At 41.1% G+C, this 116698-nt stretch overlaps 9 protein-coding genes and 2 long non-coding RNA genes across 18 annotated transcripts; 8 read left to right on the top strand and 3 right to left on the bottom strand.

Moving 5' to 3' along the window:
- Positions 1-3889: 3889 nt before the first annotated feature.
- Positions 3890-19276, bottom strand: kiaa0753 (KIAA0753 ortholog). Of its 2 annotated transcripts, none has more exons than XM_079354791.1 (17): positions 18840-19276; positions 18398-18691; positions 18030-18315; positions 17782-17891; positions 17605-17667; positions 17003-17224; positions 16654-16831; positions 15792-15991; positions 15494-15624; positions 14845-14982; positions 12893-12980; positions 12689-12760; positions 12406-12576; positions 12122-12203; positions 11779-11899; positions 6439-6666; positions 3890-4724 (listed from the first exon to the last, which is right to left on the bottom strand). In XM_079354791.1, the coding sequence occupies exons 1-17, from the start codon at positions 18852-18854 to the stop codon at positions 4577-4579; spliced, it is 2547 nt and encodes an 848-aa protein (XP_079210917.1). In that variant the 5' UTR covers positions 18855-19276; the 3' UTR covers positions 3890-4576. The 2 variants fall into 2 exon arrangements, with proteins under 2 accessions (XP_079210917.1, XP_079210918.1); XM_079354792.1 differs by having other exon boundaries at positions 15792-15988.
- Positions 19277-19494: 218 nt separating this feature from the next.
- On the top strand, positions 19495-21667 carry txndc17 (thioredoxin domain containing 17). The gene is made up of 4 exons (XM_079354803.1): positions 19495-19775; positions 20013-20094; positions 20859-20934; positions 21143-21667. The coding sequence occupies exons 1-4, from the start codon at positions 19631-19633 to the stop codon at positions 21209-21211; spliced, it is 372 nt and encodes a 123-aa protein (XP_079210929.1). The 5' UTR covers positions 19495-19630; the 3' UTR covers positions 21212-21667.
- Positions 21668-22643: 976 nt separating this feature from the next.
- On the top strand, positions 22644-72871 carry nxn (nucleoredoxin). The gene is made up of 8 exons (XM_079354624.1): positions 22644-23161; positions 60183-60300; positions 63473-63606; positions 64923-65023; positions 65141-65247; positions 65818-65997; positions 66436-66560; positions 71909-72871. Exons 1-8 carry the CDS (start codon positions 22853-22855, stop codon positions 72089-72091), a joined length of 1257 nt encoding a protein of 418 aa, XP_079210750.1. The 5' UTR covers positions 22644-22852; the 3' UTR covers positions 72092-72871.
- A 790-nt stretch (positions 72872-73661) lies between these two features.
- On the bottom strand, positions 73662-75631 carry mrm3a (mitochondrial rRNA methyltransferase 3a). Its single transcript, XM_079354469.1, has 4 exons — positions 75206-75631; positions 74700-74944; positions 74452-74613; positions 73662-74364 (listed from the first exon to the last, which is right to left on the bottom strand). The coding sequence occupies exons 1-4, from the start codon at positions 75553-75555 to the stop codon at positions 73778-73780; spliced, it is 1344 nt and encodes a 447-aa protein (XP_079210595.1). The 5' UTR covers positions 75556-75631; the 3' UTR covers positions 73662-73777.
- A 379-nt stretch (positions 75632-76010) lies between these two features.
- glod4 (glyoxalase domain containing 4) lies at positions 76011-78709 on the top strand. Its single transcript, XM_079354238.1, has 9 exons — positions 76011-76198; positions 76390-76439; positions 76555-76675; positions 76842-76986; positions 77394-77530; positions 77643-77729; positions 77861-77974; positions 78058-78144; positions 78231-78709. Exons 1-9 carry the CDS (start codon positions 76109-76111, stop codon positions 78294-78296), a joined length of 897 nt encoding a protein of 298 aa, XP_079210364.1. The 5' UTR covers positions 76011-76108; the 3' UTR covers positions 78297-78709.
- Positions 78710-79439: 730 nt separating this feature from the next.
- On the top strand, positions 79440-95860 carry LOC306830646 (bridge-like lipid transfer protein family member 2). Of its 2 annotated transcripts, none has more exons than XM_079354236.1 (40): positions 79440-79775; positions 80295-80433; positions 80587-80713; positions 80877-80926; positions 81039-81180; positions 81266-81384; positions 81468-81528; positions 81603-81786; positions 81953-82076; positions 82192-82316; positions 82409-82476; positions 82564-82700; positions 83381-83499; positions 83941-84134; positions 84268-84559; positions 85392-85597; positions 85702-86752; positions 86895-87086; positions 87281-87483; positions 87730-87848; positions 87947-88170; positions 88275-88465; positions 88667-88766; positions 88874-89073; positions 89169-89466; positions 89549-89706; positions 89907-90113; positions 90369-90468; positions 90612-90794; positions 90920-91041; positions 91145-91300; positions 91789-91910; positions 91995-92175; positions 92369-92455; positions 93277-93387; positions 93472-93607; positions 93887-94011; positions 94102-94203; positions 94351-94485; positions 94587-95860. In XM_079354236.1, the coding sequence occupies exons 2-40, from the start codon at positions 80363-80365 to the stop codon at positions 94770-94772; spliced, it is 6708 nt and encodes a 2235-aa protein (XP_079210362.1). In that variant the 5' UTR covers positions 79440-79775; positions 80295-80362; the 3' UTR covers positions 94773-95860. The 2 variants fall into 2 exon arrangements, with proteins under 2 accessions (XP_079210362.1, XP_079210363.1); XM_079354237.1 differs by having other exon boundaries at positions 80292-80433.
- A 1698-nt stretch (positions 95861-97558) lies between these two features.
- Positions 97559-100176, top strand: LOC306830302. 2 transcript variants are annotated; one of them, XR_013779952.1, is made up of 6 exons: positions 97559-97742; positions 98123-98179; positions 98547-98651; positions 99220-99309; positions 99662-99772; positions 99858-100176. It is a non-coding gene; the product is annotated as an uncharacterized lncRNA (long non-coding RNA). The 2 variants fall into 2 exon arrangements; XR_013779953.1 differs by having other exon boundaries at positions 98120-98179.
- On the bottom strand, positions 99640-106835 carry LOC306830300. Of its 2 annotated transcripts, none has more exons than XR_013779950.1 (4): positions 106458-106835; positions 105031-105174; positions 104646-104699; positions 99640-99671 (listed from the first exon to the last, which is right to left on the bottom strand). It is a non-coding gene; the product is annotated as an uncharacterized lncRNA (long non-coding RNA). The 2 variants fall into 2 exon arrangements; XR_013779951.1 differs by lacking the exon at positions 99640-99671 and adding an exon at positions 100189-100636.
- Positions 102172-105868, top strand: aldoca (aldolase C, fructose-bisphosphate, a). 2 transcript variants are annotated; one of them, XM_079353687.1, is made up of 9 exons: positions 102172-102857; positions 103573-103710; positions 103822-104033; positions 104210-104264; positions 104348-104508; positions 104609-104692; positions 104772-104946; positions 105037-105236; positions 105334-105868. In XM_079353687.1, the coding sequence occupies exons 2-9, from the start codon at positions 103599-103601 to the stop codon at positions 105424-105426; spliced, it is 1092 nt and encodes a 363-aa protein (XP_079209813.1). In that variant the 5' UTR covers positions 102172-102857; positions 103573-103598; the 3' UTR covers positions 105427-105868. The 2 variants fall into 2 exon arrangements, with proteins under 2 accessions (XP_079209813.1, XP_079209814.1); XM_079353688.1 differs by lacking the exon at positions 102172-102857 and having other exon boundaries at positions 102875-103710.
- A 111-nt stretch (positions 106836-106946) lies between the features above and the next one.
- On the top strand, positions 106947-109679 carry srsf1a (serine and arginine rich splicing factor 1a). Its single transcript, XM_079353689.1, has 4 exons — positions 106947-107339; positions 107874-108052; positions 108661-108833; positions 109005-109679. The coding sequence occupies exons 1-4, from the start codon at positions 107152-107154 to the stop codon at positions 109200-109202; spliced, it is 738 nt and encodes a 245-aa protein (XP_079209815.1). The 5' UTR covers positions 106947-107151; the 3' UTR covers positions 109203-109679.
- A 1466-nt stretch (positions 109680-111145) lies between these two features.
- On the top strand, positions 111146-114827 carry dynll2a (dynein, light chain, LC8-type 2a). Of its 3 annotated transcripts, none has more exons than XM_079354932.1 (3): positions 111146-111333; positions 111847-112000; positions 112954-114827. In XM_079354932.1, the coding sequence occupies exons 2-3, from the start codon at positions 111869-111871 to the stop codon at positions 113089-113091; spliced, it is 270 nt and encodes an 89-aa protein (XP_079211058.1). In that variant the 5' UTR covers positions 111146-111333; positions 111847-111868; the 3' UTR covers positions 113092-114827. The 3 variants fall into 3 exon arrangements, with proteins under 3 accessions (XP_079211058.1, XP_079211059.1, XP_079211057.1); XM_079354933.1 differs by having other exon boundaries at positions 111803-112000; XM_079354931.1 differs by having other exon boundaries at positions 111148-111333; positions 111844-112000.
- The last annotated feature ends 1871 nt before the right edge of the window (positions 114828-116698 follow it).

The following is a 116698-nucleotide window of genomic DNA, read 5'->3' as shown; positions in this document are numbered from 1 at the left end:
CAACTTATTTTTTATTTCTAGTATCATTGTATTCATGCAGTATGTGTTGCAATAAAGTAACAGTTTTTTTGGCACAAGACCTGCAAACATGATCAGATCTGGGAAGCTGCAACAAGTGTTAATGCAGAGAGGGATTATCTGAAGCCAAAACATGACAATAATGATAAGATTGTGATGCTGTACTTTAATAAAATAAAGGAAAGAAATATTCCATCTTTCAGGCGTTGTCATTGACTTCTAATTTGCCTAAATTCTTTAATTCTATTGGATCTACCAAGACAGAATCTAGAAGTCTACAAACAGTGAAGAAATATCTCAAATATTTTGTATGAAAAAGGACAAACGTCACTGTGATTTTATATTAAGTCTGCACAAGAATATGATCTCAATTAAACACAATTTTACATTTGAAGCAGACAAATCATGTCCAACAGTGTGCATTGTCTCAATGCAAAACATGGTTGTTACATGAATACAATATTAAAGATGAAATAGAGAAGATGAGTTAGAAAGATAAAGCGCAGACAATAAATCACTTGGGTGGAAAGCTCCCATGCCTGTCAAGCATCCATCACTGGAGCAGCAGGTCCCACCTTGGCCACGAAGGGGCAGTCATCAGAGCAGAACAAGAACATCTTCTGGGCTTTGTCAAGCTGCATCTCAAAATAAACCCTGTTTAAAATAAAGATCACTGACCAATGAAGATGTTTTCCACTTTCTCCCTTTCTTTCCAGGGACATCAGACAAAAACAAGCCATATGATCATGGTCCCTCAGCTCTAAATCCAGTCATGCGATCTGCTCTAATCTTCCAGATGCTTTACCCAACGTGTTCTCCAGCTCCTTTTTTAAGCTTAACTTGACCCTCTCTACAGCAATACTTGACCTAAATAGCTGCAAAATGGGTTGCCCCTTGAGCACTTCTGGTGCACAACACACACCACAGGAGGTGAAGTGGACATTTTGCCCACACACAAGGTCACAGCGACCCAGGAGGATTGTCTTATTGGCCGAGGCGTCATTTTGCAGCCATGTCCACACTAATGGATATTTTTGGCAGAGAAAAATGCCTGTGGCTGAACCATCACTTTGGAATCCATGATTTTTGCATACCACATGACCAAAATCAAGCAGGGATATATATCTTGAAATCAAAAGATAAAACACTTTTGGAGCTACTTATCCAGCTAAGAAAAACTAATAGTGAAAAGGCCTTAAGGCCAGGGAGCCAACGAGACAGATTGACCTGATTACAGCAAATGGCTGCACTGACTGGACCCAAGCAGAATAAAAGGCTAATTGAATTTAATGAATGTCCTTTGTAAGTAGAATTCTCTCAGTGCCATTAAGGACATACTGTACCTCAAATTGTAAAAGTCATTCACATCAGAAAAGACACAAACATAAAAAGGCAATGAAAAGATACAAGTTAAATAAATACAAATCATACTAATTTGGTTGATTAAAGGGCAGCATATAATGGTGGCTTTAGACAGCACACTGCTAGAATGACATAACACTCTTGGAAGACAAAGGAACAATCCCTTTCAGCCATGTAAGGTATCCTGGGAGCCAAAAAAGAATCAGTTATCATATTGCAATATGTGGCAGTCAGCAAACAGTGATTTCATACCTGAGGTGCAGATTTGTTGTCGTTTCTGAGAAAACAATTCAGCGCCTCTGTTGGTGGAAATGCAAAATCAGCAACTTTGATGAGTCAATGTTAGCAAATAGTGAGGAATTAAGTGTCAATAAGGAATGTTGTGGATTCCATCCTTCAGAACTAAAAGAGAGGAAAGGTAATCGGGAAACAACCCCAAGAATATCTTTGTAAATGAAGACATACCAGTGTCCAAGCTGGTGCACTAAAATCAGTCCAGTTAAATTAAAATAAAGTGCAATTATGAATAAGGAATCCACAGATTGTGAAAAACGTTAGAGCATCACGATAAATACAGTACTGTCCGGCTTTAAAGGACTCTGAGCAGAGACATTTATTATGTACACTATATCACGATAGTCAAGGACAGGTAGATAGTTGCACTCTGCTACTGTAAAAAGAGATGCACATTAACTACCGTACTCAATAAAATTGAGGCAACAGATTGCACAAATTATTAGTTTTTATTAAACCTAACTTTGTTAAAAGTTGAGTTAATATAACTCAAATCAGTTCCAAAAGAGTAAACTGTTTAAATTGAGTAAATTCAAATAAAGCACACAAACAAATTAAATAAAGTTACTTACCATTGAAAAAAATAGCCTAAAGTTACATCAGGTGAACGTTTTAATGAGTACTGCACTGGTGAGGGATGCTTTTTGTTTTAAAGAGAGTAATTTGAAGTGCTTGATTTGCTTCTTCTCTCTCTCTCTCTTTTTTTTTTTTTTTTAAGTTGAAAACATTGAATCTTCCACATTACTCTGTGGCATTACCCCTTGCTTCAGAATCAAATTTGCTTTGAGTTAGATAGGTTTGATCTTTCAGTCTCATAATCAATCATAATGCATCTTTTTTACCCCCAACACAATGACATTACAATTTGCAGAACACTCTGAGACGATAAATCATCCCAACAATGCACAGCTATGGTCAGATTATTAAGAAATGTGTTTTATAAAGCCTTAGAATGATTGGACGAGAATGGACCTGATGTGTAAAATGCTAGCACTTGCATGACAGGTGTCTCAGCAGAAATCCTCCAGAACCTCCCATAATAAAGAGCAACACGAGAAAGCAGTCAAAACATTTCACCATCCATCAGGTTTAAGTACTTTGCATCAGCTGAAAATGTTTCACAAGCTACTCAAATGCATCCTTAAAAGCAGCCTTTATTTTCCTGAACTTTATGTGGCCCCTCCAATGCAGCATGAATATATTGCAGTCAACGTCCTCTCCAGTTCTGAAATTTGCTCTGATAATGAGTCAGGGCTGGCTGCTTGCAAGGTCGACCCTCCTTGACCAGAAGAATTTATTATAGTGTGAAAAACTGTTCTGGACCTGACCTGTGTACAGAAACATCTGGTTGTGAATGTTCATGATTAGCAGAAATAAAGACACAGTAAGCAGAAATATTGATAGTTTGGCATTACTGCGGTTGGATTTGCATAGAAATATGAAAACAGAGGGCTGATTTCCCTGCTCTGTGGTTTGCTGACAACATAGTTTCACAGTCAACCTCTTAAGGGGTGCCTGCTGAGAAGGCAGAAAAGAAAATATAGCAGGCTTTGTCTTTCAAATGACACGTTTGGCAGACACTCTTGAAATGTTGGAACCATAACAATTTACAATGATAAGAAAGAAACCCCTGGAATAAGCAGCTTCATGTCTATCTTCACTCGTGTCAGAGCAGCCTCAGTTCTTTTCTGTGTGCACGTATGTAAAGATGACAACACTACCCCCACTTTCATTGTGCTAACTGATTTCTATCTGTCCTTCATGGAGAGGGAGAAATTTGCTCGGAGCTTGCGCCTGTGAAATGTTGGATGTGTGCTGACACCCACGCAGAAACCCAGCCTGTGAGAAAAATCGGGGGAGCCGATTCAATGTGAGCTAATTTATTCAGTCACTGTATGTCTACTGTCAAAGGCTGGTCCCCACAGGCCAATGCAACATCTGGATGTGTCCTCTCGGCTCTGTCCTCACAGCTTTCATGTTGCTCTTCAGGGACTTGGCACTTTTTTTGGCCTGCCAAGTCTGTCATGTTAATTTTGCATTTAGACTTGATATTTTACATTATTATGATGCAGGATTCAGTCAGTAGAAACACTATATAAACAAGTAGGCATATGTATGGGGAGAAAAGCTCATTGCAGAGGCTTACTTAACCAATCTACAACATGTTCTCACCCATCACCCTTACATACGTCAAACAGTGATGGATAACAAGCCGTTTTGCTGTGTTTGGACCCCTTTATTAGACATGAAAGCAAAAGCGGATAACCCGTCAGTCACAATAGATTAAACACATTATGCTCTTGACTTCCTATGCAATTTATTTGAGACCATATGCAATTAATGTATTTCCATATTCCAACGTGAAAATAGAAAGTGCAAGTAATCCTCCAGGAGATTTAAACCAAGTGCAACAGGAGGGCGTTAATCTTATAATCCTCTGTGACGTCGTAATGGTCTCTCCAAGCTTATCTGAACTAGACTAACTTTCCCCTGTGGAATTCAATCACAGCTACAGATGGGCCACAAAGGGTAACGGGATTCATGCTCCCTGAGCAATTCAACTATCTCATCTGCTGCATCCTCATGAAAAAGTATCTGTAAACCTAATTAAATAAAGTCATATCTATATATGATATGAAAGCTATGATCTATGACCTCTTCTAAATTAAAAAAAAAAAAAAAAAAAAAAGTTCTCCCACTAAATGAAATATCTGCCTCAAAAACAGCAAATAATCACAGACCTAGTTTGACTTTTTTTCTACTTGAAATTTAAAGCCTAAAAATCCTTTTTTTGCTGAACGTCCAAAAAAATACAAAAAACTGGTTTTGACCAAATAAATATGTTTGGGACACAGTTCATAAAAGAAACCAGCAAAGTTACTGTGTTGTAGCTTGCTATTGGCTAACCGGAGCCGCAAGCTGAAGCAGGAGGTGACTGGACTGGCTGGAGAAACTCTGAGGTGAAGACGGCCTCTGCGTAGTCCTCCACGACGTCCTGAAACTCTGCAGCCACGTCAGCCACAGCCTCCGACAGCAGCTCATCTGCCAGACTGCAGAACAAGACAAAACAGAATCTAGTTCAAAAACCAAAGTGCAGAGTTAAAAGTCCAGCAGGTGACAAATCATGTTTTGCACCACAACAAATAAGTAGAGCTGTAAAAGTGAGCATGAATAAACCATTGAAGAAACCACTATTACTGGTTCATAAAAAACTGAACAAATCAAGGCCGTGTCTTTGTATAATGTTCCCTGACCTACCAGGTTTTTCTTTTATTGTTTATGAAATAGAAGTGGGACTAGACCTTCAAAAATGAGTGACTGAGAAGGTTAAAACAAATAATGATACAGAACTGGCTAAGGAATTTAAAAAAAAAAAGGAAATTCATGTTCCATTATTTTTAAAAACTGCAGAAGCTGTGATTAAAGCGGATTTTAACCTCACCAGTGTGTCGGACTTTTCGGGCTTGACAGGAAAAACTGAAACATGTGCTTCGCCTTGAAAGGCATACAGTGAATGAAAATAACTCAAAAAGTCTGGTGCGCTGGGAGCTGCACCGAACTACAGTTCTGTGTTTTGATTATTATCTAGGTCAACACACACACACACACACACACACACACACACACACACAGGGACGTAGGGGAAGAGTAAAAGTGACGTTTCCTTTTGGATCACTCTTGTTAAGCCCCAAAACACCTTGAGTCATTCGCTGTTGGACGGCCTGTACTCTCTTTGTGTGAATACTAGAACACTTTGCTCTCAGGACTGGATACAGAGTGAAGAAGCAACCATTAGGGAATGGATTGGGACTAACCATTGGGGAATTTTAATAACACTAATGTGCTAAAAGCCAAGCTAACGCTACTGAATGACCTTCATATTCTGTGTGATTAATGCTCCAAATACGACGACATCCCACCATAAAAAGCAAATCATCAAACACAGCATGCGCGAGTGATTGTGCAGCACAAGCTTGGTATTAATGTGTGAATATGAAGCATAAGTTCCTCCAACCGCTGCATAATTATCGTTTGCTGTTTTGCCTTGCATTTCCATACTCATCTGTCCACCACAGACAGCATACAAAATTAATAAACTTCAAAGGAAGCTTAACAGGGCTTGATGCAGGCATGCTTTCTGTTTTTGTTTTGTTTTTTCCCCATCAAGTTTTGCTACTTGGTAGTCTCCTACAGTCTCCTGGCAGCTGAGATCATCCATGATGCTCATGAGCATGTCATCACACAGGCAGGTTTCTGCACTGTGTCAGAAAAGCAGGGGGGGGAAGTACCTGCCTATATGTGTGTGTTTCCTCTCTTCCTGCACAAACCACTGACATAATTGGCTGGTTTCTCCTCACACAGTATTGCAAATTGCCCTCCAAACTAAAGTGCGGATTCATCCCTTGAAGACTTTGGCGTGCTGATAATGAGCCAAGCAGTCATATCCCATGGTAGGGACAGAATTTTGTAATCATTTTCTGAGCTCTGAACCTTACTGAGCTGCTCACAATCCAACGCGCCTCAATGCAGAGAAAGGAGAGATCTAGGAGTCTGAAAAGGATTATCAAACAGATGGAGTATATTTAGAGTTGGAGAAGGAGTCTTCTTGCATTGCAGCAACTTAAGGATTCTGTTAGGTATGTTAATGCATGAGTGGGTGGTAAGAAGAAAGACAAACACAAGAAATGCATCATCTAAGCATTTTTATCTCTGGTTCACGACAGATTCTGTGAAGCAGACCTTATAAAAAAAAAAACATGTCACCTGTCTGCGGTGGCCCAGAGGTTGAAGCTGTCGACATCGTGTGCCACGACCCGCAGGTAGGCCTCAAAGTCTTCTCTGTGTCTCCGGATGTTTCCCAGCATGCCGCTTGGCACAGAGATAAAAGTCCCTCGGCTTCGCTCCGCTGCACCTGGGAGGAACACGTTGCTGTGTGTGGGCCGCTGCTCATCTTGGGACGCCTCCTCCGCCAGGCTGCTCTCAGAGAGAATACTGTTTGGGAAGAAACACAAGAGGAGGCTTATGTTCTACGACACCTTTTTATTACCTTGACGCCTCACACTGTATGAAGGGCCTCTGAGTGCTGCGGCTGTGGAGAAGAGTTTATAGACGAGGAGCCAGCATGGAGTGCAGCGCTGTGATTGACCAGAAAACCCTCGTTGCTCTTGATATGCAGCCGAGGATGATGAATTTATCAGAGGTGTCGGAGTGAGCCGGGGCTCAGCTGGGCATTGCCGTGGTCTGACTTTATAATCCTCTCTGCTCGGACAAATCAGCCTGGCTCCTGCGACGGCACTCTGGGTGCTATATTTAGTGTTGCAGCAGCCACAGAGGCAAAGTGCCTCTCTATTGTGCTCGCCGGCCTCAGCTGAACTGGTTTCTGTTATGACTGTGGCGGCTGCAAAACTGCGGGGTGGCCATCAATATCAAAGTGCCAGCACAGTTAGCTCTGCTCCCAGTCCCAAAATGGATCGATTTGCTTTCTGACGGGCGTCTGAGGACAAGCAGGTTGAAAGCAACAAATGGAGCATCCTGAAAATTCCCTTCATTTTCATAAAGTCAGAAAAGCACCCATGCTTCCTGTGCCATAGTCCAAAACCAACAAGCAAGCCTATCAACAAACACCATCCAGACACTGTCTCCAAATAAGTCTCCAAGAGCAAGATCATTCTGGAGAAAAAGTATCCAAGCTGTTCCCATTATTATCAACCGAGATATAATTGGTCTATTTTGCCTCAAAGGACAAAGGGATAAGAAGCAACTGTATATGATGGCTGTGATGAATCCTGTGTTTCTGTGTGGGCTGTGATTGACATGGAAGCACAAATGAGACGACTGAATCACTAGAAAAAAAAAAAAATCCTCTTTCCATCATATTCGCCCACCCACTGTGCACAACTTGGCCTTCACGATACATACACAGACTCAACCAGACGAACAGCGCCGGCAGAATAAACATCAAGAGACCTTGAAGTTCATAATATGTAGTCTTCTTATTGTGCTTTAAACGCCCGGGCGTTGTGTCACCAGGGAAAGAAGACGACTTGGCAAAGGACTCGGCTCAAACAGGAAATCAAAAAGGGACACAGTCGCTGTTGAAGCTGAGCTGGACGGAGAGGAAAGAAGCGCAGAGAGGTGGTCGGCTGCGATTCAGGCCAGATTCACAAAGACCCTAGTGAGATCAATGGTGCAAGAAACAGAGGGAGCGTGGAAACTCACTGATTGATGCATTTTATTTAAGCAATGCTGAATTCTTTGATATCCCCAACGCAGCTCCTGGCTTGTTTGAAATGCCGTTTCCATTCAAATAAAAAGAGGAGGCAGGTGGAGTGAAAGAGCAGATAAGAAAACAATACATGAAAGGTTGAGAATATTGCTGAGTGGGCCTTTCATCCTTTCATTGATTTGTTTGACCTGCTGATGGAGCTGCAGGGCCGGAATTAACCAGGCAGGCACCCATCGGGGGGGAGGGGGGGGTCTGAGCTCCTCACCATGGATACATAAATCTTATCTGCCGCTCCGCTGATGTTTCCAAATATCAAATCTCTCACCTCATTGTCTCGGTGGCCGTCTGATAGTACTCAGACGAGCCAGCCAGGGTGAAGAATAATGGATGCTTATTTTGGAAATAGATAATGGAAGTGTTAAGATATTGGCGTTAATGTCAACAACTGCCTTCTGACAAACACTTTACCAAAGGCCTCTTCAGTTGGATGCTGACGTACCATAATAGCAGAGACTCAAAAAACAGCATGAACATCATTCATTTAAGAAAAAAGGAACGCCCTCTTCCTCTTCCTGTGCCTTTCCTACAACCTCAAAGAATACAATCAAAGACATCTCTGGCGGTAAGCAGGCTGAGAAATGTTGAATAATACCTAAGCTGTCACTGTCTTCTTCCTTTGTGAGTGTCTTCCGTGTGCGTGCAGCGCATGATGACACCGCTTCCCTTCTAATAAGACAGACTTGTGAGTCTCTGGGCCGACAAAATCGATCCATCGGGACACACGACCAGCTCTTCACATGTTCTGCTGTTTCACACCGTGCACACTCAAACCTCTCTCTCCTGTCACGCTGGACGCTCGAGGAGCCAACACGGGGAGAGGCTTTAGTGTCTCCACTCAAACTGCTTTGTAAAGGCTCTACAGGGAAATGTAAAGGAGAGCATAACTTGATTAATGGAATCAATAGTTCCCCATTCTCTGCCGTGTGCTGATCACTACACCACAGTGCTGACTGTCTGGACTTCCAGTATAACTACAGTACAATGGCTGCCATATTGAATCACATGTGGGATCCGAGAGGGAGGAAAAAAGGGGGACTTTCGGATTCGTCATGATCAGGAAAGTCGTCAGTTCAGGTTGCAGATGGAACACATCCACTGTCATGTAAACTGTAAGGCTCAGATCCTGGAAGGTGAAAAGCCCACAAACTGACACGTCCTGAAAACAGAATACACAAACTCAAACAGCACGCTTAATGTGCTTCTTATCTACTATATCTTCAATTAATCTGCCAGCTAATAATATCGGCCATTATTAGCGTATCAACTGACTATCGGTATCGGCTTATTTTATCTCTGATATGTGCCGATATTTACTGGATTTATTCACCGGTCAAACGACCTTTTTTAGTATGATTGTAATACACGAGCAGTCGTCCTTCACCAGCAGAGGGTGCTGTATGGATTTCAACAAGCATCATCACTCTCCAAGCGAACATGAGCAGCGACTTTCTTTTTGAGGGACAATCTTGTCTCCTTTAAAAATCTGTGTTTGAAAACTGCATTGGAATGATCAACACACAACACACGTGTAGATCTATAATCGACAGCTTTCAGTCGCTACAGATCAAAGATAGAGATCATATCCGGTATATCAGTCCTGCCCTCGTATTTGTATTTTGTTTTCTGTATTATTGCTTTGCAGATACAGACTGTAATTCTGTGTAACCCCCGCGCTTCCCTTCACTCCCTCTCCTCTGCTGTGGGCTGTAAAACTGTTGCACAGCAAGAAAAAATCCACCATGAAGAATAATCATTCTGTTAATAGTGCAGTACACTCTCTGTAACAAGTGTTCATTTTATTGGCAGAATCTTTATTGTTTCCTCTTTTGATACATAAATACATATTTGAGCCAGCACAGAAATCTCACAGCACCCCTTAGGTTTTTTTTAATTTGACTGTGGGAATTTGAATTAAACGTGAAAAGAGTGAAAGAGTATTTATCCAAACAAAAGCACTTAATAGTCCAAGCAGTGGGAATTATTTGGTTTGGTCCCCATTGAGAGTGTGAAAGCCGGGCGAGTAATGTGGACAATGTATTCAAATCGATGAGATAATTATTTCCCAAAATGATGACGAGGATCAATTACTGCGTGCCGAAGCAGTCTTGGAGCCAAGAAAATATGACGCGGGAACATTTCATAGACACGACGCTCGTCAATGCAAACAAAGTTGCCGCCGGCACTTTGCGGAGACGAATGGAAACGAGATTCTCTGACGCCACGGTGATGTGCGAGACGGCAGACGGCGAAGCGACACGCTCTCCATCGATGATTCATGTGCACGATTAGCATGCAGATCAAGGTTCCGACAGAAATTGAAAGTCATTACTCCAACTGTAGCAGAAGATGTCTTGAATGTTCCAATTAAAAACATCCACCAAAAGATTAACTTTAAAGAGAGTGCATATCAATCACTTCCTGTGAAAAGCCGCCGAGTGCGGAAATACTGAGCTGATTCATCGATCAATGTCTTTTATTTGTTAATGTTACATGATAAAACCCGACCCTCAAACCTGATTAAAAGTGTTCCCTTTCTTTATGTGTAACTCGAGTATCGTTCTTCAACAACTGTGACCATGTTTTCTACGTTTGCATTTCATTAGATTGAATTTTCAATCAAACTTTTTTCTGGAACTGGAGTCAGAAAATCCCAACAGCATCTCCTGTGATTCAGTGTGTTCAAAATGAGAAGAGAAAAAGGGTGCGGCAGGGTGCCAGTGCTGTTAAAGAAAAAAAAAGAAAAAGAAAAAAAAGGCCCTGTAAGGAAGATTGAGGATAAAGTTCTGCAGGCAGGTTTGTCTCTGCTTAATGCCAAAGTGATTCAGGGAGTTTCACAACAACTGAGCTGGCAGTTCTCAAAATGACGTGGTTCTCTTTAAAGAGCCGAAAGGCTGGATACCTTTGAAGTCAGAAATAAGTCTAAGAAAAACATAACACCTCCTTCGAAAAAGCGAGACACTAAATCTGTGCAGCCTGTGCTACGTCTGCCAAGAGAAACAGCGCTATTACTTGATGGAAGGAGAGTATTAGATGAGTCAGAGTCGATGTCGGGGCAAAGTTTCCATTGAGGGAACTGAACCTGAGGCAACCCAGGGCCGACAGACTTTAATTTGCTAATGGTGCTGCTTGAATTTATCAGAAGCAGCATCCTGCTGGCTTTGACTGTGTCAACAGTTTCTAGTCCTTCCGCTCTCTTTCCTCCTCTTTCGAAGTTCCCCCTTAATTGAAGCAGAGAGCAGCTGCAGCCAAAGCCCAGGGCAGCGGAGGGGCTCTCGGAGGAGTCGCTGCCAGAGTCAGGAATAGACTCAGCCCAGGGTACTGTAGCCACCAAGTGGCTTTTTGTGGGATGAGTAAAGCCTCCCAGTGGGAAAGTGTTTATGGGGCAGCGACACGTGATGTGGAAAAGAAACACTGCGTCTTTGAATAAACATGAAGCCCTGCACTTTTTAGAGGCTAGAGTCTAGAGGCCCAATTAAAACAACGGCTGACTTGCTGGGGGGGGGGGGGGGGGGGGGGTGTGATTGCTAATGTTGTTCTTTAATACTGCAGGGAGTCTTTAACTGCAGTACATTTATTCTCCCATTTAAAAAAAAAAAAAAAACACGTGTACAAAATCCGACCTAGAAATAAAAGACTAACCAAAAAACTTGGGAATGAGTTATGTGGCTCAAAGCCTGATACTGCAACCTAATTTATAATCAGGGGACACTGGTGATGTCTCTTAGAGTAGCATAAAACATCAAGGGGGGGACATCCAGCAGGAAACAATGAGTAAGAGTTACTGATTGAAGTGTCACCAAATTATACAGTTAACTCACCCAGTCTCCACCGGCCTCTCTAGGACAATATCAGCTGCAGAGCTCTGAATCAGCACTGGCCTTGTGAGCCTAATAGGCTGAGGAGAAGCTGGCCTGGAGCCCGGAGCGTGACACTGGGGCCCTGGGAAAAAAACAGAGAGATGAGAGGAGGAAGCAGTTAGAGTGTGAACAGAGACAGGATGAGGCCGGGGCCAAACAGATAGACAAGAGATGATTAAGAATGGTAACTATACAGTAGGCCTTTTCTTCTCTGTTGTGGCACTGTCTCCACCTACAGGAGACATCTGGGAAATAATCTCTCCATTGCAGTGTTGGAGGATGAACAGGAGTGTGTTTGCGTTACCTGGCGCTTCTGGTCCATTCCAGTAAAGAGGGTCTGAATAGCTGATCGTAGCAAATCGTCTCCTAACTTCCTCTTGGTCTCTCTGTTCAAGACGAACACAAACACACATTTCACGTGCCATGGTGGACTTCATCGAACATCATGATCAAGACTGGGCACTGCATCAGTAAACATCACAAGATCAAAGCAATCAAAGCAGTCCACGGTAAATATCAAACCGACGACTGATGACCTTTCAGGCTCCAGACTGACCTTTCATTGGCAGGCCTGTCTGCAGCTCTCACCTGTATCTCTTCCATCCGAAGTAGCATGCTCTCCAAGGTGGGGGCCTGCAGCCTACGCTGGGCCTCGTCCTGTAACTGTGCGTCTGTCTGAGCCGCCCACGCTGCCCGAGCTGTGTCCTCCAACAGATCGTCCAGCAGGGCCTCGCTCAGCTGCTCCGCGCTCTCTGCTGCCTTTGGAAAAAAAGGATCAGTATTAAAAACAACAACAACAACAACAACAACACAGATGAGAAAACTGTTTTTTTAATTCATGGCCAACACATTTTAAACAAATACAGCTTACCCTCTCTGCAGCCTGATCAGGCAGCCTATTCCTCAGGGAGGGGCTGATTCGGTTTCTGGACTCACTGATCCTCTGAGGAAAACAGACAAAAGCAAACGTGAAAAAAAACAAGGACATACTCTACTGTCCTAAATCAGAAAAAAATACGACATGCTCTACGTAACAGATTTAAAGCATACCAGATACCAGAAAAGTCTTTCCTACCTGAGCCTCGTCCAGAAGCGGCTGAATTCTCTCCCTGGCCTGCTGCTCGGCTCGCTCAGCCCACCGAGATGGTGAGACAAGTTCTGACCTGTAAATCAAAACACACCCACACTGCAAGCTGTCACAGAAGACGTGGTGAGGCTGAATCCGCTTCCAGAGAATGAGTCCCCAAAAAAAGCCTGATCAAAACAGGATACTGAGAAAGTCCAAGGATGGATGAAACTCATTCAGAAGCAACCTTCTCCTCCAGGCCCCAAAAACAACGACTGATTTCATTTGAGTCCAAACGTGTTCCATCCTTAAAAAGCCCAGGCCTGTATCAAATATCCAATTACTGCTTATCACAAGAATGTACACTGCATCAAGTGAATGCAGCCTCTTCCTGCTCTCCTATATAGCCGGCAGGAAACGTTTCCATCAGCTGTATCTTTGTGTTTTAGGAGAAAGAATCATGAACTAGAATACTGCTGTAATGTAATCACAGTTTGATGAGCTTTATGGCTTTATTATGCAATCACTACTTCCAAACAGTAAGTGGATATTAAGGAACATATGCCACCTCTCGCTGACAGGAGTTTTGCCACACTAACAACCTTCATTATTTTCTGTTCTATTGTTTGGAGGTAATTATGCCGATGTTGTAAACGACAATATAACTGTTTATTTCATTGGGAGGTCTGGTGCTTTGTGCAGTATTCAAGCTTTCTGTGTGGACAAAGAAAAAAAGTTTTAATCACTATTTATTTATATACTGGCTGTAGGTGGTGTTGTATTACCCAAAATGTGTCTTTGTCTTAAGACAGGTCTCGAGACAACTTTTTGAAGGTGTACGTCTCGTCTTGGAATCGAAAGCATTTTTCATCTCGGCCTCAGGATTTTAAAATCGAGGCCGCCACTGACAGGCTTCTTTCCACATCATTACTGTGGTTAGAAGGAAAACGCCACTTTCTAAAAGGACTTCTTGAACCTTCACTGTTTTAGTGTGTTACAGGCCCGCTGCAAACAAGACGAGGATTTTCGTTGATAGTTGTCGCCTTGCTCTCGTCTCCGTGTCGCCCTGCCTTTGTCTGAATCTTGACTCTGTCTCGATCCCTTAATGTCTCGGAGCATCCTGCTTTTGGGTGTGCCCCGGTCTCTGTTAGTGTGGCCTTCGCTACGATACTAGATATTGGAGACATGTCAGCTTGTATTATTATAATGCCTGTGCTGTAATAGTATGAGTGTATTTTGCACAAGCAATTTGTACGGGGGATTTACCAATCCTTAAAAGTAAGCTCTGACTTTATAATCTGAAGCTTCTACCCTCCTCAGATACTTCAAGTATGTTTACACTTTAATGATAATTCTACCCAACATTAATGTCTGAATGCGTTTCGTCTCCTCTTTGCTTGTCTGGTCGAGCTCTCTTAGTCTCTGCACGGTCATCTTATCTAACCAGGCTTTCCTGTACAAAGACAGCAATCACCACATGAAGCCAAATGAAAACCTTAATTAAGCAGTTCACATAAATAACCCATAATCCTCAGCTCCACACCAGGGCTGCTAGTCTCCGATTAATTGCAAAGCAAATCTGTAGTAATTAATATTTGATCAAACCTGAGACGTGGTGTGGAGTACTGAATCAACGAGGTGCATGTAAGCAGTGAAAACAGGCAAAGCTATTAATCACTTATGAAGAGAAATGGCCTCAATCAAGCAGGCGGCTGGATTAATTGATTGGAAAGAATTAACTTTGAATTAGAATCAAACTGTTGCCGAAGGCTCTCAGCGAGTGGGGGTCCGACAGAGATTAAAAATACCTCGCTGAATATAGTTAGCAGGATTCAGTTATGATATTTCCCCCCCCCCAAGAGCTCATCTAATTTAAACTGTGCATCAAAAACGAATTAAAGAAGCAGACACTACAGTTTTCATTGTTATGATAGATGTGATTAGAAGAATCTGGCCTTCACCTTAATGCTTCGTTTTGCGCTCCTGTTTCCGTTTCCAAGTTCAAACCAACAGACACCTGCTTGTGCTTCGGTGGGCTCAGTGACGGCTTCAAGGGAGAGAAGAGACAGCGAGGCTCTGCTCTTCTTCTTGGAGGGGATCTGTTGAGACAACAGCAGAAAAAAAAGGGGGCTATCCAGTTAACTTGGAATGCGTTTGTTTTCCTGCGTCGCTGAATAAACTGTATATTCTCGAAAGATTGTCTCTGGGTTGCCCTTAATCTCACCGTGAATGTCAGCTCGTGTCAGTCAAGCAGGTAATTATATTTCTGATGAATACAACTCACATCCACCTCCGTGCTGAATAGCAAACAGCTTCACCGATAGGCCTCTCCTTTGCACCGATTCACGTGTATGTGTTTCAAAGTGACTGTGTTCAGAACACGTTTATTGAAAGAGCATAAATGAGCTGATTCATGCTTTGATGAAAAGTGTCACCTTGAGATTCAAGTCCCTTACATCATCAATACAAAAGCAGTTTAGGCTTTTTCAAAAAAAAAAATCTCATGTGTCATCAGCTGGAGAGAGAGAGAGAGAGAGAGAGAGAGAGAGAGAGAGAGAGAGAGAGAGAGAGAGAGAGAGAGAGAGAGAGAGAGAGAGATAAAAGACTCACCGCTGTAGAGGAGGAGAGTGAGGGGATGTAGGAATCCAGGGCACAGAGGGCTCTTTTTGAGGGAGCTGGTTCACTCTGAGCTGTGAGGAGACTGTGGGCTGCTGGAAACCTGCGTCTCTCTTCTGATTACGCTGTGACAGAAAAGGATCAAATTCACGTTTGGACATAATCCGTACTTTAATTGATTGGATTCTGTTAAACTATTTTATACAAATTCACGCAAAATAAAATGGCTTCAAAGATCATCTGAAGCCTTTCTGGAGTGTTGAAACATCTCCTTTTCAGTGTTCCTTCCTACCTTCTCAGCCTTGTTCCGATACGAGTGTAGGGCCGGTGCTTTTCTGGAGCCCATGTTTGTCTGAGCTTGAGTTGGCTGCTCTCTCAGCTCCCTCTGTTGGGCGAGTCTCTCCAGGCCAGCCTTGAGTAGCTCTCTCCTGTTGATGAGCTGATGAGGAGGTGCCGATGTTTTAGGCTTCTGCACGGCCCTTCTCCTCCCTGCTGGAAGACATGAACATTTCTTTTTTTGTTTTGTTTTTGTCTGTTTTTTTTTTTTTTTTATCTTCTTTTCTTTCTTTTTTTTTGAAGTACAATCGAATAATTGCTACTGCTACATTAGCTCAAATGCTTGTGAATGGCTTTGACAGACATACATCTGGTCAGAAGCTGCTCCAAGACAACATTGCCAAATAGAAAATTAACCAGCACTCTTGATAACCAGCTGGATCCCCACTGGCCTCTTATTAAGTGACACGGGTATCTAAGTACTGCCACAAAAGACGTTTGTTTTCAAGGAGAAGTAGCAGGAGTTGAAGCTCATTGTAGGTGTTTGTGTGTTCTCTACCACAGGAGGCCTCTCTGCGCAACAGGAGCCAGCAGGAGTCAAGCTCTTATAAGATTATGCAGCAGGGGCCCTAGGGCCCCACTTGTGCACTTCGGCTCCAGTTTTCGATGACTTCAACTGGTCTTCATGGCTCCTTATCAATCTTCAGCCGAGTGCGTCCATTGAGGCACAGCAGGGGGCCCAAAAAACATCATTACAGCAGGACTAGTTAACCCCCAAGAGAGTAAATCAGCTGTCCTTCTTCAAGAGGTAAACATACAGCTTGCTCTCTGCGTAGCTTCAAGGCCCGTGTGATGTCATCACACGATCAAACACTCACCATGGAGACCTCTTTTGGGATTTGGCGCTTTGCTCGGTCCTCGAACCAATGAGGCATTTGGACCCTTGGGTGCCCTTCGAGGTGACATGCTGTTATGGGGAGACTTCCTGCGTGGAGGACATGCTTGGGCCTGCTTCTTCTCAAGCATCTCTTGTTTATTGAAGGCAGAATCCAAAACCTTCAAGGAATTGAGTAGCGAGACATTTAAACGTTAGATCAGAAATACACGTTCGCACGTGAAATCACACTCGCAAAAATTATGACTCAGCAATAATTTTTCACGAGCTGTATGATGTGTTTTTTGCCCTTTTAAATGAAACCATGCCAAAGCACTTTATTAATTCCCCACCTCCAGTTTCTGCAGGATGTCGAGGGCCGTCTCAGGCACGGCTGAACCCTGCTCCACCTCAACCTTTGCTGAGCACAGAGAGAGCTGACGGATCAGCTGCCCCAGCTCTCTGTGGTAAGAGGGCAACTTTCCTTGAGACAGATCTGAGAGCTGGTGGATGACAGCCTGCAAGGTCCGGAGTGCCCCACGGTGGGCAGCTGCAAGTCTGCTGATTGCCGTGGACTGAAAAATAGAAAAGATATGAAAACATCTGACATTTTAAAACGGATGTCTTTTTAATTTTGTTGATGTCTTTAAGCAAAATAAAACTCATTTAGAGAATGAAAAGAATGCTACAGAAACGGTGTCAGTTGAAGATTATTATTATAATATTCAGCCCCATCATTTTCAGTTTAGTGACGGATTTAGGAATAATATACTACTACAAGCAAGTCCACAGACCACGTGGTGTGTATAGATACATGGTGCGCATGTAGAAAACTTTTTTGTGGTAGGCAGGAGGACAAAAATTTAAATGAACTTTTTTTTAGTTATTGTACACAGTGAAAGAAACTGTTGAAAATCTAAATATCAATAAATCTGTATCAGTGACAAAGTCGTACCTTTTTAGTGTCCCATATGTTCTGGTATCGTAGTTTTGCAATATCATCTTGAATCTCTTTTACCTGTAAAAAAAAAAGGAGAAAAAAAGTGGCGATGATCAGTTTCTTTAGATACAAGGCATTTTAAAGAGTCAGACAAGCTTCATTTTCAATGACACTGGACGGAGATTTGAACACCTGTTGTTGGAGAACATAAATCATACGTCCTGATCGGGCTGCCTGCTTCTGTCTGCGCATTTCCAACTTGTACAACTCTTCAGGCTCCAGAGGCTCCTCTACTTTGTCTCCTGTTGTAAAAAAAAAAACACCCTTAGTGAAGAATATAAATTAATGTTCAAGTTTTGTAAAAACAGAAGATAAGTGTGCTTATACGTTAAAAACATTTTTTTAACATCAGCCTGATTCAAAAAAACTGCCATTTTTACCTTTTTGTTTTTGATCACCTCTGTTGGCTAGCTCCTCGACTCTCTGAATATACACTTCCAGCTCATTTTGCAGTTTGTGGATCTCATGACTTAAAGGAGCCTCTTTGTCTTTTTCCAACTTCCCTGGGCCAGGGTCTCTGGTTGGGGGTGACTGGCCAGCATGAAGTATGGGAGAAATGGGATGTCTGTGGAAATTGTGCACAAACAGTTTGGCTCCAGGCCGTGCAGCCTTCTGTTTCGGACTGGAGGCCTTCAGATTCACTTTAGTCGGAGTGGCTGCAAGCTCCTACACAAAGACAAAGACATCATTTGGTCAGTTAAACAGCAATCCTTCGTTAAATATCATACTATTTATCAGTTATGATTACCTGAAGGAGCTCTACGTCGCTTGTGTCAAGAAGGGGGGGCTCCTGAGAGGTTTTGGGAGGGGATTTTGTCAGTGACTTTCGGCGCCTTCTCCTCAGATCACGCTTTGCGAGCTGAACTGCAGCCTGCAGCCTCTCCTCAGAGAGCACGCTGAAGCTGAAGGAGCTTCTGGTGCTGTCCATCTTCTCAGGCTCCTCTGTCTGTGGCAGAAGCCTTTCAATAATGATGGGGGCTGGTGGGCGCACATGGGTGGCTCTGTGGCCAGTACGTGCAGGGATTGCTTCATTGAACAACAGCTGTGGGTTTGAAGACAATCGCTCAGACATTATGTGATGATAACATTCACGATCTTCTTTCTCACAAAGTATCATCAGTTCATGACACAACTATGCGGATGTATCTATAGAGGACATACAGTTTATTATTCGCAAATGATGGACTCACCTTTGTTTGCGACATCCCTGTAAAATCCCTGCGGTTGTGATCGTTTCGAGTTGAACCTAAAACAAGCCAGTCTTCACCTCGGCATTGTTGTCCTAAAGGAATCTGTGGGTCCACTTTTCAAGAGCTGGGCGGTCACTCCAGCTAAAATACCAGGCTAAGAAATTGTTAGCATTGAAAGCTAGTTACGTTTTTAAATTGGAATTCGTTAACTAACTCCCAAAGTCATCCATTCGACCATCTTGCTGTCCCGTACGGCTGTTTTTTTTTTCATTTAATATTACAAATTAGTGTATCTAAAGAAATCCATGATCAAAGTAAAGCTCTATTGAAATAAAGCTCGTGTTTATCTTTTTAAAACGTAATCTTACTTCAGCAACAATTTGAAACGCCGCCATGACAACAACATAACGCCTATTGACGGAAGTGCTTTTACTCATAACGGATCGTACGTGAAGCCAAAAATCACCACAAGCGCATTTTTGTATGATAGATTAAATGTATTTCAAGGATATTTTTAAATAGTATTTCCACTGTATGTTTAATAAAATGTAATAATGGCTCTTTTATTTGAGGTCTTTGTCTTTAAAATTAAGTTTTAAAATGTCTAAATAAACACCTCTGGGACGCGGTCACTTTAAGGACCTTTGCGCTAACCGGAAGCAGTACTGTCTTCATAAAAGAGTATTTCTACCAGGTCCCGTGTGCATGTCAGCAGTATTTCAGATCACTCTTGTACATTTCTTATAGCTTGATAGTTAATTTAAGTGCATACACGACGCTCAGTTAAAACGATGGCCCATTATGAAGAAGTAAACGTGCGGGGCTATGACGAGTTCTGTAAGGCTGTGTCTGGAAGAGCAGGGAAAGATATTTTTGCTTATTTCTCTGGTGATAAAGACGCACAAGGGAAGAGCTGGTGTCCAGACTGTGTAAAAGGTAAATCTATATGATGTTTTTTTTTTTTTTGACGATTTGACAATGTTTTTTCATGCTTTTACTTTACTGATTCATGGTGAAGTGATGTGTGCAGGATGTGCATCATGTAGAAAACTTGTTTGTTTTGTAGTGAGATGGGTATTCGTCTGGATCTTTATAGGCTCACTTATTATTCCATGCATTATGTGGTGCATTGCCAATGATTTAAAACAATGTTTTCTTCTCACCCTTCTTTAGCCGAGCCAATTGTAAGAGGAGAGCTGTCTCATCTTCCTGACGGCTCTGTTTTTATCTACTGCCAAGTTGGAGAAAGAGCCTAGTCAGTATACTGTTTTATATTCATTCAGAAAATGGTGTAGAAAGTGTTCCTCACATCAGCACCTTGCACCCTACTGGTGACAAATCATGCCCTAAAACAAACAAACACAGTCAATATGTAAGAGCTGTGAGTAAAATTATATAAGCATGTTGAGAGGTTTTTAAAAAAAAATCATAACCTCAGAAAGTATGCAAAAAAGGCAATTAATTGGAGAGGACTGCACTCTTTACACATGGTTTAAGTGTAATACTCTTAGTGATTTAGGCCTCATGTGTCTTTTAAAGTTTTAATCTGATGATGTTAGCTGAACAGTGCATTTCATTTGAGCTTACTTGCTTTCAAAACAGTTTGAAATTGGAAGATAAGAAGTTATTTGTAGTCCTGATTTTGCAAGATAGTTTCTTTAATTGAAAAATAACATAATTTTTTATTAACTTACTTACGTTTACACTTTTTTTCATGCAGCCAGAATGCTCTGCACCCAGTGTGTTAAGTGTTTGATACATATTGTATATAAAATACCAACCCTGATGGAGCACACAAATATAAAAGTTATTTCAGAGCAGCTTTCTAATTTTATCTCAAATAGAACTGCATTGTGGTATTTACACCAATAACTGTTTATCTGCATGCAAACAGATTTAACTTAACATACCACACATTCTAAATTAAATCCTCTTTATAAGTCTGCTCTTTTGTTAATTGTTTTGATAAACTATATCAGCTGCCTTTTTTTTTTCTTTTTCTTTTTTTCCACAATTCAGTTGGAAGGATCCTAGCAATGACTTCAAGAAGACACTGAAGCTGAGTGGAGTTCCCACTCTGCTGCGATATGGAACGGTAAGAATAACTATAATAACAGCAATAACTGTTATGCATTACTGTATCCTTAAAAGTGATTGGATAAAAAAAATCTTGTTTTCGTTTGTCAAGCTATGGTATCAAGCTATAATCAGTCAGTCCCTTCTAAAATGGTGCATTTGAAAAAGCATGTTTTATTACGATGGATACATGTCCGCTTAAAACCCAACCTGTCATCTGTTTTCAGCCTCAGAAGTTGGTGGAGGAGGAGTGCTTCAAAGCTGATCTTGTGAAGATGATGTTCACTGAAGACTGAGAGATCCTGCCTCATCCACATCGGTCATAATCATTCAAGATTCCTTAACCAGTCGATGTAATCACCATTCAGTTTCAACACTATTGATAACCATACTGTACATCCGAGGTACATTTCTTAATGTAGTTTAAGTCATATCAGCCACTGCGTACGTTTCCAACCATACTAACAGTTCTTCTTTGTAAGGTTTGTGACATGGCTGTTTAATCTAATCAGTGCTGGATAATCTGAAGACAATCTCATGACATTAACGTGATTCACGCTGCTTATTCTTGTTGCTCTATATGCGCTTTAACTTAAATTCTGTATTGTCATTTCAGTTTGATACATTTCTTTGAAATATATTTAATGATTACACAACAGCTGATTTAGAAAATGTCTTTTTTTATAGTGTCACTTACTGATTTGTGTTTCCTTGCAATGGGACTCAAATAAAATTATACTTGATGATGAAAACTTTTGCACGAGGAGAACATTTTTTTTGTAATATTTTATTCAATACATTTTTGAATATGTTTTTGACCTTTGCCAGATCGTTTTCCATGCAGGTGAAGTCGTGCCAAAAATCCCCTTTCTACTCTAAGTGCCCCTAATTCTGCAGTCTCTTGGCGGGTAACAAAACAGCAGAAATATAGATCACTCAGCAAGTAACAAACAGTTGGATGTTTAGGTTTTAATTTTCAGAACGATGTGTGAGTTTAACACTAGCTTTTACATTCATCAGCTCTTCCCAGGTTCAGGGGTAACTTACAGGAAGGACTTGTTACATTTTTACTTTTGAAACTCTGAAATCAAATTGTGGTTTAATGTTCAATCTGCAAAGAAATGTATTTGAAAACGGGACATTTCAATTCACATAGCCTACATTGATCACAGGTTTTATATTGTAATAGAAAACAATAACAAACTACACAATTTAGGTTCCTGATTTGTAACGATTGGGAGGAATGTCAAGGTGGCTTTTTTTGTTCAGAAAATATCTTATTTTAAACGTCAAATAAGAGTAATTTCATGAAGCGATGAAAATTGTTGCAACTCAAGTAGTTTAAGTGTGTGGCCACTAGGTGGCAGCAAATCCATAGGAATAGTCATTTTTGAGAAATACCCTTTTTAAATGTGCTTAATTTAATTTAGCGTTGTCTATCAAAGTTTGTTATATAATCACATACCGACTAAGCAATTGATTAAAATTGAGTTTAGAATTTAAATCTAGCATTCAGGTGCTTTAATTTGAAAATCTGTTCAGTTTTAGGAAATAAAACATTAAATTCAGCCATTGAATGAATACAGCTGTATTAAAACGAAAACAAAACATACTTAAAAATCCTGATAAAGTCAAATGTTTGTGATAAGAATCAGAGATGCAATGATTAAAGAGCATTAACTGAGGGTAAAAGAGCGCAACCGCGGCTGCAGTCGGGGCGATAAAGCGGAGCGCATTCCTGCACAGCGCTCACACCGGAGCACGAGCCGCGGTGGACAAACACAGACCGCAACGCCTCACAGGGGCCGGGAGCTCACCTCAAACCTCAGCTTGGAGGTGCAGGAAGTGCCGGGTTTTTGGCCTGAACAGTGTGGTGTACATGTACAACAGCCTCAGCTGAAGGTACCGTTGTGTGTGTAAGAGGACTGTACGCTGCCATGTCGGAGTTTCTGGTGGGTCTACTCGGGGAGCGGCTCGTCAACAGCGAGAAAGCCGAGGTGGACGTGCAGTCGCTGGGCACCAAGCTGTCCCTGGTCGGGCTCTTTTTCGGATGTAGCTTGAACGCACCGTGCAAGCAGTTCAACGGCAGCCTGTGCGAGTTTTACAGCAGGTTTAAAAAGACGTCTGAGCACAAGGACAAATTGGAGATCGTCTTCATCTCGTCTGATCAGGACCAGAAACACTGGCAAGACTTTTTGCAGGAGATGCCATGGCCTGCGTTACCTTTCAAAGACAGACACAAAAAGGTAAGATAGGCTGTGGGGATGAATCAGTGCTCGTTCACTGGAGATGTTTTGTCTGTGTGTTTAGTGGGCTGGAAACCACCAGAGAACCCCCTGTAGGTCTTGTATGCTTCCCCTGTCAGTGTACAGGTGTAAATATTTTCATTTGGGTCATTTAATCATCTACAATAAACATTCTTCTAGCTTGATAAACTAACTACTAACTCACATCAGCTGGACTTCTGTCATTCCTAAATAAACTGCCTCTGAAACAACTAGTCTATCCTAAACACACACACACACACACACACACACACACACACACACACGCTCGGCTAAATACAGTCAATATAATGTATTCTCTTTATTTCACATAAACCAATACAAAACGATTTTGTGAAATGCCATTCTTGATAGCATAGAGAAGCTATAAAGATTTCTATGAGAAATGCATCTTGATAATCCTGTTCACATCATGCAGCCAGTGTGGGGAACCATTTCAACATTAAACTTAACTTAATCAACATAATCCAAATATGGCAGAGCACACATTCCTCACTTATTAACAGGAAAGGAAGCTTTCCCCCCCTCCTTTTTCTCTTTCCACTGACATGTGACCAATACATTTTTTTGGTAACATATTGCCCTTAACATCTGAGAGCCAGGTCATTGTTGCATGTATTGCATGTAGCTGTGTGCAGCCTGCTCAGTGAAGGCCTTTATTGTGCACACACATCCGCAGATTTATCTGGTTAAATACATTACATACATTTAAGAGCGTATAGTTCACTGCGTTAAATTCTATTTTCCATTTTTTTGTCTATTTTGTAAAGCTTTAGATGGCTTTGAATTATTTCCATTTTATTATATATTCTTTGAACACTTGGTGTACATGTTTGCTTTGCAGAAGACTAGACAAAGAAGATAAATTTACTTGAGGTTGTTGATAAATTATATTAAGTTGCATCATTTTCCTCTTTATAATTTGACCGTAATCTCCTTTTTTTTTTTTATTGCTCAGCTCATTTCACTTTTATGCCAAATAATGTATTCTGTTGGTCACTTGAACTGCCTTAAACACACAAACATCCAGTGGATTGAATTTCTACTTTAATGCAAAATATAAATTGCATGCTTTCGAGAATTCCTCTACCAGTTGGTGATTTTTGCAGATGTGTAAACATGAAGTGATGTCTTGTCAAACAAAATTAAGCAAAATCACGTTGCATATTGTTTGCGTTTGCCACATGATGTGAGCGGGCCATCCCAGCTTTCTGCCTGCACAAGCCTCTCTCTTTTTTATAATTTAATTATCTTATTTTATGTGCCAATGATGCTGTGGACTCCTTTCTGTTCATGTGTGTATGCTTGTCAGCGAAGGCTGATTTTATTAGCAAAGAAAAAGTGGATGAAATTATATAAATAATAGTAAAGAGAAATGTGACCTCTTGCTATAGTAGATGAACACTAAAAATATCCTTCAATGGATATAATAAGATATAATATTTGATAGAAAATAATATTAACAAAACAAGATATGTATGTATATATAAATGTTCTAACCATAGCCCACATCTGTTATTCTTCAACAAGGTTTCATCTTTGTGCAGCCCCTTACCCCCCCTAACTGCTCTTTGTGTAGGTGAGGCATGACTTGAGCTGAATCATTGTCTCGTAAATTCTTCAGATGGCCAATGATGATTTCTGTTTCACCTCATAATGAAGACCAGGCGTGAATGAGGCTTGGTGACGACAGGCAGCTTGGGGGTTGTCCTGTTGTTGTCTGGGGCGGAGCACATCCACCGTGCCACAGTGCAGCGTTATTGTGTTCGAAAAATACTGCTGGAAAAATGTCTGTGGCCGGATTATAATAACCATCGTTGCTGCTCCTGTTGGTGGTCTGCTGGCCTTATGAGAATAGAAAAACACAGGCTGTGTGTGTGTGTGTGTGTGTGTGTGTTTGTGTGTGTGCATGTGCATGCGTGTTTTGCTTTTGCAGAGGCCTGCAGTACTGGTTCAGTCTGGGCATCTTTCAGCCTTCGGCCTATTTTCTTTTTACCATTATAAATTTAAACCATCTGTAGGATAAACCAGTGTTTTATACATGTGACGCCCCAGATGCACGCAGAGCGCCATGATGCTTCTCATTATCCACTCATTTCTGATTATTTTATGTTGGCACCTAATTATTTTATTCAGGACGGTGAACAACTTGTGTCCACTTACTCTGCAACATGTTTATTATTTTTCTCCGATAGACCTGTTTATATAATGTTATAGTCGTAATTAAGGGAGCTGATTTCCCTTTTTGTCCTCTAGATATTCTTGGTTTGAACAGCCACTAATAATTGATTTGTCCATCAACACAAACATTTATAGGATGAGAATGAAAAGTCATAGTGATTTTTCATGTAAAAATGAATGTGCTTGTCCCAGCTTCATTGTCCTGTATGATAATTAACGATAGGCTATCTTTGGGTTTTGGACGTTTGGCTGCTGTTGATGTCAAATTGTGCTGTGAGAATTTCTGATTCATTTGCTTTCTATATTTTTGACAATCACTGAGTAATTGAAAAAATATTCTGCAACTAATCACAGATGAATTGTTGGTGAAAGCAGCTGTTAATTGCAGTTGTAATTAGTTGCCTATTGTGTGGTTATTGATGTGTTCTGATGGAACGCAAGGTGGTCAATTCAGGACAGAAATGCACACAATTTAATTTCCCGGTTAGCATTACAAGAATGTGACGTTCATATTTTTGCAAATCAGAAGGTGTGAAGTTAGCTGCTGATTTAAATTGGACGACATGAATTTGCACATTTGGCTGTGAATAACAAGACATGCGGCTGAGTCGAGTCCATGCTGGTCTAAATGTGAACGTTTTCAGAGGATCGTTCTGTAAGGAGCCTATATGCGGTGAGTCATGCTGACACAGTGGTCGGCTGTGTTGATGTAGTGTGGACGTTGTGGCTCTGCAGAGACTAAGTGGCCCTCTCACCTCTCTTCTCTCAGGCTGCAGGCCGAGCTAATCTCCTGAACGATGCAATTTCTCCTCAATCATGTCTTTCAGAGCCTCTCCCTCCGACTTAGGATCCCCGACTGTACCTCCTCCTCCTGCTCCTCTGACCAGGAGAGCTCTCCCTCACTGCAGACTGTCCTCTTTTCTTTTCTCTCAGGAGGTATACAGGCCTTCCCGTCGCAGGAAATGTTTATTATTCAATCAAGCATGGATAATATTCTTGATTAAACACAGAGAGAAGGAAAAGTTGCTGCCTTTCCTTTTTTTAATCTGTCCTTTTGAAAATAGTTGGAAAGTATTCTGTAGTTCTTTGGAAGTATTATAGCCAACATAAACAGACTTCAAAGTGTAATTACTCTTTATATCCTGTCCAATGGAATTAATTTAGCTATTTCTTTCTTAGCATGTGACTTTGTAATGGAATGAAAAGTGTCAGAAGTCTTTCTAACTTCATATGTTCTTCCCTAAAGGTGGTTGTATCTCACTCAAACTCTTTGTAAATGGACGTCTCATCGTTGTCCAGCTGCAGCCAGCTGTCTGCCTGTCTGCTTGGCTGGCTGGCTGAAGTGCTGGCTGGCACTGCCTTACATGGACTTGTTGCAGCAGAGTTTGGTGTAAATCAATGAAAGCCTTGGCCGGTGCTATGTGAAAGTCAGACTCGACCAAAGTAGGGTGGGGGGGGGGAGAGAGCAAGCTCCTGCTGGACTCTTCAGGAGGGAGGAATCTCAGTAAGAGACAGGCCTCTTGAATTCAAGTCCTCCTGGTCGAGCGATCTGCATTGCAGCCGGCCCCCCCAGAGGCAGTACGCCCGCTCACTCGGCTGGCAGCCAGGGTCTGAGTTTGCAAAGGGGGCTTCGTAGAGGGGCTGAGTTCAACTTTCATCAGTATGTCACTGATCTGTTGAAAACTGCAGCGTGCCTCGTCTCTTGGTGACTGCAGAAATGACTTGAAAAGAGGCCTGAACCGTTTTATCTGCAGGTGGTGATCCCCCCCCCCCCCCCCCTCTTAATCAGTCACTGTTGCACTTGCCTTTTGAAGGCCTGTTTTGTTGGAAGTTCTTCTTTTGTTGTGTTCACTCACACACATTGTGGGCTAATATAACGTCAACAGATTGAGACTTTTTTTTTTTTTCTTTCAAGCTTGTGTGATGTGGAACATCTGTAATTAATAGTTAAAAGGATTAATTGTAAGATTTAGAGAGGATGTGTTCATCGACAGTTTCCTCTGTACTGCAGCTCATGGGAACAAACGCCATGCGTGTTATGAGCAGGAAATCAAACTGGGGTCTTTGGAATCGGCCAAAGCAATAAAACAATTCTTGAAAAAGAATTCACAATCTGTGAGATGAAAAGGCTAAAAATGAACCCTGAATGTTAGGCTAATTAAGGACAATTTATGCAGAGTGGAAAAACTTTATACCTCAACGATGGACACTACAAGAACAAGGGTTAACGTGTGTGGTTTGAAATGTCCTTCTACCCCGAAGAAAGCTGTGAACCTGAAACAGTGGCACTCACTTGTTTTAGATTCCTAACTCTGATCAAAGCCCAACATGGTTTAATAAGAAGCTTATTACAAAGTTAGCTCTGGGATTATTGGGGGAGAAGAATAAAAGCTAATCCGAAAGCATTTGACCCCAGCAGATTAAATGAGTAATGCAGTCCCAGAGTGACAGTTATCCGAAAGTTTCCTGACGTTTGAGCTCGTGAGGAGGTTTGATGTACAGTTTGAAGGATGTCCAGTAAAGGATGACAAATCCAGGAGAAATGTCTCATTGAGTCTTTTTGTTTCCGTTTGAACACAAATATATAAAACGTCTATAAACTTAAACAACGCGAACACGGGTCGCCAAATATTTAAAGGTTCTAATTCTAATAAAACAGGAAGGGCTTGGAGAGTTAAAGTGTATTATCATCTCTTGATTTTTGTCTTCTATTTTTATTCGGTGGGTTTATTTTTTTAAACCGTCAAGATTACTTTTGTAAATAATTAGCTTCCTGATACTGCCTTACCAACCTTGGATTAAAGTCTCAATAAACATGTCCTCGTAGAAACTGGTCTTTTGATTTAGGTTTGAGGTTGCCCGCCTGGCTGCATTGCTGTGGTTTCTGTGACTTCATTGTCGTGCAGCTGTGAGGACTTGTTGCAGTGGGCCATGTTTGACAAAAGCTTATGTGAAGAATGTGGGCACACACACACACACTTACACACCTGCTCCACTAAAGCCAGTCATAGCCAGAGGATATGGGAACAGTGTGTGTTGGTGATGGCTCGGGATACTTGGCAATGCCAACTGTTACAAGCTTGTGTTACTGTCCCCTCTCACTGCCCATTGTGTCCACTTTACTGGGAGATGTCTTATATTGTGAGTGGTGACAATGGAGATCTAATCACAGGTGAAGTTCAGAGGCTTAGGTAACCCAAGTGAGAGTTTAGTGAACAGTCGGACTGTGTGTCTTGTAAATCTAATTCCCACTCGCAACTCTATATGTTTTTACTTCTCTTATCATTGAAAGAAAACACACAATAGTTGTTAGGCTACGACCTCTGTCCACGATCCACAAAACCGCTGACATGATACTCTGAGATTGACTTTTCCTCTTTGTCCTCGTGCTTTCCAGCTGGACTCTGCTCCTGAACTCTGTGTGGTTTTCAGTCACGACTTTCCACAGCAGAGTGACGTTAAAGGTAATAGGCATGGCTAATGTGTTCACCACCACGTCTGCAGTAGCTCTCAACGAGAACAACAGATGATTCATCCGCTTGCGTACATTATCCCCAACCAGTCTCAATTGTCACATACTTAGCAGTGAAATCATCCAAACCAGTGTGGCATAAAGTTCAGCACGCTGCCGCTTGATGTAGTTTTGAATTCCACTGATGGCAGGAAAGCAGCTTAGACCAAGCTTCTTTCCACGGAAAAAGCTGATGGTTAGTTTAATTCATAAATCCACCATTATCCCCTGTGTATTTTTTTTTCTACGCTACTGTATCAGGAAGATTTGTACGTCCTTTTCTCTGAGCTGAGATCAGTTCACGGACGGTTTGTTGTGCCTGGACCCTCCCCCACTCAATCCTCCGGTCTCTAATTGCCCCACACCGCAGCTCAGCAGCCCCTTCCAACATAATAACAGCATAGCCGCCCCAGGGGCATCCTGCCATCCAGAGCTGTCTTTCGTCCTCCTTTTGTTATCTCTCTGAGATTGAATGTTGGCTCTTTGTGATTGCATAGTTTCCCCCTCGTCATCCCTACTGATCGTATTTCTGAAGCTAAATGAAAAGGGACAGAATGATTGATACGTGCTTTAGACTGTCTACACTCTCTGCAAATTTTAATCCTTATCACCGACCCTCCCTGAAACCTATCTCCTTCCAGATATCTCCCCTATCACTTCTGCAGCAGCGCTGATTTGATGTAAATTTATTCATGGTACGAAGATTTCTGGCATGACAAGTTTCCCCTCGGATGATAACCCTTTCCCTTCCCTGTGACCAGCACCCTGCTCATCCGGTAGAATAGCCATTTTCTATAACTCCTCCTCTCTGTGGTTTTTTTTAAATCCAAGTGTAAGTGCTTCCGCAGCTCCTTTCTAAAACCGAGCTTGCTGTAGAAAGAGAGCCGGTATCTCAGCATGTAGCGTGGCACACTGGCACCTTCCTGCTGTCTTGCGTACAATTTCACTGTTGCATGTGGCGAAAGGATTTCTATCTTACAACTGTCAAGCATGCACTCTTAACAACACAGGGGAAAAAGTAGCTTGACTTTTCCGACCTCCATTCCTTTTTATGCAACGTTGATCCTAAGTTAGCTTATTTTGTCTTAGATTGTTTTGTAACTATGGAGCTGTAAATAAGTGATAAACAGTCCACATAGTAAGCTTCTGGATAAATAGTTGTAAAGACTAAAGACGTGAATAAGCGGTTTAAATATTTACCTTAACACAATAAATAAACACTATAATTAGCCAAAAATTATTGATAAATAAAGTTCGGTAAAGGCTTCCAGGTAGAAATGAACTTAAATGTCAAAAAGTTCCTGTATATGATAAAAAAAATATCCACTTTGTCATTTATAACACAACAGGTACATACAGGGAAAGCTACCTGAAAAGGATGTAGTGGTATTTCAGACACAAAAAAAGACTGGGTACATGTATTGCTCTGCTTTGAGGACAAAGCTAAATGGAAGTCCATGCCTCAGGCTAACAGAGTATACTGTATGTGGATGGAGAAAATGCTTCACGTTCGGGTTTGTGGAGCCTCTAAATGCTGCATGACAGAGGACTCGCCCACATCTTAAGAATTTAAAAATATATACTGAGAAACACAAGGCCAAGGCAGTGAATCTTATTGTCTGCTACTGTAATCTCAGTGTGGGATTTTAATAATGTTGATGGATTTGTGAGACAACTATGTGATTTTTCCATATCTAAACCCGAAGAAATAATGGAGAGGGACGACCATCTTCTCGGGTTGTTTTGTATCACAGCTGTGCTTAAAGACTGTGGGAAAAAACTCTAGTGGTAGAAGATTAATGAAGAGTGGTAAAGAGAGTTATAAAGATGTGATGCATGCATTATTAAACCTGTGCTCAAAATAATTATTTTACTTTGACATCTGCTGGTTAAAAAAAAAAAAAGTCATTTTAAGAATGTTTTCTTTTTGTGTCAAGATCTAGAAAAGAAGACTCAGCACTGCACAATATCTATACCAGAAAGATTAAGCTACATTGTGTGGCCAGTTAGCCTAGCTTAACATAAACTCAGAACAAGTAGGTAACATCAAAGGTGTTGTCCCAAAGGAAACCAAAGTAGCGGCCACTAAGTAAATGTTATATTTCATCTCACATCTGTACTGTGATGTGCCTTTTTGCATACTATACAAAAAAGCACACGTTTGTATTCATATAAATATGGCCCTCTTGTTAGTGAGGTGACAGCTAAGGTTAGCTCACTGCCTGCATGCTCTACATAGCTTTTTATTCACCCGATATTTAAAGGTATCTTTATTTTTACTCAAAGTAGACGGAATGTTTTCTTTGCACACCTTTTTTAAGAGTTTAACTTACTTAGTCCATCTTTCTGACGTTTGCAGGTTGCTTTTTTTTCAACACTGTCCCCGCTTGGGAGTCTAGCAATATCACCAAATTTCTTTTAATTATCTTCTTTGTTCGTGTACACGCACCAAAACTTTCAAGGTGTTCATGCAAACTTAAACCTTAAATATTTCTGATTAGCTGGTTATGATTTATGGCTAGTCCTCATTACACTACTCAGATGCTACATTTAAAGAAAGCTGTTTATCTCCTACATGACAATGAGCCGGCTGGGCATATACTGTATCACGTCTTTAAGAATGCCTTCCATAACACTGAAGCAGCAAGTTAAGAGTTTGAACAGTTGCTGACAGAATGAAGATTTCGTAGTACATTTAAATATACATATTTTCCTAAAACAGCAACTCAGGCAGACTCAAGAACTGTGTATAATTTAAATGCTGTCCCCGCTAAGTTGGCGCATTGCATTCAGAAAGATGGAGAAAACCTGAAGAGAGTCTGGCTGTAGCACATCTCATGGCCTTTAGTATGCTCATTATTTTTGTAATAACCAGAGAGTCACTTGGAATCATTTCGATGCGTGACCCAATTCCTGCTTCTCCAGGCGATTGCACACGAAAATAAGCATTTTGTGAATCTGGATACTTTTAATATGTCATTATTTGTATTATTTATCTACAATTTAAACGTGATGTGCAGCCAGGTTCCCTGAGTTAGTTCTGCCTGCGTGATTTGACATCACTGCATCTACACACTCCCCACATAATTGCTCATTATTGGACAAATGAATATATTGATACTCGCAAGTTGGTAGCAGCCATCAGGCACGTCAAAGTCACATGATCTTTGGAATATATTTGTGAGAAATTATTCAAGGTCACTGCTGGGCAAGCTAATGTGGAAAGCTAATCATGTCACTTCAGGCTTGCCTGTAAATAAATCCATGCTGTTGCATTATCAGGAAAGAGGAGAAGATTGCAGCGAGTTTAATTGTTTCCTGCAGAGTGTAAACTATTTACTGGCAAAATAATATCTTTGTGTTGGAGGTGTATAGAATATCTTATGTAGTTTTATATTTGCAAATGTTTTATTTTCAAAAACTACAAAACCTCTAAAGTGTTAATACTAATTATCAGGCTCTGTGAATTTCCGAAATGGTACCTTTTTATAAAGTTACCTGTATGTAATGATGCAATCCTACTACTGACTCACATTATCACTCATTTGGGGATGTGCAACTTAAATGTGGATTCAATTTTCTTTTCCCTTTTTGCGATGTTTTGGTCTCCACTAGTAAGGAAATCTTCTGTTTATACCTTCTAAATTATAAACTTTCTTCCCTCCTAAAACTCAGCGTGGCCTGTTGTCATGGGTATATAATGTTACCAGTGATATTGTTTGTCAAAAGAGCTATAAGACCCTAGAAGGCTCTCTTGGACCGAGGCTGTGCAAAACAATTGCTTCCAATTTTACACTATGACGCTGTGTTTATATTCACACACTACCTACTTTTTCATCCTATTATGACTGTATAGGTGTTGATGTCCATCTTGTTTTGTTCACCTCAGCTGCCAGGAGAGTAAACAATCACAGATCCAGACCTTGCTGCTGAGAAACACATGGAGGCTGTATAACATACAAGAGCTTCGGGCCAGATGATGCACTGATGGCACCCCATATGGAGTTATTGGCAGTGATGCTAGCTGTAACGGGGAAAAATTAGAAGGAATGCTCGAGGAGGCTGGGTAACACGCCATGCTGTCATGGGAGTTTCTGCTGATTATGTGAGCGAGATGATTCTCTTTGAACACTCTCTCAGTGAAGAAGGGGCCATGGTTTCATGCTATCAGTGGGCTTGGAGTGTTCACCGTCTTCTGAGGCCTGCTTTTCCTTACATTTCCTCAGCTGTCACATCCCATTTGCAAATCAACATTGCTACTTCTTTGTTCAATAAAATAAAACCCACCACGTGCATTCCACACATATTATCGCTCATGTAGTTCCATGGAGGAATGTGTTGGTCACACAAATCATCAGACTCTTTTAGTGTTGGAGCGAGTGGACCCCCTGCTGAGGCTGCGCCGTGGCTTAGCTCGGCCTCTGCGTTGGAGGCTAATCGCGGTTTTGATTAGTCTTTTTTTGCCCAATCTGTTTGCACAAGTAGCGATCCCACGGCAATGTTGAATGAAAGGGTTTATCAGCTTAAGCCTGTTGTAAGGAGCACGAGAGGTCTCATCTTTTCACTGAGGAACGAGAGAAACCCCTCGGACACAAGTGTCCAGGCAATTAGAGTCGCGGGGGCCTCAAAGAGAGAGATTACTGGCAAACAGAGTCGCGGCTGGCTTCTTTTCTTGTCCTGCACATTATTCAAGCCGTGCTGAGACACATCGTGATCACTGCTGTTTTGTTCTCACAGGGCATTGGAGGAGGAGATAACTAAACACAGACACAGAGGATTTGGTGCATGTAACATCAAGTAGTGGACTTTGAGTCTGTTTCTTATGAAATAGTTGCTGTACAGAGTTGTAGTCTGTTTAACATCCATAGTGTAGGGGTACATTTTCTGAACGTTTTCTCATCACATTATTATATCTATAGTCATTATACTAATGTGAATAGTTTTGTCTTGAACTTGGCTTTTCCTAAAACAGCAAGATACCGCTGTAGCACTTGGCATGCCAGTTAGCCATGTGTAACCAGTACCAGCCCTATACTGAGCACCAGAACCCATGTTGTGTGTCCATACACAGAATGTCCGGTACACCTCACACATTTCAACTTTTATGAAGAAATTATGAAAGAATTCCAGCGCCAATGTGATTACTTCGGTCTGACGTCGGAAAGGATAGTGACTCACAGTTTTATTACTTCAGCTCCTGTGGCTGTCTTTGGGAAAAAAAAAAAAAAAAAGAGACTGTAATGAGATTAAGGAGATGAGATATTGGAACACAAGTCCTGCATTGTTCACTTAAAGTGTTTGAACTATTCTCTTTAAGCTGGCCATTAAAAAATAATGCTGCAGTCAGTGTTCGTAAATAATTCACAGACTAGTACGTTTCAGTTCCTCTGTATTTTTTAACATAGATTTAGGATTGCATACTCGTATCTATTTGTAGGTTTCTGTCTCTAAAGAAAATGAACTCTTAGAAGCTTAAAGGGAAATCGTTCCTGCTGATGTGACTTGTAACCTGTGAGCTGTTAAATTGACTCAGCAGGCCGAGCGAGTGTAGGGAGTGAATACACAGAAGAAGGAAAAAAAAAAACTTAGCTCCCGCTCTGCTCGACAGCTCTCCCGTCATGTCACTCACCACCTTCTCATTTGACGGTGCTGCTGCTTTTTGAGGCAGCAGGTGTGCTCTCTTAAGTCCCATGATGGGAGCAAACCGTGTCAGTGTGTTGTGGTCAGTCACTCTGCTCTTTGAAAAAAGGAACAATAAAGACTACACTGGGTAGTTGAATTAATAGTTAACTGTTTGTGTGCACCCAATCATCCACAGAAGCTTACAAAGCTGATGAAGTGGGGATGTAAAAAAGAGTTGAAGGAATGTCGGAGTTTAGCCAAGAAATACACCTATTATTTTTCACTCTTTTCATCTATCACATAATTATGGTGTGCAGCAAGCGCCACAGGTATGTACTCTGTTTTTGAAGGGCTGAAAGGGAGGGAATCAAACGGGAGGATTTTTCGACAAATGAAAGTAGTTTTTTTTTTAATCTCTTAGCTATAGTTCTGCTCTGGCTGGGTGCAGAAAGGAGCCGATTGTAGACGAAAACCCAACATGTGGAAGCATTTCTTTCCTGACCGCTGTTCAGGTTCACTGTGTGGCCGAAATCCTCTCGAGAAACAAAGGCAGCTTCATCACTTCATCGCTTCCCTCTGTAACACTTTGTTGCTCCAGGTGTTCTCTATCTAAGCCCTGGAGATGAAGAACAGATAGAAACGAGGTTCAAAAAAGGGTAAAAAAAAAATCAAATTAAAAGAACCTGTTAGGAAAATATGAACCAGAAGTTTTTATCAAAACTCTCACAGGTGCTTTTGGAAACTCTGCTTTTCCTCAGTCAGAGTTCTTGAGGGAGTGCGAGGAATCCTCTTAACTTTGTTGTGGGGGCTGAAAAAAACTGTGGGTAGGGCCAATGCTAGCAGGGTGGAGGTATGTTCATAATGTATACTGTAATTACTACTCCCTCTAATTACTGAGCACAATCACAAAATAGCAAGGCACTATTGCACATTACTTGTGCTAACAGGCTTTTATTTGTGCTCTTTTCTTTAACTTACATCCATTCCCACGAGGCAGAACTAAAACGTTTGACAGCTCCAAAAGAATGCTTTTTTAAAAAAAAAAAAAGAAAGTGTAACCTGCTGTACTCCCTGCAGAAAAGTGGAGGAAGATCAGGAAGTGAAAGTTGAGCCAAGTTAAATATCTGGCTGGGCCTCAAAGCTCCGAATGTTTCCGCGGAAAGAAAAAGCAGTTTATGCAAGTTCACGGACAGAGCTAACACATTGGATGTCTTCTGTGTCCTGTTAGTTGCCATTTTGTTGAGGGGAGGACACCACAGTGACCGAGAAATATTGGTAACAATATACAGGGGTTTCACAATATTGACCGTCTTGTATTTGAGTCTTCTGGCATCCCACCTAATTGATTTCAACTCGGTTATTTCTTCCATTCCAGCCTCCTGTTGAGGATGGTCTTTTCCGGCTCTTTCTTTCTCCCCTCTGCTTTCCTCTTATTGTGAGGCCCTTGAGTAATTCAGTCCTTGAAAGCCAAAAACAGCGTATCCTAAAATCTATTCATCAAGCTGCCTCATTTTTCTTCATGATTCTCATTTTACTGTATCACCCGTGGGACATCAGAACGAGCCAGAAGAGTCAGTGGCAACCTTTTTGTCATGTTGTTTAATGATGAAAAGAAAGCAGGAAATTGAGCATTTTCCTATGATCTGCACCATCTTTGATCTTCAAATTGCTGCCATTACATGTCACAATAATTCATGTAGATCTCCTCAGATTTACATGCTTTTGATATTCATTCAGACTCTTTGCATTTGAACGTAACTCCTGATTTTGTGCAGCATTTAAGCCATGCAACACAACTCGCTGCTGCTCATTATGCCAACGCGCTGATAACCCTCTCTCCTTTATGTGAATGATGGGAATCTGTTCCAGTCACAGCGTGTTTATGCAGATGCCAGAGGGAAATATGCTGGTGGTTTGGGAGTTTAATACAGTTTGTGTACTTGGCACTAAGTGAACAGATAAAGAGACAAGAAAAAAGAGCGAAGCTTCTTTCAGGATCCAGTGCTTGGTTTTGTGTTTGCCAGTGGTGAAGTGTGAGCAGCTGTGGGAGGATGCCAGCATGAGCACTGAAATAATTACTGCAGTATGCTAGCTTAGTCAACACCACCAAGTGCAGCTGTTTCCTTTAGCTGGTGAAAGAATTTCAAAAGAGGATATGTAGCTTTTTTTTTTCTTTTCAGCAAGCTAGGGCTGTAATCACCACGCAGGGATTGTGAAGGGCTGTACGGCCTTTTTGAAAAGTAAATAAAGCTTCAAGTTTAACGGTCAGTGGCTGTGACATAGAGTGGGAACTGACACTTAAGTGTCGACAGGACCACTCCGGAGATTTATTATCGACCTGCTGGGCTCGGACACACACTTGTGCACTCACACTATTTTGCTATGAAGCTTTTTATAGTCCCCGCCCACGCAGCAGGGCACCTACACAAAAGAGCTGGACGAGGAAACGTCATGAATTTCCTCTCTCGTGAAGAGGCTCTGACTCCTCACTTGGTCTTTTTAAACATTTGGATGTTTTTGTTCGTCCTCTAGAGAGGGATTCAGCTTCATCTTCAATCCCTCAAGTTCTTGAAAATGTTGTTGTTGTTTTATAGGCCATCTTGTAATACTTATTAAGACTTATGGCGTTATAATGGGGACAGTCATTTGTTAACTTTGTGTGTGGATATGATTCATAATGTTCTTGCAACCATAGTACAACAATGCATGATTATTTGCACAACTGATAAACGTCCCAGTTTTTTAAAGTATTGGTTGAGTCTTTTAAACTGTGATAAAGTGCCCATTACAAATGTTCTGTTGTGTATTGGCTCTCAAGTGGTGGGTCGAGATCCAGACGTGGGTTGCGGAGCCATTTTGAGTAGGTAGCGAATGTGTGCCGACATGTTTTTACCGACTGAGGTCCAAACTGCAACATTTTTTACAACATTTGACTTCATTTGGACTGGATAACTCAATAAAGTAGGAAATCGGGAGAGACAGTCGGCAAGGACATGCCGGAAAGGAGCTGCAGGTCAGCCTTGAATCAGGGCCGCCCGCTTAGAGAACTACTGCCTCAGTACATGGGGCCTGACCTTACCTCTAGACCATCTGCGCCTCACAACTTGATTTTCATTTCAAACCTGCGTACTGTATTCCTAAGACTCTAGTTTTATAATTGCATTAACAGACGATGTTTTTTGCCGTTCAGCAAATACTCCTGGCCCCAGGTGAGCAGCACTATGTCACTCTGTCGTTGGAGTCAGCCAGACACAGCATCTGAAAAATGAAAACACTCCAACATGCTGTATTTTGTGTGTGGATGGACATCTTCCAAAATGTTTCTGTGATCAGGTGGAGTCGTGAACATTAAGGAAACTCCTGAGATAATATGCAAATAGTGTGCATTGCCGTTCAGACCTGTGTCTCACAGATTGCTGGTTTTTTTTAGCAGGAAGGCCTCGGTTTGTGTCCAGAGTGTGTGCTTCTCTTCCTGCACACTTTCTCAGGCTCTAACAATGGCCCCCTGCTTGCTGGCCCCTCGTAATCCTCTTTACCGCCTCCCCTCCTGCTACTCCACCTCCAGCCTTTTCCTTGCTCTACTTCTGTGCAACAAGCTCTTTCAAAGGAACAGGCATCCCCGCTGTGTAGTCAACATCAACCAATCAGGCTGAGAGCTGCTGCAAATGTAATGTTTGGCAATGATGCAAAGCTGCTTTTTTGGGACTTAAATACCTTGAAATGGATGCTTATAGACGTTTAATCAAAACTTTAATGAGAAATACATTTGTGTTCCTAAGTTGAGGTTAATGATTAATTTACCACTTTAAAATCAAAGTGTTGATTGGTGTTTTTATTTTAATATAAGGCAGCTTGGAAACCATTAATTTAATTTGTTTCCTGTATCTTCCTGTATACTTAGGGATTTTTTTTGTGTGTGTGTTGTTTCAAGTTTGTTTTTTTCAGAGGCTTTTACATAACTCTGTTTTGTATCCCACCATTGGGATTCATCGTGACTTATTGACGCTCTCAGAAAGTAAAATTACGAGTCAAAGTTGGTTGTTTTTTCACATACTCTCTTTGTTCCAAACAAGCAGATTTCCCTTCCAATTGTAACTCTACCCTGTGATTTTTTTTTTTCCAGCCTGATTTTAAAACGTACTTACTTATCCATTTATCTCTTAATGCATCAAACAGCCTCTTTTCTACAACGGAATGGCAAGTGACGGGTGATAATTGTAGATCAAGGCGCTCCAGAGTTAGACTGGCTGGCTCTGCCACTGAATCGATGACATGCTGCTTGTAGTGGAAACTGAAAAATGGGCCGTGATCTCCCGTGCCAAGCGACCAGTGGTTGCTCTTTCATGTGAGCCCTCGCTGAGTGATTCTTGCCCTCTGCCCCGGCCGCTGCAAGAGTCGTTGTCACTCAAGTTGAGTGAGAGCGAGCGCTGGAGGAGGGCCGTGACACTCCAGAAATCCACTTCAAACAAACAATTAAAGCATGCTGCTACATGGGGCTAATAGGCTTTTATGAGTATGCTTAGTGGCAGCTTTAAAATGGTTTTAATTATCAGCCGGGTTTATTGCATTTTTCGCTTTTTCAGGTGATGCATGAAAAGTAGTTTCTGTCTGTGATTATGTGTCTTACTGAAGTAGTCTAGTAGTGTGAACCCTGTTCTTCCCGAGTACTGGAGCGGTCCCTCATCAGCTCCCACAATGCACCTCAATATATGCAAAGCTCTCTGTCGACAGGGCTTGTTAAGCATCAATACTCCACCCCTGCTCCAGAGATTTATTTCAATATGGGCCATTACTGGTGATAAAGCCGCTGCTCAGCCAACTGCTTGCTCCCTTTGTGACTGCGGTGTCCTTAAAGGAGCCACATTTTCCAGCTGCAGAGGTGAAACACTCGCCAATTTTTCTTTTGCGAGGAATCAATCCAGCATTGTCACGATTACGATCAGTTAATTAAGTGCTGTGAGACCATGGAGATGACATAATGTTAAACATTACACCACAGAGTTAAACATGGCTGGAATATGTCTCATTTAATCTTTCAGCTGAAGGAGACGTTGGACGATATGTGCAAAAGACCACAAACAGTATGAGGACTGCCATATTTGTCTTCATTACTATCTGCTTTTGTTTCAACGTTTGTGTGTGGCAGCAAAAAAAATAAAAAATTGAAATCCAGGACAATCGTCTTTCCAAAAGATAAGAAATAATCCACATTTAACTTCAGAGGACAGTACTCTATATCAATTAAACTGATATAACCAATGACAACTTTTTTGTTTGGTGTACTTTTACCCGCGTTCCTTTCCAGTCACAGAAAGATTTCTGTATTTGAGATTTTAGCCAAGAACCATACAGTATAGAAGAAGAAGCTATATGTCACATAATTTCTCTAAATGATCTATTTTTTTTATCCTCCAAACATCTTGAGCCTGAGATATCATTAGGACAATGAAAGGGATCTTTGACCAGGATATGTGCTACGTGGATATATTACACTCCTCCAAAGCCGACTCTGTGCTGCTCATCACAGCCTAATAGCACACAACCCTGCAGCAATTAAGCAGCTGTTTAGAATGAATCAATTAAATCTCCCAGTGCTTTTTTTTTCTAGGTCTTCCTGTAGACAGAAGAAAAAGACCTTCCCTGTGTTAAGTGCTTTTAGGTTCTCAGCCAATTAGGGAAATTGGCTGTGATGTTAACGTGATCTATGCCTGCAACACTTACTTTCCTTCCTGCAGTCTGTGCACAAACAGAGTAAGGCTTGTCTGTATAAAGATGTTCAACTTTTATTGTCGAAAAATAATCCCTGTGAGCTGAATATGGACACATTATTGATTAAGTTATTTTGGTTGGAAGGGCTATTTACATTATGTCCTTAGCTTAAAGACTAGATTACGATGATGCAAGAAAAGAAAAAAAAAACATTTTACACTTTTGACTGAAGCTGTTTGGTTTTGTTTGTTTTTGTGTGTGGACCAAGCGGCAATCCCAGGTTTTAAAAAATGAAACCAATGCAGAAGTGCAAAAACCTGCAGTTCATTGAGTGTCCACTTGAGGCTGTCTGCAGATGGCCCAGAAGAGGCAAAGACATCCATAAAGAAAACGGTTTCAGCAGAAATGAATATATTTTTATAGCCTAGTTCATAAAAGGAATCTGGTCTGGTTTGATCATGTCAGCATACACTTTTTTTTTTAAATTGATTTTATGAACGATTGCGTTATTCATAATAAGGTATGTATTTGACCGTTATTATGTACAGTCTGTGGAGTGGCCGCAGGTCTGAGTAGCTCTAAAAGCTTGATGCAGCCATACAACATAGATGCTCTCATAACACAGTGTAATTGCAATTTGACTGACGCAGGAAAAGTCTGCCGGCTGCACATCTCTGTTGCTAAGGGACCAGATTGGTGGGCTTCTAATGGCTGAGTGGACCCTGAGCAATCTAAGGCAATTACATCACTTAATCATTAAGATCTAAAAAGAAAGGGAGGGGTGCTGCTCTTTGAATTCATTATCGGGTGGAGGCACGAGATGAGCTGTATTTATAGAGACATGAGAAAAAAACTGAGTGTGAGAGACATCGAGTCATTACCAGCCAAGTGCTTATGTTTGGAGCAGCAATTAGTGGTTATTGGATTTCTGTAGACCATTATCGAATGGACTGTGGAACCAAATCAATTATAAAAAGCAGCATTGCATCATGTCCCTTTTGTCTTCTTATTCCATGGTAATTCCTTGCAGGCTTGGAGTGTGTTTTTTTTTTTTTTTTTTTGTGTTGTATGGAGTATGAAAATTGCTGACTGATTCTCCCTGTTGAAGACAGTCAAGCAATTTAGGATGCTTGTGAGCTCATTAAAAATGAAAAATGGCACCATTGTACGGTCTGCCATTTCACAGGAGAAAAATGCTCTTGAGGGGATAAAAGAAAGTGTCCCATACAAAAGTCCAGTCTGGGCTGAACCAGCCCTGGCTGGTCCGTTTGGTCGGACCACCCAGATTGAAATGGTTGGCAACACAAATGAACATTGTGTTCCTCTGGGAAAAAGATCATGTAGCAGAACTGCTTTCCAGATTAATTACTTGTAAGGGACAAAAGGATAATTTGTCTTTATGGCAAATTATTAAAAATGGTCATTATAAAACTAGACAATGGTCTACATTACACTACTACAGTCTACTAGTCTACTACATTACATCGGGAGAACTTAGCAGATCCAAATAATGTTGAAGATATGTGTATCAAAATAATGTGTCCAGTGAGTGAAAGTTCCCCAGGCGAGATTGCATTACATTTACTGACCTTTACTTTTAAACATGCATTGTCATGATCTGCAAAACATTCTGCACAAACACAATATTAATCTATTGGACAAAAAAGAAAACTCCCACTCCTGGCAAGCATGATAGTGTTCAAAGGCTCACCTGATTTTGTTTAGGGCTGACCTCATAAGCAAAACTTTTAGATCCCTTTTTAAGTTAGAAACTTTTAAGTCCATTGCCTGTTAAACCGACTCAAACCAAAACGATGAGCTGGTTAGCAAATCTTCTTGTGAACACAATATTTTCCATCAGACACCTGCATGTTTGAGGGTGTGGAAGGCCTTTAGTTATAACTGGGAGAGCAACTGTTGCTCCATTGGTCAGCTTCAGTGTATCTTAAGACTCGACTTTATTCTCTGCTTTAGCCCTTACTGAAAAGCAAATGCATAAAGCAAATGGTCTTTTTTCTTTTTAAGATATCTAATACCATAGATTTTATGGCAACTACCAAGGTTGCTTTTCTTTTTGTTGTTCCTACTGATACAATTTTTCATTGTGTACTTAAAGCATGCCTCAGGCTGTTCATTACAGCATAATGTAAGGACCATTTATGGCAGGACCTTGGGGCCATTTCCTTCACATATCTCTTGGTCCCTCCAGTAGAGTCGGAGTGAATTCAAGCTGTTTTAAAGTGGCCTGTTATGGAATGGGGGTAAATGAAATAGCAGGAAATATTTCAAGGCCATAAATCTCAAAGTGAGGAGACTGACATGCAGCAGCAAAGCTCTGGCTGTGCGGTCTCCTCGTGGTGGGTCATCTGCCAGAATTTATAAATATTATTTGAGCAAACTCGTTTCTAGCCCTCATTGTAGTCCATCATGTGAAGGAGCAACCGCCGAGATTTTGACCAGTTGTTCGATTGTCTCAACAAACGTGCGAGGGCACATAAATGGAGACCAAGGAGAGAAAGCCTTGCAACACACTGTTTATATCTTGAAGAGCTGCTGTTTATATCTGAAATTGCTCAGATGAGATATCTTCAAACTTTCACTATGTCCATTTTGACTGTTAAGTTACACAGCTGGTATCAAATAGAAGATATAAAGTTAGAGCCATAGTCAGAAGCTAGATTGCAGTGATTGTTTTCATTAAAACAGAATTAATTTCAAGCATGTTGCCTCTTACCTTTTTATGTACGTAGATTATTGTGTGTTAACATAGATAAATGCTTATGAGCAAACCCACATTCAGCACTCAGATATAACCGGTAGTTTACATTGGGAAATGCAACCACATACAAACTGTGATCTCTGTAGGCCACAGCACATACTGTGTGTTTGACAGACCACAGCTTCCTGCTTGGTATTTAGCTGCAACCAGAGCAAAACATGAGCTACACAGGGTTTGAGCCGAAGCCCTCAAGCCAAGTGACAACAAAATGACTGCAGGCAAAAATGGATTATATTAAATTCAATCCAGATGAGGAAGATGGAGCTATAGATGTAATTAGACTGAGATTGAGACTGACATTATAGGTTACACCTCCTAGATATATGGCCTAGGGCTACATTAAGACCCTAAGCCTTGAAGAGCAGCACCACCACGTAGAGATTTCTACGGTTGCCCATTGTGCGACTCTTAACGCCGCCGCCATGCTGCCATGTTCAACCACCCCAAGGCACAATGCATGCTGGTCGCCTGTGTCTATGGATGTCGGTTTCGCTTGTGTCTGGCAGGATGTGTATGTATTCTAGGAAGCTCTACGTCCGGTTCCTGCTCATATCCATTACACCGTGTGCCACTCACAGGCTGCGGGGAGCAGAAAGAAATCTGTAAGTTCGCTCAATCCTGTTAATGTGGAACAGCATTTAATTAGATTCGCTCTACATCCAGCAGCTGCATCTGTGTCTGTATAGTTACAACAGTCCCCCATGTCGCTAAACACTGGTGTTAAGGCCCTATTCACTTTAAATGGACCAATAAAAGTGCAATTAAAAGTGTGAAAAAGAACATTCAAGTACGACTTCACTTGAGGTAACTTTGCTTGACCTTTGATTTTCAAATAGTGTTTTAGGATTGCAGGGTTGTTTTTCTTGCAATTTTTAAATACTTTTTAACCTGACATCATGATTTTGTTTAATTAACTTCTGTTTAAATGTCTATATACCCTGAAGATTATTTCTTAGCTCAGTCTGTACATCATCAGAAAATAAAAATAGAATTTGATAGATTTGTTTTATTGTTTCGAGGACCATCACAAAGGTAGAAACTGTCTGAAGTATGACCGCATCAGACATCATGGTTAAGTTGTGTTTATAGCCTTGTGTTGCTCTGATATATTGTTCTGTCACTTACATCACTCCCTTTATGTAGTGTTTACCCATCAGTGCATGCAACACAACTGCACTCCACTCAATGGCCATCACAACACACCTACAGGCAAAACTGGAAATCTCCATCAGAAAATGTTCCCCCTGAACACATATGACCTTACAAACATCCAACAAGATAAAGAATTGTATCACACTTTCAAAAATGGCCAAATGTCAAGAAGTAAATATTTAAAAACATACATGTATTCTCTTTCTCTATCTTTTCCCTGAGACATGTAATTCAAAACCAAGTTTCTTGTTATAATTCTTGAGAAAAATCTTCAAGGATGGACGTTACTGAGAAGTAATGGATTGTAAACAACCAATTTGGCTCCTTGCTCTTGAATATATTTAACTTGAGGTCGGAATAAGGTATTAACAGACATGATACATTTGCAGCAGACACATCTATTTTGAAGGTCTGTTGTTTTTCCTCCATGTCATTGTTGACTCTTTGTGTTAACGCCCTAAAGGGAGATGAACCTAGCTTCATGGCCAGGGAAAATGGAACTGGTTTGGATGATGTGTCTCATTTGATGTATTTTTTGGAGTAGGAAAAAATCCCTGACATACAGTACAGTATATCACTAGAGACCTGATTCTGCATTGCAATCCAATTTCCACTTTGAGAAGAACAGGACATGTGTATTGCTCAGCCCTGCTTCCTTTCTATTTTTACTGTGTGTTGGAGAAAAGCATTTAAATGTGGTGTTGCTGGCTATTGTGCCGCCCATCACCTTTTCACCCCTTTCTCCCTTATCCCCTGCCTCTCTTGTGTGCTCATGCGTGCTGTTGTAGTCCTGCATGAAAAAAAAAATAGGGAGGCTGAGGGAAATTGAAGGATTGGGAAGGTGACGAGAAGACTGAGAGCTAAAAAAACAGGCTGATTTCTATCTTGGTTGAGATCCAGGCGCAGGCAGCAGCACGATCCCGCTTCCCAGCAACCAGGAGAAAGGGGGATGAAGGATTACAATGTGGCAGCACGGATTGATTCTTGTCCTAATCTGTTCCTATCAGCTCTGGTGCAGCACCTACTTTTGTCACAGAAGCCAGTCGCTATTTTCAAGAAGACAGCCTAAAGACGTTTCTTTACCTAATATCTACAGTATGTAACCACATCCTTACAGCCACATTGTCTCTCTATTTATATACCTTTTCAATGTTTGTGCTCTCTCGCTGTTCGCTTCCAGCCAGATGAGTTTTCTATTTATGATTCCCAAGGGTCACTTTTGCAGGTATCGATCATTGATGCAATTGAAAGTATACACAAACATCAGCAAGCAATGTCCAGCTGCCTTTTTGTATGAATGTAATGGAAATAGAATGAAGACACCCTGCTCTCATTTATCCACTTGTTTTGTCTTCATTTAGTTTAGCTAGCTGTTGTTTAGCTAAAATAGACTCTTGCTAGAAGTTCAATTTTGTGAATCTAATAGATAAATGGCCTGAAGAAATAACTACAATAGATAAATAGCTTTAATGGTGACGAGGTTTGGGAATTCTCTTTTGAAATGTATTCATAAAGGTACTGTTCTCTTACTAATAGCCATGGATAGATGTAAACATTATCTTTCAAGCCCATGGATAACTGCTAAAGCTAAAAAAGGAAAAAAGTTATGTCTAAGCAGTTTGAAAAGTTTACTGAAGTGTAGGTTTGTTGGTTGAAACGTATCAATTAAAGTATGTAACTATAGTTTGAAATTTTCAAAAGTGAAATGGTTTGAAATTATAGCTTAAAGCCTTGCATACATAATCAGTTAGCTAGCTTAACTTTTTGGACAAATGGTTCAAACATTTGCTGCCATAAATTCCCAATTCTCTCTCGTTTCTTCCTTCACCTACCCCCTCCCTAAACACTACCACTTTGTATGCTCTTTAAGATTGCTTTGACTATTCCTGTCTGTATTCAGGGCGAAGTTGCAGAGAAACACATGCAGCAGGCAGGTTAGATGGGTGGGTTCAGTCACTGGTGCTAACTGCCCCGGTGTGACACTGGTAGTAAACACGAAAGGCGGAGAGGGTGCTCTCTCAGAGTGGTCCAGTTTAGAACAGCAGCCTCTTTTGTGTCTGTGAGTTTCTGACGGTTATTTATAAACCCAGTAAACCCACAGCACATTCCAGGCTGCCACAGACGCATAGAGAGCTGCACCTCACATGTGTGTCCTCTTTGTCTCTGTGCACTGCTCGATCCAGAGCTGTCAGAATAAGGGATGACCTTATTCACATCTGGTCTAATGAAAAAGACAAAAAAAAGTCACTGACTGTCTTCTATCCTATTCCATAGTTGCTTGAAAAATCATTTCTCTCTCTTTTTTTTTTTTTTTTCATTTGCTCTTGGTTGTTGCATTTTTATGACCCCTGATTGTGGTCTTTCATGACTCACATCAATGGGAGGTCATCCTTCCTTGGCAATGGATTCTTCAGTTTACTGTTAGCCTACCACTTAAAGAAATGCAACTAATTTTCTCTCCATGTGTCTAAATCTTCAGAGACTTTCTCCTCTGAGTTTGTGGAAAACATTAATCACATTTCCCTGGATGGCTTTTCTAAACCAGCGTTGGGTAATACTGCATTCAGGGTTTTCCTTTTAGCACAGAGCCATATTTTTTAAAATCTTAAGACTGTGGATCACTCTTGGGAGAAGAGTGTATAAAGCATTTGGCTTTTACATCTTCCCTTTATGCAAGATGATTATTAAGTAGTTTATTTTACATAATCCAATTGCAGCTCAGGAGAGTCATTTGAGGGTCTTTCTCCTCTTCCTCGTCTTCCATTTTGTTCTGGCTGCTGTTATATTAAGGCTTCCTGTTGCAGAGTCCAGAGAACGGCTGGAGGAAGTTCAAGCATTAAAGGATACCTCTTCCCCACCCTTTGAACCTGACTTCCATTTCTTACTGGCTTCAAAGGTCCCATGAGCTAATGTTGACTAATGTAAAGTTTGGAAGCAGTTTGGTCTGGTCTGAATTTATTTGTCTGACTTGTATTTAGTCTCTATAAGTATTTGATTACAAACATTCAGACAAAGATGAATTTCCCTGGCTGTCCTGTTTCTCTTCCTGTGTCTGAAAAAGGAATGAACAGATCTTAACAACGCGGAGCTGCTCTGGGTTGTTTCCTTTTAAATGTTCTGTTTTTAGTACTTAGGTAGGCCTGATAACAAATCAACAAGGGGAGTCATGCTTTCTCAACAAAGGTCTTTTTATCAATGTAATTCACTGACTGCAGCAGCTCTTCATTTACTGTTATAAAGTCAATTTCAGATAGTATTGCTGAGATTCAAGCCTGAGTCTGATTTTAAGCCTTGAGGCCGTTTTTGGCTCTATAGCTAACATAGAGTTATGTTGTAACATGTTAGCTTCCCACTTTAACTTGCCATTGTAATGTAGTAACCTAACAAGGTCACTAGAATTAAAAGATAGTTTTCAGTACAGTATTTAGGTTCATTTAAAAGAATTGGTGCAAGTAACAGAAAAGAGCATTTTGATCATTACAGGAATGTTTGTACAAATTAGCCATAATCCCAAAACAGAATATGCTCTGGGTCACAAATAACTGCTGCAGTAAAAACTTGTTGCAATACAAAAAAAAAGAAGTAAGAACCAATTGGTTCTGAATTCTGTTTAACTTGAATGTTGCCTTTGAATGTCAATTATAAGTGTAAATTGTCTATCATCAGCATATTAATCTTTCTTCTCAGCCCTTCATCATTGCAGACTTTGCTGTTTTGAGTGGGAATTATTTTACACTCATGTTCTAACTAGGCCTTGTTTAATTTCACTCATACAGAAGCTGGTCCAATAGACTGCTTGATATTAAATGTTGAGGTATTTTCGAAACAAGGAATCTGATATGTCCTGTTGGCTTGTAAGTCTAAAACACTTGCCAACCATTTGCAGCCTTGCCAAGCTCGTAATTTCCTCCATATTGTCCTTTTATTCCCTTTCCCCACAATATAAGGTCACTGCTTTCATCCAAACACCATGCCACCAACCATCTATTTTATTGCCAGTAGCTCAAAGTTTTCCAGCAATAAACAGTTAAAAAATGGAAATGGATATCAAAAATGTGTTTGATTGAGTGTGGCGTATTTGTGCCAGAGGATTACATCATCTTGAAGAAAAAAAATCTTGAACGGCTGAAATAAGATATCAGAAGAGTCTCGAGGAAACCAAGGCTTAGCGAGGGGCTGGTGACCTCTTGCTTGCATCCCTGGGAGTCCTCAGATCCATCTTTCAGGCTTGTGGAGCTGAATTTCAAACACACTGCAGAGTGAGCACTTTCTCTCTGATGCCTCTTGTTGCACTGGATGCTGGATGGCTTCAGGAAGAAAACAAAGAAAAAAACATGGCAATTTTTGATGTTTTGCTTCCTGAGTTTCTTAACAAGTGTTTGCAAGAAAAATCTCCCAAAAAGAGTCCCTCTAGTCTCCAAGATGGGAAGGTGGTAAAAGGGGAGATTACTGAGTGTTTATGTAGACGTTCTTTTCCTTGGTTTCATTTAAAAGCTGTGATGTTTTGGAAGTGTCTGGGAGAATCAGGCGTGAATGGATGACATGAACACTGTGCTGTTTTAGCCGGGCTATTAAAGGCTTGAACTTTGAACCTGCGTTCTGCCCTGTCAGTCGGGCTTGCAACAGGGCGACATGACCCTGAAAATTGACACTCGCTCGGTCTGTGTCTGTTCTTCCCTTGTTGCATCATCTCATTCCTTGCTGTTTGCTCACTCTCGATGTTTGCTGACAGTTATCAAACCTTCATGCTACCTTCTTTGCTAACGTTCAGCACAACACTATCACGTTACCGTGATATGAGGTTTTTAACTAATCATGAGATGGAAGTGGAGTGCTTTTTTTTTTCTTTTGTTTAACCAAATATGAACAAACCAGCAATGACAACAAAGTGTTGTCAGCAATCATTCAAAATAAAGCTATGCAGCTTTATAGTATTGGCTGGGGAAAAAAGGCCTATTGGAAGCAGGAGAGGCAGAGCAGACGTTATGACAGTATATTACCTGTATATCAATGCTATGTTTTAAAATAGAATATAGCAGCAGAGTAGGAAACTGTTTTCTTTAAGTAGACAATGATTCCACTGGTTGCGTTGTACTCATCTCTTCCTGTTAGCTGGAATTGAAATTCCTGAATATTGCCTGATGTGTTTACAGCTCACCCTGATTTTACATGGAAAATTTACAAATGGCTAGCGAGAAAGTTTTACTTGGTTTTCAGGATGAAACATTTGACTGTTTACGTTCACACATGCATCCAGCCTCAAGGTTTGTTAATGTGTAAACAAAAGCATTTACTTCAATGGATGGAGCCAGTGCCAGCCGGTGCCATTTGAGGCACCTGAAAGAATTTCCCACCATTCCTGCAGTCTCTTGGCTGAACTTGGCGCTCTTGGAGTTCCCCCAAGACAAGATTGAGGATGTAGTAAGAGGGGGAAAAAAAGACCCTTAGCTTGCTCTGTTGCCACCACAGCCCTGACCCCAAGAATCAAGAAAATTGATGGATGTTTATTTTGAGGCTCAGTGGGGCTTTGGCTCCGAGCTACACATCAGAACCTTTTTATAACCACAGTGAGGGGGAGCATAGCCTCGGGTCTTTTGGCAGAGTACAACAGGTTGTTCCAAGGACTCTGCTTATAACAAAAGGTGACCTGGTCTTTGCAGTCCAGGCTCTCGAGGCCTAAAACTCTCTGACAGAGCAGAGGCTAGCCAGATCAGTAGCATCTTTTAAAGCACTTCTCAAAGCATTTGTACAGGAAAGCATTTTTACACTGCACTTTTATGTCCTGTGTTTTATGTCTGTTCCCAGCCTGTCTGTCTCCTCTCAATAGAAATTATTTCTATTGTCCTAGTTTCCCTTTTAGCTAGTCTTTTTTTTTTTTTTTAGAAATCATTTTGTTATGCTCTCTGTAGTTGATGTAAATGCTGTGAAATAGTATCCCCAGTTGCCCAATTAAGTTCTGGGAGTCTGATTTTAAAGGACATTCAAATGCTTTTTTTTTTTTTTTTTTTTTTTCAAGATCACCTACATAAGTAGAAACTGTTTGGTAACTGAAACCATCTGTGTACAAGTTTATTCCTATAGTGCCTCTATAGACATCTGGCCCAGACTCTGTTTATTTGAGTTATCTGATGTTGTGTGAATCACTTAATCTGCTTGAAATGAAATCTTTACCCAAGAGTCTCTTCAATGGGCCAATATGGACTCATTTTGTTAGAGTGGGAGCTTATGGGAGTCTGAATCTGTCGCTGCTGCTGTGAAAAGTATCAGGGAGGAGGGGGTGGGATAAGCGGAGACTAAAGCCTGCTTGGACTGTGGCAGAGGGGGGAGAAGGGGGAGTTTGTGAGAGATACGAGAAGGGTCCAGATGTACAACTCTGCTATAAAATGCACAGGGCCGGTCTGCAGCGGCAGCCAAACAGATGTGACTTTAAATGGATGTAAGACTAGAAGGGAAAGGGCCAATGGGTGGATCACTGAATGTTAGAGCTGTTTGAAGTTAAGGTAAGGAGCAGAAGTAGTAAGAACTGGAACTAGAATGCAGCAGCCCATAATGGTGCATCATAACCAGCAAAAGATACAACATTTTGATAAAGAAGTTTGGAAATGTATTTTTCCACAGGCAGTTTGCAGGCTTCTATCTCTATTCAGTTTGTATGAGTGTGTGTTTATGTCTACCTGCATGTTCACACACTGAAGCCTCAGGGTGCTACATCTGTCAGAGATCTGGGTTGTTTTACGAGGCAGGGCAGACGCAGGGTGTCATTGTGATTTATGAGACACCTTTCTTGCTGCGGAGGGTGCAATTGGAGCAAAACACATGTTACCCTAAAAAGAACACATTACCTGAACATCATGCCACTTATTGTGATCATGGCGCTTTAGTGGCTGTGTCCAGTACATAAATCAAGACTTAACTCAGACTATTGTGTTCTTCTTTTTTTTTTAATATGGCGACTATACCCTAAGATTCTATGTCAGAGATTTTGCCAATTTGAACAGCAAAACCTACAAAAAAAAATCATGAGTAAGGCTTGGCAACATCGTTGGTCATCCATCAAGATATACACACGACAGATCACACTGTAAGATTCATCCAGTGATGTCTGGTTCAGATTTCAGAACATGAATTCAAGTCAGTCTCAACAGCTGACAACTGATGTGATGTGTAACCTCGTGCTAACATAGGCACAGTGTGGAAAGATATCTTTTTCTGTTTTATGTATCCTATTTTCATAATATAATAGCTTATGAATTCATGTATTTAATGGTTTCATACCCCAGTGATAAGCATGGAGTTTATTTTTCTGTTACGGATTGATATAAAGTGTGAGCACAGAAAAAATACACAATGAAATGCTAACCAGCCATCTAAAGATGTCAGACAGATTGTCGTAATATGGAACTCCGGACCCGCTCTGTTATGCACAAAACACTGATAATGTGTCTGAAATGTTCCTTTTGAAATGTGCATTAATATTAATGTGTTGTGTTTTGATGCGGGGGGGATTGAGCTGCGGCTCCGGGAGGCTGTCGTACAAGAAGGGGAGGTGGGAGTTAAATGCGGGGTCAAACAGAGGTCACAGCAGGGAAGCTTTCTGAACCCGACCCCCACCCACCCCCCTCCTCTGGCACTCCAGGAAACCGGGGTACGAAAGAAACAATGATGTGGAGGATTATGGGTAGAATTAATGCACAGTTGCTCTGGGTCTGTTTGCTGACTGTAGCTAATTGAGCAGTGAGTGTAAAAGGCACATGCATGAAATCATGTTGTGCTGAAAGGTTTATTCTAATGTGTGTATGTAATGGACTGAGATTTCAGACTTAATGAGGCTACAGTGCCTTGCTGTCGTTTACACTGTCTATGCATATCTTAACTCTATTTAATGCCAAATTCACTCCTTAATGTTTTAAATAACCATTAAGAGGGGATGTGTGTGTGTGTGTGTGTGTGTGAAATTATAGCTTTCACAAAAAAGGAAAATGCCAAAAATGCAGCAATCTCTTCCAAGTCATGAGTTGGCCGACCACTGGGAGAGTAGAATGGCAGTCTGAGAGGGTCATGCTAAGGTAACTGATAAAGTGTATCCAGCTGGTCTAGAGCCAGATCCCCTTTATATCGTCTCTATCCGTCTGTATGTTAGACTCTGCAGGCCTCAACTTGATGAAATACAGGCTCATGGTAGAAGGTGTGAGTTACAGCTAAACAGAAATATCATGACACAATGTTCACTCAAGCTTCTGTAAACATGATTAGGTAAATCATTACTTCTGAGTTGAGCTACAGCAGCATGTTTCTGCACAATTTAACGATTGACCTGCACAGATTGACTTGATAAAGAATGTGTCCTTTAGCCATTGTATAATTCAGATCTCATTGTCTATTTTGGGTTTATTTTCGAGTTGAGGCAAGATCAGCTGTGTTTGTGTGTTTTTACATAGATTGTAACCTGCATGTTATTGTTGATTAAATAGTAAGGATCTGGCAGCTGGAGCCATTTGATTGAATATGTGGACTGAGCTGACATTTACAGTGGAGAAACTGTGAATTGCTGTCTAGTAAATGAAGAGCATTGAGCGTTATCTAAAGCATTGGATGCTTCTGGAATAACAGCAGAGCATGAAGTGAATGCAAGTGCAAATCAGGATTCTCAAAAAAGGGTCACATGACAAAACAGATGCCTCGAATCACATGGTAGTTGCACATCAATGTCAATAGGATTGTTGTTGTTTTTTTCTCTCCTCCAAAAAATGTTTATGGTTGAAAATGTCAGATTAGTATGTGAAGAGAGAAGGATGCAGTATGTGTTGGTGTGTTTGTGTGTGAGTGTATCACTGGTTTAACCTTTGCTTTTTGTTAACCATCATAAAGAGAGAGGGCTAATAAGAGAGAAATAAAGAAGACTTATGGAGGCAGGCAGGCTGCTCTAAACACCTCTGGGAGTAAAGAATGCGCCCCCTGTCGTCCTGGCCTTTGACCTTGCCAAATGTAGGCCTCAACAACAGTCCACGCCTGTAGAGACATAATGCTGAAGATACCCATTGAGCCCTGGCTTTTTACTCCTTTACAATCCCCCCCTTCTTTTTTATGCTGTGGTCTTTACTACAAGGAAAAAACTTCTCCCCGTACAGGGTCTAAGTTTGGATTTAGAGCCTGTATTCAGGGGTCGCTTTTGTGCCTCTACACAACAGTGCAATGGGGGATACACTCCCCCACCCCCACCCCCCACCCCTTTTCTTTCTATGTGTATTTTCTCTCGCCCTTTTTCTTCCTTTTTTTCCACTGGGTTATTTACCCTAAGCCCTCTGACATTCTGGCACCTGTTTTCCTCACAAAACCCGTTAATTTATCACTGAATTATTAACTAAGAGCCCACAATGTGTCTGGCGCTTGGTGACATGTCCTGACTTCATTTCAGGGGGCCGTGGTTACCTTGGCAACGGGCGGGGGGGGGGGGGGGTCTTTATCGGGAGAGAAAAAGCAATTTAGCCAGTGTCTCTCCCGTCTGCTTTCCGGTGGATCCACCTCTAAAATGGCTCTGCTGGTGAATTTTACGGGATTAATAAAATACATGGGACTGCAGCAGAGCATTTTGTAATAAAAAAGACGAGATGTGAGAGGCCTGCCCATTTTTGGGGAAGTGCATGCTCACCACAAAAGAGCATGCAGTGCAGGATGAGCTTCTGTAATGAGCACAGTGGAGTGAGTGGCCTGTACTCTTTATATTTTAGGGAATCAAGCTGACACTCTAGGTGGAGGGGGATGGAAGTGGTTGGAAAATAGAAAATCCTGTGGTACAGATATCAATAATATTAAAGCTCTAAAGATGAAAGCGTAGTTCTTGTGGTTTTTTGGTAAGCTAAAATGACATGCACAAGAGGAATTTTAGGATATGAAGAGATAATTCATCAGTGGAGCACATGCAGTGAAAGGGCATTGACTGTGCAGCTATCAGAGGGTTTGAATAGTGAAGTACCTGGGAAGACATGGCACGATGAACACTCTCCACCGAGGTAAAGTGGTAGTTAGGTCAGAGCTGTACAGATGGACGTGCTAAGTTACTCACACTAGCCTGCATCGTGTGGGCTGAAGTATGGCTAAGGCGTGGACAGAGAGGGCTCCCTTTTGTAGCTCCCTCTTGAAGAGCAGCAACAGGGTTTTGAAGTGGATACAGGCAGTTACTGAGAGCCTCAGGAGCAGAATGAGCAGAGGTGGGCTGCAGCATGGAGGAATGTAAGGCAGAGCTGGCTCGAGGGGCCCAGAAGAAGAAAGAAAATTACCACACTGGAGGGCACAAGTGAGTCTTGCCTGAAAAAAAACATTTTGAATTTTAACCTAAAAGCATCTCAACAAATGATAAAAGAAAGAGTGTGTGTATGTGTGGGGGATTTTATTGAAGAGACAGGAGAACGAGTTGAAAACTGAGGAGAGAGAGTGTGGCATGTGGCAAAGAAGCCACAGGTTGGATTTGAACCCGGGCCGTCCATTTTTGAGAACTTTAGCCTCTGTACATACTGTAACCACTTGTCCACTGGCTTCAAATGCTGTTTTAATTTAAATCAGTTGTCCATATGAGTTGTCGAGCCGCAGGGATTCTTACAAATCATCACAACAATCATATAAGCAAGGGGCAGTTTGCCACATTTAGAGTTAAAACTGTATATTTGACGACAAACTCAAATGTTAGCACTACAGCTAAAACTACCTTTAGCTTGGATGTGGTCGAATGCTAACATCAATCTTTGATTCTTGTTGAAAACGACAGAAAATTCCTCCTTTGCTCATGTTAGCAAGGAAGTGGTTACAAGCTAATCAATGAACTCTTGTTTGATGATCGCTAATAAGTCATCATATATATAGTTTGATAACTAGGTCTCTTGTTACCCCTCTTTTGTAATAATAACTCTTTCAGAAAGCAATTGTTCAGCCAACACCAGACAAATCCAGATGTGTGTTGTTTGTTTGTGCCTGGCTAGAGGCAAACCAAGAGTCCAGTCTGCTACCCTCTAACATACTACATTAAATCTTTATGGACAAAGATCACAACGCCTGCAGCCAGTGTCAATAAAAAAAAGTTGCCATGAAATACAAATGCTTTTGTAGAACATGACTTGAGGGGTCTGGTCAATCTGTCAGTCAAAACAACCTCCAGTCTAACAAGTGGGTTCTATCACTAACAACAAAGATCTACTGAAAACCATTGATCCCCACACTTTTATTTGTGCAGTGAGAGCATCATTGCACATTTTTGAAGTTTTAAATCTAAAAAAAACAGAACATAATGTCCATTGTGACCCTGAAAAAGGAGAATTCTTTTTTTTTTCTTTCTCATCAGAGCTAAATTTGAATTTGCGTGAATACAGCATATGATAGGAACAGTTCCACCTGTTAATAAAATGCAATGCTAATTTATGAACAGGGTTTTCTGAAATTCCACATATCTTTTTTGTTCGGATGAGATTACTGTACATGATCTGGATGAATGACCTAAAAAAACCTCCCTTCAGTCCCCCCTTTCTTATTGAAGCTATCAGCTGTATCATCACCATTTGTCCCTCATGTAATACTCAGAGATAAAGCACTGTTCTGCTATCAGCTTCACAGCAGGATACCTCTCATGTCACCCGTTGTAACTGCGTGACTCTCCTTTGTAGTGCCACCTTTGTAAAGAAGCTTGTGAGCCTCCTATGAGCGTCTGGCAGATCCCTCAGGCCTGACAGACCCAGTGAAAACAGATCTGTGAGAAGATAGGCCTTCAACAATGACAGGTGAATTGGGGGCTTTGAGTGATGAACATTTTTTCCACTCTAGTTCTCACACCACCACAGCAACTGCAGAGACCCAACGGCTCGTGACAGAGCCCAAGTTTTACTGCAGGATCTGGCAGCAAGTGACTTCAGAATGAACTCGGTTAAAACTGAAGCACGTGTAAAGATTTAAAACTCATAGCCCTCAAATCTGTGGGGGTTACTCAATGTGAGCCAACATCCTCTTAAAGTGCAAAATGTTGCCATTAAATGCAGCAGTGCAGAGAGGCATGAAAGTGATTGTCATGCATGACATTTAGTACAGAAATGTGAATATATCTGAGGAGGGAGCGCATATTCACGCCTTTTTGTACTGCTTACTTGTAATCCAGCAAAGGTACTGGTTAGAGATGTTGTTTTTTATCTTTTAAAAGTACCTTTTACTTTTGAAAAAAAATTATTCTTCACTTCATGAACATACATGAGCTGAAAATTCACTTGCCCCATAGCTAAAATGAACACTGATTTGTCTTCTTCTGGGTATGGATCTGCACGCAGCCATGCGTGATCCAATTAGCATGATGAGCACTGGGCTTGGTTTCAGGCTAATGCCTGCATGTCCAAGAGAGTAAATGGATTGTTATTATGGATTTTCAGCTCTCTCTAGAGTCTTAACAATTGGTGGGCTCTCTACAGGGGTTATTGGCCTCCTTAAATCAGTAACTATATATCCCCAAGCCTACCGATTGGCGCCACAGTTACACACTCTGTTGGTGCTGGTAATGAATAGAGGCGCCCTCCAAGAAAGCTGGGAGTGGCAGCAAGAAATATCAATGCAGTGAACACAGTCTGCAAGCTGTTTGCATGCTAATTAGCTACTGATGATGTGCCGGACATTTTAACATCTTGCTAACTTCCTGAATATTCTTTGTTTGTGTCTTTGTGTGAAAATGTCAGAAAATCAAATAATGATTCACACAGCCCAATGAGACATCTTTTGATGCGTTTTATCCAATCAATATACAATAATATCAAATACTAGTTCTTGTTTTCTTTTTTTAAGTCAGCAAATACTTACTTTGTAAAAGCTGGAATAAGCTGGATGTTTCTAATTATTTAATCTTTTACTGTTTTTTTTAAGCAATAGTTTGCCATTTTGATAAATTCACTTATATGATAAATTGACACCACAATCAGTTAGTGAAATATCCTGCAGATGGCTAGTCTAGCATATACTTTGCAAACAGGGAATAAAGCTCACTTAGCTAAATTCAAAGTAAGAATTATCTGCCTGTCAACGCTTTTTAGTCGTTAATTATCATGGTTAATGTTTATTCATACTGTCCACATAGTGAAATTAGTTATTTCTTTGCTATTATTATTATTTTTAAGGACACAAACTTTTGCTTTTGAAAGGGCAAAGCAAGCTGTTACTTCTGGTAGCTAAGCTAGCTGTGTATCTACTGGCTATAGAGTAGTATTTATTATACAGACACAAGAGCTCAATGTTCTCATTTTACTCCAGGCAAGAAAGCAAGTATTTATTTCCTGTCAAACTATAAATCTTTGTCTCTACCCACAGCAGCACATAAGAAACACTTTGAACCAAACGAGTCATGTTACAGACTCATAAAACCTGACAAGATGACTAAAATATCTTTCAAACCACTTCTTGCAGTGGCAAGCTGTTAAGTCAAAGAGATGGGGTAAGATTTGACACTCAGATTTATGTGGGTTTTTTTTAGTACAACATATCATGTCACATTCTGTGTTTATTGTCTCAAATGTAAAACAGTGCCTGCGGGTCTTGACAATGATGTAGTGATTGGAGGAACTGGTCACTACTGCATTTGATCCTCATGTTTGTCTGTCACGAGGAGGACAGGAGGAAGGAGGAGTGAGCTACTTTTGTTGGGAGAACTTTTGTCTGCAGTCTTTTTCAAGGAAGATTCAAGGTTTACTTAGAAAGATGACAATGAAAAAATAACACTCCATCCCTCCCATTCATAGGAAATGCTTGTCTTTAAAAAATGCACATCATGTAGACTTTTTTACATCAGACTCCACAACATGTTGCTTTTATTGAAACAAGGTCAATCATCCTCCATGAAATCATAATGTCGCTGTCATGCTAAAAGGAGATGTAAATCCTCAAAGGATTTAACACAGGGACACAGCCAACTCACTGGGAAGATGTTATTCTCGGAGTCTATAAATGAGCAGAGGTGGAATCAGTTTTTCCTTTGAGGTTGATTCAAACTGTACATCTTTCCAGCTGTTTTCTTGATTTTCAGTATAAGTATCATGTGAGTCTTCTTTAAACATCTCATCAGTTATGTTTGGTCATCAATGACATCCCTTGGAGATTAAAGAAAAAGATTGGTACATGTTGTTGTTGGGTTTTTATTTTGTAACTATATCAACCATTGTCCTGCATGGTGGTGCAGTGGTTAGCGCTGTCGCCTCAAAGCAAGGAAGTTCCTGGTTTGAATCCCCATCAGAATTCTTTGTGTGTTTGCATTTTCTCTCTAAACATGTGGGACACATTATTCCTACTGTCTTTGGCGCAATAATTTGCTTTAAAACTAGATGCCTGCAAAATAAAAGACACCATGTCTCAACTAGCAAAAGTTAGCATGCTAACAAACTGAACGTAGATGTTTCGACATACACACAATAATTATGTGCACAATTGCATGGTTATTCCAGTCCCTTTGAATGTTAGCTGACAAATTATTTTATTTCATATGCCCCTCTCACACTCCTTTTAGCTAAATCTTGCTCTCAATCTCGCATCATTAGCAGGCAGCTGATTGAGAAGCAGCAGTCACCCAGCTGTAGTCGGGCGTGTTGGCTTAAGGGAGACGGTCAATGGTAATGTCTTTAACCTCAGCAGTTTGTGAGCTGAGATTGAGTTTCCAGAGCAGCAGGGAGTGTGTGGTAAAGCTGTTGACTGTGGCAGACACTAAAGTTTGCTTTTGAAGGACTTCCAGACCAACATTGTTGGGAGGCTCCAGATCGTCTTGTCCATGGGTCAGACCGTCTGACCTCTGGTGTCAGGGAGGGCCTGTGGTTGACCCCTAGTGAGTCATAACAACACACATGTTGCCTTTGCAAAGAGGAGACACACAATACCTGTCTTTGAGCTCAGTTTGTATAGTGCAGTCACAGACTTGTATGTGTATGAATGTATAAACAAGTGAAGGATTTCCTCAACCTCGAGGTGAACGGTAACCAAACTCTAAGCCTACTTCAGGGAGCCTAAAAAAAACCAACAGCACTCGTGCATTTGGTATACTACCTATTAACTATCCAGACGTGAACATTTGTCTTTTTAACATCCCTGCACATTCATTGACAGCATTTTTAATGAATCGTAAGGAGGATCTGAAGATTCCTCATATAGGTTGAATAAAGGGACAGTATGTTCCCTAGTTTCATTCATCAATCAAAATTCTCTCAGCTGCTGTGGGATTTCACATGAGCGATATCCTCCTTTTTCTTCTCTTCTTCTCCTGTACTTGCTGAAGCACAAACATTGAACAGTGCAGATTGCTGCTCTTAACAAGACGAGGCTATTTTCTATTCACAGCACAGGACTCTTCCCTCTGATATGGAAAGTGAGCCTCAGATATGTGAAATGCTTGATCTGCTCTTTGATGTTACACTGTTGGCTGAACTCTATAAATAGCATCGGTTCATACTGATTTCTGGCTTTAAAGCTTTTTCTTTTTCTTTATGAGACTTGTATGTTCTGAGATATATTCCTGAAATCTGAGGTTGTTTATAAATACCTATGACAGTAAGGTTGGTCCCTCCAAGATGCTCCAACAGTTCACACACTTCAGAAAGACTTTCTTCTTCCGTCTTTTTTTTTTTTCTTTTTTTTTTTTTTTTTTAGCTACAGACTTTACTTTTAATTGTATTCATGGCACAGCAGGGACAGCATGGGTTTGCTCCAGTTCCGCCTCTTTTAAGTGCAGCAGCGTGCTCCTCACATTCTGCTCATTCACCTCAGGGCTGACTGCACCCGTGTTCTTATATTTCGCCTTCTAGGCTCCTGAGTCTCTTTCAAACTGCAGAGATTATGTTTGTCCTATAAAACATATAGTGTGCTCAGTCACTGTACTGTTTCAAGGGAATATACTGCAGCTGCCCTGAAAACGTAACCAAAGACTGGATGAAACTCTTTTCCGGCTCTAAATGAAACGCTATAAACTTCAAAGTCTTTGGGCCTATCGTGTTCTTACCTTTTATTACTTCTTTCTCTTTCCCTCTCTTCAGATGAAGCTGTGGAACAAGTACAAGGTAACCAGCATCCCCTCTCTGGTGTTTGTAGACGCAGCTACAGGGAAGGTGGTTTGTCGGAACGGTCTACTGGTGGTCAGAGATGACCCTAAAGGTGAGATGCACAGCCACAAACCCACACTCACATACATTCATTATCACTGAGGGAAAAAAAAAAAAAAAGATTTATTTCCAGTCCCTAACCTCAAGCTCTGACCTTCATCCCTTTTACTAAATGGTTAACCTCAACCCCTTCCACAAACCGATCAGCCATAAAAATGCCACTCTGAACGTGCTAATAGGACAAACGTTGAGGGTCAAAAGGACAGAACAAGAGATCAATTTCTAACACACTTTGTCTGTCATACTGGTGGGACCATGAAACTTGGTGGCCCGCATCCTCCATTCTCATGAGGCTGTTTGAAACACACGGGATATTTTGTGCTTCTCAAATAACATTTTGAATCAGCTGAAGAGGGCAGTCAAACAGATAAATACACACTTATTACACCTGTGCACAACTGCTAATTACTGATATTACCTCTGAGGCAATGAAGCATGAATGATAGGAAATGTGCAATCAATGCATTTTTACATCCACTACAGTTAAGCAGCTATTGGTTGTTAATCGCTTAAGATTAACAGTTGGTGGCACTGATTCTCTTGTTATTGTAAGGAACCAGTAAATGTTTTTTTTTAAAAAGAGGACGAATCCACATCATGTCAATAAAAGTGCACCAGTTAAACCTCCAACTATGGTAAACATTGTAGAAGCCATGATGCTTTGCTTTTTATTGCATTTGTTCCAGAAACATTACCGTCTTTCATCAAGCCATGCATTGATGTATTAAATGAACTGGATTGGAGACTTAAAGATGGCACCCACTCACTTGAATTTAAAAAATTGAGTGAGTGCTGAAGCAAGTTTATGTTTTCAGCTTCCTAATTACCTTCTGCATTCAACTTGTTTCCAGTTGGACTTTTTCAAGAGGAACAATCTGCTATGGGAGTTCCCTAAGAACGATACACCATGGGGACTTTGTTTCTGTCTGCTTTTGCACCGCCACGGTACCTACTTTGAAGGTGGATCCAAAAACGTTCCTCGAGAGGGGGTTCTAAGAAACAAAAGAGTTCATTGTCCCTACAGTGTGGAAGTTCCATTTCCTCGAAAAAGTTCCTGTGGTACGATAGCACCTAATGTGAGGGTCCACTGGAATATATCTGCAAATTCCATGGTCAGAGCAGATCGGTCTATTTGTCTGCTAACGTTCTTCATCTCTTCTGGTCGAAACTTTAGTTGTAGGTTGCAGGGTTCATGCATGTCATGATTCATTCCCCAGTGATGTGGATCTTTTTCACCCGAGCCTAGTCTGTAAATTTTAGGCCTTTTGGCTGTTTTGCAATAGTATGATTAAGAGCACTGTGAAATGTGCATCAAACATTCCTGTGTTTGGACACTTTATGTTCGAGTGCTGTGAGAGTTCCTAAACAACTGAAGTAATGAAAAGTGAGAAACACTTTATGTGTAATTTGATGGGAGTTTTCCAACCAGACATATCTTGAGGACAGTTTTAGTTTATACAGCTTAGAGTTTAGTCCTACAAGTTTACTGAGTGTAATAAACTATTGTTATTACAGTGACTGAAGTCACACCTGCACACACACAAACACACACACACTCCACATTCTATGTGATGACATTGACAACATGATAGGTCACAGTTTCGTCACAGACACCTCAGGACCACATCATTTAAAACATTCAGCGTTTATTCCCCCCCCCATGTCGTTTGTGGTGATGCCTTCATAATGATAGTGCTGGATGAATATTATAGCGTGCTCATGTCTCACTCTCTCATCTGCAAAGCCTCTCATTTCTGCACTTTGAAGTGGAAAACAGAGAATGAAAAAGAGCGCGGCTTGCATTCCTTTCCTGTACAGATGCCGTCCTTTTTTGGCTGAAAAAGATGTCAATATTTTAAGATGTTGCCTCTTCACACCGTGTTAGGTCAGCATGGAAAAAGCCATCAGTCATATGAAAAGGGAGAAAAGCAGGACAGTGGTAGTGCAGCAATGAGGCAGAATGGATTTTTCATGATTGTGACAGATTTTGCTGCCTGGTTAATGAAGCTGGTCCAAGCCTGCAGTATTATCCGTGATTCATTAACTGTTCTTCACGAGGCTACAGAATAGATTCATCTATGACCTCATGAGCAAATATAAGCACCGGGATACATGATGATGCCTACATTGTCTATGCCACTTATAGGGAAGAACAGGCCGACATCTTTGCTCTATTGCACATCTGGACACATTTTCATGTCCATATTATTTGAGAGGCAGACTGGCTGAGGGCCCTGATGTGACAAATCAATTCATGCTCGGGTGAGGAGAGGAAGAGCACACTGAAACTTTGCTGAACATTGTGACAGGAAGGGGCGGGTGCACAATTTGGGGCCCCTCTGCCTTTCACTCTCCATGAAAAGGCTGGACTTGAGTGGCGGTAGACTCGCCTGCAGCGTAAGGATGGAGTGCACTTTCACAATCAGGGCAACAATAAAAAGGACGCTGCAGTGCAGTGAAGATGTGTCCTTCCTGCCTAATGACGCCCTAGACAACCACGCTAGCATAAAGAGGTCATTATGAATAAGCTGCACCAGGATTCATTTGTTACTTCCTTGTATATCTGCAAGTATTAAATGCATCTCTGGCGTTTAACAGTGACAATGAAGACACCTTGAAAAGAGTCAAAAAACGCAAGTGAGAAGGGTTCCTTGTAACCTTCCTCTGCTTGAGAGGCATCGCTTGTACTCAGTCATCATTAAAAACATACTTTGAAGCTGGTTTATTCTCCCAACAGCCTGCACGTAATAAGTACGTGAAAATTGCACATGGCAAAACGGCGATGAGGCAGGTCAAGGCTGCAACAATGAGTCAATAAATCATTCATTCATTCCACAGGAAAGGAAACCAAATTTGATTAATTGTCTTTGGATTTGGTCATAATGATTTATAATAGTTTAAATAGTGATCGACAGACTTTTTAACTCCCACCATCTAGTTCAGTACCTTCAGAACTAATGACATTACTGCTACATGTACAGTAAATTAAAGTAAATTCTATTCTTTAAGACACACTAAGCTTGAATGATAAACCTGGTAAATGTTGGCCCTGCTACATGTTAGCATGTAAGAATGCTGCTGTAGAATGTCTTTATTCTTGCATTTCTTCTCCTGATTTTAATTTCCTTTTCCACCTTCTGTTCCATTTCCCTTCCTCCTCCCAGGCCTGGAGTTCCCCTGGGGTCCAAAGCCATTTGCAGAGGTGGTGGCGGGGCCTCTTCTCAGGAACAACAGGCAGACGACAGACAGCTGCTCTCTGGAGGGACACTACGTGGGAGTGTACTTCTCTGCACACTGGGTGAGTTCACAGAGTGGAGAAAAAGAGGGACAAAGATGACCTGGATTTTGTTTTTTTTTGTACTTTCCTGGCTCCCTGAGTTTGTCAAAACACTGAGACATGGCTGAGAAAGGGCATCGGCAGCAGAGCGGAGCAGGAAGGGATGGAGCAGATAGTGGAAACAGTTAAGAGAAAGAAGCAGGAGGGTGGAGGCGACTCCATTGTGTTTGTCTATTTACATTAACGGTGGTTAACTCTCCCTGTCAGCCTTTTCACCACCACCTTTAGACCTCTGTTGAAGCCAGAATCAATCACCATGCCCCTCTGACATCATCACTATTGTCTCTTTCTCTGCTGGACCTGCTGATATCCAGTAAAGGTTGTGATGCAGTGATGCATGTTAGGAATGTTTTATCATCTTTGGACTCTTTCCTGATGTGATGCAGCACAGGCTCAACCAAGGCCAGTCATCTGAGCAGCTGCCAGAGCCGCAGCCGCAGAGACCGGCTCTGCAGAACAGTGACGCCTTGAGGCTGGCTAGCACCCCAGACCCACAATGAATTGAGAAGGACAAGTCACAAAAGCCATTACTGGAATACATATTTGCAGTAATATACCAAATTGTACCAAATTCTCTTTAGGTGCTCATGTCAATCCAGCTGCCATTAAAGTCACTTTACAAAAGTGAAATGCCAGCACCTGGTGTGTGCGTGCAAGATGCATTTTAAGACATGCCAGCTTAATATCGCCAAAATATTGTTAACGACTTATCTGGATATTTCTCCTACCAGAGTTCCAAATCAAAAGCATAGAAAAAATAATCCCATAGAGTGTTTCTCCTTTATCGTGACAGGCACAACATCTCTCACTTGTTGTTGTTGTGTAAATATTTAGTAATCGTATTTTACTACTTACTGCACTGTTGGAAGCAGTGACCTGAATGAAAACACTGACAGAATCTGAAAGTAAAGACTTTGTTTGTTTGCTGAATGCTGCCATGGCACACTGATGTCATCCTAATGCCAGCCATACCATCACCCCCCCCCCCCCCCCCCCCCCCCCCCCTCTCCTGGCGGAATAGCTTTGGCTCTCCAAATACACACACACTCACCTATTGTGCAACAAAAAACTCACAAGCCAGAGAATTAAAGCAGGATTCATTTTTTAAAGAGCTCCCAGCTTTATTAGAAAACAGCTGGATACAAACGAGGTAAAGGAAAGGTGACGTTAAGTTTGAAAATACGCAAGACAGTAGTGGGTATTGTGATTTTTCTGTAATTTATGTACAGTAGTTTACTTCTTTTCTCTTCTTTTTATTTCTATTTTCTCTCTTTTAGTGCCCACCGTGTCGCAGTCTGACCCGGGTCTTGGTGGAGTCGTATCGGGCCGTTAAAGAGTTGGGACAGAAATTTGAGATTGTGTTCGTCAGCGCCGACAGGTGAGGTTTACTGCAAGAACAAGAACAAGATCACACTAAATGACACACACACATTGATTCAACTTTTTTGTTATACAAGTCCTTACTGTCTGTTGTTTTGCTTTGCGACCCCTACAGGTCAGAGGAGTCCTTTAAGCAGTATTTCAGTGAGATGCCGTGGTTGGCGGTGCCGTACTCAGACGAGGCTCGGCGATCACGACTCAATAGACTCTATGGAATTCAAGGTAATTTACATCATCATAAAATATGTCGACTTAGCGTGTGGCTTTCTCTCACCTCCCGAAACTAGTTGTGTCGCAAACTAAAACCTGGCACAATTGCTGACAGCTCTGAATACAGGGCAGACCAACTAAGACAAAGATTACCCTGCAGCCTGAGGAATATGAGCTGCTTATAACCTTTACAGTCTTGTTCATTAAAGAAGTGCTGCGCGTCTCCATATGCACTTGTCCTCTAATTCCTTCCTCTGTGCTAAGTGCAGAGGACTGTGCATGACGTTGGCAGGAGCTCTGACTCTGCCGCAAAGAATGTGAGGAATGAACTGAGGAAGAGTCAACACAGCCCCGCACTCATGCACCAGTGCAGCTCATGTTGGTCCACACCTCTGTGTAGCTTTGTTCACAAAACTCCTTAAGAACCCTTGAAGTTTTCAGGGTGAGCTCTGCATGCGTGAACACAAACAGCAGAAATGTTCTGGAGTTGCCAACCCCCCCCCCCCCCGAGTAGTTTTTCAGAAAGTTAAGCAGTCAGAAGTGAGGTAACCCTCTTCCCCCTTGTCTCTCTTCCCTCTCCAGGTATTCCCACGCTGATTCTCCTGGACGCAGAAGGTCACATGATCACGCGACAGGGCCGCGTGGAGGTGCTGAACGACCCGGAGTGCCACCTCTTCCCCTGGCACCCTCGACCTGTGCTTGAGCTCAGCGAGTCGAATGCTGTGCAGCTGCATGAGGGGCCCTGCCTTGTCCTGTTTGTGGGTGAGTGCTCCACCTGTGGGGCTCCTGCCTGTGTGTGTGGATGAAATGGTATTTACAGTACTGTATGTGGAGCATATTGAATTTTTAACTCTTTTGAGGATTCTTACAGAGCTGAAAGGGTAAATGTCTTTAGGATGTGTTTTAGTATTTGTTTGCTAAAAAAATGTCTCAGATGTTAATGCTGGAGTGTTTGCTGCTGATATTGTGATGACTGAGAATGTTTCTTACAAACTGCTCTGGTTTCTTTGATGGTCAAACTAGATTTAAAAAACTCGAAAAGACCGCTTGAACAGTCCTTATTATATTTTCACCTTTCTGTCTACCAGTCGTCTCATTGTTTGCTTCCAATTTTAGTCATCTGTGCTGGTTTTCGTCTCCCACATGGCTTTATTTCCATACTTTAAATGTCTTTCTGTATCTCTGTCTTGGTTTTCTCAGATGCGGAGGAGGAAGGTGAACTGGAGCCAGCCAAGGAGCTGATCCAGCCAATAGCGGAGAAGCTGATGGCCAAGTACAAAGCCAAGGAGGAGGAGACGCCGCTGCTGTTCTTTGTAGCTGGAGAGGTGAGATAAGCCCATCAAGGCCACTGCAGACAGTAAAAGGCCATTTCAGACTCATTTGCAAACCTGAAATGGGTTTTTTCTGGAATGACACAAAATGTTTGTCATGCTCTTAGTAAAAAACTGTGACAGACAAAGGCTCTATTTTAAAAGCAGTTGGTGATATTCATATGTAAGGGTTCTTAAAATTACATCTGAGAATTATTCATCTTTTTTTCTTTTTTCTTTTTTTTCTTTTTTTCAAAAACATGTCAAAATGATTATCATTATTGTAATGTATAAAGCAGAGGCCTTAATCTGCCTAATCGGATACGGGCCGGTATTTATCCCAGCTAATTTGTTAGTAAGAATCTAATCATGTAATTCAAGTGCCTGGTTTGTATCTGCCCCCAAAGCCTTGGCTATCAGTAAAATGACAGCATGGTAAGCTCCTCATTGAGCCTCTTGAACCTGCTAAAGTCCCACACACTCCTATCCCTGACTCAGAATACAACCTGGTAGCTTCATCATGAGGGGAAAACCTTGGCATGCCAGCTAAGCTTTCTCTGTCCAAATAATCCACCTGCTCCCTAATTTCTCTCTTCCCAAATCCTTCTTTTTGTAGGATGGGCCGCTGAGTTTTCTTTCTCCTGTTATCGCATGTTGTTCAGTCTTAACCTCTCCAGTGCCAGAGGAGTTAGCAGCAGTAGCAGCAGGCTTAATTACTAGATTAGACACCTCTCCCGATTCCCTCACCTTCCGACCTCCAGCTCTCCTTCCTCCCAGCTCTCTCTACCGAGCCTTCTGAGAGGACTGCACTGGTTTCTCGTGTCAGTCTCACTCCAGGGCAGGCTCGGGTTTCGGCTGTTGGACTAGCACATGTGCTGCCTGTCTGACCCTGCGTGTGTGAGATTGACCAAGGTCGCTCCACCCTGGTGTCAGGCTTAAAATGTCACTCTCTTATGAACAAGAAAGCTCAAGTTTTCCGAAATGCAAGTGTTGACATGACAGAGTCTGCATGCCAATATTTATTTGACCTAACACAGAGAATCTTTGTTGCACGAGAGCTCACAGTGGTTTTTTGTTTTTTATTTTGCAATATTCAGGTCAGTTTGCTTTGGGGGGTTTTTTAACATCTATGAAGTGTAAGTATTATTTCCTGGCTTTGGCCCAACCAGCTATGAGATCTGCAGTTTTGATATACAGAACGAGTTCACAGTAAGATATCTCTTCCCGTTCAAGGCGTTCAGCAAGCAAAGCTTCCAGGCTCTGGGCTCAGACTGTTGCAGCCTCAGTTAGCCCTGGAAGTAACAGGCACCCTGCCAGGCCAGCTGCTGGGTTTTCTGTGTCCATGAGACAGCAGTATGTTGGCAGTCTCTCAGGGAGAGGCTGAGCAGAGTGACACAGGATCTTGTCACCCTAGTGGAAAAAAACATTAGTAAACTGATGTATAAAGGAGAACAATACATCTTTTATCTCTCCGTTTCTGCTGTGAACTGGGTGATGGATACAAAATGAACTCTCGTGGTATTATCTAGTCACTGAAGAATTTCACTTGTTTGCGGCAAAGAACGATTGCTGTGGCCCCTTTGTTCTCCCATACTCTATTTTGTGGATAACGTTTAATGAATTCAATATTTTAAGCCATGTTTTTGGTCTAATTTTGAAGTTGATGTTTTGGGTTTTCCTGATGTGTCACCATGAGGTCTTTGAGGAGAACTCTTTGAAACATTCATGGAAAAATATTGACTGTGATCTTTTATGTCTCCCTCTAGCAATGTTCACATATAGAGCTGAAGTTCTTCGACGAGAACATAGTCTATAATATATTATTTTTAAAGAGGCATTAAGATCAATTACATTTTGCTAGTTAAACTCCTCATGAGCTTTAAATACTTTATTTTTGAATGTGTTCAGAAAAAATCCAAAATGGTTTCAGAGACATTTGATGATGTAACATTAAGAAGTAAAATTTTGCAAGAGACATTTTTCTGATATTTAACAGCACCTCTCTCATGCTCATTTAATCAAAGCAGCCAGAGATTTCACTCGCAACCACAGTTTAAAGAGAGTCACTAAGTCCTGGTTTGTTCAGCAAAAGACTGTTTAATTCTTTGTAGCTATATGACAGCTCAATGTGGGTCTATTGTATCTTGTTGTACCCAGTTTAACCCCTTTTTTCTTTTTAACCATTTTACTCTTTTATTAACACAAAAGTCTTTGTAGGCACGGGTGATAATAAGCATGTGCTATGAACACTATGCTTGCATTGGATTTCTGTTTTTAATTATTCTATTTACTGTATGGTGTATCTGTCCCTATCATATAAAACATAACTATAAAATAAACAATAGCATAGTCTTACTATCTTTTTTCAAATCAAAGATAACCTAAGAAGCTATCAGCTCAAAGCTAAGCATTCTTGTCTTTGCTATTAGCTTAAAGCTAAGTTCAGCTTCACAACTGCTAGCATTGCGCTTTCAGTGTTGTTTAATGGTAAAACTGATATTTAGAATAACAGGAGCGCAGCTGTTTAATTTTAATCCAATCATGTTGCGTCATGTAAACAATATTTGCTCCTTAGGTCTTTAAAGCTACAGGCTGTTTATCCCGCATTAGCACACAAGCAGGCAAAGATGGTTTCACTTTCAGTAAAGTAAACTGATGAGCAAATGTAGATGAGAGACCCAAAATTTCACAATGATGGCTTTTGCTGAAGACAACAAGCTACACAGTCAGACGGATGGAAGCCCCCTCCTGCTGAGAGGCCAGCTGTGATGGAAGGAGGGGCTTGGTTATCATTCTCAGCTCAACCCTTATCAGATTGTCATCATCCATGAAAAGCCACAGTGCATCAGTAGTCAGAATAAGCCTAAAACCGTTCAGCAGAGTCCACACTGTAAACGTACAACAAGCCTAACCCTGTGGGCTATAGCAGAGAGGCCTCCCTTTTGTCTTTTTTTACTGTGAGCTGAGCTGCAGAAGGCGGGTGGGGGGCCTCTGGAATGCCTGCACCTCACGAAAAGCAGTTCACACAAGAAGAGAGGCCAAACAAAAGAAGATGCACGGCTTCCTGAGATGCAGAGATTGCATCTCCTCATATCAGACAGGCTGGAAAGGCCACAGAGTCCGATTGTGGAATTGATCCCTTTCTGTTGATACCGTGTACCCAGATGACCTATAATCACTTAGCAAGGCTGCAAGTGAGCACTCAAGACAATGGTTTTGTTTCTACAAGCTGTATCAAGCTGTATTTCTCTTGTAACAACATTGTCTTGAGTGACGGGTAACATCTGTGAGTATTAAGTGTTCATTGTTAAGTGATTTGCAGGGAGGAAGTTTGCTGCTTGCAAAGAAATACCACACTGCAACTCATCTGTCCCATCTGTTAGCAGTTTTTTTTTAACAAAGCAGAGTTCACAAGACTTCATCTTGGCATACTTATCCCTTTTTAGGTAGTAATACAGAGAAGCTTTTCAAAGAGAAGTCTGAAACTGATTGTGTGGTTTGAGCCATTTTGCAAGAATAGCTGCAGGATTTTCTGATAACAGGAGAGACACAACAAAGAGGCCTGAAGGCCTGAGCAATACTCGGAGCAGGAAATCCAGCCAGAGTTGCTTTATCTTTTGACTTTGTTTGGACAAAAATCAAATTGGCACATGAATCGGTAACAGTATTACTGTTAGAGGCCCTGCCTGGAGGAGAGGTCCTGCTCTTTGTTGCACTGCCCCCTTCTGATGGTTTTCTGTTAGTTCTACATTTTTTACCTAATCTTTCCCATATGAAACTGATCTGTAATCTTTATGAGAATCTCCCTCTAAGCCAAAAAAACTCCACCGAGGGCAACTCGGGTCACAATGTTTTAAGTGAAGTAGAAAGGCTCAGATGATGGTGGCTGTGCACATCTAATCTATGAACTTTGGCCTCACAAAGGATAACCTATGAAATGTTTTGCTTATGGACAATGTCAGTGGAGTTATGCGTCTCTTTTTAAGGTATAGGAAGATTTCTTATTTAGTCTTTATAATTAATGACTCTCTCAAGCTTGTTTGAAAGCTGCTGCCTGCCTGCCTGTCTGTGATTCATGGCTGTTACCTGCAGCTACAGGGTTTGTAATCCTGACTTGTAAAAGGTTGAAAGGTGCCATCACGCTCCAGGCAGAAACGTGGGCGAGGCCCTTTCAAAATAAAGCAAAGAAAGCAAACTGGAATCCCCACTTCATCTGTAATATCTTCACAACTCTACATTCTCACTTTCTCCTGCTGTCATGTGCTGCTCAAACAAACAGTGATGAGACTTAAGTCTGATGTCAGCACGCTTTTGAAAAAGATGTGACCCCCACCTGGTTCCATCCTGTCTTTGCACACAGCAGGATGCATGACTCAGACAGCAGCTCTCTGGTCTCTCTGGGCAGGCTGCCTACAGGAAGACAGGAGAGAGTTTCATATTCTCTTTCAAGAGGTGTGCATTAATAAAGATTGTGCCAGGCGGTTCTGAATTTTATGGGGTTATCTTAATGTAGCTAAGTAAGTAATGGCTGCTGTCCTAGTTGGGTTTTTCTTTCCCCTAAAGGAAGTCTGAACTGATGAGAAGCAGTGAAATGCATAATTAAGAGCGTCTTCTCTCCTGGAACATTTCGTGTGTTTGACCTGCAAGTTTGTTGAAGTAATTCAAAAGCCATGTTATTGTGGGTGAAAGATGATCTTTTTGGATAAAGATCTAAATCAGCAGTTTCCAGTTTTTCATTGAGCTAAAACAAAGCTTTGTCTACTTGTGTAATAATACAATAAGCATACTGAGGTTCAAATCTGTTAATGAAAAACTTGAGTTGAGTGCCTTCCACAGCACACAGCAAGTCAACATCTTGAGTTGTCTTTGAGTGCTCCCTGGTGGAGGGCATTCTTTAAATTAGTGCATATAAATATATTCATCCAAATAAGTAAGTCTGGGGGTTGTTTTTTTTTTTTTTTTAAAGTTTAATTCCTGCACAGTGATGGCGCTGGCACAATCAGCATTTTTCCTCTAACATGAATGGCTCAAAGCATGTAGGAATCAGGCACTTTGTTTCAAAAGTCCAAGAAACTTACTCAATAAAAATCTGAAACTGCAATGGTAAAAGTTGCCAACCTTTGAGAATTTGTTTTACTCTTTTATCAAACGTATCTAAAAGCCTCAAATAAATAAATGTAACTAAATAAATACAAATGATGTCTACATACAAGTCAGGTGTTTGCCTATGAGTAGTTAAAGTCAGAAATAGAAGAGAGTAAATGCATGTAGAAACCAATAGGGGGGAATGTATGGACATTATGTGTTATCCCATGTAAGACATGCATCACTCTCTTCATTTATTTCCTTCTCGTTTCCCATAGGATGACATGAGTGACTCCCTGCGTGATTACACTAACCTGCCAGAAGCAGCCCCTCTGCTCACCATCCTGGACATGTCAGCCAGAGCGAAGTACGTCCGCGACGTGGAGGAGATCACGCCGGCCGTAGTGGATCAGTTTGTCAGCGATTTCTTGGCTGAGAAGCTCAAACCGGAGCCCATCTGAAGAAGAAGTCCTAATCTGAATTGGACTAAACTATGTGGGACTCTCGCTCCATTATCAAACCCTGACCTGTTGCTCTCCCCCGCCCTGACTGTAAGAGACATGTCTCCCTTTTTACTGACATTTTAACCTTTTTTAGACTCGTTCCTCTTTTCATGGAGTCCTCTTTCTCCTGTGGTGCCTTGCATTGATGATAGTCCCTACAGTAATATATACACAGATTCTGTTGGTTCTTTTTTTTTTTTTTTTTTTTGCCCTCGAGAAGAGGGTTTTTTTTCACTCGATAGCTTTCCTTAACTCGAGTAAAAACCCAGTGGACCTACTTATTCAGCTGATTCTTTGCTTTCTGTTTTGTCTGCAAGATCCTTGTTACTTTCTGAATGATACTGAGAAAGAATAAAATGCATTTTTGGATGTAGTTGGATGTAGCTGTTAGCCTTTATGGCCCTATTTAAAGAATAGAACATGACGACCGGTGCACAAACAGTAAAGATTACATTATAGTACCTGCTTGTAAAAGACCAATGACTGATGTTTTTAAGCCCCTGTGTGTCTTGTTGTGTGTTATGATGTGAGTGAAAGTCATCTCTTGCCAGTTGTTAGTGGTGGTTCTCATCTCAAAGTCATTCTGAGGATTTTCTGTGAAGGTCCTTGAATGAGAAGGTCAAGTTATTTCTGAAGGCACAAAAACTGGCATTTGAAAATTGTTGAATGTATAAATCCCTGTATTCTGTTACTCCAGTCATGACTTCTCACAACCATTAAATACTCACTGGTGAAGCACAGAGTTCTGTTGCTTTTTAAACTCAATTATCAATAGTCAGGTTTCAGATATGTAAAATACTCACTGAAATGACTCAACAGTTTGCTTAAAAGTATCAAAATTAGACTCATTAGCTCAATGCTAATGTTGGAATCTATTTAGGGAGAAAGTGTTATTTATTCATATGCAAACTCCAGGTGCAATAATGTCCAGATTTTTGCATTTCACATAGTGGCGCTGCATTTATGAAGACTTAACACTGTCACAGTGAGTAGTGTCTTTTCTATCATGAATTTGCCCAAAGGGCATTAATTTATTCATAGCTGTCGTACTATTAAAAATAATAGGACATGGGGGAGAGGGTTCATTTTTTCCATTTAAAGGACACAGTTGTTATTTTTCAGAGAGCAAAGAAAGGTCATTACATATTTTGGACTCACAGATTTAGTTAATGTCCAAATACCATATGAAATGTATTTTATAAAACAATCATTAACACCAATCGTGCCAACCACGACCAGGCATGTATCCATTCTGTTGTCTCAAAAGTATTCTTACATGAATCATAAGTTATGAGCCAATCCTAATTACAATGTGCACCAACAGAAAGTAAGGGGATGTTTATTCCCTATAGAACTTAGAAAACATCTCTGTAAACACTATTGATAATGCACTGAACATGTGTTATACAAAGTCCTGTTCAAGATGATGCTGTGGAGCGAGTAAATATTCTGAAACACCAAATGATAAAAGAAACACTAAAATCATTTTTAGATACATGTATTCAAAAAATGACAAAGGCAGATGAGATTATTTTATTCGGCTTTTTATTTTGGGCAATGAAATGACTGTATACAGTCTCTAGTAACAGGGACGAATGAACACAGAAAAACACACTGATATTGATACTGCTATCACCATGAAATCTACTGCTCGGCTTTAGATCGCTGTTTCCTACCAGCCATCTGCATTATTTTTAAAAGTTGCTTCCTGCCCTCGAACAGGAGTATACTAGCTGCCATGGCTGAATTCAAGCTATCCATATCAGGAACCACAGGAATAAAGAGCCTGTGACCAGAAGTTTTCTCAGCCATTTGGACTGCTTCAATGCTCAAACCCTGTGTCTCTCCACCAATCACCAGAGCCATGGGTCTCTGGGCCCAGTTGTCATGGTACAGTTTCGTGTCCACTCTGGGAAGTTGTAGTCCCTCAAATTCACAATCGGAATCTGAATCGGAGTCGGAGTCATACTCCTCATGCTGTATTTTACTAGACTTTGTGCTGGTCCATCCATAGTCTTCTGCTTTGGAGGACTTGAGAGACATGTTTCCTCGTGATTCCTCTGTTTCTCTTATTGCGTCAGTGCCACAGCTGCTGTCAGCCACATGGACAGTCACTTGTTTAGGGAGGTGATTTTCAACGTCGTGCCAGCTCAAGTTGGGGTAAATGGGAAGTCGGAAATGTGCACCCATTGCTGCACGTAGAACTTTAGGCTCCCATGCATCAACACAACCTGTGGTAGGAAAAATGAAACAGATTTTAAGAAGAAGTAAATCATTTTTCAGTAGTGGAGCTACATTAATTGATAACAAAGGTGTACCTTTGGTGAGCAGGATGTCATGGCAGCCAGCTGCAGCAGCACATCGTAGCATAGTACCAAGGTTGCCCGGATCTCGGATATTGTCACATATTAGGGACAAAGGCACTGTATGACGTTTATTTGCAAAGTTCAACCGTGATGGGTCAGGACGAGAAAATATGCCTGAAGAAGAAAAGGTGCAAGTCAGCATCAATTTTACAGTATCAGTGCTTGGTGATGGACCAACTCAAACACCACGTCACCCTCACCAATCACGCCTTGTGGGGCCACAAGGTCAGACCAGATCTTGATTTCCTCAAACTTGACCTTGACCAACGTGGCTCTTTTCAGCTTGTCTACGGGAAGCTCTCGAAGTCGATCCACTGTACTGAAGAAGACTATCTGTGGGTTGGCACCAGCATCCAGAGCATCACAGATTAAACGCCGGCCCTCCAGGAGGATTTTACCCTGGTGCTCCCGAAAAGTCCTGGAACGGGCAACACTCACTACTCTCCTGTATGATAGAGAAAAGTGAACAGACAGTGAAATCTATAATGATTAAAAAAAACATTGTGGACTTGTAAAGGCCCTACAAACTGTTCCTTTGTGTTTATATTACATCATTTGACTGTCCTTAGTGAGTGAGGGGAGGGGTTCAAATATGAAGATGTCTGTCCTGACAGTCTATGGTCCTGACTCCTGATCAATCTTTCCCGTTGAATGACAGTATTGTGAAATGTTAGTTACTCCCTTCGTGGAGGCTTTTCTTACTCACGCCAGTCTCTTATCTCCAGGGAAAGCCCTCTCGAAACGCAGTCCATCAATTGACTCAACATCATCAGGTGTCTGTTTTATATGTGGCTGTGCATTGCTCCTCGTCCCGACAAAGTGGTTGTCTTTAAACTGTCTTGATTTATCTGAGACTTTTGCCTCCTTCTCCCTCTTCACAGTCTGCACTGCTGCACGAGGCTTGGTGACTTCATCTGGTAAAATCACTCGCACAGGTTTCCTCCTGAGTCCGCGTACATATCGTCTACATTCAGCGATGACACCGTTTCCCCTTGTTAGAAAAACAGTTCGCTCTGTAGAAACAAGACACATCACGCTTCTCATGTAAGCTGCCATTTTTCCCCCGTTTCTTCTTCCTTTCTTTTTTTTGACAATTAGTGTACCAGAGCAAGCTGGCCTTCTTACCGCCTCTAGTGGTTATACAAAGAAATGAATACATTTGAACGGGTGTGTGAGTGACAATTGTAACTGTAGTAGAGATGAGTGGCCTGGAACATATTCAAACTACTTTTTTGTAAGCTTTTCTTTATTTCTTTTGAACATATTTTTTTTTTCTGGGTTTTTTTTTTCTTCTTGCAAATCTTAATAAATGGCGACAGCTATGGGTGGTACCATTTATCTGAATGCCCGTGTTTGTGTCCTTTTCAATAAAAAAAAATAAAAATAAAAAAATAAACCTTTTGGTTTGTCCAAAATGGTGTATCAATAATTGTTTTAAAATGAAATAATATCTACCTATTATTCGTTTTCAATGAAGGTAAATGGTACATGCAGATGCATTTAGACCAATCGACGACAGAAAAATCGATCACCCAGGAAGCTTAATCGCTCCCTGCGCTCTGTTGTACAGACCATAGACTGTAACAGACATCATTCTCCTGAAAGAGTTATGGCTTCGAGACGAGCACTGCATTTTGTTTTCAAAGTTGGTGACAGGGCCAAAACAGCAACGTTTTACCGAGATGTTCTTGGCATGAAGGTACTTGTTCTTAACCCTCATTGTTCTGCCAGATCTGACTGAAGCCATTGAGAAACTTTGTGTGTGATAATCGGCTCATGTTATTGTTGCACAATTGTTACGTAGCTCTATTGTGGTCAGTTCCTGTCTCTCTTTTGTCATGACACATGTGTTTATTAGTGCACGCTAATTTAATTCTGATCCATTTGTAGATTTTACGCCATGAAGAGTTTGAGGAAGGCTGTAAAGCAACTTGTAATGGGTACGAAATATGCTTAGTTCACTGAACTTTGCACTTAACACGTTGTGTGACAGATAGGAGTTGTTAATGTCCTTGTAGGCCTACTGATTTTTGTCATCATCCTGTTTCCATGCAGACCCTACGATGGGAAATGGAGCAAGACAATGGTAGGCTTTGGTCCAGAGGATGACCATTTTGTTGCTGAACTGACATACAATTATGGTGTGGGAGAATACCACCTTGGCAACGACTTCTTGGTGAGTAAGAGTTAACTTAGAAACTTTACTTTAAGTGGCTTACAAGATTACAAAGAGAGATCTTTGCGTTACAGAATTAGATGATTTATTAACTTTAGGACTGCAACATGCTGTGTTATATACAGAAGCCTTATAATGTGTCTTCTTTTCTTTATTTTTACCTTAGGGATTAACTCTGCAGTCCAGCAAAGCTGTGGGCAATGCTAAACGTCTGGGATGGCCTCTTACTGAGGTAGAGGATGCTCTGTATCTGACCCAGGCTCCAGGAGGATATCCTTTCTACATTGTGGACAAAGAGCAGCCTGCCTGTGGTGTGTGTCACTCGTCTGCATCGATAAGAGTTTTCATTGTTTAGTCAAAGGGATTTCATATTATTTCATATTAAGAAATTGATACAAACTACTATGTTTAAACAAAACATGAGTAAATAATATCTCTAGAGTTTCATTTGGGCTTTTAAAACCTTTTGTAGTGAGATAGTGGATAGAGTCAGAAATCAGGGGGAGAAAAAGAGAGAGCAAGAAATTACGTGCAAAGGGGCCACAAGTCGGATTTGAACTCGACCTGTCCGCTTTGAAACTGTAAGCCTCAGTACACAGTACATGTAAAGCACTCAGCAAAAGCTCTCCTTATTTCTTTTGCAGGTGTCTATGTCTGGTCTTCTGCTTATACATCTGTTATTGATCATCAGTACATAACCTTAAGCCTTTGTTTCCAGACCCTGTGCAGAAGGTTTGTCTCGGAGTATCAGACCTACAGAGATCGACCCACTACTGGACCAAACTCCTGGGCATGAACATGATAGAAAGGAACGAGGAGAAGAAAACAGTACTGATAGGATTTGCAGATTCTCAGGTGAGTTGAGTAAATTTGATTATCTAATAAAAATTGTGTTTATTTTTTGTCTTCATTAATCAGGAGTGTATGTTAAACTTTATGTTTCTTGCTGTATTTGTGCTATTTGCAGTGTAAACTGGAGCTTCAGGATATCGCCGGGACCGTTAATCATGGAACAGCATTTGGGAGAATAGCATTTTCATGTCCACGCGAGCAAGTAAGACATTATACCATGAATACATGTTTGTGCTTTTTTAATTAGTGGCTAAAAAAATCATCTTAAATTCCATTACCTATACTAAGTGGTACAAAAAAATAAATGGATGGGTGCTCTGTTACATCCCACAGCTGCCTGACCTTGAAGCTTTGATGAAAAAAGAAAAACAGAAAATTCTTACTCCGTTAGTTAGTTTGGACACTCCAGGAAAAGCAACAGTGGAGGTGGTTATATTGGCTGACCCAGTAAGTGAGTTATAAATGCACAATGATTAAATCAAGTGAAATCAGTCTCTGTTAAAAGAATATAAACGTGATGTTTCTTACAGGATGGACATGAGATATGCTTTGTGGGAGATGAAGCTTTTAGGCAGCTGTCCATGGTGGACCCCAAAGGAAATGAATTGCTTGATAAGGTCAGTGTGGCTGAAATATTTTCCCTCTGTTAAATATGTAAAAAGTGTTTAGTAGTAACCAAACCTCATGCTCCTCACACTTTCAGGCCATGGATGAAGACAAAAGCGACGAGTGGTTTGCCAAACACAACAAACAGAAGGCCACCGCATGAGATGAAGAGGCTTGTCTGAAGAATTGTTTATTGTCTATTTCTCACCCCTTGATATGATGATTAGTCTCTGTGCAAGGAACCTGTATCATAAATGTTCTTGTAATTCTTGTATTCGTTGATCTGGGGCAGACAGTATGAAATATATTAAAGCCTGGAAGTTTGCTGTGAGGCACATGAAAAGGCACTTTTTTTAATTTAGACATTTTGTCTGATTTAAAAGCCTTTTGATGAAACAGAGACATAGGAACAAACTTAAACTTAACATGTCTTAAACAGACAATGAACCAATGAATGCTCATAAATATTGCTGTTATAGTACAAGGCAACATTATTTCTGTTTTATTGTTTGGTTATTGTGTTCAAGATAAACATTTCAATCTACACTCTTTACAACTAAATAATGATACAAAGGATTTAACTGTGTAGTTTGTCACGGTGTCATAACATGACTTAATAGTATAGGTATGTTTATAGTGTTGTTAATGGTTTAACTTAGTGACAAATCTGCAGTTTCTCTTAATTATTGCAAAATATAATGACATTGAGTGTACATGGAGTGTGTAGGGGTTTTTTTTTTCACCAAGGGGCAATTATTTTGAAATTATGCAGATTTGAGTATCAACAATTAACCGTGGAACACTATCTCCAGGTGATTGTCACCCAAGAAAAAGTATTTACATGAGTTTCATTATGTTGCATTTGTCTAAGTGTCATGGGTCCCTGGGTAGCTTCAGCATTGTCTTTGAAGGCCCGAGTGTTTCCCTTCGACAAAACATACTTTTCCTAACAGGCATGTGGTCAGATGATTTTCACTCTAAATAGTTTCTCTCTTCTCTCATGTGTCAAGGAAACTGCCTTCACCAGGGAAGTCTCACATGTCCCAGAAATGGGTGAACTAAGACCAAGTTTCCAGTTCCATTATTTTATATTTTGTTTTTTCCCCTCGTTTTTCAGTAATTTTGGAGCATTTTAATAGGGCACCATAATAACTTACTTTCATTTTGTTAGACATGGCACACTTTGAACATAAAATATTCAAATGGTATCATGTATTGTCATATTTTGATATATTCTGATGACAATCATTTTTATTGGGTATATTATATCAGGTAAAAATCACCCAGCCTTAATGATGGCTTCTTCCGGTTAAGAAACAAGACTTGAGTCCTTTGCTGTGGTAAAAGAGAAGTCATGTGGTCCCTGTCATTTCTTCAGTTACATGCTCAAATAAATTCAGATTTTACTTTTCAACTTTGTGAAACACTTTGAATGTGTGTGTGTGGATTTAGAGGGTATTTATCAGCTGGATGTTATTGGTTTATTTCAAACACTTTATGTTTGAAATAAATGAATCTAGGTGTAGTAGGTGCAGCTGTGGACTGCCAGCAGAGCATAGAGGGGAGTTAACATTAGCACAGGAAGCTGCTGTTAGCAGAGCTATGCTGAGCGACGACAACCTCACAGTGTGAACATGTCAGGGTATGTACGCTTGCGTCTTACCTACTACTTACTTAAGACAATGACATTTGAAGTTAGTCACTGGAAAAGAATGAAGTTGTGTGTGAACTATGCTAGATTAACAGTAGCATTAGCATGCTACAATGCTAGCACAGATTTGCTACAGATTTGTGGATGACGCGGTGGGCATACTTTTAACTATTTCATGTGTGGGCTAAAACTACCAGCTGTTAGCAGACAGCCATCGTTTTGCCCATTCTGTGTTGCTAATAATGAAGAAGTGCACATGTCAGCTTGACACACAGTTGTGCTATTAAAGTTTAGCGTAGAGTTATTTCTTGTTGTGCTTTAGTAGCAAGGTTAGCACAGCAAAGTCTGCTGTTAGAGTTAGCAGACAAAAATACAATCATAGATGTTATGCGAATGTGCTGCTGCAGTGACAGAAAGGTTATGGATATTTGTTTGTTTTTTCTGTCACTAACTAAGCACCTGACAGTGAACATGTTAAGCTGAAGTGCACATCTTCCTTGTTGACAGCAGCTGGCAGCAGACGGAGGAGCAGCCTGACCCATGAACTCGTTTTGGGTGTGAACAACTTTGGGACAACAATGTCTCTGCTTTTGATTTTCTGCCTTCTGATCCTTCTGCTTGGAGTTGTGTTACTATGTGTCATTTTCAGGTAAGATGTGTGTGCATGCAAATGCTTTCTTGTGCTGCGGGCAGCACTGAGTGATTTCACCTAGCACTGCACACAAATCAGAAATGTTACATGACTTTAGTGGAAACCTTATTCACAGTCTAAGATATGTGTGCTGCTGTCTTGTCCTTCTAGGTGGCTCATGTGCACCCTGGCTGTGCGGTTTTTTCAGACTGCACTGAACGCTGATTTAAAGATCAAATCAGTAGGGCTGTTTTCTGTCCAAGGAATTAGTATCCAATTTCACCCCCAGCATACTCTGGTGAGACACACTGTGTTTACATGACATTTATGTTGCGTGCTCATTCAGTGCTGCTTCTCCCACGTTGTTTTTTCCACTGTTTAAAAATCATTCAAGACAATGTTTGGTTAAAAAAAACTGTACAAGAGTTTGACTCTCTGTTACGGTCACTCTTGTTTGACAGGAAATCGACAGGATATGGATTTCAAGTAAACTGCTAAACCAGGATTTGCCGTAAGTTGTCCCATCTGTTTTGTTTTTTTTTCATTTTAGATCAAATCTTTCCTGCAAATGAAAGAAAAGCTGTGGGTGTATACGTAACACTTTCACATTTTTCTGTGTTCAGGAGATACTTAGCGTTGTGTGTTGGTGACACCAGAGTAAGGTTTGACTTGCAAACACCGCTCAAACCTTTGGTAAAGAAAAGCCATGGAACAAAGCCAGGGAAGATTTCAGTCAGCTCTACAACACTGCGCTTCTTGTCACAAGTATGCATTCTTACTATACGTCCTACCTTTGTTATCTAGACTAGGTTAGGAAATAATAACTCACTTGTTTTGTTGTCGTCTTTAGCTGCTGTCATTCCACGTCAGCTCCATCAATGTGATGGTACTGAACATCGCACTGTCAGAGTCTCTATGGCACATGACCATTTCAGGCATAACTTTGTTGCTAGACCACCAGAGTAAAAGGTAAATAACATTTACGCCCTGGTTTTGAAATTGAACAGAAAACAAAGAATCATGTTTTTACAATTTTCTAAATTTAATCACAGGCTGGCGTGGGACTTCTCAGTCGGGCAGCTAAGCAGTAAAGTGCTTAAAAGCAGTCAACTGGTGAGTTATTCTCATTACTCTGGAATAGCGACTTGTGAGGAATTGTGTTTGGTTAACATGTTGTCCTTTTGTAGGATATATGCTTGGCTGAAGTAGCCCTGAGCCTGCTGCTGTCTGGAGATGTGAACTTACCAGACATGAAGCCAGGTAGTCTGTCTTTGAATGTGAGGACACTTATAGCAGAACTGCACGAGGGGCTTTTTCTCAGCCAACTCCTGCTGCCCATCTCCCCAAAAAAGAGCATTCAGGAGGGATCTGGTGAGCAAACATGTTGAAGTAGTTCATCTGAATGATTTTAAAAAAGGTAGCTGTGACAATGACCAATCAAAACACAGTAATCTTCATCATGTGCACTTCTCAAATGTTGATGAATCAGCTTTTCCTTTAAAAACATGCAATGTAAAATAATTCTGTTTCCTTTCAGAATCTGAAATCGTTGACTTCATTCAGACTGAGACGGTTGAAAGGTTTCATCGGCTGATTCCCCAAGAGGTCAATGTGGAATTTGATAATACAAATGTAACCCTGTCCATGCACAGCCAAAAAAGGTGAGTCAACATTTTACCCCAAACTGCATCTCTTGGTTATTATGAACAACTGGATCCTCATCATGAATGACTTGCTGTCTTTAACATTGTTTGTCTCTCTCACCTGCCTGCACAGACACCTGAACTGGACCCTGAGGTCTTTAAAAGTCTGCTATGGACGTGACGATGAGCAGCTGCCTCTAAAAAGCTTCACCCCTGAGCTTAGCTTTCCCCAGAGCAGCCTGGAGCTCATTCTGGAGGGTGAGTCGACAGGCTGGGTGCCTGACACAATGTAGACAAACTAAAAAAAAAAGGACTAACACATTTGTATTTTTTTGTCATTTAATTGGCAGATGGCCTTCTCCTCTCGCAAAGTCGGCAAAGAATCCTTTGTGTGAACAGCCTGAAGACCACTGTGCAGGTGAGGAAGGCTCCTCATGGTCACATGATAAATACCTAACTTATAGTTTATATATTCACCTGTAGGTTATTTGTTTTTAACTTTTAGGTTACATCAATTGATATATCAGGATCGTTCACAGTCAACACTTGCATCATCCACTACCGTCACCAGGAGTTCTCCCATTGGCTAAACCTATTTCCATGGGAACAGCTCATTCACAGGAAGGCAGCACATCGGAAAAGGCAAGTTGCAAAAGTAAAGGTTCTAGTTTTACATCCTCATCCAGCTAATGAGCAGCTTGGTCTTGATCCATGACCAGCCGGTCATCACTAACAATACCCCGTCTTGTGCTGATTTACGGAGTCACACATTAGCCACGACTCTCATGCCATGCACACAGTGACACACACGTCGGCAGTGTGGACGGGAGGGACCCATCAGCAGCACTCCTCAGCATTGATGTTCAAATTTCAGACTGATTCCCAGCACTCATGCCTGACAGTAATGTCATACCTATGGCAGATCTGTTCTTCCATGTGTTTATTTGTGCTCCCGTTGTCAGAACAGTACATCAAAATACTATCTTATTAATATTCTTTAGTTCTGATGGGACACGCTCTATGATAAAACCTCGTTGTTTGAGCTGCCATGACATGCATGATGCTTGTAAAGTGATAGTTTAAACTGCTACTTAACAGTTAATGTTTTATTAAGGATTTTAAATGGGAGCATGTCTAGTTTTTAACAATCATGTTGTGGATTTAACCAAGTCTCCATTTTCTCATAATCTAACACCTTTTACTATTTCTCTGTCATCATCCATGTTTGTGTTTTCCCCATCGCTCATTCTTCGTGGCTCCATGGCCTTTTTTGTCACGTTGTACAGTCCATTAGATTATTTGCCCACCCTCCTTTTCCTCAGGCGCCTCCCTCACCTGGATGCTCCCGTGATGGTCACCTCGTCCGTGTCAAACGTTAACGTGTCTGTTCAGCTGGGTGACACGACACCTTTCGCTCTCGGATTCCTCTCTGCCTGCGCAGGTATTACACACACAGTCTGTGACATACGCACGCACGCACGCACGCACGCACACACACACATAGAAGGGAGGGGGAATGTCATGTGATGTTTTTGTCGCTTAGAAAAGTACACCCTCAGCTTCATGTGTTAAGCTACTTCAAAATGCGTGAACATCATGTGCAACTCTACTTAGAACACTTTTCTTTTTGAACTCTTTGTAGTTAGAAATCTGAAGAGAACTTTTGTGCCAACCTTTGTCAAACATGCCAAGCTTGATTTAGATAAGTTCATTTTCTAAGAAGGCCCTTTTAGTGTTAAACATTAACTTATGATCCGTGTAATCATTATGGCTTTCACAGCTTTCTTCTTTTTGTTGTGACACGAATGCAGCAAATTATTCCCCACCCTTAAATTCTTTCTTTCTTTATCTTTTTTTGACAACTTTAACTTCCTGTATCAAGAACTGCAGCATCTTCTGGACAAAAAAGTTGACCCAGAAAGTGCAGAGTCCCAGAATGTGCACCAGAGGGCCTCACTGTCGCTGGACAACTTCTGGTGGAGAGTGGGTCAGGGGTCTCATATCCAACAAGCACCCCACCCTCCCGGTAAACATGTGTGGGGAGAAGCGCTTATTTTAGACTCAGTCTCTCTTCAGGTAGGAAAACAAATTACTGTGTTCTTTTTTTTTAATTACGTGTTTTGAATGATGCTAGATATTGATTTTCATATATTTTTTGGAATAAGTATATTAAAACGTCCTTGTGCACACCTCACTCTGATCCATCCAGGGCAGTTACAACAGACCCCACCTGGAGTCGAGCAGCCAGTCTCCGAGTCTGAGCGTGGAGTCCAGTTTGAAAGGGCTCCAAGTGGAGCTTTCAGAGACATGTGCACTGTGTCTGTCCCGCCTGCTGTCCCTCCTCTGTGTTCCTCGTGAAACACAGCTCTCAGATGTGGCTTCAGTGTCTCCCCGTAGTGAAGATACTGTCCGACATATCCCGTCCTCACAGCTGCACATGCTGTTCAAACTGGACTGTTCTCTGGAGGACGTTAATGTGTTCACCCTTTCCAACCTGGCTGGTAAGCTTTTTCAGGATATGTTAAGACGTTGCACAGTGCTGAAGCGTTTTTGTTTCGCTCCGCTGACTTTTAGTAGTTCACTGACTGATGCATACTGTGTTGAGACTTTGCTTTATGTTCAAGACAGCCCCAATCCTGCAACTCTCTCAGCAAGGTGTACAAAAAAAACACAAAAGAACTAACATGTCGACCCTGGTTTCGAGTTTTTACGGTGTACGAGGCCAAAGCCATAGTAACACCTTAACATTACAAATATATGGGAAATATCAGAATAACATATTCTAAATCTATTTAACTATATTTGCAATTAGTGCTCCTGTTATCTACAGAGACTACAAAGACCAAAACGATGTGACGTCAGTGCAGCCTGAATGATAAGTCAATTAAAAGACTTTTTAAAAAAAAGATACTTAATAATTTGATGATACATTACATGTAATCAGCTAATACTTACATTTAAAGGCACTTACAACAAGTGATTTTAAAAAAAACACTTGTACATCATCTTTAGGTAAAATGCTGAATCAAACTTTTTCTCCATTTAAAATGTCAGTTGAATGAATCTGTGAGGAATTTGCTGACTGCTGCTTTCACAGTTTTGCCGTTTGCAATTCATAGCTTCTAAGATTAAAAAAAAAAAATAGAATAAAAAGGCTTCAACTCTGTTGTCATTTATCCTGAAAAAAAAGAGATTTTTCAGAAATAAAGAAATGGTTAATAGAGCGGTTATTGTATAGTCATGATCTAATTGGACCAAATGCCCTGGTATACAAACACTTCTTTCAATCTTTAATCACCTCCTGTGTCGTCTATTCTCTTGTGTTCTCTCCAGGTGCAGCCTCTTTTCGGATGGACGCTGTCAGAGTCCTCAGCTCTGCAGAGAGCTCCACAGTGTCTCTTTATGGTGTCAGCTTATCAACCATCAAAACTGTCACAGAGAACATGGAGTCATGTTGCCCTGCCTCACAGACCCCACATCCTGTGCTCAAACTCACCACTGTTGCCTTTTGTTACCACATCACCACACACACCTTACAGGTAATTACATCTGCTCGTCGTATTTATCTGGTCTGTATGCATTTTTTTGCATCAGTATTAATGTCTTTTCTTTCTTTTTTTCTTTTACTTTTTTTCTCAATCAGATTCAATGTGAAGAGGAGCTCACTGTCGAATGGACGCCCCCAGACCACATGGTGTTATATCAGCACATGACTGAAGCCAAGGAGTGTTGGAGAATGCTTTGTGGAGAGAGAGTAGTGGAGAGTCCGAAGACACCTACAGAGACGGAAAGCGGTCCAGGCCGCGGTAGAGTTCTGTGTGTGCGGGTTGAACTCGGCTGCACTCGTCTGACGGCCCATGTCAGCGAGCAGAACTACATTACCCTGCACACAGAAGACGTCTCCCTCTCCAAGCACGATGCCTCCATGCACATACGTTCTCCTTCTCTGATCTTCAACTTCGATGGCCACAACATTGTCTCATTCAAAGGTCTCGATGTTGAGACGCACGCAGAGCTGACGGAGATGCAGCTGCACAGAGACGCCTTCCCTTTCCTCAGCACTCCTCACAACAGAGTCTGGGTCCTCACTAGTCCCTCTCTCGCTGTCGAGTTCCCCTACCAGTACAACTTCTCCAACACCTTTGACATGGCAATAAGTGTGCAGAAGTGGCTGAAGACTCTGCATCGCTCCCAGAGCCAAGACGCCGTGGAGCAACAGCTGCCGCCTGACCTCGTGTTCAAAATCAGCCAGTCCTCGTTTGTCTTCCTGGATGACATCTTCGAAATCAAGCTGCGTGACAACTACGAGCTGATGAAGGATGAGAGCAAAGAAAGTGCGAAGCGTCTTCAGCTCCTGGATAAGAAGGTGGCAGAACTGCGCAAGCAGCACGGAGAGCTCTTGCCAGCCAGAAAGATTGAAGAGCTCTATAGTTCACTGGAGAAAAAGCACATCGAGATCTACATTCAGCGCTCTCGCCGCCTCTACGCCAACACACCTATGAGGAAGTCTCTGCTGACCTGGACCGTGTCAGACATCGAGCTCATGGCCCTGGCTGATCAGTCTCTTCATGGGCCAGAGAGAGTGAGAGAGCAGCTAAGGGATATTGACTCAATCAGTCCTTTCCCCAGAGATGGACTCCCTCTGGCGGTCCAGTGGTGCCGTGCTATCAAGTGTAAACTGGCTGCCTTTTTGGGTAAATTAAAACAAATGATTTGCAGTTAGTTGTTGACAATGAACTAACTATTTTTTTATGTACACTTTAAACATGCCTCACAGCTTATTTTCTACATTTGATAAAAGTATTTTATTAGTTTCCTCTTTTTCTGCTTTCTCAGTGAGAATTCGGGATTACCCTCGCTACCTGTTTGAAATCCGAGACTGGGAGCTGTCAGGGCGTCTCATTGGGACGGAGCAGGATGGACAGGCCAGGGCGCATCGCAAAGAAATCGTCCCACTGGGTCCACCCTGGGGAGACGTGACGGTCCACCGAAATATGCCCCCACTGAAGTTCTATTATGATTTCAAATGTGAGTTAATATAAAACAACTATCACTCTGCGTTCCTGTGCAAAATAAAAACTTAAAGCTAGTCATACGACGGTTCTTAATAATAATGATAATTGTCATATCCAAAAAAATCATGAACAGCATTGCACATTATCAGATTTACTTGTTCAAACTCAAAGTTAACATCTGTCCTTCTCAATTTCCTCTCCATCCAGCAAACATATCGCTGTACACTATTGTGTGGGGGCCATGTTGGGACCCTGCCTGGACTCTGATTGGCCAGTCCATTGACCTGCTGACCAAACCCTCTGTCGATCCCTCACCACCTCTGGCCTGGTGGGACAAAAGTCGCCTTGTTATGCATGGGCGGTGGATGATGAACATCGAGCAGGCCAATCTTCATCAGCTGGCTACAGAGGTGAGATAGTCAGCAACAACCTTATGTCATCAATGTCCTATAGATCCATAATGGAATAAATCTCACTATTAAAGTTGTATTTGTGAGAATCGTCAACATTTTCACCTCAATCCTGTTGGTGTTTGAAAATAAATGGACCCTTAAAAAAAAGAAAAGAAGTGTTCATTGGATTCTACACTTCAGTGCTGAGGTCAGTGTAAGTGTGGTATTCTAACCTAACCTGTCCTGAATCATTGCTTTGTACAGGACCCTTACAACACGACAGAAAACATGCACTGGGAGTGGAACAAGCTGAACTTCGACTGGAACCAGGGACAGTTTGTTTTTAAAGGGGATTTAGACGTTAATGTCAGGACAGCTTCAAAGTAAGAGCAAGGGAACACTCGAGTTAAACAAGTTAAGACTTTTCACTGTGTTTGAAGAGAACTGCTCTGTGATAGAAGTATTTATTTTTCCATACCAGGTACGATGATATCTGTTTTCTACACCTGCCTAACCTTTGCATGACCCTTGACCTTCAATGGCTTTGCCATGGCAACCCCGATGATCACCATGCTGTGATGCTCTGCTGTGCCGAGAACGTTGCAGATGTGACCTCCGGACAGCCTCATGATTCATACAGAGCGTTTCGCTCTGAGAACCTCAACCTCTCCATCACCATGGACCTTAACCAGCACTGTGGCTCAGGTTTGAGCGGTTAGATTTTCTATTGTGATAAAACATCTCTGTGCACTTACATATCAGAACATGTGTTTTTTTTCCATAACATGGTTACGTTTTTTTTCTTTTAGAAGCCTCCCAGCCACGAGTCCTGCTGTACAGCAGCACTCTGCGCTGGATGCAGAACTTTTGGGCCACCTGGACAGGTGTGTCTCGTCCAATCTGCCGAGGGAAGCTGTTCCACAGCCTCAGGCCTTTGCGCAAGAAGCTGGGTCAGCACTACAAACAGATGTCCTACACAGCTGCCTTCCCACAACTACAAGTAAGTGTTTGGGCTGCCAACCAGCAACAGTCCACTAAAAGACTCTGCACTGTGTCAACCATGAAAGCGTTGTTTGCGGTCCAGTACAGAGCACAGTATGTGTCTTGACTTCTGACCGAAAAGTTACTGTCTTCTTACCTTTCTTTCTTTTCTTCTTTTTTTTTTTACTTCTCATAACTATCATATTCCATGTTTTTTTAGGTGCATTATTGGGCCTCATTCGCCCAGCAGAGAGGTGTCCAGGTGGAGTGCAATAAAGGCCACGTCTTCACACGAGGGGCTCAGAGACTTATTCCACAGGGTACACGGGTTAACTGCATACTACTCAAGAAGAAACAATTATCCATCTATGAAGTCAATCATTTTATGTTATTCTATTTGAATCTACGTCTTTGTGTACTGTCTCAGCTGGCACTGTGATGAGGAGGTTGATCTCTGAATGGAACGTGACTCAGATGGTTAGCGAGCTCTCTCAGGTGACCGTTCACCTGATGGCGTCCACCTGGGACGAGACCGCCGACCACCAGATCAACGCTCAGGTGAAGAAGACTCATCTTCTCAGCTTGTCCTCCCTGAGCTACCAGAGACAGAGCAACCGGATGGAGGAGGTAAAAATGTTGGAGATGGCTGCTGATTAAATCTGTTTTGTCTTTTTTTACACTGCGGCTGCTTTCTAAATATCTCCTTGACATATTTCTGACAGGAGGTGAACCAGAAGGATGAGACTAACAACTCTTACACTCACAAACTGCGTCTGGTGGACCTGCGTGCTTCCTGGACCACCACAAACAGGAACATAGCTTTCGGGCTGTACGACGGTTATAAAAAAGCGTCCGTGCTGAAGAGAAATCTCTCCACTGAAGCCCTGAAGGGTCTGAGGATCGACACACAGCTCCAGACGAAGAAGCTCAAACGCACTCCTTCCAACTTCTCTCCCACCACAGCTCCAACCACCCCAGTCGTGCCCGCTGTCAGTAGAGCAGAAAAAAGTCAGCATGAAGGTGAGGAACCGACTCAGCACAGAAAAATAACAACAGCCCAGTCTTTAAAGTCCCGCTAACCTCCTTTTTTTCACTTTTGTAGGAACATCAATGCTCCAGAAACTGATCGAGGAAACGGACAAGTTTGTGGTGTTTTCAGAGGAGGATTCTGGTGTCAGCGATCAGCTTTGCGGTATTGCAGCCTGTCAGACAGACGATGTCTACAACCGCAACTGGTTTATTGAGTTGGTCAACTGTCAGGTTTGACATTTTGATATTGCTATCCCTGTTTTTATTTTCATTACTTGTAGACTGGAAATGTTAATATAAATTCCTACTTAATGTAACTCTTCACTAAACCAGACTTGTTGGGCCAAGTTTGGTTGGGGTTCATATTAGATGTGGATACATAATCTTGGCAGCGCCACGTTGTTATAGACTTCTTCTTTTGCCGTCTCCAGATGATGTTGCGCGGCACAGAGACGGCCGGCTGTGTGTTGGTGTCTGCAGCAAAGGCTCAGCTGCTCCAGTGTGAGCACCACCCAGCCTGGTACAATGACACCCTGAAGCAGAAAACCACCTGGACTTGTCTGCTAGACGGCATGCAGTACTTTGCCACCATGGAGCTGAACCCATCTGAGCAAGAGGACAGACAGCTGTGGCTGGAGGTATACACGGCTCTCGCCTGGAGTTTGTATCAGATGTATAAATTAAATATTCAATGAGGAAAGAGCTTTCATTTAAACTCACCAATGACACAAATGGAATGCAATGTCGAGCACCAGTTGTAATATTCTAGCACCTTTCTTTAAAATAGGAAAACTAACTTGACAATGAATGTTTCCTCGTAACCGCCGGGTTTGTCTGCAGTCAGTGCACTTTCCTCTGATTTGTTCCTGACTCCTTCTCTGCTTCACCTTCAGGTGAAAAACATTGAGGAGCACAGGCAGCGTAACCTGGACTCAGTGCTGGAGCTGATGGAGAGTGGCCAGGCCGTGGGAGGAATGGTCAGCACCACTACAGGTGAATTACTTAACTCGATTTGAAATTCCCCTCATCCGACACACCTCACGCCTCAGCAGTAAAAATGCTTCACTGAATACACAAAGGGCTTCAATGATGCTGTGGAGTACACTTGATGATTAAAGAAACTTGTCTGTCCTTAGACTGGAACCTGCCCGCCCAGGTGAATGAAGCTCAGCAGGTTCAGCGTATCATCTCACGGTGTAGCTGCCGGATGCACTACATCAGTTACAGTCACGACATCAACCCAGAGCTGGCCACACAGATCAAACCTCCAGAGCTGAGGAATAACCACGAGAAAGAAGATCTGCTGAAAAAACAGGCTGGTATGTCTGGCTGCTGATGTACTGCACGGGAGAATGCACTTCTAGTTTAAGGGGGAATAGAATAGACTTGTTTTGTAGACATTGTTGATGGTAACAAACTCTCCTTTATTATGTTGATTTGACAGGGGCTGTTGACACCTTCACTCTCATCCACCATGATCTTGAGATCTCCACTAACCCAGTTCAGTACGCTATGATCCTAGACATTGTCAACAACCTGCTGTTACATGTAGAGCCCAGACGCAAGGTAGGCTGGAGCATCGGTTAGTCAAAAGTTTCCATCGCAGTATTTCTTCTTTTCCTAATTTTTTTTTTTTTTTTTTTTTCATTTGGACGGATGGTTGGTTTAGGAGCACAGTGAGAAAAAGCAGCGAGTGCGTTTCCAGCTGGAAATCTCCAGTAACCCTGAGGAGCAGCGCAGCAGCATCTTGCACCTCCAGGAGGCGGTCAGGCAGCATCTCGCACAGATAAGACGCCTGGAGAAGCAGATTTACTCCAACATCAGAGTGAGTCAAATAACACTCATCAGCCAAGTTAATACTGTCATTTAAGCCGGAGAAACAATACAGATGATTTCCTTAAACAATATAAATGCATCCAATAAAAGCAAGAGGTCAGGGATAGTTTATGTAAAGTTGCCAGTGTAGAATTAATGATTTATAAAATGAGCTTGGTTCAACCCTTTATCGCTCCAGAAGAAATGTTTTTCACTTTGTTTGTTTTGCCCCAAAGCGATGTCACTTGAGTCAGCATGAGTTAGAAACATCTGTTTCAGAATCAGTTTTATTGGCCAGGTATGTTTGGAGTTCTAAAAGAGACTGTACTGGTTTGTCACGAAGATCAATTCATGAGTTAAAAAATGATATCTTTTGTTATGTAGCCTCTTTTAAAAATAAAAAAAAAAGCCTACAGTTTTTTAACCTTTCCTCTTGATTGATATTGTTTTATGTTTGGTATTCAGTGCTCAATACTTTATTAAAATGTCATCCTACAGGCACTCGCAGAAGAACTGAGCGGAGACGAGCTGATGGATATCAACTCAAGACTCCAGAACCAGCTGAACCAGGAGAAGAACGACATGCAGATGAAGAGCGAAGAGCTCAACATTCTCATCAGGTCCAACAGCGACTCTCATTCACGTCCGACACTGAGAGAGTTTGACCAAACAGGTGAACGATAATTGTGTTCTCTGTCTTTCAGGTGTTTCAAGGACTTCCAGCTGCAACGGGCAAACAAACTGGAGCTGCGTAAGCCCCCAGAGGACGTGAGTGTGGTGAGGAGAACCGAGATCTGCTTTGCTCAGGCGCGCTGGTGTTTGACCGAAGAAGACGGCCAACTCGGGATTGCTGAGTTGGAGCTGCAAAGATTCATGTACAGTAAGGTGAGCATGGCGCAGAGTTACAACAGTGTGGAGTGGGACAGATGAATACAGTGCAGACAGAACAAGTAGAGTTACTTCTTAACGACGTTAAAGAACACACTATCCGGATTAATCAACTCTTCAGTCATATTACCTCCTTTATTTACATATTTTCCACTGCTGGATGATAGATGTCTGAACTCTCTTCACACAGCTGAACAAATCTGATGACACTGCAGAGCATCTGTTGGAGTTGGGCTGGTTCACCATGAACAACCTGCTGCCCAATGCAGCATACAAGGTTTGTTTTACTCACTTTTTGGCTTTGACACTTCAATATATTTTATTTCTAATGAAGATAAAACTTCAATCTAGTTTTTCTGTAGAGATAAATTGTTGATGAAGATTTAAAAAAATAAAAATGTTCTGATTTAGTTTTTTGGGGTTTTTTTGCTTTTTATTTTCAGTGGACAGTGAGCTTGATTTTTAACCTTTTTACTGTACAACAAAACTCAATGTTGTTCTTCCTTTTTTACTGATAATCTTAAACCTTGTTTCCTCCGTGCAGCGTGTGAGGGTATGTACAGTACTGCTCAAATGACCAGACTTGATGTTAATGCCATCTAGTTCATACCTATGGATCACTCACTGGCTCTTCAGAGTGTCATATTCACTTTTGCATGTAAAGTCATGAACTCACTGATGCATGGATGTCCAAGGACTCATTGCAAGTTCACATAAAGGACCAATGTGTATGATTGAGGGTCAACTACAGGTAGAACATCTCCACTCAGCCTTCACCTCCAAACTTGTAGGAGAACCTAGGGGGGCCGCAAAAAAAAGGGCTTTGATCTTGTGTTGTTTTTTGTCTGTTGTGAGCTGATTGGCTCACTTTAAAGACGCAAAAACAGCTTTTATTTTTGTACTTGTGAATATTATAATCAATGTTGATCCTCTTAAATCTTACACACTGGCACTTTAAATGTCATGGTGTTGTCAATATTGTGTTCATATCGTGATATAAAAAGTTTTGAATGAACATCAAATTGGAATTTTCTCACAGGATTTAATCAAAGTTTTTAATGTTGTAATATGGAGCAAATGAACTTGTCTTTTTTGCAGGTGGTACTCCGCCCTCAAAGCCCCTGCCAGTCAGGACGTCAGTTTGCTTTGCGTATCTTCAGTAAAGTGCGCCCCCCTGTCGGAGGAATCTCTGTGAAGGAACACTTTGAGGTGAAGATCATCGTATCAAACCACATCGAAGACACATTTTCCCCGCGTTTCATTTAAAGGCTTCATGATTCCTTTGCTCGTCAGGTGAACGTGGTGCCTCTCACCATCCAGCTGATGTACCAGTTCTTCAAAAGGATGATGGGATTTTTCTTCCCCGGAAGAAATGTTGAGGAGGAGGAGGTGACGGACGAGGAAGACAAGTTCAGACTGGTTACCACAGGTGCGATTCCGTCAGCAGTGGCACTTCGTCTAATCTCCAGCCTGTGATCTATTCTAAATAACTGATCAATAACAGTGCTCACTTTCTCTGCAGATGTGTGTATGTCATATTGAATAACCCATTACACTGCTATGTGATCCGTCTGAGCTATTAAAAGGCTCTCACCCTTTGCATGCGACCTTGAGCTGCGCGTGTCGGGGACTCGGTGGGAGTATAAGCTGTTGACTGCGGAGTCACACGGAGGCCACAGTGCTGATTCTTCTGTGCTCTGTGTCACAGGTATCCCTGTCAAGCCTCGGCAGCTGTCAGAGGACACCATGGGTGCTATGGGCCCCAGCAAAGGTGTCGCCCAGGGGCTGAACCGTACTGCTGGGGTCAGGAGGTCATTTAGGAAAGCTCCGGAGGTATTCATGGTTTGGGTTTACATTTCTCAGATGTAAAAACAACTTTAAAAAAAGAAATCTAATCAGCCTTCTTTGACTTCCTCCCACCAGTATCCTGTTGATGACATTGACAAGATGAAGGAGCGAGCTGCCATGAATAACTCCTTCATCTACATCAAGATTCCACAAGTGCCCCTCTGTGTCAGCTATAAGGTTTGTCACTGAGCTATACATCTACCACATTGGTAACTAGCTTAATAATTATATCTGTTTACCACTATGGACAATGAGACCCTGTGGGTCTCTGCTGTCCTGTCAATAAATGTGCAAAAAAAATCAAGTAAAATCACTTCTTTTTAGGGAGAGAAGAGTAGTGTGGACTGGAAGGACTTGAACCTGGTTCTGCCATGTTTGGAGTACCACAACAACACCTGGACCTGGCTCGACTTTGCCATGGCTGTGAAGAGGGACAGCCGGAAAGCACTTGTAGCACAGGTGGAGAACATTTACAACCAAGAATTCCAACTCTCAAAAACCTGTATTTGACCTGACAAAGACTTCAAGCATTTCTGATCTTGCTCTTCTTTGTTCCTCAGATGATAAAAGAGAAGCTGCGTCTGAAGCCGGCCTCGGGCTCAGACCTGCGGGGGAAGACGCTTGAGGGGAAGTCGGACAACAGCATGCAGCAACAGGAGGAGGATGAGAAGGCACGGCTCCTCATCGGCCTGAGCGCTGCAGACAAGAGCTCGAGCAAGAAAAGCATCTTCAGCCGACGCAAGTGAAACAAGAAAAGCTTGAAGAAGTCGACTGGATGGTCAGCCGCTGCTCTCTCAGTACTTGGATCAGGGAACAAGCAGGCAGTCGGCATATCTTTGTGATTTGTGAATCTCAATGAAAAAGGGAGACTGTTTAACGTTCATTCTCCTTTGGTTGCGTATATCACTGTATCATATGAGCCTGCTGAATTCAGAAAATATTTGAGTTTTTGTTTTTGAAAGAAACACTCCTGATGTGTGTCAGATTTCAGTCCCTCAAAGAGCTTCAAGATTACCAGGGTGCCATTTTGACCAAATAAAAATACATATATATACATATATAAAGATTTGTTTTCCCAGTGCCATTAGAAAGTCTCACTCTGCTACTTTCAAAGTAATTAACTCCTACGTTGCATGGAGTACAGTGAAGAAGAAGCTAGCTCATCTTCACACAAACAGGCAAACAGAACCTTTTCCTGCTGGCTCAGGAACAATGCATGTCTAACCTGTACAACTGTGCACACATAGGACTTCATTTTTGCACCTTCAATATCTTGAATTGCCATTGATGGATAAATAAGATTTTTTTTTTGTTTTTTTGTTTTTTTTTAATCAGTTAAAGCTCAGATAAATTATATATGGCTGTGTGACTGTCTGTTTGACACGAAGGCCTTTTCCCCTCACAAAATGCTATTTTAGAATTGACCTGAAAACGAATGTGTGTCGCTCAGCGCTTCTTGACTGTACTTCAACACGGTGCAATAGATCAATGACAAAGCAGCAGAAACAAGTTGATGTGTTGTATCATGTGGCACTCTGTGTCAAGGCATTGTGGCAAAAGAAAAAAAAATGCAGCTAATTGCAGAGTGTATGTTTTTTGTAATTTTAATAAAGCACTTTTTTTATGCAAAGTATTTTGATATTTTTGTAACCACAGTTCTCTGTCAATTCCTTGCATAGCTGTGCTGTTAAGCCTGTCATATCGGTCACAATTCTTTGAAGAAGAAAATGCCCTAAGTTAAACAGATCATATCTCTCAAACTGAATAAGTGGTCACATTTCTCTCAGCTTCATGTCTTATTGTTTATCGGTCAATAAAAGAAGTCTAAGTCCCACTTGGTTGTTTGGGTTTCTGTGCAGAACATAATAAAAGGGGCTGATCTGGAAGTAACAGGAAGTTGGAGGTGGTTGCTTTAATGTAACAGCTCGAACTGGAGCGGAATCGCTTTCGATGAATCTCCCAACACGCTGAAACATTTCTCTCCAGCGTAACACTAAAGATGTAGGCAGAATGTTCTCCACAGCGTCTCCAGACTGTCAAGTCTTTGACATGTGATCAGTGTGAACCTGCTTTCATCTGTGAAGAGCACAGGGCGCCAGTGGTGTATTTGCCAATCTTGGTGTTCTCTGGCAAATGCCAAACATCTTGCACGGTGTTGGGCTGTTAGCACAATCTCCACCTGTGGACGTCGGGCCCTCATACCACCCTCATGGAGTCTGTTTCTGACTGTTTGAGCAGACATGCATATTTGTGGCCTGCTGGAGGTCATTTCTCAGGGCTCTGGCAGTGCTGCTGGTCCTGCTCCTGGTCCTGCTGTTGGGTTGTTGACCTCCTACGGTCTCCTCCACGTCTCCTGATGTACTGGCCTGTCTCCTGGTAGCGCCTCCATGCTCTGGACACTACGCTGACAGACACAGCAAACCTTCCTGCCTCAGCTCGCATTGATGTGCCATCCTGGATGAGCTGCACTACCTGAGCCACTTGTGTCGGTTGTAGACGCCGTCTCATGCTACCACGAGAGTGAAAGCACCACTAGCATTCAAAAGTGACCAAAACATCAGCTAGAAAGCATCGGAACTGAGAAGGGTCTGGGGTCACCACCTGCAGAACCACTCCTTTATCGGGGGAGTCTTGCTAATTTCTACCTGTTGTCTATTCAATTTGCAAAACAGCTTGTGAAATTGATTGTCAATCAGTGTTGCTTCCTAAGTTGACAGTTTGATTTCACAGAAGTGTGATTGGCTTAGAATGACATTGTGTTGTTTAAGTGTTCCCTTTATTTTTTTGAGCAGTGTTGTTCCCTGCATGTAAATAAAATAGACGCTCTTATCGAGGAATGCAAGAAAGTGCTGTCAAAAATAGTTATTAACTTTGGTCCATCAATAACCTTTTGACCAGTAGCACAAATGAGTCTGTGCAGGGCTCTTACGCTGCCTGAAATGTCTTATTGTGTGCGAATACGTTTTTTTTTCTTCGATGTTTTAAAAAAGACAACACAGTATTGAAGTACCTTTGAAATCATTTGTATTTCAAGCAGTGGTGTCCGACAAATAAAGGTTGTTGGACTGTGGCATACTAAAACTGTCTGGGGTGGGAGGGTGACAAAATATAAGGCCCCGGCTGTATGTGGTAGAACATATTTTTAACATAATATTTTTAACTAATGATCCTCCAATAATTCTCCATTCAGGAGTTCATGGCTTTTGGTATTTTACTAAAGAAAACTGGAAAAATATAGCATATTTTCAGAAAGAAAATACTAACAGCCTAACGTACCACATACTGACAGCGCTCCAAGTTCTCCAGGCAACACTCACTTTTTCAAAAATACTGTAGTGTCCTATCATTTAAAAAATCATGATACTGTTTAGGGCCGTTGTCCTGTTGCTTCAAGGTGAGTATCCCCCAACGCATTGCTAACTACAGTTCTTAACTGTTTCATATCAAAGTTTTGAAGTTTTTTAGTTCTGAAAATTGGCCGTAAACAGCAATTGCTTCCAGTGTACCCTTAGCTTTGTGACTAATTGTTTATCTGTCAATAAAAACAAGTGTAAGTCTCACTTGGATGTTTGGGTTTCTGTGCAATACAAAAAGGGGGCTGGTCTGTGAGTAGCAGGAAGTTGGAGGGGATTGTGGGCCCACATCTAGCAGGGATAGGCAAGGGGGTTTGGTGCAATGCAGGCTTTGTGCTAGCTAAAGGCCAAGCAGACTGGATCGTAAGCCATGAAACATTACTTCTCACACAGGAAAGTAACAGTATAGCCAATGTGGAAGGGACGGACTAGATAGTGTTGGGTCCACGGTCATGCACAGATAGTCTGGTTCCAGGAGAACAGGAAGGGAATTATATGCTAATCCAGTAAGGAATCAAATGTGAGAGAATAAAAGTTAGTCTTAGGGTAGTTAAGGCAGTCAAGACGGTATTGAGATCTTAAATGTAGCAGTCTTAGTGCAGTCCATCTTTAACTGTGTGTGTGTGTGTGTGTGTGTGTGTGTGTTTGTGTGTGTGTGTGTGTGTGTGTGTGTGTGTGTGTGTGTGTGTGTGTGTGTGTGTGTGTGTGTGTGTGCGTGTGTGATAGCCGTTGAATTGCAGCAGCAGCTCAATTCATCCACAACCTGCAGGACTGCTGGCAGACAAAGCATCTCTTCATTAGTAAGTCAATATAAATAGTTAAGAGGTTTACTGTTGGTAAAGTCTGATTCTCTGTTTGATCTTTCTGAAGAAGTCTTTCCCTTGTTTACTCACAGTAATATAAACTGTGCCATCCTTACAAAGCTCAGCATTGGCTATTGAAGAGGTACACTGCCATCTAATGAGAGTACTGGGTAAAGTCCAGTATGGCTGCAGATTTTAGAAGCATGTATGGTTTTGAGTTCAAATTAATCATTTTTCTTTCTTTACCCAGCAACATGGGTTTAGCAAATACTGTATGATTTGGTCATCTTTGTTACATTGTGTTATCTCAGTGGCTGCTTCAAAAGACTCCAACACCAATTTGCATGTATGTTATCCTCTGTAGTGTGTGATTACTGTGACGTTGGAGACTTGTATGCATATTCGTTACTGAAGGGGAACTTTGAGGAAGAGGCTCAGCTCTTTGCTGCAGAGTTGGGCAGTGCATTGGGTAAGTATTAATTAGAGATAGGTCATCATATTAAAGTTTGCATTTACAAATATAATATGTGGAGACGACAGGGTTTCCTGCTGCAGATTCTCATTTTCTGTTTTTGTTGTTTTTTTGTTCTCAGGATTTCTACCTAACGTAGGGATTGTATACAGGGAGTTAAAGGTATCACTTTTTATATTTAAGATCTCATATAACAATTTAACTTTTTTGCTTTTAATAATAAAAACATTATTTTTTCATCATCTAAATGGTGGAAAGAACATATTGACAAGCTGCAGCTTCATTACACACTCGACTTGTAGGCAGGCAGGGAAAAGCCCCGTCTAAGTAGTAATTTGTCAGTTTACTGTACTTTCACACATGCAGCTCACCCCAGTAATTGTGGGATATTTTCAGGAGTTTTGTATGTGTGTGGAAACACCATTTTACACAAACTAACATATTTAAAAGCACAAGTCCTCCTTAAAGATAGATGACAAATGAAGGCAGGATATGTGAAATTCAATACTTACAAAAAAACAGTTAGTTAGTGTGTCAAACTAAGTCAGTGTGTAATTCGATTCAGGTCACCTTCGTCTGTCAGACTTTGGACTCTCCCGGTGGCTAAAACAAGGAGGAAGATTGTTCACCATATGTGGCACGATCCAATACATGGGTGAGATTTTTATTTCTTCTCTGAAATGTGAAAAAAATATGGTGTTGGTGAAAGTGTTTTTGCAGCTATTTGATCGAGAAGCATCAGAGGCTCACCTGTGGTTTGCTCCACTGGAGGCAGTTGAAGCATTTTTGAATAGGATGCGTGGGGGATGTACTACTATAATAGTTTCCCATTTTGTCTGAACAGCTCCTGAAGTGTTGGTCCATACGACCATGGTGCTGACTGTTGGTCTCTTGGCATTTTGTTGTTCTCACTGGTGACAGTAGAGGTGAAGGCACATAAACTCAAGATATAACTCTGCATGAGTTCTGTAGCCACAGTTGGTCATTGTGGTTCTTTAATTCTGTAGTTTCCAGTTCCTGCAGAGCCAGACCACAAAAGTATGTTTAACAAAGTCAACAATTTTCCATATGCCATACCCAAGACCTCCAGCTCTGCTCTGACTTTTCTGCTCTCAAAGGTTTGTACATTAGATTTTCTTCAACCTTTTACATCCCTCAGAATGAAATCCTTTCATATCTTTTTGTCTTTTATAATTTATGCAGTTATTGTACAAGAATCCAGCAAAGCGGCTTCGTATCCTGGAGTGTTTTAAGATGCAGGCCTTCTTCAGGGGCACTTCATTTGACTCCCTTGTTCTTCAAAAGAAAGCCTGTGAAAGCCATCCTGTCGCTCAGGACTCATCCCAACTGGGCAGCAAAAGCAATAAGAGGCCTTTCATTGGACTATTTATCACTTTGACTGTAATAGAATACTTTGCTCTCCCACAACTCCTACTGAACAGTCTACTAGTCTGGTTGACATGGACCAGAGCCCAGACACAGAGCAGACATGTAAAGCATAAGACTACACTCTGACTTTGTGTCTGAATGTCTCTACTTTAAAAAATGTATTTATTTTAAAATGATTTATCACTCTGTAAATTAACAGATTTCTTCTCTACTAGTTCAACTTGGTCCATTTTGCTTACTTATGCACCGGTATTTGACATTTTTAGCAGTATTCCAAGTATTTTTTTATACTTATTTTTATAAATGGTTTTGTAAGGCATAATACGTCCTTCCTCACTCGCACAACTGCTTTTTAATTTTTTTTTATTTAATCACAAGTAAAGAGTATACATTACTTGGGTGGCCAGGAGAGGTCTAACGCTTGGCAATTGCTGAAACGCTGCACATTCAAAAGCAAATGCAAACCTCCCAAACAACTGCAAAGACACAAATGTGCTGCAGTATTTCTGAATTTGCCACGCATTTTTCTAAATGCTTCTGGTTTCATAAGTTGCTGAGCGTTTGGCCCCTACCGGCCACCGTACATACACTACCTGCAAATAAATACTTAAAAAATAGAACTATAGTTTGACAAGAAAATACTGTAAATTAGAATAAGGCTCATATTATATCCCTTTTCTTGTTTTCTTACAATCACCTATCACACATACACAAAGAGCAATAAACTTCAAACATTAAGTATGCATGAATCATCTGTAGGATCAGAGACACCACGGTAAGGAAAACTTGTCCTACTGCTCTATTTGCTCCCTGGCACTGTAAATTGTTTTCATACAAATGTTGCACCTAAATACATTGTGGCCAACTTTCAGCCTTGGGTCGAACTATTTATAGGGGAAGATGTGAACCCATCTAGGACAGCCTTAATAGGACAGAAAATTGAGGACCATATAAAGTATCATGATTAAATATTTTTAATTAGGTAATAGAGAAGAGGAAAAAAGAATGTCCCTGAGGAGACGGTCACGTATAATTGCTATACTTGTTGGAGCCATGCATCTATTTAAAGCTGTATCTCCTGAATGGAAGTGCACAAGCTCCTCCTCCTCCCGCTGCCTCCTGACATTGGATCCCTCTCAGGCCCTTGTCTTAGACAGGTCCATCATGTCTGTGTTGTGGCTGTGTGATGACAGGCAGTCCAGTGACCCATATCTGTTGTCAGAGGCACACTGACACACAATGATGAAGAGAGAAGTCCCCGGAAAGAACGCTGAGCTGCCCTAATACATTTTACCAAATCCCTGTATGCCTCCCTTGAATACACCTTATTGATTAGGTGTGGTGTCATCCTGTTGGACACGCCCCTCACCCCCATGTGCTGCTGCTCATTGGCCTGGCCAACAAACCATACCAGCCCACCTTTGCAGGTGCCTCAAGCCAAAACATGTCTGTCTGATTTGTTAATAAAGTTGATCTTCATATTACAAGTGTTGCTGTAGCTCTTTGACCTCACCAAATCAATGTATAGCAGCAGCACAAGAAAGACACTAAATCATTAATAGACTGGTTTGCAAAGAATTTACTTCTGGGCTACCATTATATTACATTGTAAGTGGTTGATCGCTAACATAAGCTGTTTTGAAGTAGCATATATCAAATATGTTTTTAATCATACATATAGCCAAGTGTCCCTCCAGTTTTTCACTATCAATTATCTCATCATTTATTAAGATGCAGTGAAATCATGAAGTATTGTCAGACACCCTCAATTTAGAGGACTCACTGTGCTATTGATAATGAAAACAATATTTCAAGCGAACAGAAAATATTTGGTAAGTCTTTGGCTTTGCTAGATAACAGCTAACATCAATATTCAAACACATGCTAGCATCACCACCATTAGACAGCAGTTTAGCCCTGATTGGAAGATCCAGTTTTTCTCCTGAGCTTACAGAAAAGCATCAATTGACTTTTTATTGTAAACTGAACTAAAATTATGTATCATACAGTGTAAGATTGCATCTAAATATTTGTAAGCTATTGGCCAACAGCACACATTCACACAAAGTGAAAAGAGTAAAACATTGGGGGGGGGGGGGGGGGGGGGGGGGTTATTATAGTGTACAACTATAAAGCTACAGCCTCATTTTTGGGCTTAATTTCATTAAGTTAAGATTCCTATGTTTAAAGAGACGCATCACAGTTTTTAAAGCTCACAAAAGGAAGCCACCAAGAACATGATTTGCCCTAAGAGTGAAGCTCCCTTGTGTATTTAGGTTACGGACCAAAATTACCAGGAGAATGGAAACTTTCCTTAGGGCACGATTAAACTAATTATGATGAAAATAGCTTTCCTTGGGGTGTTGTTAATTGCTCAAATTAGGTTGCTATAGGGATATGAGGGAGCAGACAGAATACATTAATATTTCACAATTGGCCCGAATATTAAATGGGACCATAATGGATACAATTATTCAGTTTAGAGGTGTGACTAATAATAAGAGGGAAACAGGTTTTCCAATTTACACCACCACTATAGAAGATGAGTGATTAATTAATTAAAAGTGACCATATCAGTGGGAAATCATGTTGAAGCATCCATAGGACACAAAAACAATATTTAAATAAACCAATATTCATTAAAATGGTTTTTTTTTTTTTTTTACATTTGGGACAAAGGTGGGAGTTTGACAAGCACCGCCCATGGGTGGGGGCTTATGAGGTGTGACATAGTTAGAGCTGGATACAAACCAGAGATGACAGAGAGTCCCTGTCAGTGTACATCTCATCAGTAAGACAGACACATTCAGACAGGTAAGAACGTTCACCTTCCTATTTTTTAAGTAATAAGGTTACATAACTGACTTTAGGTGACAAATGCTCGTTAAATACAAAGTTTCCAGCTATTATTTGCCGCTTGTTGTAAACAGAACTTTAAAATGGTAAATTAGTCATTCTTAGTGTGTCAAGTAGATCTTAGTAGATTATTTGAAATAACTATAAACTTCCCTCCCACTTTTGCTGTACAAAATGTGTTTGGCTGAATTGACACATCTGTCGTTTTGTATTTTCACGTCTGTCATGCAACTTTTTACCACCTCATTTGTCCTGTTTGTGTTATTTCAAACACTTAGATTTCACCCCTGGGATTGACAAAATGAGACTCCTGGTAGTATTTGCTTAAATCGAAGGGCTTCGAGCCCTTTAATCTAATCATTCTGATCTTTTGTATATCTTGCCATCTTGTTAGTTTTGTGGTGTATGGTCATTCATGCACTGGGTGAGGTTCATGTTTAAAAACTGCATCAGTAAAGCTTATTTTTCAGCAGGTTTGACAACTACTTAAACTGTTGTTACTAATACCCATCAATACGCTTAACTGGCTAAACTACCTGTTTAGTACCAATTAGTAATGTGAGAGCAGGAAACCCTTAGAATATTGAATATATAATTGATTGTCTTGTTAAATGTCCTTGGATCTTTTAAAATGGGAATAATACAATCTTAAGGTCACTTTTTCTCTTGCCAGAGGGTGAAAGGAATCAGTCACTCAGGATGACGCATCACCTTCCTACACTTTCTGAGGCCCAGAAGAGGGAGCTGCATGAGACTGCTCTACGCATAGTTTCTCCAGGGAAGGGCGTCCTGGCTGCAGACGAGTCTGTGGGTCTGTAACCATTCCATTATTTCTCTAAACTATAGAAAAGTTGATGTCATTGATATTAATTAATAAAGCCAAATAGTTATTAACACCTAGAATGAAATATGTGACCTGCAGGCAGCATTGCTAAGCGGCTCGCACAGGTCGGCGTGGAAAACACAGAGGAAAACCGCAGACAGTTCCGTCAGATTCTTTTCAGTGCAGACGACCGCATCAATGGTTGCATTGGAGGAGTCATATTCTTCCATGAGACGCTGTACCAACACACTGATAACGGTGTTCCCTTTGTCAAATTGATCAGGGACAGGGGCATCATGGTCGGCATCAAGGTGTGTCAAAGTTGTAACAAACAAAGTAAATGAAGAGTATGATTCTGTGTTAAACTGTATTGTATTTTCTAATCACATCTGTATCTTAATATAACCATAATGCATTCTGGGTAGACTTCATGTTGTGTAAATGATTTAGCATTAATTGTTTAACTTCTCTATTTCCTGTTCATTAGGTTGACAAAGGTGTTGTGCCCCTTGCAGGAACTTCTGGAGAAACCACCACACAGGGTCGGACTAAAATGACCTCAAATGATGATGCAAAATTAATATAAAGAGAAAATATATGGAGGGTTTGTCTATTTCTTCCACAGGTCTCGATGGTTTGTCAGAGCGCTGTGCTCAGTATAAAAAAGATGGGGCCGTCTTTGCAAAATGGCGCTGTGTTCTCAAGATTAGTGATGTCAATCCATCTAAACTGGGAATCGCCGAAAATGCAAATGTGCTTGCACGCTACTCCAGTATTTGCCAACAGGTCAGAACTCAGAGCTTATTATTGTATCATGACTGGCTCTTCTATACATCTTTACACATCTCATGAACCGGTATTGTTTCTTTCTTTCTTTCTTGACCAGCATGGTATTGTACCCATCATCGAGCCTGAGGTTTTACCTGATGGAGATCATGACTTGAAACGCAGCCAGTACATCACTGAGAAAGTGGGTTCTAAAAAAGAACAACAGAATAAGATAAATTTAGTTTTCCAGACTCTCTTGTGAAAAGTTCTGTGTCTTTCAGGTCCTGTCTGCAGTGTACAAGGCTATGTCAGACCACCATGTGTACCTTGAAGGCACTCTACTCAAACCAAACATGGTCATTGCCGGACACAGCTGCCCCACCAAGTACAGCCCAGAGGAGGTTGCTATGGCTACAGTCACAGCCTTGCGTCGTACCGTTCCCCCCGCAGTTACAGGTTAGCCACATGGCTGCGGAGTCTGGAGATATTACAAATGTGTATGAATAGTGCATAAATAATTAAAAATGTTTTTTTCTGTACCTGCAGGAGTGGCTTTTCTCTCAGGTGGGCAGAGTGAGGAAGAAGCCTCTGTCCACCTTAATGCCATCAACAACTGCCCTCTAGCCAAACCTTGGATCCTGACGTTCTCCTACGGCCGAGCCCTGCAGGCATCTGCACTAAGAGCTTGGAGAGGGCACAAAGAGAATGAGAAAGCTGCCACAGAGCAGTTCATCAAGAGAGCAGAGGCAAGTAAACCACTTATTTTCTACATATGAATTATTTGATGTGGTCCTTTATGTTCCCCCTAACCAGTCTTTCCTCTGTTGTATGTTTTTCTTACAGGCAAACAGTCTGGCATGTCAGGGGAAATACACTCTTGGCGATCACTATGGCGAGGCTGGCCAGCACATCTATGGTTCCTGCCATGCATACTGATTAGTTTTAAGATTGCACCTTTCATGTAGCATTGTATTCTCCTATTTGGCTACCATAAGAAGAATTAATTGTGAAGTAGACACAATTATTCAAGGATTCAGACAGTCATGACTCTGTTACTGTATGCTCTTTAAGTTACAAATCTAAAGCTTTCAACCATTTAATACTTGTGATAAAATAAGTCACCTGCTATGTGTAGATTGAACTCTGGTTGCACAAGTGTATGACAGCACCGTTAATTATTACTGAATTTTCCGTGAATTGATCCTACTTGCACAATGCCCAGGGTTTTGAAAAAAATTAATTTAAACGTATTGGCTGTTAAAAATCCAGAAGAACTTTGGACTATATTCATGCTAAGATGACATATTTTATAACACATTAACCTAGCTACAGTTATGCAACAGCTAACTTACGCATTACACCTCTTGGCCTATACTAACATTTTTTCTAGGAAGTGGGTCACTTCCATTTCAAATGGCCTAAACCTTGATAGAATTAGACAGTTCAATTAAAAGGGTGATCATTTTAGCCCGTATAAACTAGTTATTTACTTCTGGGTTAGAATAGTGTTAGTAAGAATTTTCTTCTTCACTAACATAATGTCAGCTAATACCTGTTTGATTGTAAACGTTAAATGAAGCCAGTAGTCTGTCTCATATCAAATGCCTGGTTTTAATTCAAACTATAGCTTGATGTCCTCCAGATTATCACAGTCAATTGCCTTTAACAGGTTGTCATTAACCAAGAACCAGAGAAATGGAGGTAACTCATGCACAATTACAATTATTGCAACACTATTAGTGTCAAGTGTCTGCTGGCCCTGGGGAGAGTAATTACAACACAATGTGATTTTTATGTTGTGTATGTTCATGTGGCCATTGTGAATGGTAGTCTTTGATAGTTGAATTTTCATTAGAGATGTTAAAATGTAAGCATTAATAAAACAACAAACTCATTCAACCTGGTGTGAACATTCTTAGACATGAAAAATATTCAAGTAATATTCCAGTGGCCTATTTACAACATACTGTTTTATCCCCTGGTATGTGGTCCCATGGACTATTGTAGATTTTCCCGAAGCAACCCTTATTTGAAGTAGGCGACTAGCATAATTATTTACCTGTAGTCACTGTAAATGTTGAATTGAAAAAGGTGACTGGTAATGACACTGCTTATTACATCTCATAAATAGAATATCTTAAGAATAAACAGACGTAATTTAAAGACACGTGTTATTGTCGTCTTTCTTTTTTTCTTTGCTGTTCCATCTGATATGGTGACTATGGCCCATGCAAAAAAAGCTATTTGGTACATTTTCCCTATTTCTTCTTTTACCCTAACCCCACAGTTACATGTCTCTTTTTTTGTATGCGTTATTAAGCGGCAAACGCAAATAAAACAAACTTGACTACCACCACCAGTACACCTGCTAAATTGGCGGACTACTTTGTAAGGCGGATGAGTCAGAGAACCACTGTAGTGTTTCTGATATTCATGAATGCCTCAGCAGAGGCGCGCGCGTGTCCTGGAGAGGTAGGGGAGTATTGTCTGCCGACTAAATGGTCAGTGGATAGCAGAGTAAAAACGGCGCGTATTTCACGTATTCATTTTGACGACTTGCAGGCTCTCGTCGTCTACTTTCTGTGTTGTAGAGCCAGCCGCCGGTGTCTTAAAAAAAAGAAAAAAGTATTGACTCAGGAATCTCGGGAGCCTTTTGCAGCGATGTCTGGTGTTGTTCGAGGCCCCGCTGGAAACAACGATTGTCGGATATATGTGGGGAATCTTCCCCCTGATATTCGGACAAAAGACGTGGAAGATGTGTTCTACAAATACGGGACGATTAGAGACATTGACCTGAAGAACCGGAGAGGAGGGCCACCTTTTGCCTTCATTGAATTTGAAGACCCCAGGTGAGGTACCAGTTAGCCGTTAGCTTGTTAGGCCGAAATCAGTCCTGTTACCAGGCTTACCAAGTCGCGTGCTTGACCTGTAACGTGCGGGCTCCGAATGTTACCTGGACTTCTGGTGTAATAACTAAAAAAAAAGGTGCTGTGATTGTCTGTTACTGATTCTGACGATCTTATTTATTTCTGCAACGCTTCCTTATTGATAACTCGTGTGTTCCTGTGCACAACAAGAACGCCCACTCTGCCGTGTGCCTACTTTGTAAATAGCATTAAGTTGTGCCACTAGGGACAGCTCTTTGGGTTGTGCCTTTGTTATTTGGCGTCTATGTGCACCAATTCCCCCCCCCCCCTTAAGATGTTTTGAATTTCCCTGACATGTGTGCGAGTTTGTATGCAAGACCGATTATCAACTCACTCTGAACCAGTTCAAGCTAGCCGCCAACATGGCTGACTGTCAGTCAGTCATTATCTGTGCGTTTGTTACAGCTCACTGTCCTCTAAGCCTAAACGTGTAAAGCATGCCCTTGTCTGTTCTAGGGATGCAGATGATGCAGTCTATGGACGTGATGGTTATGATTATGACGGCTACAGGCTGCGGGTAGAGTTTCCTCGGAGCGGCAGAGGTTCAAGAGGCGGCTTCGGTGGGATCAGTGGAACTCCCAGAGGCAGATACGGTCCTCCATCCAGACGCTCTGAGTACAGGGTCATAGTGTCAGGTAAGTAAGAAGTCCATGTACCTATTTGTTTGGTCCTTTAACAGGAAGCTTGTGTAATGTAAACATTATGTAATCGGGGTAACAATGAACAAACCTTTCTGAATACAATATATATAGATATTATTAAAGGTGTATCTTCACTTAAATGCACTCACTGCTTGTACTTACACTTATAAGTTTACACTTAAAAGTGTATCTTCAGTGTATTTGAAATGTGTTTGTCCTAGTTATGAGCAATAGTCTGTTAGTTGTGGAGCACTTTAAAGGTGGGCGTGTTTTGAGTTATACTGAAACATAATGACCGTTCCTTCATCCATCACATTAAGCTTGAATTTGGGGCTGTCACTGATGTAAAATGACTTTGTATGGAGATAAAGCTTTCTTTATTTGTTAATTTACAGTTTGCAGAAGGGCAATGATGTAGGTGGGAGATGTTACCATTTGAACTAAGTGTACACACAAATCCATCTTGTCCTGGTATTGTCATATCACCAATATGTAATATCATACTATACAACTTGGCTGTTCCTAAATGCTCACTAAATGAATGAATAAACTGGATAGTTGACAGCTTGACAGCTGAAATAATTTTCCCCTTTTTGTTTCAGGGCTCCCTCAGAGTGGCAGCTGGCAGGACCTGAAGGACCACATGCGTGAAGCGGGCGACGTGTGCTACGCCGACGTTTTCAGAGATGGAACTGGAGTTGTAGAATTTGTGCGCAAAGAAGACATGACCTATGCCGTTCGAAAGCTGGACAACACCAAATTCCGCTCACATGAGGTATGTGCACTGATTTGATCGAATGTCATGGATAATGTGTCTTTGCTGTGTACAGGTGAGTACTTCAGGAAATGCTACGTTTGCACACCTGGTCCCTCTTTTCCATCAATGGTATTTCCACGTTAGGAAGGATGTTGTCTTTTCACTGTCAAGTTCTCTTGTGTCCGCCAGGGAGAGACTGCTTACATTCGTGTGAAATTAGATGGTCCCCGCAGCCCAAGTTATGGAAGATCACGCTCCCGAAGCCGTGGCAGCCGCAGCAGGAGCCGCAGTCGCAGCGCCAGTCGCAGCCGCAGCAACTCCCGTGGCCGTGGCAGAGGATCCCCCCGCTACTCGCCTCGTCACAGCCGCTCTCGCTCCCGTTCCTAAGCTCTTTCTACCATTGATGTGTTGCCCTTTTGATGTACTCCCTCCTGTTTTTACCTTTTGAGTTCATCCAGATGTCACCAAATGCTTTTTAATTTTCGCATTTCATTGTCCTGATGTCCTTGTGGGTGATCTTGGTATGTAGAAGTACCCCCACTCATCCTCCCCCACCGTTGCCCCTTACCCCTTTCCGGCTGCTTTGTCCTGTTTGTTTTCTCGCCCTCTCTCTTCTCTCTGTCTCAATTTTTTTGCAACAATAGAAATTTTGCTGTGCTGAACTTCAAAAATGTTGAGCTGTTTTAACCTGCACTCAATGTTTTTGCAAGTATTGAAAATTGAGTTCAGTTTTGTAAAAAATTTTAAAAGCAGTTTCTATCATTGGATTTGTGGGGTGGACACAGCCCAATGCTTAACTGTATTTTACCCTTGTGTCTTCCTTTAGACATCTGAAGAGAAGGATTAAAGTGATTTGGAATAAAACGATTGTGGAGCACATTTCATTTGTATGGTCAGGATAGGACATCTTAATGAGGAGCAATCAGGTCGAGGCAATGGTACGCTTCATATTCCATAAATTGAACGTTGTGATAGGACTGCCATATCATGCATGTTATGTTTAACAAAGCCATATGTGCTATACTTTGTTATATATATACCATTTAACTTGCTACTCTGGCCTGTGACAGAATCAGCAGTCCTAGATCAAGTGTTGTGATGTAAAATCCTTGCTGTCAAATGTAAAAATCTGAATCACTACTTCTGTTGCATAGCTTTCCACTTCGTACTTAAAATGTTATAACTGTAGGGAGTTTGTTTTTTGTTTTTGTTTTTTTGTGGTTGGCATTTTTTACATGAATCTGAGTGCTGAAATGGAAAAACAAATTAGGCCCAAAAATCTTGACATTTTATTCTAACGGTCTGCCTCTGATTTTCTTCCTGGTATTTCAAGGTTTTGATTGGAGGAGTGGCTCAGTGGATCCCAATCCTTGGAGCTGGATGAGTGGATCGATTAGGAAAGGGATAGGCAAGGATGGATGCTCGGAACGGGATCAGTTTTCCAGGATTCAAATGAGTTTGATTACAGAACTAATTAAAAGGATTCCCAGAGCAACTTTTTTTTTTTTCTATTAGGCCCCGCCCTGCCAATCTTTTAACGTTTTTCAGTGGTAATGGCTTTATTTTACAAGAAAAACGAAACTGAGGACCAGGAAGTTGGATCAAAGGATGGAGTCGTAGATGCCTGGTATGAAGGAATTGAAAATTGGGGAGGTTGGGAAGGGGTTTTATTTGGGAGTAGTTTGTATGTTTAACTTTGCTTAATCTTACTTTTTTCTCTCTTAGCATTTTCAATAAAAGTCTTTCAAACAAGGACATTTGAGTTGTTTTTTTTTTCTTTCTGAAACCTCATCGAAATACTCACGTACGATTTACAAAATATTTCATATTTTTGGCATAGTGAGTGAATGAATAAAGGTGATTCCGTGACTTTACATATGGATCAGGTCAAGATCTCCCTTTGCAGAATTATTACATACTATAGAAGGAAACCTTAAGCAGAACTAGACTTGGTAGACAGCCATCTACTGGAACTAAATTGGTCCATTTATTAAAGCGCTACAGAGGAATTGAATAGATGTATATTACCTAAAAAGCAAAGGAAGGAAAAACTGCAGCTGTAGCCATAAGAAGAGACCAACAGAACCAGCGTTCATGTTTAGTATTCACATCTCCAGTGTAACAGCTGTGACGGTGATAGATGAAAAAAGCCGAACACAAAGCCAAACGATACCTTCCCACTGCCAAGGTCTCGTTTCCTTTTAGCCCACAGGCAGTGTATACTGTGAATGATGCATTGTGGGATGAAATAAGATGCTGGCAGACAGGAGCTGGAGAAAAACGCTTGCAACACACGAGGAGGCTGCGGCTCAACCAATAACAGAGCAGCATGCAAGCAGAGGGGGCGGGGCCCGTTCTGGAGCAGCACAGCAGTGAGCCAACCTGCCTACATGCTTATTGTGTGAATCTTTAAAAGCAATTAGCCGCATCTTCCAACCCAACACCTTTTTACACGCTACCTGTGTCAAATACAGGGTTGTCACTGGAGAAGAGGAGTTTTTCGGTCGTCTCTGAAAAGGTACGTTTAATGCTTTTCGATGTGTGAAACAGATTTGACTTGCATGTCTTGACATATTTCAGATTCGAGTTACTATTATGTGTGATGACAATCTTACACTTCATCGTTTTCAGCTGTCTAATATATATACATATTGATGTGAGTAACAGCAGCCTGAGCAGATCACTACAAATACTTTGATACTTTCGCTCATCTGATGCAGCAGCTGCTATCATCTGAAAGTGATTTTTGCCAAGTAATATAACTCCACCTGTATCAAGTTTCGCAGCCAATCTATGCAACGCTCAAGTCATCGTGTCGATAAGAATTTTGACATAAATTAACGAGCATTAGGTGAGTTTATGAATTCATTCAAATGAGAGAAAATGCGGTGTCAAATGGACTATATCCTGCGTATGACTGATGTTTGCGAAGATCCGGCTGGCCTTAACCATCCCCATCATCAACCACGTGCGGTGTTCATTTCCAGTGCAGTACGTCTGAGAGACCGCGCTCCTGTTTCTCTCTCAGCAGTCACCATCGTCATCCTCCAACCATGACTGACAGGAAAGCTGTGATCAAGAACGCAGACATGTCCGAGGACATGCAGCAGGACGCGGTGGACTGTGCCACCCAGGCCATGGAGAAGTACAACATAGAGAAGGACATCGCAGCCTACATCAAGAAGGTGAGGAGGACAGGAAGGGTGCATGGATGGATCCAAGTGCAGCTTTGCGTAAAGCAAACGTCACAGACACATGATCTGCAAGTGCCAATCCAATTTTAATTTTAAGGTTAATTTTTCATCAGTTGTTTCATCACAGTAGCCAGTTTTTTTTCGTTTTATTTATTTTTTTTACTATGGTCATGACTCATGACGCCCATCCACCCCAAACGCACTGGGATTACAAGTGTTTGTTTTTTTTCCATATATATGTGCACTACTATCCTGACATGATGGGCTGAATAAAACAGACAAAGTTTGTTTGTCTGATGTCTTTTAGATTACTGGTTGATGCTCTTCAGGGGGCTTTAAGTTTATGTTACAGCACAAACGCACAAGAACCAAAGTTAATCTTTTTTTCTGGAAAATAAAGCTTTCAAAGCAGCTCAGAGACATTGAAATGAAACAGATGAAAAAGAAGTCTAAGTTAAGAAATAGTTTCTGAATTTAATCAATAGACAGTCGGTTTTTTCTGTCCTATGTTATCAATTGTTGCTTTTTCAAATGTATTTGTATTAAACTTGAAAAGCACCAAATTGTGACAAACTGCAGTGGAAAATATGAACATATTTGTATTACCTGAATGGTTTCAGCTTTTTTTTTTTTTTTTAGATTCAAAGCCTAATGCTGGCAGGTTTTAAGATTCTGAAATTGTAGGATATGACGATGTTTTTGACGTCACCCTCAGCCTAACATTATTTTCGGCTGTCAGTCAAATCAAATATGTACCTTAAATATTTGACCGTTGCTTCTTAGAAATAAACAGAAGACCTGTGTACACTTTTCTGTATTAGATTGATCAATGTAATGTAAGTTATTTGCAGAGATGATGAGGCAGGATTTGTAGATTCTTCCCATTGATCCTGGATTTTAATTTTGGTGTTCACTAGTAACTGTCTCTCTTTCCATGTTTCCAGGAGTTTGATAAGAAGTATAACCCAACCTGGCACTGCATTGTTGGGAGGAACTTTGGCAGCTACGTCACCCACGAGACAAAGCATTTCATTTACTTCTATTTGGGCCAAGTGGCCATCTTGCTCTTCAAGTCTGGCTGAGAAGTTTTCCGATCGGTGTTGAGGAGTTTTTCTCCCTGAACCTAGATCGGAAATGCACTGGTGGCTGATGTCTCCCATACACAATTAACGACATACCATAATGATGCAAAACCGGCCGTGCGCATTTGCATGGACTATACACTATTTAATATGTATGTTACAGTAAGTTTTCTTTTCGGTAGTTGCCATTTGAATGCAACTGAAGTAGTTTTTGTTTATGCTGTTCAGACTCTAGGTTGTGAAAGATTTCAAAGTGGCCCTTGATTGTACAATAAAGGAAAGCTGTAGAATGTAGTGGTGCATCTGCTTTCCTTCACAAATGGCATTGCCAGCCCTGTTATAAGACTTTATCTATCAGTTTAGACGGTAAAATCACAGCGGGCAAAAGCTTAACTATCCATCATTGTGATTTTTACATTGATCATGAAAAGAAGTCGATCAATGGGGCAAAAAAAAGTAGAGAGAGATCTGCGAAGACACATCTTCGGTCTCCAGAAGAACGTAAAGCATGAGATTTTTTTATGACTGGATTTTACGTAGAAAATATTTCAGTTATAGATTAATACGCAAAACCTTTAACTTTGAATTTTTTAATTTAAAATAATGTCGCCTAACGGATGTGAATTTCAGCAGCCGTTTTCACAACAACAACAACAAAAAAGATGTCACAACATCCTACACGTTTGACATTTTGGAAACACAAGCAGTGCAAATCAAGGTTGTTTTAGTTTGTCTGCTCTTAAAGTTTCACTGTGAAGGACGATGAACAAAATGAAGTTCACACACACTCAGACCTTTGCCTGTAAAGGAAGAGTACAGTAATAACGGTACAGACTGGTTACCAAAATCTCTCGACTCATCTACCTAGATTTTAGTCTAATATCCTGTGTTTTGCATGTTTTGAAGCTCATCATTTCTGTAACCATTTGACAGAAACAAAAGCTGATTTTGAAGCTAAGTAAGATATTTACCAGTAACTTTAGAGTGTATAGATACTGGACTGAGCCCGTGTGGTGTTTTGTCGCAATCGCTATAAAGCAGGAAAAGCAAAGTGATTTGAATAGAATCATCTGCAGTGTGCTCTACCAAGGCCAGCTACACCCATGTGTTTCAGATGGTTGTGTTGTCTTGTGATACTTTCAAGTTGCATTAACCCTACAACCTTTATGACAGAATGACTTGTGTACTGCCAGACATGCAGGACAGTAAAGGCATTCAGAGACACGACTTCTAAGGAAACAGCAAACAGTTATTTTATTTTTCTAGCACCCTGATTTAGGGGTCTTCATTTTTGTCACATCGACGTAATAACAGATTTTAATGTAAATGTGTGTTCTGACGAAAAGTGTTCTCTTGAAGGCTAAACTTTAGGGATTTAGTAAAACTGGATTAAACCACACATTACTCTCTAAAGACTACCGTACTCTAGGTTTTTTCTCTACCATAATCCAACTATGGTGAACTGTGTGTCTCTGTGTTAGCATTGATTGAGGAAGTCTTCCTAACTAATGTCAATGTAAACTGAACTGAATATTGTTTTCCTCTGGCATGTATTTTTTGCTGTGTATATGTAAGAGCCGTTCCAATGCTGTTAAATTTGCACAAACTGTGTGCCTGTTGTTGCTCTCTACTGTAACTGGCTTGAGTACAAATGCACTTCATTAAAACTATCCAGTAGGTTGCTACAGAACCAAAATCGTACAAACTCGATTCAATAAAACTAATTGTTGACTTACTACACTGTGGCCTTTAATTTTGTCAGTGGGAACATTTGATTGCTTCATTTACAGAAGTTGATTCTAAAACACCAAAAGTGGCATCTTGAATGAATGAAGGAAAGCTTTAATGCCCCGAGCAGAACGACAACAAACATCAAACATTACAAAACATGTCAATAACCATACAGCATGGCACAGAAAAACTATGACCTAACAAACATGGAGCTCTTGCAGAACACTGAAGGGTCATTGTTTTGACATTTTTAGTAATGTGTTTTTTTAGTATGCATACCAAAAGTGAAGCAAACTTCTGCCAAAATACAAACCATTCAAACAAAGGCACGCTATGGTAAGTCATTGTGATACAAGTGAACCCAACACATTTCTGCCTCAGTGTTAATGGTACTTGAGGAAGTAGATGGCATGATGTAACACATTCCTGTCAGTGTTCAGATTCTCCTGATGTCACAAAAAATTAAGAAATGGTGATGAATTAATTGTCCCCATCTCTGGTTATCTGGAGCTCTGCTCGTCAGTATCTGATACTGTACACAGACCAAACAGAAATAGACTGGGTTGAGGAAAGTTGAGTGAAACTATTGGACAACATAATAGGTTCTGTTCATTACAGTTTAATCGTGTCCTTTGCTACAAACCAAGGAAGTGACGGTTAAGGGCTAGCAGTCAGGAATTAGAGAATACTAAACAAAGCACTTTGCGTTTGGTCTGAAAATGATTACTTGCACTTCTTAACAGTGCATAGAAATATCTAGCCATCATGTGAGTCAAAAGGTACACAGGGATTTGGACTTTTTGTTGTAATGATTACACAAACCAGAGGCCTCGTTTTATTTGGAATGATTTAGAGATGGTTGTTTTGGACTTTTAGTCAGACTAAATGAATTGAAGTCGCCTCGTTATCCTTAAAGTTTCAAAGGGAGTTAAATTCACTGTCTTCTGAAAAATGAAAGAAAAATTGCTTCTTTAAAAAACTAAAAGATACATTAAAACAATTTTGTCTCTATAGTTATATATCTCAATAGTATCATTGTTGATGTATTTCTTTAGGTCCATTAACTTCAATGAATACCTTCATGTGAACTGATGAAACTCTAATTATATACTCTTGAGAATAGATGGGTAATACAGCTACATTTTCATCAATCATTACACTTCTATCCCTGGAAATAACAGATCTAGTTTTTTTTTTCTGTAGCAACGCAGAAAGAGCTCAATTCTATGGCCCTGTTCCACAGTTGTCTTCTCACTGACAAAGGTAACAACAGTGTCGACTGAGTAATGGTTTCAGTTTGCTGAAGTTAAGTAATGTCTGTAAGTGAAAATCTGTGGAAACATGAGCACACATAGCCAGCAGAGCTGAGATAGCAGACAAATTAAAGGACAAGTGACTAATGAATTATTTCTAAAGACAGACTGAGGTCAAAGTGAGTGAAATTAGAAACCCTGTGGAGGTCAATGGAACCCTTTCACTAAAAAGAAAAATACATTTTGCAATTCTTATTTATACTTTTAGTTTTGCAGCTCAGAGATGATCCAAAAATCCATGGGATTCACTTTCAGCTAAAAAGTGAGGCAGGCTGACATAGATAATAGGCCTATATATAAACAACAGACCATGAAAGCAAAGAGACAATAAAAGCAACAGACAGAAAGTGAACAAAAATTAAATAAAATATCAAAATGAAATCACAGCATGAAATCATTTTTGTGAAAGAATGTCTTAGAGAAGTAAGACGAGATGTCCAAGTCTGAACTTCTCTGCAAGATATGAGGAAACAGTGAACAGTGTTTAGTAATTTACTAAATCATGTTTTTTATTTGTATTCACTTAAATTCTAAAAATAAGTTTATCAAAGGCTTTAGTGCAT

Source organism: Symphodus melops (genome assembly GCF_947650265.1).
Source record: "Symphodus melops genome assembly, chromosome: 10".
Taxonomy (NCBI): Eukaryota; Metazoa; Chordata; class Actinopteri; order Labriformes; family Labridae; genus Symphodus; species Symphodus melops.
Note: the sequence above shows the minus strand (reverse complement) of the source record. Positions and strands in the feature narration are given on the sequence as shown.

Bases quoted from the DNA above. Each gene is read 5' to 3' on its own strand.
- kiaa0753 (XM_079354791.1), bottom strand. The intron at 17,892-18,029 runs GTAAAAATGGCA...TTTTTACAACAG, and splicing joins AGGTGATCAAAAACAAAAAG to GAGACAAAGTAGAGGAGCCT. The intron at 6,667-11,778 runs GTGAGTTAACTG...CTTCCCAAACAG, and splicing joins GAGAGGCCGGTGGAGACTGG to TATTCTCTCTGAGAGCAGCC.
- txndc17 (XM_079354803.1), top strand. From the start codon at position 19,631: ATGGCCCATTATGAAGAAGTAAACGTGCGGGGCTATGACGAGTTCTGT. The intron at 19,776-20,012 runs GTAAATCTATAT...ACCCTTCTTTAG, and splicing joins GTGTCCAGACTGTGTAAAAG to CCGAGCCAATTGTAAGAGGA. The intron at 20,935-21,142 runs GTAAGAATAACT...ATCTGTTTTCAG, and splicing joins CTCTGCTGCGATATGGAACG to CCTCAGAAGTTGGTGGAGGA.
- nxn (XM_079354624.1), top strand. From the start codon at position 22,853: ATGTCGGAGTTTCTGGTGGGTCTACTCGGGGAGCGGCTCGTCAACAGC. The intron at 23,162-60,182 runs GTAAGATAGGCT...CCCTCTCTTCAG, and splicing joins TCAAAGACAGACACAAAAAG to ATGAAGCTGTGGAACAAGTA. The intron at 65,998-66,435 runs GTGAGTGCTCCA...TGGTTTTCTCAG, and splicing joins CTGCCTTGTCCTGTTTGTGG to ATGCGGAGGAGGAAGGTGAA.
- mrm3a (XM_079354469.1), bottom strand. From the start codon at position 75,555: ATGGCAGCTTACATGAGAAGCGTGATGTGTCTTGTTTCTACAGAGCGA. The intron at 74,945-75,205 runs GTGAGTAAGAAA...TCTATCATACAG, and splicing joins CCTGGAGATAAGAGACTGGC to GAGAGTAGTGAGTGTTGCCC. The intron at 74,365-74,451 runs GTACACCTTTGT...TTCCTACCACAG, and splicing joins TGACATCCTGCTCACCAAAG to GTTGTGTTGATGCATGGGAG.
- glod4 (XM_079354238.1), top strand. From the start codon at position 76,109: ATGGCTTCGAGACGAGCACTGCATTTTGTTTTCAAAGTTGGTGACAGG. The intron at 76,440-76,554 runs GTACGAAATATG...GTTTCCATGCAG, and splicing joins TGTAAAGCAACTTGTAATGG to ACCCTACGATGGGAAATGGA. The intron at 77,975-78,057 runs GTAAGTGAGTTA...TGTTTCTTACAG, and splicing joins TGGTTATATTGGCTGACCCA to GATGGACATGAGATATGCTT.
- LOC306830646 (XM_079354236.1), top strand. From the start codon at position 80,363: ATGTCTCTGCTTTTGATTTTCTGCCTTCTGATCCTTCTGCTTGGAGTT. The intron at 81,181-81,265 runs GTATGCATTCTT...TGTCGTCTTTAG, and splicing joins CACTGCGCTTCTTGTCACAA to CTGCTGTCATTCCACGTCAG. The intron at 82,477-82,563 runs GTGAGGAAGGCT...TTTAACTTTTAG, and splicing joins GCCTGAAGACCACTGTGCAG to GTTACATCAATTGATATATC.
- aldoca (XM_079353687.1), top strand. From the start codon at position 103,599: ATGACGCATCACCTTCCTACACTTTCTGAGGCCCAGAAGAGGGAGCTG. The intron at 104,034-104,209 runs GTGTGTCAAAGT...CCTGTTCATTAG, and splicing joins GCATCATGGTCGGCATCAAG to GTTGACAAAGGTGTTGTGCC. The intron at 105,237-105,333 runs GCAAGTAAACCA...TTTTTCTTACAG, and splicing joins AGTTCATCAAGAGAGCAGAG to GCAAACAGTCTGGCATGTCA.
- srsf1a (XM_079353689.1), top strand. From the start codon at position 107,152: ATGTCTGGTGTTGTTCGAGGCCCCGCTGGAAACAACGATTGTCGGATA. The intron at 107,340-107,873 runs GTGAGGTACCAG...TGTCTGTTCTAG, and splicing joins ATTGAATTTGAAGACCCCAG to GGATGCAGATGATGCAGTCT. The intron at 108,053-108,660 runs GTAAGTAAGAAG...TTTTTGTTTCAG, and splicing joins GTACAGGGTCATAGTGTCAG to GGCTCCCTCAGAGTGGCAGC.
- dynll2a (XM_079354932.1), top strand. From the start codon at position 111,869: ATGACTGACAGGAAAGCTGTGATCAAGAACGCAGACATGTCCGAGGAC. The intron at 112,001-112,953 runs GTGAGGAGGACA...CCATGTTTCCAG, and splicing joins TCGCAGCCTACATCAAGAAG to GAGTTTGATAAGAAGTATAA.